General features: G+C 29.9%; 10 protein-coding genes and 2 long non-coding RNA genes across 25 annotated transcripts in view; 4 read left to right on the top strand and 8 right to left on the bottom strand.

Moving 5' to 3' along the window:
* The window catches only part of LOC124923660 (L-type lectin-domain containing receptor kinase IX.1-like), a 2,173-nt gene extending 2,158 nt beyond the window's left edge, over positions 1–15 (top strand). Inside the window, exon 3 of the mRNA XM_047463625.1 lies at positions 1–15. This exon is cut by the window's left edge and continues 839 nt beyond it. Within this exon, the coding sequence (XP_047319581.1) occupies positions 1–15 (15 nt within the window).
* LOC124928164 (uncharacterized protein At2g34160-like) overlaps positions 1–1,081 on the bottom strand; it is a 1,109-nt gene extending 28 nt beyond the window's left edge. Inside the window, exons 1-5 of the mRNA XM_047468692.1 lie at positions 903–1,081; positions 768–816; positions 619–681; positions 463–527; positions 1–390 (exon numbers count right to left, since the gene is read on the bottom strand). The exon at positions 1–390 is cut by the window's left edge and continues 28 nt beyond it. Coding sequence (XP_047324648.1) covers positions 295–390; positions 463–527; positions 619–681; positions 768–816; positions 903–1,019 — 390 coding nt within the window. The 5' untranslated portion in view covers positions 1,020–1,081 and the 3' untranslated portion in view covers positions 1–294. The remainder of the gene's footprint in view (positions 391–462; positions 528–618; positions 682–767; positions 817–902) is intronic.
* An 18,714-nt stretch (positions 1,082–19,795) lies between these two features.
* On the bottom strand, positions 19,796–21,805 carry LOC124927894 (UDP-glucosyltransferase 29-like). The gene is made up of 2 exons (XM_047468392.1): positions 21,004–21,805; positions 19,796–20,437 (listed from the first exon to the last, which is right to left on the bottom strand). Exons 1-2 carry the CDS (start codon positions 21,791–21,793, stop codon positions 19,860–19,862), a joined length of 1,368 nt encoding a protein of 455 aa, XP_047324348.1. The 5' UTR covers positions 21,794–21,805; the 3' UTR covers positions 19,796–19,859.
* Positions 21,806–23,248: 1,443 nt separating this feature from the next.
* Positions 23,249–31,358, bottom strand: LOC124925527 (peptidyl-prolyl cis-trans isomerase CYP95-like). Of its 4 annotated transcripts, none has more exons than XM_047465554.1 (15): positions 31,297–31,358; positions 30,755–30,834; positions 30,611–30,665; positions 29,728–29,816; positions 29,404–29,428; positions 29,013–29,051; positions 27,606–27,723; positions 27,349–27,476; positions 26,770–27,130; positions 26,054–26,130; positions 24,998–25,193; positions 24,177–24,731; positions 24,048–24,101; positions 23,527–23,844; positions 23,249–23,440 (listed from the first exon to the last, which is right to left on the bottom strand). In XM_047465554.1, the coding sequence occupies exons 2-15, from the start codon at positions 30,827–30,829 to the stop codon at positions 23,428–23,430; spliced, it is 2,103 nt and encodes a 700-aa protein (XP_047321510.1). In that variant the 5' UTR covers positions 30,830–30,834; positions 31,297–31,358; the 3' UTR covers positions 23,249–23,427. The 4 variants fall into 4 exon arrangements, with proteins under 4 accessions (XP_047321510.1, XP_047321509.1, XP_047321508.1 ...); XM_047465553.1 differs by having other exon boundaries at positions 23,527–23,838; positions 26,054–26,139; XM_047465552.1 differs by having other exon boundaries at positions 26,054–26,139.
* Positions 31,359–32,948: 1,590 nt separating this feature from the next.
* Positions 32,949–38,237, bottom strand: LOC124925528 (26S proteasome regulatory subunit 8 homolog A). Its single transcript, XM_047465556.1, has 9 exons — positions 37,967–38,237; positions 37,741–37,838; positions 36,360–36,584; positions 36,215–36,277; positions 35,794–35,957; positions 35,390–35,546; positions 35,192–35,290; positions 33,435–33,545; positions 32,949–33,327 (listed from the first exon to the last, which is right to left on the bottom strand). Exons 1-9 carry the CDS (start codon positions 38,169–38,171, stop codon positions 33,187–33,189), a joined length of 1,263 nt encoding a protein of 420 aa, XP_047321512.1. The 5' UTR covers positions 38,172–38,237; the 3' UTR covers positions 32,949–33,186.
* Positions 38,238–61,465: 23,228 nt separating this feature from the next.
* Positions 61,466–74,187, bottom strand: LOC124925529 (peptidyl-prolyl cis-trans isomerase CYP95-like). Of its 9 annotated transcripts, none has more exons than XM_047465560.1 (13): positions 74,000–74,187; positions 73,185–73,399; positions 72,960–73,056; positions 72,072–72,160; positions 71,748–71,772; positions 71,357–71,395; positions 65,168–65,240; positions 64,969–65,080; positions 64,750–64,860; positions 64,170–64,277; positions 64,008–64,091; positions 63,824–63,939; positions 63,133–63,307 (listed from the first exon to the last, which is right to left on the bottom strand). In XM_047465560.1, exons 4-13 carry the CDS (start codon positions 72,078–72,080, stop codon positions 63,283–63,285), a joined length of 702 nt encoding a protein of 233 aa, XP_047321516.1. In that variant the 5' UTR covers positions 72,081–72,160; positions 72,960–73,056; positions 73,185–73,399; positions 74,000–74,187; the 3' UTR covers positions 63,133–63,282. The 9 variants fall into 9 exon arrangements, 8 of the variants coding, with proteins under 8 accessions (XP_047321513.1, XP_047321516.1, XP_047321515.1 ...); XM_047465559.1 differs by having other exon boundaries at positions 63,850–63,939; positions 64,750–64,884; XM_047465558.1 differs by having other exon boundaries at positions 64,750–64,884.
* On the bottom strand, positions 74,008–85,888 carry LOC124923674. Its single transcript, XM_047463640.1, has 17 exons — positions 85,777–85,888; positions 85,588–85,699; positions 85,370–85,504; positions 84,809–84,916; positions 84,647–84,730; positions 84,462–84,577; positions 84,276–84,377; positions 82,798–82,911; positions 82,653–82,709; positions 82,440–82,506; positions 82,237–82,320; positions 82,115–82,189; positions 81,999–82,034; positions 75,599–75,683; positions 74,432–74,644; positions 74,208–74,371; positions 74,008–74,127 (listed from the first exon to the last, which is right to left on the bottom strand). Exons 1-17 carry the CDS (start codon positions 85,821–85,823, stop codon positions 74,008–74,010), a joined length of 1,719 nt encoding a protein of 572 aa, XP_047319596.1. The 5' UTR covers positions 85,824–85,888.
* Positions 85,889–90,969: 5,081 nt separating this feature from the next.
* LOC124926806 (14 kDa zinc-binding protein-like) lies at positions 90,970–93,915 on the top strand. Of its 3 annotated transcripts, none has more exons than XM_047467108.1 (6): positions 90,970–91,058; positions 91,849–91,928; positions 92,005–92,103; positions 92,367–92,453; positions 92,814–92,961; positions 93,578–93,915. In XM_047467108.1, exons 2-6 carry the CDS (start codon positions 91,894–91,896, stop codon positions 93,761–93,763), a joined length of 555 nt encoding a protein of 184 aa, XP_047323064.1. In that variant the 5' UTR covers positions 90,970–91,058; positions 91,849–91,893; the 3' UTR covers positions 93,764–93,915. The 3 variants fall into 3 exon arrangements, with proteins under 3 accessions (XP_047323064.1, XP_047323065.1, XP_047323066.1); XM_047467109.1 differs by having other exon boundaries at positions 90,972–91,058; positions 92,014–92,103; XM_047467110.1 differs by having other exon boundaries at positions 91,011–91,063; positions 92,014–92,103.
* A 2,529-nt stretch (positions 93,916–96,444) lies between these two features.
* Positions 96,445–97,127, bottom strand: LOC124924053. The gene is made up of 2 exons (XR_007098291.1): positions 97,097–97,127; positions 96,445–96,615 (listed from the first exon to the last, which is right to left on the bottom strand). It is a non-coding gene; the product is annotated as an uncharacterized LOC124924053 (long non-coding RNA).
* A 586-nt stretch (positions 97,128–97,713) lies between these two features.
* LOC124924052 lies at positions 97,714–100,007 on the bottom strand. Its single transcript, XR_007098290.1, has 2 exons — positions 99,784–100,007; positions 97,714–98,622 (listed from the first exon to the last, which is right to left on the bottom strand). It is a non-coding gene; the product is annotated as an uncharacterized LOC124924052 (long non-coding RNA).
* Positions 98,392–106,280, top strand: LOC124924051 (pleiotropic drug resistance protein 1-like). The gene is made up of 21 exons (XM_047464097.1): positions 98,392–98,714; positions 98,783–98,903; positions 98,978–99,066; positions 99,134–99,218; positions 99,299–99,458; positions 99,532–99,608; positions 99,689–99,739; positions 99,828–99,918; positions 99,990–100,291; positions 101,125–101,406; positions 101,484–101,800; positions 101,878–102,038; positions 102,399–102,502; positions 102,656–102,812; positions 102,899–103,395; positions 103,862–104,236; positions 104,320–104,453; positions 104,537–104,764; positions 104,859–105,030; positions 105,591–105,845; positions 105,928–106,280. Exons 1-21 carry the CDS (start codon positions 98,392–98,394, stop codon positions 106,183–106,185), a joined length of 4,239 nt encoding a protein of 1,412 aa, XP_047320053.1. The 3' UTR covers positions 106,186–106,280.
* Positions 106,281–122,941: 16,661 nt separating this feature from the next.
* LOC124927213 (probable indole-3-pyruvate monooxygenase YUCCA4) lies at positions 122,942–124,524 on the top strand. Its single transcript, XM_047467584.1, has 4 exons — positions 122,942–123,580; positions 123,665–123,913; positions 123,991–124,113; positions 124,337–124,524. Exons 1-4 carry the CDS (start codon positions 122,942–122,944, stop codon positions 124,520–124,522), a joined length of 1,197 nt encoding a protein of 398 aa, XP_047323540.1. The 3' UTR covers positions 124,523–124,524.
* The last annotated feature ends 19,361 nt before the right edge of the window (positions 124,525–143,885 follow it).

Raw genomic sequence — 143,885 nt, forward strand, 5'->3', positions numbered from 1 at the left:
TTACATCAAATATGAAGTCCATAACATTGTATAAGTATATATATGTCTTTCAATGAACTTTTCTAGACTAATCTATATTAAGCCTAATTTTGTGGAACAACAAATACATTCAACTAATGAGGTGAAAACTCGATAAATAACACTATTGGAAATCATTCTATTACTTGATAAGTATAAAGCAAATTAGTTAGTTGAAACAGAGTACACCTACAAAAGAATGACTACTAGAGAAATAGTGTCATTAAATTTTCTTGCACACAAACAACCTAACCTGCAGTAGTAATGGACAAGGAATCAAGATTGTTCCTCAGATTCTCCATCTCCTCTTCCTTCAGCCTCAGCAGCCATCAATTCATTAAACTTCTCTGATTTCCCCAGCACTATCTCAATCTGAAAAAGGAGTCTATTCATTTTCTACAACCAAAGATGCAATTAAAAGACATCAATGGGTTTACAAATTACCTTTGCCTTAGGAACAGGTCTTGCTCCTGGATCATCTCTAACGTCAATTGTCAATGTCCTGATCTCTTTAGTTTCATAGAACAATCGTTTAGTTCAAAATTGAAAAGACATTGTAAAGAAAGGTTTTGTATTCATGGAAGTATTTTAAGTACTCACTTTTTTCAACCACAAATCCATTGTTTTTGAGAATCTCAGCAACTGTTACCACAGAATGAATTGCTACAGATATTTAAAGTGCATGTTAACACAAAATAGAGATAATAAGAACAATCAATCGTCTTCCCCCAAACAGAACAAGAAATTACCCATTCCGAGCGCAGATAGTTCAATCTCATTGTATTGCTGCAAATATCTCTGTAAACACAAATTAAACGAAAGATTAATGGAGACATTACAAACACAAGACAACTACAGATGTAAGAAAGTAGTAGAGAACGCACCTTGGAGAGATTGACGTAGAAGAAGAGAGGCTTTTTAGTGTTGGAAACCTGAATGCGATTCCTCTTCGGGGCATCCGCTATCTTCAAATTATCAACTGCTTCAGTTATTCCTTCCATATTCGTCGTTCTCGTTCTCGTTCGTTGTTCTTGCTGTTGAAGAATGAAACCCTAATTATACTGCATCCTTTTACGGATATTCGCTAACAGCCAATATTTTGGACTCTTTCTTTATGGGCTGGGCCGGTCCGGTCCACAGTTATTAATGGGACTTCTCTAGAAATCGGTCCATTTTATAAATAAAATATACAAAATAAGTCATTAATGTTTGGAGACTATAATCTATATAAATAATGATGCTTAGATTGTTGGGTCGAGAATTGTGGTTAATTTGAATATATATGTGAGAGTAAATAGATACTTGGGTCGAATTGTGGGTTGACCCGCCCATAAACTTAAAACGGTTAAAAATAAAATTAAAAATGCTATAGGTATAGTTTCGAATTTGCAACCTAGCAAAGTAAATACAACCCTTTAACCAACTAAGCTAATAACACTTTATATTTTAAATAACTAAGTTAATAACACTTTATATTTTAAATTTAACACTAAATTTGATGAGCGCGGGACATTTTAACAATACAAGTTTTTAACTAACTAATATATATATATATATATATATATATATATATATATATATAATGATGCTTAATTTTTAAAGTGTTCGGATTAATTTGGATATATATGTGAGAGCAAATGGATATTTGGGTTAGATTGTGAGTTGACCCGCCCATAAATATTTTTACCGTAATATTTTTTTTCACAATTTTTTATATTATTACTCGTGCAAATTGTCACGGCCCAATCTTCCTGGCCCAAGAAGAGGAGGAGGCTTAAGCCCTCTTAAGCCCAACCCAAAGAAGATTCTAGACTGGAAGGAAGCTGGAAGGAAGTTCCTTGATTAGTGCTAATTGAGATATAAAAGGAATGTCTTGATTAAGAATGTCCATATTTATAAGGAATCCCTAAATTAGTGCACAATCAATGTAACAGTTAGAATTAGCCCTATAAATACCCTTGATGTATTACATTGTAAATCACGAAGTATTTTTATCAACACATTACTTTCTCTCTCTAAAGTTCTTGTGTTTATTCGAGTGTTATTTTAGTAAGGCTAACTAGTTATTCAATCTTACGAAGATCATAACTAGTGCCGCACGGATCGTTGGTGAAAAGACCAAGCCCGTGACAATTAGTATCAGAGTTGAAATGACGAGAAGATCGGAAGAAAATTCAAAGGTCGTGGACGAAGTAGAGAATCTTCCCCACGGGACCGGAGAAGTGGGTAGGAACTCTCGCAAAGTTCAGGCAAGAGGAACTAAACCTACCAAGGAAAGAGAAAGATCAAGAGACGCTATCGTTGACATTATCGCCAAGTTGGAAAAGGTAAAACTCACCGTGGCGTACGGACAAGATAATGCCGGGGACCTAGAGGAACGCATTGCCGAGCTTGAGAAGGAGAGAGACGAGCTCCGAGGAGGAATGCAAGGTGCCCTAAATGAAGGCTTGTCCAAATGTCAAGAGCAAGCTCAGATCGTGGAGCAGACCCTCCTTGGCGAAATCAGTACCTTGACGGAGAAACTCGAGGTAATGACTTCTAAGTTACAAGCTACCGAACAGGATGTGGCGTTACTCAAGAAGGCGGTGGCGCAAGAGTGCGGGCGCGCGCCTGTAGGAGTCCCCAATCCGATAAGGATAGACCTTCCAAGCCTAAAGCGTATTTAGGCGAGAGGAATGCGAAAGAGATCGACAACTTCCTATGGAGTCTGGACCAGTATTTCAAAGCACTCGGCCTAGTAGAAGAGACGAGAAAGATAGATACTGCCACGACGTACCTAGAAGACACCGCGATGCTGTGGTGGAGGCGAAGGAGTAGCGACATTAAAAAAGGTACGTGTTCTATCAATACCTGAGGTGAATTCAAGGAGGAACTCAAGAGACAGTTCTATCCTGAAAACGCTATTCGAGAAGCAAGGGCCAAGTTGCGACGACTCTCACAAAGAGGGGGTATCAAGGAGTATGTCAAGGAGTTCATCGCTACTCTCCTTGAGATCCCTAACTACTCAGACGATGAAGCCCTGTTCGCCTTCACTGATGGTCTACAAATGTGGGCGAAGCTGGAGTTAGAACGGCGTGGCGTCCAAGACCTGAGCTCCGCTATTGTAGTGGCCGAATCACTTGTCGAAATGAGAAGGCAAGACAATACAAAGTCAACCCACGACAAGAGTGACAAGGGGAAGAACAGTAGAGATCGTTTCCACAACAAGGAAGGCTCGTCGAAGTCCAACAATCCCAGTGGAGAAAGGGATCAGGACGAGAAAAGTGGGGAGAGACCCCGAATAAAATGCTTCTTTTGTGAAGGACCCCATAAGGCAAGGGATTGCCCTACGAAAGACAAATTATCCGCATTACTAGATGAGCAAGAACGCCGTCAGGAAGACGCGCGATTGGGGTCACTACATCTCCTCAATTCCATTAAAGCCAAGTTCGAAGAATCAAAGTCCGTGAAGAAAGGACGATTGTTCGTAGAAACTAAAGTCGGGAACCACATTGTTAAAACTTTGCTAGACACGGGAGCAAATAACAACTTCCTAGAGGCAAAAGAGGCGGGAAGGTTGGGGATCGATTACACTAAAGAACAGGGGTGGCTTAAAGCGGTCAACTCAGCACCAAGTGCAACATACGGCGTTGCTCGTAACGTAAGGGTCAACTTGGGGGAGTGGACTGGAGTCCTCGATTTTTCCATTATCGACATGGACGACCACAAAATGGTCCTCGGCATAGAGTTTCTAGACAAGGTAAATGTTTTCCCACTCCCTTTTGTAAATACTATGTGTATTCTGGAACCCGGCAATACTTGCATGATACCTTTAACAAGGGAAGGCAAGATAGAAGCAATGCAACTCTCTTCCATGCAACTCTCAAAAGGTATGAAGAAGGCCTACCCAACATTCCTTGTTAGCCTGAAGGAAGATGGGAAAATTGTGTCCCAAGAGAAGACACCTCTAGAAGCCGCGAATGTTCTAGAGAAATTTCAAGATGTGATGCCCGCTGAGTTGCCGAAGAAACTACCGCCCAAGAGAGAGGTGGACCACAAAATAGAGTTACTCGAAGGTACTAAACCACCAGCGGCAGTCCCCTACCGCATGGCACCTCCCGAATTGGAGGAGCTGAGGAGACAATTGAAAGAGTTGTTAGACGCGGGCTATATCAAGCCGTCTAAAGCACCTTATGGAGCACCAATATTTTTTCAAAAGAAGCATGACGGGTCGCTACGAATGTGCATCGATTACCGGGCACTCAACAAGTTGACAATAAAGAACAAGTACCCTATCCCACTGATTGCTGACTTGTTCGACCAACTTGGTGATGCGAAGTGGTTCACAAAGTTGGATCTGCGGTCGGGATACTACCAGGTGAGAATAACGGAAGGAGACGAGCCCAAAACCGCATGTGTTACGAGGTATGGCTCTTTTGAGTTTCTAGTTATGCCTTTTGGTTTAACAAATGCTCCTGCCACATTCTGTACCTTGATGAATCGAGTATTCCAACCCTTCTTGGCAAGTTCGTTGTCGTGTACCTAAACGATATTGTGATATATAGCAGAACACTGGAGGATCATCTGCAACACCTGCAACAAGTTTTCCAGGTACTAAGGGAAAATGAACTATTTGTCAAGAAAGAGAAGTGTGAATTCGCAAGTCTAGAAGTGATGTTCTTGGGGCACATTGTAGGCAGGGGCCAACTCCGAATGGATAAGGCCAAAGTAAAAGCCATAGAAGATTGGGAGCCACCAAGGAAAGTTACCGAGTTGAGATCTTTCTTTGGTCTTGTCAACTACTATCGGAAGTTCATAAAAGGATACTCGTCCATCACAGCTCCGTTAACGGACCTATTAGAAAAGAATAAGTCGTGGAGCTGGGATACAAGATGCAATGAAGCGTTTGAGAAGTTAAAACAGGCAGTGATGGAAGAACCCGTATTGGTACTACCGAATCACACCAATGCTTACAAGATCCACACGGATGCCTCAGATTTTGCCCTTGGTGGAGTATTGATGCAAGAGGGCCACCCGGTCGCCTATGAGAGTCGCAAGCTCAATGACGTTGAACGTCGGTACACGGTTCAAGAAAAGGAGATGATTGCGGTTGTCCATTGTTTGCGCACATGGAGACACTACTTGCTCGGGTCTAAGTTCGTCGTGAAGACCGACAACGTAGCGACAAGTTACTTCCTCACACAGAGGAAGCTGACCCCAAAACAAGCAAGGTGGCAAGCTTTTCTTGCAGAGTTCGACTTCGTTATGGAGTACAAACCAGGGAAAGCAAACTTGGTAGCTGATGCCTTGAGTAGAAGAGCAGAGTTAGCTGCCATCACGAGTCCTGACTTTCCTTTGATAGATCAAATCAAAGAAGGAATTGAGCACGATCCGCAAGCCAAGAATGTAAAGGAATTGGCAAAGAAAGGGAAGACTCGCCAATTTTGGCTATGGGATGGAGTGCTCGTCATAAAAGGAGAAAGAGTCTATGTACCAAAATGGGAAGGATTGAGAAGATCCATCCTGAAGGAGTGCCACGACTCAAGATGGGCTGGGCATCCAGGTATTCATCGCACATTGGCGCTTGTGGAACGTGGGTACTATTGGCCCCAAATGAGAGACGACATTGAAGTCTATGTTAAGACATGTCTTGTATGTCAACAAGATAAGGTGGATCAACACAAGACTCCGGGGTTGTTGGAGCCTTTGCCAATCCCAGAGAGACCTTAGGAAAGTATTTCCATGGACTTCATCACATGCCTACCAAAGTCGGATGGATGTAGCAACATCATGGTCGTAGTGGATCGATTTAGCAAATACTGAATATTCATTCCCATGACCACAAAGTTCTCAGCCGAAGATGCTGCCAACTCGTTCTTCAAACATGTGATGAAATATTGGGGCATTCCAAAATCCATTGTGAGCGATCGAGATACTCGCTTCACTGGAAGATTTTGAATGGAGATGTTCAAACTTATGGGTTCCGAACTCAACTTCTCAACTAGTTTTCACCAACAAACCGACGGACAAACAGAAAGGGTGAACGCATTTCTTGAGTTGTTCTTAAGGAACTATGTAAGCGCCAATCAGAAGGACTGGACAAAGTTGTTGGACATTGCTCAATTTTCATACAACCTGCAGAAAAGTGAGTCAACAGGCGGGAGTCCCTTTGAGATCGCTACAGGCCAACAACCTTTAACACCACACACTTTGGCGATGGGTTACAAAGGCCCAAGCCCCACGGCCTTTAAATTCGCAAAAGGGTGGCATGAAGAGGCCGACATAGTACGAGCTCACCTTGCCAAAGCCGCCAAACGAATGAAGAAATGGGCAGACACGAAGAGAAGACACTTGGAGTTCGAAGAAGGAGACCAAGTGATGGTAAAACTCCTCCTCCATCAAGGGAGACGATTTTCCAAGGTCCACAAGGGGCTTGTAAGGCGATACGAAGGCCCTTTCCTCGTAGAGAAGCGAGTAGGAAAAGTGGCCTACCGCCTAAAGCTACCCTCACATTTGGAGATGCATCCCGTATTCCACGTAAGTTTACTTAAAACTTATCATGAAGATAAATAAGATCCTAGTAGACACGATTCAAAGAGAGCTCCCACAGCAATCACAATCGTACCCGAAAGAGAAGCCGAAGAGATACTGGCACATCGGGCGATACCAAGAAGGGGTACCCATCCAAGTTACGTCGAATATTTCGTCAAGTGGAAGGGGTTACCAGAAAGTGAGGTAAGTTGGGAAAATGAATTGTGTTATGGAACTTCAAAGACATCATCCAGGCCTACAAGGAAGACGCGACGAGGACGTCGCCAGATTGAGTGAGGGAGAATGTCACGGCCCAATCTTCCTGGCCCGAGAAGAGGAGGAGGCTTAAGCCCTCTTAAGCCCAACCCAAGGAAGATTCTAGACTGGAAGAAAGCTGGAAGGAAGTTCCTTGATTAGTGCTAATTGAGATATAAAAGGAATGTCTTGATTAGGAATGTCCTTGATTGATATTTATAAGGAATCCCTAAATTAGTGCACAATCAATGTAACAGCTAGAATTAGCCCTATAAATACCCTTGATGTATTACATTTTAAATCACGAAGTATTTTTATCAATACATTACTTTCTCTCTCTAAAGTTCTTGTGTTTATTCGAGTGTTACTTTGAGTAAGGCTGACTAGTTATTCAATCTTACGAAGATCATAACTAGTGCCGCACGGATCGTTGGTGAAAAGACCAAGCCCGTGACAAAATGCACGGGATACATGCTAGTGTTTGTAAGATTGTAAATAATCTTTTGTTATGGCTCCCAATATATGTAGTGCATATATTTCACTCATTAGTTGTGTCTCAATTGTGTGTTCCAACTTTGTCAAACTTCACATATAAACTTAGTTTAACATTATCTCCACATTTTTCAAGTCAAACTTTATACACTTTGACATCATCTAAAAATATAATAAAGAAATATTTATGTGTCCTTGGTTCTAGTTTCTCTTTATTCACATGTACACATGCAATCCATCAAAGATATATTTGTTTATTTTTTTTTTATAAAAATATGAATTAGATAAACCAATCTATACATCAATCGGTGTTTTCAAACTAAACTTGTATTAATCAAGTAATTAACTTTTGAAATTGTCTTTCCTCCATTTTGTTGAAGTTACATTTTCCCTTAAATGAGAAGTGCCTTGCAATTTTAGAAGGCTAGGAGTTCACGCAATCATAACAATTATAGAAGTATAAATGGATTTATTCTAATAATAAATTTGAGACTATTATTATTGTTATGTTGCATGTGATTGGTTTAAACTACTTTTCAGATAATGTTAAAAATAATTTGTATGGAATATAAATAAGATTTGTTTTTCAAAAAAAAAAAATTTCTAAAATTAATTGTAATAATTAAGATAGTTATTTTTAATTAAAAATAAAACAACTATGTTATTTTATTTATGAATAAATCTCATTAAGATTTTTTTAGTCTATATGAACAAATAAAAAATAATAATAAAGAAACAAAAACATTCATGCAGTTGGATTTAAAATAGTATCAGCGTCATTGAAGCTATTCCCCACCTGCGAGCTCCAAAAGTACTCCTACTAGTTTCGTTTCGTGAAACTGAATAGGGATTGAGGAATAGAATATTGTCTAGCATCTTCAGTAATAACCCTAACTGAAGGCACAAAATCAAACGATTTGGCCATCTTAGAACTCGTCGCCCCATCGATTTCGTCCTCATTTTCTATCCGCAGGTAAAGCACTAATGCAAATTTTCGAGATCCACCTTTAGTATGGAATATAAATAAGATTAGGGATGACAATGGGGCGGTTCGGGGCGGGGAATGCAATTACCATCCCCGATCCGTTTTAATTTCGGGGATTTTTTTAATACCTTCCTCGCCCCGTTCGATTTTTTTCGTTTTCGGGGAATCGCACTAGGCACCGCTAATAATTTTTATTTTAAAAAAATAAATAAAAATTTATATAATAAAATTATATAAACAAATTTTTTAATATAATGTATATTGTAATATATTAAAATTTTATATTATTATAAATAAATAATTTTAATACTCTTATAAAATATAGTAACTAAATAAATATATTGGTGATTTAATATATTTAATTATATTTATGGTATTCGGGTCATAATCGGGATGAAATCGGGGCGGGGCGGGGCGGGTCGGGCGGGTCGGGGGACACAAATACCATCCCCGCCCCATCCTTGTTCGGTTTCGGGGAAAACCGTCTCAAACAGGGCAATTCGGTTCGATTTTTGTGGGAGGTTTCAAATTGCCATCATTAAATAAGATTTGTTTTTCAAAATCAATTTTTTTTCTTTCTAAAATTAATTATAATAATTAATATAGTTATTTTTAATTAAAAATAAAACAAAATAAGGTCTAATTATACTATGTTATTTTATTTATGAATAAATCTCATTAAGATTTTTTTAGTCTATATGAACAAATAAAAAATAATAATAAAGAAACAAAAACATTCATGCAATTGGATTTAAAACAGTATAGCGTCATTGAAGCAATTCCCCACATACGAGCTCTAAAAGTATTCTTACTAGTTTCGTTTCGTGAAGCTGAATAGGGATTGAGGAATATAATTTTGCCTAGCACCTTCAGTAATAACCCTAACTGAAGGCACAGAATCGGACGATTTGGCCATCTTAGAACTCGTCGCCCCATCGATTTCGTCTTTATTTTCTCATAATCCGAATGTAAAGCACTAATGCAAATCTTCGAGATCCACCTTTAGTATGAAATATAAATAAGATTAAGGATGGCAATGGAGCGGTTCGGGGCGGGAAATACAAATACCATCCCCGCTCCGTTTGATTTTTTTCGGTTTCAAAAATCCCACGGGGCACCGTTAATAATTTTTATTTAAAAAATAAATAAAAATTATATAAACGAATTTTTTAATATAATATATATTGTAATATATTAAAATTTTATATTATTATAAAGAAATAATTTTAATACTCTTATAAAATATAGTAAATAAATAAATATATTGGTGATTTAATATATTTAATTATATTTATGGTATTCGGGTCAGAATCGGGTTGAAATCGGGGCGGGTTGGGGCGGGGTACATAAATACCATCCCCACCCCATCCTTGTTCGGTTTGGGGGAAAACCGTCCCAAACGGGGCAATTTGGTTCGGTTTTTGCGGGGCGGTTTCAAATTGTCATCCTTAAATAAGATTTGTTTTTCAAAATCAATTTTTTTTTCTTTCTAGAATTAATTATAATAATTAATATAGTTATTTTTAATTAAAAATAAAACAAAATAAGTTCTAATTATACTATGTTATTTTATTTATGAATAAATCTCATTAAGATTGTTTTAGTCTATATGAACAAATAAAAAATAATAATAAAGAAACAAAAACATGCATGCAATTGGATTTAAAACAGTATCAGCGTCAATGAAGCTATTCACCACCTGCGAGCTCCAAAAGTACTCTTATTAGTTTCGTTTCGTGAAACTGAATAGGGATTGAGGAATAGAATATTGACTAGCATCTTCAGTACTAACCCTAACTGAAGGCACAGAATTGGACGATTTGGCCATCTTAGAACTCGTTGCCCCATCGATTTCGTCCTTATTTTCTCATAATCCGTAGGTAAAGCACTAATGCAAATCTTCGAGATCCACCTTTAGTATGGAATATAAATAAGATTAGGGATGGCAATGGGGCGGTTCGGGGCGGGGAATGCAATTACCATCCCCGCCCGATTTTAATTTCGGGGATTTTTTTAATACCATCCAGGCCCCGTTCGATTTTTTCGGTTTCGAAGAATCCCACGGGGCACCGCTAATAATTTTTATTTTAAAAAAATAAATAAAAATTATATAAAAAAATTATATAAACGAATTTTTTAATATAATATATATTGTAATATATTAAAATTTTATATTATTATAAAGAAATAATTTTAATACCCTTATAAAATATAATAAATAAATAAATATATTGGTGATTTAATATACTTAATTATATTTATGGTATTCGGGTCATAATCGGGGTGAAATCGGGGCGGGTCGGGGCGGGGGACACAAATACCATCCCTGCCCCATCCTTGTTCGGTTTCGGGGAAAAACCGTCTCAAACAGGCAATTCAGTTCGATTTTTGTGGGCGGTTTCAAATTGTCATCATTAAATAAGATTTGTTTTTCAAAATCAATTTATTTTTCTTTCTAAAATTAATTATAATAATTAATATAGTTATTTTTAATTAAAAATAAAACAAAATAATGTCTAATTATACTATGTTATTTTATTTATGAATAAATCTCATTAAGATTTTTTTAGTCTATATGAACAAATAAAAAATAATAATAAAGAAACAAAAACATTCATGCAATTGGATTTAAAACAGTATTAATGTCATTGAAGCTATTCCCCACTTGCAAGCTCCAAAAGTACTCTTACTAGTTTCGTTTCGTGAAACTGAATAGGGATTGAAGAATAGAATATCGCCTAGCACCTTCAGTAATAACCCTAACTGAAGGCACAGAATCAGACGATTTGGCCATCTTAGAACTCGTCGCCCTTCGATTTCTTCCTCATTTTCTCATAATCTGAAGGTAAAGCACTAATGCAAATCTTCGAGATCCACCTTTAGTATGAAATATAAATAAGATTAGGGATGACAATGGGGCGGTTCGGTGCGGGAAATGCAATTACCATCCCTGCTCCGTTCGATTTTTTTCGGTTTCGGAAAATCCCACGTGGCACCGTTAATAATTTTTATTTAAAAAAATAAATAAAAATTATATAATAAAATTATATAAACGAATTTTTTAATATAATATATATTGTAATATATTAAAATTTTATATTATTATAAAGAAATAATTTTAATACTCTTATAAAATATAGTAAATAAATAAATATATTGGTGATTTAATATATTTAATTATATTTATGGTATTCGGGTCAGAATCGGGGTGAAATCGGGGCGGGTTGGGGCGGGGGACACAAATACCATCCCCGCCCCATCCTTGTTCGGTTTGGGGGAAAAACCGTCCAAAACGGGGCAATTCGGTTTGGTTTTGCGGGGCGGTTTTAAATTGTCATCCTTAAATAAGATTTGTTTTTCAAAATCAATTTTTTTTTTTCTTTCTAAAATTAATTGTAATAACTAATATAGTTATTTTTAATTAAAAATAAAACAAAATAAGGTCTAATTATACTATGTTATTTTATTTATGAATAAATCTTATTAAGATTTTTTAGTCTATATGAACAAATAAAAAATAATAATAAAGAAACAAAAACATTCATGCAGTTGGATTTAAAATAGTATCAGCGTCATTGAAGCTATTCCCCACCTGCGAGCTCCAAAAGTACTATTACTAGTCTCGTTTCGTGAAACTGAATAGGGATTGATGAATAGAATATTGCCTAACATCTTCAGTAATAACCCTAATTGAAGGCACAACAACGGACGATTTGGCCATCTTAGAACTCGCCGCCCCATCGATTTCATCCTCATTTTCTCATAATCCGCAGGTAAAACACTAATGCAAATCTTCGAGATCCACCTTTAGTATGGAATATAAATAAGATTTGGGAATGCAATTACCATCCCCGCCCCGTTTTAATCTCGAGGATTTTTTTAATACCATCCTCGCCCCGTTCGATTTTTTTCGGTTTCGAGGAATCACATGGGGCACCGTTAATAATTTTTATTTTAAAAAAATAAATAAAAATTATATAATAAAATTATCTAAACGAATTTTTTAACATAATATATATTGTAATATATTAAAATTTTATATTATTATAAAGAAATAATTTTAATACTCTTATAAAATATAGTAAATAAATAAATATATTGGTGATTTAATATATTTAATTATATTTATGGTATTCGGGTCATAATCGGGGTGAAATCGGGGCGGGGAACAAATACCATCCCCGCCCCATCCTTGTTCGGTTTCGGGGAAAAACTGTCTCAAACAGGGCAATTCGGTTCGATTTTTGTGGCGGTTTCAAATTGCCATCATTAAATAAGATTTGTTTTTCAAAATCAATTTTTTTTTCTTTCTAAAATTAATTATAATAATTAATATAGTTATTTTTAAGTAAAAATAAAACAAAATAAGGTCTAATTATACTATGTTATTTTATTTATGAATAAATCTCATTAAGATTTTTTTAGTCTATATGAACAAATAAAAAATAATAATAAAGAAACAAAAACATTCATGCAATTGGATTTAAAACAATACCAAGCTACTCCCCACCTACGAGCTCTGAAAGTACTCTTACTAGTTTCGTGAAACTGAATAGGGATTGAAGGATAGAATATTGCCTAGCATCTTCAGTAATAACCCTAACTGAAGGCACAACAACGAACGATTTGACTATTTTATATATCGCAGCCCCATCGATTTCGTCCTAATTTTCTCATAATCTACAGGTAAAGCACTAATGCAAATCTTCGAGATCCACCTTTAGATCGTTATAAATGCATTACCAAATCTTCTACACTAATGCATTTTGAAGAAAATACTTTACTAGTTGTATCTCTTATCTTCTCCTTCAAGAATCATTTTATATGAATATCTTTAAGACATAATTGCAGAAAAGGGATATTGATTGGAATTCGAGTCTCAAGATAATTATCCTCTTCAAAGAGAAAAATATCTGGTATATATTCCTCAATGAATCATGTACATAGGATTGGACCTTTTTTCTAATTGAATTTCTCGTCTAATTGTTTCGTTTGATTGTTCCCTATCAGCCTTGATTGCTGTTGTTTTTTTTTTGTCTTATTGTTTTTATCTAGTATTAATGGTCTTTATTTTATACTATGTTATTTTATTTATGAATAAATCTCATTTAGATGTTTTTAGTCTATATAAACAAATCAAAAATAATAATAAAGAAACAAAAACATTAATGTTGTTGGATTTAAAACAGTACCAAGCTACTCCCCACCTACGAGCTCCAAAAGTATTTTTACTAGTTTCGTTAAACTGAATAGGATTGAAGAATAGAATATTGCCTAGCATCTTCAGTAATAACCCTAACTGAAGGCAAAAAAGCGGACGATTTGGCCATCTTAGATATCGCAGCCCATCGATTTCGTCCTCATTTTCTCATAATCCGCAGGTAAAGCACTAATCCAAATCTTCGAGATCCACATTTAGATCGTTATAAATGTATTACCAAATCTTTGAAACTAATGCATTTTGAAGAAAATACTTTACTAGTTGTATATCTTATATTCTCCTCCAATAATCATTTTATCTGAATATCCTTAAGACAGATTTGCAGAAAAGAGATATTGCTTGGAATTCGAGTCTCAAGATAGTTATCATCATTAAAGAGAAAAACATCTGGTAAATATTCCTTAATAAATCATGTACGTAAGATTGGACCTTTTTTCCAATTGAATTTCTCGTCCGATTGTTTCGTTTGATTGTTCCCTGTCTTCCTTGCCTGCTGTTGTTTTTTTTGTGTTATTGTTTTTATCTAGCACTAGTGGTCTTTATTTTAAGATAGTTATTTTTAATTAAAAATAAAACAAAATAAGGTCTAAGTATACTATGTTATTTTATTTATGAATAAATCTCATTTAGATTTTTTAGTCTATATAAACAAATAAAAAATAATAATAAAGAAACAATAACATTCATGCAGTTGGATTTAAAACAGTACCAAGCTACTCCCCACCTATGAGCTCTGAAAGTACTTTACTAGTTTCGTGAAACTGAATAGGGATTGAAGAATAGAATATTGCCTAGCATCTTCAGTAATATCCCTAACTGAAGGCACAACAACGAACGATTTTGCCATCTTAGATATCGCAGCCCCATCGATTTCGTCTTCATTTTCTCATAATCCGCATGTAAAACACTAATGCAAATCTTCGAGATCCACCTTTAGATCATTATAAATGTATTACCAATTCTTCGGCAATAATGCATTTTGAAGAAAATAATTTACTAGTTGTATCTCTTATCTTCTCCTCCAAGAATCATTTTATCTGAATATCCTTAAGACAGAATTGCAGAAAAGGGATATTGCTTAGAATTCGAGTCTCAAGATAATTATCCTCTTCAAAGAGAAAAACATCTGGTTATATATTCCTTAATGAATCATGTACATAGGATTGGACCTTTTTTCCAATTGAATTTCTCGTCCAATTGTTTCGTTTGATTGTATCATGTCTGCCTTTGTTTTTTTTGTCTTATTGTTTTTATCTAGTACTAGTGGTCTTCATTTTAAGATAGTTATTTTTAATTAAAAATAAAACAAAATAATGTCTAATTATACTATGTTATTTTATTTATAAATAAATCTCATTTAGATGTTTTTAGTCTATATAAACAAATAATAAATAATAATAAAGAAACAAAAACATTCATGCAGTTGGATTTAAAACAGTACCAAACTACTCCCCACCTACGAGCTCCGAAAGTACTCTTACTAATTTCGTGAAACTTAATAGGGATTTAAGAATAGAATATTTTCTAGCATCTTCAGTAATAACCCTAACTGAAGGCACAACAACGGACGATTTGGCCATCTTAGATATCGCAGCCCCATCGATTTCGTCCTCATTTTCTCATAATCCGCAGGTAAAGCCACTACAACAAAAATGACTTTCGGCGACGCTTAAAAAGACTTCTGCCAACCTTTAAAAGCGTCGCCAAAAACATTACCGACACTTATTCTTGCGTCGCCAGAAGCAGGGTGGGCGCAAGTTTTTACCACGCTTATTTAAGCGTCGCCGAAAGGCGAAAGTTTTAACGACGCTTATTTAAGCGTTGGAAAAATTAAAAAACGTCGCTAAAAGACTGTTTTATTTTAAACTATTTTTTTAAAATTTGTTTTTTTCTATTTTCATTTTAGATGTTATTTTTTTATCTCTACTATTATCACATTTGCCTTTCATCTCTCAAGTACCTAAATTAAGATAACCCTAAACCCTTATGGTGAACCCATATTCCAGCACATTATAACCTTAAAAACACTTCAGAAACTAATGAACTCTCTCATATTTTATATACCAAAAACTTCTTCTTTTTCTCCGATGTGGGATAAATGTCATATTAACACTTCAAAAACTAATGAACTCTCTCATATTTTACTTTTAATATAATTAAATTTAAATAATAATTAAATAAAAGACATATATTAATAATACTATAAAAAGTTTAAAAATTATGTTATATAAAAAATATTAATTAAATTTTAATGTTAACAAAATTTTAAGTCAAATTTAATTTTAAAAAAATTAAAAAATTAAAATAAAATATTTACAAAGTTTAAAAATAAAACATAAAAATTATTAAAATTTAGAATATTTAAATTATAAGGTTTTAACAAAGTTACAAAGTTGGTATATAAAAAAAAATAAAGGTGGTGGTATAGATATAAAGGTTGGCAAAAGTTTTTTCTTTTAATTTTTACCCACGCTTAATATGGGTTGGCATATAAGGGTCACTGAAAGTATGTTTTGTTGTAGTGAGCACTAATGCAAATCTTCGAGATCCACTTTTAGATCGTTATAAATGTATTACCAAATCTTTGACACTAATGCATTTTGAAGAAAATACTTTACTAGTTGTATCTCTTATATTCTCCTCCAAGAATCATTTTATCTGAATATCATTTTGATGGTAAACATTTTATCTATGGCAAAATCACATTTGAATCTTGTATGCATCTTGTTCTTATCGATCTCCTTTCTTAGTGGATAAGGATAGAACAATTGGAGCAGTTGAAATGCTGACTCTGAATCTTGTAAAAGAACAACAAAGGTAAAGGATTAGGTTAATTTGACAGAAAGAAGTATTGTGTTATTGGTCATTATTGAATGTTGTTCCTATAAAAAGTACAAAATATATATATATATATATATATATATATATATATATATATATATATATATATATATATATAAAACTTGCTGACTCGAGCTGGTATATAAGAACTTAAGTTGTTGTGATATTTTTTAACTTACTTGATCTAATTGATTTGATTAAGAAAAGTCCTAACGGGATTCTCTTGTGGTGGTGGGGTGTGGAAATAAATTGAAACCATTTTTTTTTGGTGTCACTAGGCAATAAGTAGTCAGACAAGGAAGAAAGGGAACTAAACCTTTCAAGGAATCCCCATAGAAAATACCACCAATACAACATCTTTTGAAGCAACATGTAAACAAATATTTGGTAGGCTTCACATCAAAAGAATATAGCCAAAACAACGTACAAACGAAATCTGTGGAACAACATGCATGTATGTACATATCTTTATAGATAGATAGATATAGGTATCATAAATTATGGAGCATAGAAGCTCAAATCTCAAGGGGATGACCAACAGTTGATCAAACCATGGGACCTTCAATTGGATACTGAACATACCATTGCTACATAAAGAGACATAATGAACTCTGCTTCTAAATTGAGTTGTGCAATTATTTCTTACTTCTTATAGCAACCATGCATGGGAACACTCCTGAACCAAAAGCTGGAAGTACTTCTCATATCAACAATATACTATTATTACTATTATCAACAAATATTCTACTTACTTGTCTGTGTAAAGCTCTGCTCTGTCCCCAGAAGACAGAAGGGCGGGAGTTGAATGGGTCTGGAACCCTGATATGGTCTTGGGTCGACCTGCCTGTCTGTCCAACTACGTACATCCATCCAAAGCTTGCCCTACGTACCCTAACTGGCACAGGAAGAGGTTTCAGCTTCTCTTCTACCGTCATCAGCATTCTTGGATGTGCAAACTAAAACACACGAATTCTGCGCACCAGCTTATGCAAGGCCCAGGGTTATAACATATAAAATTACAACCAAGAAGAAAATGAGGCAATACAAATTATATATATACTTATAGGTCATCCCTGAAATAATGGAAGACTGTTCTTATTTTCTTCAAGGTGGTATATATGCATGGCTTTAGCTTATTGGTTTGTCTAAAATACATGGAATCTGACTTGTTCCTTGATAATATATAAGGGTACATGTAAATGTAAACCAAAATGCCCCAAAACTTGTGAAGGCTTCCTTAGGGCTATTGTGTACATGGAGATGATGTATTTCTGGTTTGCTTAATATTTTTTTATATGTTCCTCAAGTATTTGATATTGTTTTCTGTTTTATTTTTAATATCTATATACATATATGATTAGGATCATAGGAAAAAATAAAGGTATTTCCTCAAGTATTTGATATCGAAGACATATATAACTCAACTGAAGAGAGAACAATGAGCAAATCAACTGAGAGAGGAAACTGTTCTTGAGGAGCTACCAAAACAAGAACAGCAGCAAGACTATCCATCCAAGCAGCGAACACCTTCGTTCTTTCGGTGAGCGCTGATTCTTAGGTTAGTCTAGATCTAGGATTAAAATCAGATATCATATCTAGTCTTAAATCTCAAGTAAATTTCTGCTGAAATCGCGAGTTAGTCGTTCAGAGATATCCTTCTCGGTCGCGTTAGCTGAAACATAGCTCCAGTAGGTGGAAGAACGTCCTGCGCAGTCGATCCGATCACCGTTTCCCTATCCTCGGACGATGAACACCTTCGGACGTCAACGGCACCGGCCACCGGGAGCAGTCGACGGCGGGAGACAAGCAGGAAAGAAGACGTCTTTTTTTTTTCTAATTTCCTCAAACTCTTCTAATGATTTTAAAGGGGCCCTCAGACCTTTTATTCTTTTAAAATAACCTAGATACTTTAATTCTGAATTAATTGATTAATTCGGAATTAATGTAGCCCCTGAACTCTTTATGTCATTTTTAATTGAACCTCAAATTATTTTTCTCATTTAATTTTTTGACTCCAAACTTCAAAATCCAAAATTAAATAATTTTTAATTTTTTGTTTGTTTCAAGAATTTAGCAAACTTTGAAATTGAAATGAATATTCAAATGTTCAAACATTTTTTAAACTTCTTCAAATTTTCTTAAAATTTTTAAAATATTATTTTTTCAAAAATAAAATTTTCTAAAAGCACGTTTGGATAATTCTGAAACTTTAAAAAGCTATAACTTGAATTTTATTAGTCCAAAAATCCCGATATTAAAAATGTAGCTTTTTAAAATATTTGTAATGCCCACAAAAATTTTCAAAAGTTTTGGGATCCGTTTGAAAAAATGTCTATCTTCGTAGTGTCATATTTGAAGTTAAATAACTCCAAAATTTTCAAACTCGATTTCTAAGAGCTTTTATAAATACTTTTGACCGTCCTGTGATATTTTAAAAAATGATGTTTCAAGAATTTTAGGAATCATTTTTTAAAATAACTAGTTTTAATGTGTTATACTCGTTAATGAAACTAAGAAAATGGCCAATTCCAATCATCCCTCCTCTTGCACGACAACAAAAATGTATCTCTTCCATTGGACAGGTATAATGTACAAACCTCCTCTTCCTAAGGACAGGATTAACAAGTAGTAAAATTCATCTCATCCCAATTCAAAGTTTGCATAAGAAGCTAAAGAGGAAGTAAAGTGAACTTGAGTATATTTGCACTGGGTAAGATACTCAAGTAGAATGTAAAAGTTAATTATTTTTTTCAAAATTTCAAACCTTAATATATTCTATTAAACATATATAAACACAAACTAAATAATTAAATTATTTTTAATATTAAATTATTATATACTTTTTATATTAAATTAAAATAATTTTACATAAGCTCAATCATAATAAACTATACTTATAACCATCTTAGTAGATCAATGAATATGAATGGAGAATTTGAAAAGATTAAATTTTGTTGTTATTGAATCTGGGCAATAGTCGATTGATTATTTGATTATTTTTAAAATATAATTTTAAAAATAATAATATAGAAATAAATAAATTTTGTTTAATTTAAAAATTACTAAATAATATAATCGATTAAAATAATAATGTTCTTAACTAATTAAAGATAATAAAATAAATTAATAAGACATAATAAAATAAAATTTAAACTTAATAATTAATATTGTTTTATATATAATTTTATCAATTGTTAATACTTTGTCAAATTTAATAATATATTTTATAAAATTATCTAAAACATTATAATTTATTTTACAATAAAAAAATTACATCTACTTCAATTTGTATCTTGTATATTTTAAAATAAAACAAAATTACACAAAATATTAATTTTCAAATAAGAGTTATAAGTTTTTACTTTCAAATTAAAATGAATAATGAAAATTTTGGATTGAAATAATAGTAAAATAAAACATAACATAACTATTAATCCCAATACAATTTCAAATCATAATTCCATATCATCTACAATAAAGATTGATAAGTTATTAAGGATGATGATATGAAATAAGTAACAAAAAGGTAAAGAAACCCTAACTAGCTAATACTACTTTGTGGTTAAGAAGCTTAAGTAACTCTTCCACAACAATATCAATATCTTCATCTCCTTTCTTTTGTATCATTTCCTTCACTTGTTTTGCCTTGTCTCTTATTTTCTCACCTTTCTTTTCCACCACAATTTCTCTAATCACTTCACTTATCTCTTCTCTATTCAACATTCCATTCTCATCCCTTTTCACTTCTAAACCAAGTCCAACCTCAACCGCCACTTGGGCATTGAATGGTTGATCAAGATGCATCGGTATGGCTACTATGGGCACGCCAAGACCCATAGCTTCCATTGTCGATCCCCACCCACAATGACTAATGAATGCCCCGATACTCGGGTGAGACAATATCCTTGCTTGCGCCGCCCATCCATTTACCACCATTCCCCTTTCTCCTACTCGCTCAAGAAACCCTTCGGGGATGAGGGATTCTAAAGATGAGGATTTCAATATCCATATGAAATTGGTCATACTTAACTCTAATCCATGGGCTATCTCCTCCTTCTCCTCTTTTGAGAGATAATACTCTGTTCCAAATGATACAAACACCGTCGATGACTTACCTGATAAAGATTAAGTACTCATCAATCATTTTTTTAAGAAGATACCTCAAATGACCCGTTCATTAATCTTAATTACTATAACGGTATGACATTTATCAACCATAAACAAGACAATTAAGGTCGTGTTCAATTTGATTATTTCAATAACTCAAATCCAAAAAACATCGTTTCACTATTCTTCTCATTTATCACTCAATCTATTAACCAAAATATTAAATACCATTTATTTTAAATTATCATTTTTTTTTATTTTATCCTTATATATTAATATTTTTAAGTCTATTTATTCAAAAATGTTATGACTTTTAGAAAAACTCTTATCCGACCGTGTGACACTAACTAACACTCTTGACTATCCAAACTGTGACACACCTACCAACTCCAAACTACCCAAATAATTAAAATACATTCTAACTTAAAGTCTTATAAATAGGAAAAAAAAATTCTGTGATCTTAGCAATGAAATTTTCATTTTATATATATAATTTTAAAAACTAGCCCAAGATTTTATGAAATGGGAAATAAGTTTTAAGTTATGTTAACATAATTATTATCTATTTATTTACCTTTAGTGTCTAACCACTTGATGATCGGATCCTCGCCGTCGCCGTCGTGTAGATTCTCCGGTTCTTTAATCAGCGGACCAGTCGAAATAAATCTCATCTCACTTAGATCCGATGCATAGTCAATGTATTTCCCTTCAATCTCACGAAAAGTCTTCAACAAAGTTATGTTATAAGATTTTCTAATCAATTCTTCCTTCTTCTCTATTTCTTTAAAACTATTATCGTCCAAATCTTTTCCTTCCGACCTCAACATCGCCATTTCTAGAAACTTCTTCCTCCAATAACTACCTCGTATACCGACCGCCGGAAAAGGAAACTCAACATTAGGTTTCTTACCCATATGAGAGCCAAAAGCCATGATGGCAGCGCAAGAGGTGAGGAACAAAACAGACGGGATTCCGATCGAAGAAGCGGCGACGGCAGCCCATGGTTGGTTGTAATCATATATGAGAAAATCTGGTTTGATTCTTTTAAGGATGTCGGAGAAAATGGATCTGGATTTATGCATTGCATTTTTTAAGGTGGGTTTAAGGTGGAGAGGAAGATTGTTGGTTGTGTGGAGATGGGGAGGGAGATCTGGATGAGGAAGGAGATGAAACTCTATTAGTTCGATTGAGAGAGAGATGTAATTGTTTTCGATGGATTTAAGGTTGACTGGTGTTGAACATAGATAGATATGGAAGTTTTTTTGAGATAGTTTTTTTGAGAGTTCTAAGAAAGAGGAGATGTGTCCATGGGCTAACCATGGTAGCATCAGAATTTTGTACTTGTTGATGTTGTTTGCTTCCATTGATGTTTCTTTCTCTCTTGAACAGAGAGAATTAATGTAGGAGAGAAAGCTATTGGGTAACATACAAAACACTATAATACACATTTATATGATAGTTTCCATTTGTTTTTTAATCATTTTTTATTTTATTTTTTTAACATTATCCCCCTTTAATTTTCATTTAAGTCATAATACATTTTAATAATAACTATTATTTTTTATCTATGATTATAATTTTATTATATTACTAATTAATGAATTATATAATTTTACTAATAAAAGATTTCTATACTTAAATATATTTTATTGTTTTATTTTTTTTTATTTCAATCTTTTTATTTAATAATATTTTAAAAAATAATATAATTATTTTTTATTTTAAATTAAATTATAATTTTTGAAATATAAAATATTTAAATTAAAAAGAAAAAGAAAAAATATATAGAATATAAAGTAAGATTTAAAGAGAGAAATACTAATTAATTTTGTTTTATATATGTATTATTTTAATTATAATAGTATTAACTTGTCATCAAAATTATAATCATAATATATTTTTAATATTAAATTTTAAAATAAAAGAGTCTTTGGCAAGATTTGTTTGGAGACACGCGGAACATGAGGCAGCGAAAGATAACAAGAGCAGATGGAGAGCTAATAATAGTCTTTGGGTACGTCAGAGGTGATGGGTATTAGATAGTAGTTTATATATACATAAATAAACTAATATATATATATATATATATATATATATATATATATATATATATATATATATATAATTATAATTATATAGCGAATAAAAAAGAAAAAAAAAATTAAATAAAAATTTTTAAATTTGTCTATCATTTTGATTTTTTTTAACTAAGGTAAATTATATGAAACACAACTATCTCATTTTCAGAAAGAAAAAAAAAAGGTCAGTTTTAGTGTTATAATGCCATTTAATATATTTTTTTTCAAACTAATAAAATAACACAACCATTATATACTTCTTTCCCGACTTTAAACATCTATAAGAAACTTTATCGAAAATTTGATGTTAATATTTGAGTAAATATAATTTAATAATATAATATTAATAACGTATTTTGATTGGTTGGAATGAAGAGAATCAATTACAGAATATCGATCCCAAAGAGATTTTTCTATTGTATTTTTTTTTTCTTCTTTTTAGAGCTCGTTTGATTATGCGAGTATGGGATATATAATCTGAATAGAAAATGGTCAAGATGTTATATTTAGTTCCATCAAGGTATTGATGGAATGGAATAATAAGAAATTACTTTTGTGGGAGACAATTTAGATTTTAATAATAGATAAAAATGACAAGTTTTTATCTTCCAGAGTATATCCCCCATTCTACGCTCTTAAGTTCCGTTAGTGAGTTAATCTACTTTTTGTTTAATGAATAAAAAACAAGGATAAATCAAACCTAAACCTATCCCTCAAATTTAAGGTAGTTGGGGCTATATGAAGTTAAATGAGAAATTTGAATAAATATAACAACGTAACAGAAACAAAAAAGACAAAAAAAAAAAACATGTAGAAATCTTGAAAAGCAGCAGTATATGTGGGGAGGGAGGGGTTCCTAAGTAAATTCAATTTTAATTTTAATCCCTAGAACCATAAGAATAAGTATTTGCCAACCATTTTTAGCCTCCTAATCTGATACAAACCACCAAAGAAAACACAACATTAAAACAAAGCAGAGTATGCTTTTAAGTAAACAAACATTTTTAATAATTCTTCACCTCTTTCCGGAATCTGGAGATCCTTCTTCGTAAGAAACCAGACCTTTCTTCTTCGCAGCCGGAAGAGGAGGAGGGCTTTCAGATAATGACCTTGACCTTTCTTTACTGGAGGAACGGCGGCGGCGACGGACTGGTGGGGAACGCGATATCGATGTGGACGGGCTTCTTCGCTGATGTTTCTTGGTACGAGGAGGGGAATCTCGAATTCTAGAAGTTTCTATTGGAGACCGACTACGACTATTATTATAACGCCTGTTGCGGTATCGGATTGGGCTTCTTGATACAGGACTTCGAGACCTGTTCATTCTGTTCCTGTTTCTATCTATAATAATTAGGTTCTACTACAAATACATTTTTAAGAATAATTTCAAATCACTAATTCTGTTGTTATGTACATATGATTATATTAACTAAAATATCAAATTATCTAGAGATTTTGATTTCATAATCTAGATTTCATGGAAACTGATCAAGGAAAGAATAGTGTGATATAAGAAACATGGGAGAAAAAAATGACCAACCTTGATGAAGCTCTACCTCTGGGAGGGCTCCTTTGTCTCCTGTAACTCTGATATCTGGCAATAAGAATAGAACAAATCAATTTCGACTTTGGAACATGTAATGAAAATTAACATAAAATTATATTGTACCTTCCATAACGAGATCGGTCAGGAGGAGAAGGTGTTCTGTATTTCCGTGCATAAGAAAACCGATCACTAAGACCCCTCCCTCTTCTAACGCGCTTAGATGACCCATCTGGAGTACGGCTCCTTGAAGAGCTCCTAGAATAGCTGCGACGGTTATACCTCGAATGTACTCTTACTGGACTTCGGCTCAGACTTCTTCTCCTAGATGCTGCTCTACCAGAGCTTCTACTACTCCCACTTCTTCGTGAAGATCTAACAGGGCTTCTACTAACAGCCTTTCTTGACCTTGAAGATGTCCTCGGTGGAGTTAGGCTCATGCTTCTTTGAGCCGGGGAACCAGTTGGGCTCCGACTAACACTTCTCGATCGTGATTTGGATCGTGATCGTGATATTACTGGGCTCCTGCTGATGCCTTTTCCATTAGTTACCCTCACTGGACTCCTTATAGGGCTTCTACTAGGACTTCTGCTAACACTTTTCGAGCTTCTACTCAAACTTTTTTTGGAGCTAATACTTGTGCTCTTGCTTTCACTTCTCTTGGGACTGAAGCTTCGACTCCTGGTCGTATATTAAATAAAAAAAATAGATAAATGCTAGGGAAGAGTCCAGAAAATATACAACTAAGCTAAAATTGTATTGTATTACAAAATCAGAATGTTTGAGAAGTAGGGATGAGAAACCAGACCATCTATTAGGGATTTTAAGGGAATTTGGGCTCACCCCAGTTAAATCCCTAATATGTTTTAACCCTTATCTCACTAAGTATCACAGTCTTATTAAGAAATATATAAATATGGAGATGATTGATATCTGAGAAAGATTACCTCGATTTTCCAGGGTGATCATCGACTATATCAGGCCTATCTAACTTTGGGACAAGTTCAACACTGTTTCTTAGTTGATCTCCATTTTCCTTGGGATATTCATTATCTTCTCTTTCAAACATCACAGCATCCTCTAGTGTCTTGTGATCAGTAGCAGTAACAGCCAATCCTTCAGAAAATGGGGATCCTTTGCTTTCTGCAATCATCAATTTGACATTTATTGGATAAGACACTTTCAAGAATATCTAGGAAAATACAAATGTTGAGGTTATATAGATGAAGAACAGCATGACAAGGTTCAACAACAAATCTATCATGAACCAACTTCTGAAGAAACACTAGGAAGCTTGTTTGATGTAGTTTTTTTCTTTTAAATAATCCGATTCTTTTAAGAATAAAAATATACCATGGGATATATCTGGGGTAATGACTATAATAATCCGATTTTAGCCTGTATTTAATATTTTATCTTACAAAAAAAGTAAGGGTATTTTAGTTGATGATTTTGATTGATGAAGCGATCAATGATGGAATAAGGGTTATTTTGATTAAATCCAAATAACCCTCATCATCAACCAAGGCATAGCTCTTCTTCAAGTAAAAGAACTAGATATAAATATACTCATATATTCCAGAAAATAAGATCCACCTGACAACCAAATAAGACAAGGTCATGATTACGAATAAGACAGATAACTTAACTCATCTTATATCAAACCACATGGCCTATCAGATTATCAAGCACTAGGTGAGTGTGACATAGTATTGGTGAATATTTAATATAGACCTATAAAAACTCAGTTTGAGAGTGCTGGTGGACTAGCCACTAGACTTCATTCAAATTTCAAATTCCTAGATCATTGGAACATAACAGATAACTTCATAGTGCTTAGCAGTTTAATTATATTTCAAGAAGCAAATCGGATGATCATCATAATGACCACCAAAATCCCCCAAAAGTTAATCAACTGGTATATAAGCCATAGCAAATATAATTGATCACAATGTAGAGGGAAATTGGATCATAAAGAAAAAAATACGATTTATGGAGCATACCACTTTTCTGAGCCCCATTTTTTTGTTTCTCCTCCACAATGTTGTCTTCTGAACTGCTCTCGGAATCAGTATAACTCCTTGATGCCCTTGCATATTTGAAGAACAAAATCAGTAAAACCAATAACAAACACAAACAGGGAGAAGCTACGGTATCTTGAAGATTTATTTTTCAGATGGGGGGAGTCCAGCCATAGTGGATGACAACTTCCATTTAAGCAAATTAATCCAGAAGACAGCTTAGCTCATCAAGTGTTAACTACGAAAGTTGCCTAGCAACAGATAACCAATTCTATGTTGCTGGATGCTTGAGTTAATTCAGTGAATTATTTGAGTACGCGACTGAAAGAACAACCAAAACCACATAATACAAGGAACCCTAGAATGCTTCTAAGACAGATTCAACAACTATCCAAATAAAAAATCATAAGATAGGATTTGACCAGATTATATTAGATTCAAGTATTATCCCAAGTAAGCTTAAAGTCCAATACCAAACAGAAACAAAAGCCCTCAAGCCAGTAAACCATAAGCTACCAAGTGTACTTGAACATACAGATAGATAACACATGAGCGGTTAAAAACCCTAACTTACCAACACCACATACTAACTAACCAGTATACAGTTTCCGATGAAAGGACTTTCTGTAAGCAAAAAGAAGCAGATTTGATGGCTGGCATGAGAAAGAAAATGCACAGCATAGCAAAATCAGAAACACCTTTTGGATTTCCGTTTTGATCTCTTTCCTAGCTTCTTCCGCTTTTTATCACGTCGTTTTTCCCTCTTTTTTGCATTTCTATGCTTGCGACGCTTTAAGGACCTCTTTCTCTTTTTATACCTTTCATCACTTGAAGTACTTGAATCACTTTCAGACAAAGAGGAAGTGTCAGAGTCACTGTCAGACTCTGATGAGTCAGACTCACTGTCTGAGGTACTATCTGATTCAGAACTAGAATATTTTCTCTTCTTCCTCTTATCTCTTGAAGATTTCTTATGCTTTCCATTCCGACGTATCTCATGGGTGATGCCTTCAGACAGTCCATCTTTTCCCACTTTTAATATTTTCCCTTGCATTTTATCTGATATTGATCATCAGAAAATATAATGTTTATATATAGAAGCAATGTAAGAGGCAACAATTTGACATCAACAAACAGTGTTATTTAACAAGTATACAAGCAAGAATACTGAAATTTCAAAGGTTAGATTGGTTATAACATAATCCAGAGAGAGGAGAGAGGGACAAATTTTTGTTAAAAAACCAAACAAGTCCCAAAACCATCCTCAGAAGACTTACCCACAAGTAATTCACCACTATTTATGATCTTCACTATAACTGCAGGTCTACCTTCTTCATCACCTGAATTTTCAATCTTCTGGAGAATGTCATCGCCTTCTACCAGTTTCCCAAAGACTATATTCTTCCTGCCATACAATAAATAATGAAAACGTATCAAGATAGTAGAAATGCATGCACCAAAGAAAATTTGATAAATAATGTGCCACCCAATAACCATAGAAAAAATCACTAATAGATAAATAAACAGGGAGCACCTGTCTAGATGATGATCAGCTTTGAAAGTTATGGAAAACAAAGAACCTCTTGAATTCCGATCAGCAATTGCCATTGACAGAAGACCACGGCTATCATGCTTGTGCTTGGGAGACTCATCTGAGATAATGTTACAAAATGCTTGTAGGTCAAAATGTAAAAAATATCACACCAAACATTAAAAATGCCCAGCAGTTGACATTTGAGAGGTAATACTATTTTCTGATCTCAATACAGTAGCATATAATAGCAGCCCTTGTGTCTTTCTTCATTCCAGTTCTTTGAGAAATGTGAACAAAATGGTTGCTTACAATCAATTACTAATAAATATCAATTGTGCATGGAAGTGGCTTACATATTCCATATAGCGCAATAGCAACGGAACTGTTAATCTGTTATTTGTTTGATGCAAATCCATTCTGACACAGTTAGCATAAAGTTACAAGTGCTTAATCTATGAGAAAAGAGGCAAAGAATATTAATATATCATAACCATTGAATGCCATTATTGTGAAATATAATTTTCTACAGGATGAAAAGTTCCCTATAATGATCCCATTGCTCACAAACAACATATAGTCATCCCCACAAAATCATACAGTATATGTATGCAAGAAAAAAGCAAACAGATCCACACAAGATGAAATGCAAGGAGACCAATAATTCAGAGTGCCAACTTGAAAATAACATATCCAAAAGGCAATCAAATTTGTAATGAATACCTATAATAATAAATAGATGTTGGAGGGACGCTAAGGGAAATCAAAGTCAGTAGCCAATTCGCTAAATACAATAAGAGTCATAAGACTATTAAAGTATTCAGAGATTTGGAATAGCTAACCAAGACCAAAAAGATAATATTCCAATGAAAACTTAGTGTCCGAAGTCCAAGAAGTCCAAGCACACTCAAAGAAGTGTATATTCTTCAATGTCCCAGCCACTTTTAGACAAAAGATTCTTTACAGGCTTACTCTCTCACCTACAATATGGAGGCCATGGAGGTTCCTATATAACATCTGTAGTGCCTATATTCTTCAGCAAACACAAAACATCTCTTCTAATAAAAACTATAATTCAATAATACTTAAAATTATTCATAGATAACAAAATAATCTGCAAACGCCACAATGTATATCTGTTTCAACTGATAACAAAGTGCACAACTGTTCAGATAATATATATAAACTAATCAACCATTAAATAAATAATGCAACTGATTAATTAGGTTGAAGCACAGAATACACCAAGAGTTGGATCAAAATTAGTCCGGAGCTTTACAACAATGGAAAAGGAAACCTACTGTTCTATAGATAACAGTGATTGAGAAGAAGAATATAAATATATTATCTATATAACTATCTAGGCTAGCAAGGGGACCAGATAAGGTAAATTTAAACAGGGAGAAATACCTGGAAATTTCTCTCCATAAATGCTTTCTCCAAAGCTACCTAGAAATATTATAAAACAAATCAGGGGTAAATTACCACAACCTATAAGCCCAAGTGATTAAATTCATGAATACAGAACAGACCAAGGAGAATCTGATAAAAGAACAAACTTTCAAACCAGGCATGAATAATTTTCAGATCAGGCAGATTAAGATAGAATTAAAGAATGGGGAGTGACTTCTAGACTTAAAGGGGCAATTAATAGAAGTGGGATAAAAATAAATGAGACAAAATGAACATCAAGGACTAACAAGGATCTAAGCAGACAACACACTACATCTCATAAAAGAAACCTTCAAATGATAACCTTGAAAATTGAAGGAATTAAAGGACTTGAGAGATAAATACATACCATCTCTCATAACAAAATCTCCACCCTGAGAAAATAGATAAAAGGAATTAGTGTTACTTTTACGGCGGCAATATGTACATAATTCTCAGGAGATCCAGAAAGTCTAGCAAATTTTGGGTAGATAATTTATTAAATATAACCTTAAAACTACATCACAAGAAAAAACAGTCACCATCATCTTCCCTGTATCCTACAGTATAAAAACGAATAGCTGACTAAAAGCCAAAACCAAATGCAAAGAGATGTTTAACAAGGTGGGAAAACCATTTACCATAATCAAACTTTAAAGAAGTATGCATAACAAGTGAGTGAGTTAATACATACCTGTGTCATTGATCCCTTAACTATTCGATGGAAAAAGGAACCCTTGTAGTGTAGAGGCTTTCCACTCTTCTTACCAATACCTTTCTCCCCTATGAAAATATAAATCACCAAAGAATGAGAAATCTATGGATAAATCAGCGATGATTCTGGATACCAAATTTCAATGTAATACACTACAACTTGGTTTTTTGACATTCACGACTCATGTTCAAGTAATGTGCAAATTTTGCTAGTTTGTATTCTTTTAACTAGACATAGTTTCAACTTTAGAAATTCCTACACCACGGAAAATTTAGTCTCAAAGCAACAACTACTATAAGAAGAGCAGAAAATTGATCACTAATTTGGGAGTCTCGGAAAAAAACCCTAAAGAGATCAATTTAGATGAAGATTTGAACAATTACAAAACTTTGAATTGAATAGTTAGTTGGTGATAATGATTTTCAGGGATTAATAAAGTGCATTCTTCTCAATTTTCATGGTGCATATCTTCAAAGGACGATGTTCCTTGACAAATGATCTCTTGACACCATCCCATGTCTAGTTGAGTTGATGATTTGTTTATTTCTATAAATTTGGATGAAGGGCTTCTCTTTTTCTCTCATAACTTTTTTTCTCACCATATATTATGACCTTCGAAGTTACAAGTTTCTAATATTTCAAAAATATATATTTTAAATGCATACACAAAATAAAGGATATCAAGAAAACAATAGGGGTGGTGAATGATTTGGCCAGGTTTACATATCTACAATATTATATACCAAGTGAAACCTCCATTAACACCACCCACTAAGTGAAACCTGCACTGACAACATCTTCCTAAACATATGTGACAGGCTATCTATGTATCGCTTTCAACTGATTAAGCAGCGATTTTTACCAGTACATAAGGCATGAAAGTTTTCTGCAGTCTTCGGAGCCGTGTCATAATAAAGCTGCAAGAACAAAGAAACTAGTTCATTTTACGGTATAACAAGATTACCTATTTTTAAAGGTGATTATTTAAATGGAAACATAACAATACCTCAAATATCATTCTTTCAACAGGATCACCATCAATACACACATCTAAAAAAACCAGAGGATTCTTCGTGCTCATTTTATCTGTATTAAATCAAACAAAAACAATTAGAGAGTAGAACTATTAACATTGAATATGAAATGTAGGAAATTAAATCAAACAAAAACAAATAGAGAGTAGAAGAAATTTTACAATAACACACATACATACTTGATGCCTACAACGAAGAGATCATTTTTGAATTGAATCAGTTAAATAGAACATCTAGAGATTGCAAAGTGAATCAATAACAAAATCAGTAGCTTAAATAAAAAAATAACCGCCATAGAATGAAATAACGACCGTATAAGATCAAGAACAACTCATCTAACACAATTTGAGAACTAAAAACGGTAATGGCAGCGAAAGGAAACGATATCGGGGGAGAAAGGAGAAAATAAGAAGAATATAAAGATACATTGTAAATATATGAAGCAGTAACTATAGATTCAAATATTGACGGAGATGAAGAAGAACTTCACCGGCGCCGGCGACGGTGCTCTTACCGGAAACTTCTGAATATGATAAGAGAGCGGTGAAGAGCCGGGAAGAAGACTAAAGACTGATGAATGATTACGGTTGCCTGTTTGGTAACCTAGACATTTGGCTGATTTGCGAAATTAACCCTGATTGATTATGTATTTGCATCCGTTGCCATATAATATTTTCGTCATTTTCTTTTAATTAGAGATAAAATTTGACTACAACATTCTTCTTCTTTTTAAATTAATATTTTTTCTACGAAAAAAAAAATAATATTTATTTTTTTTTCATTAACAAATATTTTAATTAATATATGAATATAACTAAACATTAATTACTATAAAATAATTAAGAAATTAATAATTAATGTATATAAGTAACACAAAAATATATTAGAATTATTTTAATAATAAATTTTGAGAAATAATAGAGAACATAAAGATTAAAATATTGACAAGAAAATTTGACAGAATATTCAGAAATGATACATCCCAACTTAATTGTGATGAGAAATAAACCATTACAAGAGCACATTCATTGTTATATAACCATTCAACTAATCCTAAATATTTGTTTTAATAATAAATTGATAATTAAAATTAATGAATATTATGGTTATATCATGATTAGGCCATCTAATTGGTTTTTTATTATATAAATTTAACTTTACTATTTTTGTTACATTAACTTATATAACATACTAAAATAATTCAAAATGAATAAGTTTATTCCTAAAAATAATTGTTTGAACTTTGAATATCTATATACATTTAATAATTCAAGAAAAATTTATTAATATAATAATAATTTTAAAAAAAATAATTATTTAACAAATATAATTAATCTTAAAATTTCAATAACTATTTTTTATTATATATAAAAAAAACTATATCTTCATTTAATGCTTAGCCCATCTCACAAATATTTTATTTGAAATATCTCTGTTTTTATTTGAAAACTATATCTTTCTTTTTCTCTTTTTTTTTTTTTTTTTTTTAAGTTAAAATATTATCAACTTCATGCTCCTCCCATGACTTATTTTATTTTATTATAGGAGGTTTCATTGTTTCTCTTTATAATAAAAAAAAAACTATATCTTCATTTAACTCTCGTCACAACCCCACAAATATTTTATTTGAAATATTTTCTCTCTAGAAAAAAAAACTCTAAAGAAGTTGAAATAACTTCACGACTTCAATCAATATTTGATTGATGGATCGTGTGCTAATTATACTATATTTGACCATTTATTATTTGGCATAATTTTTACTAATAACATCGGGCTGCCACTCAAAATTTTGGATATAATCTACTACCATTTTGTTATTATTTGCAAACTAATGTTCTATTTATAAATTATAACTCATTATTTGATTCAATAGAATTAATTCCTTGTTAAAAAAAATACAAACTCATAATTATCTTCCAGAATGATTCATTTTCCATTTCTAATTTTTTAGGTTGCTTTGTATGCCAAGAAAAACATGGATTGTATAAAAAAAATTATATGAAATTTATTTTGAACAAATGTTAACCAAAGTAAACTCACAAGTGCAAGAACACAAGTAAGAACAAATTTAACACATTTAAAAACCACTTTGTAACCAGGCTTCTTGTGTTCTTTTTAATGAAAGCTAACGTTTTTCAACAAAAATAAATTGTAGGACTCCACATGTAAATGAAAGGGAAAAACATAAAATTACACAAACATGAACGACAGCAGATTCGTTACACATACTGTATTAAAAGGGCGAAAGCATATAATCATTTATCAAATCAAACCCAAGAAAATACTAGTTTTTAGTGTGCAAGTCCAACCTGAAAATAGTCAATATTGGACAAGGCAACCAAAGGGAAACCTAAAAAGTTCGAAAAACACAAAGAAGACGACTATAATGGAATTACCGTAAAGACTACTTCCATAGCTTCCTTAGAGACATGTTTTTCTCGGATTCCTTCTTCATCACCTTAGCCACAGCCATCTCGAAATCTTCCTGAGTGACGTGAACTCTCCTCTCTCTCAAAGCAAACATACCAGCTTCAGTGCACACAGCCTTCAAATAGTTCAAACAAAAATTTTACAACTTTAGTTGAAGAAGAAAGAAAATTATGCAAATTTTGAAATTCATTCGAATAGTTGAATCTTGCATAATATTTGAACCTTCATTTCAGCACCGGATGCACCATTCATCTTTTCTGCGATCTTTTTCAAATCAATCCCACGCATTAAGTTCATTTTCCGTGAGTGTATCTTCAAGATGTCAAAACGGGACTGCACAAAAAAGACAGAGTAAGTAGATTTTATTAAAGGGAATATGTATATGAAAACAGACAGACAGATGTTGATCATCATCTAGGGCTTGTTTGAAATGGGGTTATTTGGAAGAAAAAAATCTAGGTTATCAAATCAAAATCTTGTTTGATGAAAAAGAGATTTCTTTTAAATTATTTGGGTTAAATTACTAAAATGTTTTTTTATCAAAAATAAAGGGAAGTTGATGAATTAAGTGATTTGATGATTCAAACTTGAAAGGATGTGTTAAAGGGTTATTTTCTGAAATCACCCAAGATCAAACAAGGTCCTAGAGAAATATACATTTGTATGTTTGCCAAAAATTACATTTTCATCATGATCCAATAATCTAATCATCATGAGAAAAAAATACCTCTACCAAATGAAGCAAAAATATTATACTGTAATTTGGATCATGATCCAATAATTTCACCATGAACGAGGAAAAATCTCTAACAAATGAAGCAAAAAATTACTTTATCATTTGGATCATGATTTAGAAAATATTTTGTATACCAAATGGAACAACAAAATTCACTATTTTTTGGTATCAACATTTAGCAAAAGATGACAAAAAACCAAAATAAATCAATTTGGTTGAAAATGTGGGAACAAAAAAAAAAATCAGTGACAAAATCTAAAAATATTACAACTGTTCACCCATTTTACACTAAAAAAGGTCAATCACACATTTTATACTACTTTCACTTTGGTAATTATCAAAAGTAATTGTGATGGTGATTGTGACAAAATACCAATCTACACTATAATTTGGATCATAATCTAAAGAATACTAGATCATGATTCAGGAGAAAAAGAATTATAACCAGTGTTCTAAATGGCGGTCGAGGCGGCCGCTTAGGCGGCGCCGAGGCGGTAGGCGGTCCAACACCGCTCCGCCTATACATGAGGCGGTCAGATTATTTAATTATTTATTAATTTTAATTAATTAATTACTGAAATGTATATATATATTTAATAAAAAAACTCTTTATCACTCACTATTTATTTAAATTTTGAAATGACTCTTTATATTCCAATTCATTTATCTTCTTCTTTTCTGTTTCTTATCTCATTCACCTCACCTCCTTCATCATCTACATCTTCTTAGATCATCTAATCATCTATCTCTTCTCCAGCTCGTCTACATACTTATTTTTGTTAAATGTTACTATATTAGAGAATATTAATTTGACTTTTTAGTAAAATAATAATTATAGAACATCTTTATTATATTTATATTCAACCGTCTAGGCACCGCTTAGGCACCGCCTAGGCACCCGAGGCAGTAGGCAGTCACTTACCGCTCTGCCACCGCCGTTTAGAACACTGATTATAACAAGCTAAGAAAAAATTTGTGATTCCTCTTTTTGGCAATTTTCTAATGGAATTGTAAGAAAAATCGTGATAAAAAAAATTTCCTAGTAGGGTCAATATACTAGTTTCAACTTAAGACATTCTTAGTGGAATCGGATCTTTTCCAGTATTTTCTTAAATCTTTATTTTGTTTTCCAATTTCACCCGTTGGATTTTGGGTTTTCAAGGGAGTGGGGGAATTATTTCATGCTATATAAATGTAGACTTAAGTCATGCCACTAAGAATGATGCACAGGATGAAAACATACATCTTCATTGGGATTAGGGAACTCAATTTTCCTGTCAATTCGTCCAGGTCTCAGAAGGGCTTGATCCAGAATATCTATACGGTTAGTGGCCATCAGAACCTGTGGATATATTTGTGTAAAATCATCAGACTAATATGAAAAAACCAGAAATCATTTAATTTCGTTACTGCAGAAAAAGGTGGAGAACCAGTATATTACCTTGATCTTATTTGAAGCTTCAAATCCATCAAGTTGATTGAGAAGTTCAAGCATAGTCCTCTGGACTTCACTATCACCATTACCGGACCCAGATTCCATTCTAGCAGATCCAATACTGTCAATCTCATCCATGAAGATAATTGATGGAGCATGTTCTCTGCAACATACACCCAAAAGTGAGTAATCATAGACCAGACTAAGGACTTGTTTGATGAAGGGTTAATTGGATTAATTTAATCCAAATAACCCCTTATTCCATCATCAACTTATAACATTTTAAAATATTAAAAACAAATGATATTTTAGAAATTATCCCGAATAACCGCTTTTCCACCAAATTGTTTTTACATCAAACAAGTCTGAGCAAAAATGTATATGGCCTTCACATGAGGACATTTACTAACCTGGCCATAACAAAAAGTTCCCTGACCATACGGGATCCCTCCCCAATATACTTTTGAACCAACTCAGAACCAGAAACCCTTATGAAAGTACAATCAGTATGATGAGCTACTGCTCTGGCCAATAGCGTTTTCCCAGTACCAGGTGGTCCATACAGTAGAACCCCCTGTTTGAACAGTGAAGAATATTTCATGAGCATGAAAAATTTTCAATTAACAAAGCAACTAACTTAGGAATGTATAAAGCCTTCAACATTGAAGCTGGGAATAATTAAAACTGGTAAAAAAATAAGCATCCACAAAATGGTAAAAACTATAATCAAACAATACTTCAAAATCAAGAGATCCAATCCAAATAAAAAAATATCAACTTCTGAAAATCCTCAATACATTGTAACTTCAAAAGAGAAAACAGATAAAATACCTTGGGTTGGGCTATTCCAAGACTCTCAAAAAGTTCAGGATGTTTGATTGGCAACTCTATGACCTGAGAAAATGGATGAAGTGGAATGATAAGCAATCCACTCATAATCTGAGCCATGCATGCACTAATTTTATAGATCACTAACCTCTTTGATCTCTTTAATTTGCTGATCAAGACCACCAATCATGTCATATGTTGAATCTGGGACCTTCTCAACTTTCATGAGGTTTACAAGAGGGTCTACTTTACTGGGCAGTATCAGATGAAGCACATAACTGTCATTGCGAAGGGCTACTCTTGTTGATGGCGTGAGTTTTGTGACGTCAATGTTTTTGTCAATATCAACAACATACTTCCCTTCTGGGTGAACCTAAAAATAATAAAATTCTTTCAGACGACTTTGCACTTGCAGTCCTCCATAAGAGGAATGGTGCAGAAAATATTAAAGATACACACAAAGAAAAGAAATAAAGGCCATTACTACAGTACTACTCCATGTGGTGCCCATCTTGTTCTTGTTAATTAAATGCCTAGTTTGATGGTCAAGTAAAAACTTACTGTCTTGATACCACAAACTACTATCCAATACAAAAATGCATAGCCACCAGATTATTGACCAATGCAACATCACAACTTAAGAATCCCATAATAACTCCGCCCACTTGCAAACATGCACCAAATTTTATTTGCCCCTCGATAACTATTTACTCTCAATAAAAGAAGGTAGAAAACTTTAGCACAAAGATCCTTAACCAGTCTATGGCATTCCCTGAAGGTAGGGGCCTCATCCACCTTCTCCTCTATCTTTTACCCTCTTACTCGCGTCCCTTAATTGTCTAACCCCTCCTTACAGATGCAGCTGTGAGCTTCCCTGATCCACCACTGATCACTTCCAATTCCCACTTCTTCCATGTATGGATTGCTAAAAGGAGTCATCAAAGGCAATAGTTGGCTTCAATATCGCTAGAAGATAAAGAAATAGAAGCAATAGCTCACATCCAGCTAAGTTGCAATAGTTGGCTTCAATATCTCTAGAAGATAACGGACTAGCAGCAATAGTTCTATGCTCAAGAAAATACATAAAAGTACCATCCGAAGGGCTATAGACAGTAGAATGATTACTGAAGGGAAAGAGTTCAGTCAATACCCACAATCCAGAGAAATAAGTGTTCTCCTTTAGCACTGTCCAGTTGTAGAATGATCACTTAAGTCCAGAAGGGCGAGAGCTCAGTGAAGCATAGGCGGAATAACATGAAAATGGGGTACCTAGTATATGATCTTGAATTGAATGAGTTGAATCACATATCACTTCGTCTATTACTGAGACATCTATACAGAGATTGTCATCTTCAATTATTAAGCTATGAGAATACTCACAATCTACACTACTATATGTAACTACAATTCTTTATGTCTAGTGGAATCCATGATGAGATGTCAATGTGGTTAGATATCAAACTCATCCTATAGAGTGCATCCTACCAAACAGAGTTATACAATGAAGTTAATAGAAAGTCGAGACTTGCCTTCACAAGAACTTTAGATTTCCCCATGACTTTGACAACTTCACCAACATATGATCCAGGCTCCTGTAGAAGTTGCAGCTCTTCCTTCAGCATCCTCACTAGACAGTGAATAAAAAAATACAACATAAATGGCTACCATAAGTCATAACAACTTCAAACAGCAGATCTGAAGTAACAAGTGAAAGTACAATACTAGACAATCAATAAGATAAACACACGGATTTACCTTTGGAATTCAAATCATTTCTCTGAGCTTCAAGTCGGTTGAGATTGTGAGTCTTCTGTCGAACCTGAAGCTGAAGATCGTGTATGTGTTGCTGGTAGTACTGTCTCAGTCCCTCTCCCTGTTTCGAAGTTCCCGTCTTCGCCGACCAAGCATCGCCGGAGGATGTCAGATCGGAAACGCGGTGATCGATTGCTGCAGTAGCCATTGTTGAAATTCTGAAAATAGAGAAGATGATGAAACCCTAGAGCTTTGGGGAATATCGTGTGTGTGCTCGGTGTTTTGGTTTGTCCTCATCGACAAGTTATGCCTTATGAATAAAGTTCACGTTTTCCCTCAAACTATTATCACTTGAGCATTCTTAACCCTTAACTTTTCTTCCACTTTGTCCATATGATTTCTTATGCTTTATTTTTCTTTTCTTGCAACAATTTAATCATGCATTTTAATTGAAATTATGGGCTTAATTCCAATTTTATTAGGTTTAGAAAAAAAAAATAAGATTAAGAATTGAAATTCCAACAACCTAATGTAATTTTACCGTACAATTTGCTAATTTAATAAGTTAATTCAAATATGTAACCATTAAAATCACTTAAAAGTTCTACTATCAATTGAAATTTGAAATTTTTTGAAAAATTATATCAAACATTTAATTGTTTTTCCTTAAAAGAATAAATTTATACCTCTAGGTTTAATAATAGATTTTAGTTTACAACCTCAAACAACTTCTCATTCATTTCTTTCTTCTTTTTACTATTAATAACTTCCCTTTTAACAAAAATCAAACACTTCAAAATAAAAATTGAATTAGAGAATTGGCAACATACTTTTAGTTAAAGTTACAAATCTGTGTAGAGTTATTCCTTAATTTTTATCATTATTTTATAAACTTTAACGTTTTTTTTTTATTTTAAATAATAATTAAGTTAGTATTAAAGTGTAAATTGAATTAGTTCGGTTATTTGAATAAAATATATATCCGATCACAATTGATCAAAACATTATATATCCCTATATCCGATCGATAGAATGTTATTCGGTTCGATAAGTATAATGATTTGGCGGTTGAGATCGGTTTAAATGTTGAACTTAATTGACAAGATGATTTGAGACTTTACAATGTTAATGTTATAATGTTTTTAGGTTTTTTTTTAAGATTGAATTATAATTATGTCTCATATAAGTTAGTAAAAATAGTTATTTAAATAAATTTTGTATAATTAATAAAAGGTTAAGATCATGGAACATAGTTGTATAATTCATTGTCAAACTTTGATATAGGATCATTTGGTTGTTTAATGTATATGGTTTCACCATTGTCTCGTATATATATAATTTCACCTAGGAATTTGAGTTAGGGTGGGCTTGAATTTAAATAATAAATTATATATCATATATATATATATATAAAAGTCGTTATATTATAATGTTTAAATAATTAGGTTAAGGTCTACGGAGATTTTAAAAACATAAAACTCATTTAAAATAGAATTTATATCTATAGTTATAACTAAATCTCGTTGAATATAGAGTGTCAAGTAATCGACAATAAAGTCATCCTCCATTTTATTACGACATTTCGTATTTACCTCTTTATTGTAAAAAATTTCGCTCAATAGTAGCAGTAAAAACAAATAATGTTAAAAAAGTTGAATCAATAATCAACATAAACATAAACTTTTGATTGTTCATTCTGATCAATTGTAATTGTTGACAGAACTAAAAAGTGTAAAACCTTTCGAATTTTATATTATATGAAGTTTATAATATCCAAATAATTTTGTTGTTTCACTAGTATGAGTGGTTGTTAGAGGAGAAAATTTAAAGATTTTCACTAGATTTATTTTGAATTTTGGAGCCAATAGATAAAGGGTTTTAACTAATTTGACGTGTTTTAACTAATTTAAAACACGATCTCTCTTAAAAATTGAAAATATCAATGTATTTTTTTTCAACTGATTGATGCTCCATTTTTATATGTTTATATATAATTTAGGAAAAAAACGCGTACTTGTACAACTAGCTCACTTAAACGTATGTACTAATAAAATGTCATTTAAACTTACGTACTATCAAAAATAAGCGCATTTAGCCGCTTTTAGTAACCATGATTAATTTTTATTTTTAAAATTATATATTTATTATTTAAATATTAATATATTTTCTCTCTCCTTCTTTTTCATTAATTAAACCAGGTAATTTATTTTATTCTTATTTTTTTTTTTAATATTAATTTCTCTTTTATATGCCATCTTCCTTTTTTTTATTAGTTTTTATTTCACATATTTCTTAAATTTTTATTTTTGAAAAAAATTTAACAATTTATTTATGAATTTTTATTTTTTGTCTAATATTTAATTATTATTCTTTTGTTGTTTGATGAATGAATTTTTATTATTATTCAATTTTTAATTCTTAATTAATTTATTTTTGTGTTGAAGGATTTTTATTATTGAAAGGATTTTCATTATTATATTCAATCATTAATCTTCATTATTATATTCAATCATTAATTATTGGGACCAAACAATTTTAAAATAATTAATAATAAATGTGAATATAAGAAAAAAATATAAAAAAAAAGAAAAAATATAGAGTTAAAATAATTAATGATATTCATATATATAAAATAAAATTAAAATAATCAATAATAAATACTCATATAAAAATAATAAAAAAATTATAAAAAAAAGATAAAAATAGAGAATTCATTTATTAGTAATAAATGAAAAGGAATGAGAGAGAAAATATATTAATATTTAATTATTAAATATATAAATTAAAAAATAAAAATTAATCATGGTTTACGGAAAGAGGTTAAATGAACCAATTTTTGATATTACGTACGTTTAAATGATCTTTTATTAGTACATGTACATGCGTCTAAGTGAGTTAGTTGTACAAGTACATACGTCTAAGTGAGCTTTTTTCCTATAATTTATTATAAAATATAATTTAAATAAATAATTGACTATTCAATTCTCAAATTATGTTTATATTCAAATTAAGTAAATATTTTATTCAACCATTGGAATTACAAAACTAAAGAAAACAAACTAAGTAAACATTTTTATCAAACAATAAGATGATAAAAAAAAATTAATTGATACTAACTCATAGATTATTAAGGTTTACCTTCAAACTTACCTAAAATCAATTATATATATTTGTTTGGTTAGGAATCAATGTTATAAATAAGATTTTTGAATTTATTTAAGGAAAAAAACTCACTTAAACTACTTGTACAACTAGCTCACTTAGACGTATGTACTAATAAAAGATCATTTAAACATATGTACTATCAAAAATTGGCTCATTTAGCCTCTTTTAATAACCATAGTTAACTTTTATTTTTAAATTTATATATTTATTAATTAAATATTAATATATTTTCACTCTCCTTCTTTTTCATTAATTAAACCAGGTAATTTATTTTATATATATTTTTTTAATTATTTTAATATTAATTTCTCATTTATATGTCATCTTCCTTTTTTTATTAGTTTTTATTTCTCATATTTCTTAAATTCTCATTTTTTGAAAAAAAATTTAATAACTTATTTATGAATTTTATGTTTTACTGTAATATTTAATTTAATATAAACAAAAATGAAATTAATAATTTTTTATTTAATTTTTATTCACATTTATAGTAATAATAAGGTGCATTGTTTTGTCTAATATTTAATTATTACTTTTTTTGTGTTTGATGAATGAGTTTTTATTATTATCCAATTCTTAATTAATTTATTTTTGTGATGAAGGATTTTTACTGTTGAAACTTAATAAAAATCTATTTATCTTTCTGCTAATCAAACTGGAATTAGCCTGAGTTCTGAAACCTTCTATTTCTTTATTAATGAAAGAAGTGATTCAACACGATTGGGAACAGATTTTTATTGTTATATTCAATCATTAGAATCAAACAATTTTAAAATAATTAATAATCAACGTGAATATAAAGAAAAAATATAAAAAAGAAAAAAAATATAAAGTTAAAATAATTAATGATGAATGCTCGTATATATATATATATATAAAATAAAATTAAAATAATTAATAATAAATACTCATATAAAAATAATAAAAAATTATAAAAAAAATAAAAATAAAAGGTTCATTTATTAGTAATAAATGAAAAGTAATGAGAGAGAAAATATATTAATATTTAATTATTAAATATATAAATTAGAAAATAAAAATTAATCATGGTTTACTAAAAGAGGCTAAATGAACCAATTTTCGATAGTACGTGACTTTTTATTAGTATATACGTCTAAGTGAGCTAGTTGTACAAATACATACGTCTAAATGTGCTTTTTTCCTTTATTTAATTATATATATAAGTTTAAAAAATCAGGGTGCCGACCTCAGCTCTTACATCCGTCCGTCCCCTAATTTCACCAAATCATTTGGTTGTCTAATATATATGGTTTCACCAACATGAAAGATTGTTTCGACATCAATTTGTTCAAGCTCAAGGTCTCACGAACCTACCACAGTCCACTATTGGAATCCATTTATTTTTCTTAAAGATCCAGTCGTTCCAAACCAATTTATGCCCCTTTGACAAACCATCTAGTTCCAAAGTTTCACGACTCTTTAAATAACTCAATTATCCTTGTATTCTTGAACACATTCCTCCATGTCTTTTCCTTTTATAGTTGTCGTGTATAAAAAATAATATTAGTTCATTCCAACAACGATAGACAAAGCATAATAATACTAGAATCTGAAACAACATAGTCACACCATTGAACATGTTGTGTAACATTCTTTCCTTCATCCATGACCAATTATACATTTTCATTAATGTCATTTTCCTCCCTAACATTAGAAAAAATCTCAATGGTCTCATGACTATTCTCCCTTGGTAGTGTACATTTCTAATTACATATGTCCACCTCGAATTGTGATTCATTTTGAATCACTTACTTGTGTCTCAATTGTGTGTTCCAACTTTGTTAAACTTCACATATAGACTTAGTTTAACACTATCTCCACATTTTTCAAACCAAACTTTATACACTTTGACATCATCTAGAAATATTTACGTGTTCTTGGTTCTAGTTTCTCTTTATTCACATGTACATATGTAATCCATCAAAGATATATATATTTTTTTTTTATGAGAATATGAATTAGATAAACCAATATATACATCAATGGGTGTTTTCAAACTAAACTTGTATTAATCAAGTAACTAACTTTTGAAATTGTCTCTCCTCCATTTTGTTGAAGTTACAGTTTCCTTAAACGAAAAGTGCCTTACAATTTTGGTATAAAAATAATTTTGAGACTAATATTATTGTTATGTTGCATGTGATTGGTTTAAGCTACTTTTCAGATAATGTTAAAAATAATTTGTATGGAATATAAATAAGATTTTTTTTTTTAAATCATTTTTTATTTCTTTCTAAAATTAATAATAATAATTAAGATAGTTATTTTTAATTAAAAATAAAACAAAATAAGGTCTAATTATACTATGTTATTTTTTTCTTTCTTCTTTTTTGGTCTAGTTAATAGTAACCAAAAAAAATGTACCCCTCTAGTTTCTTTCTTCTTTTTTCATATACACCAATTAAAATAAAATACTAATATATAATCATTTAGTTGCATAGATGTAACATTTACAAACATGTTAACTCTTAGCATTAATATAGAAATGGATAAAGACTTTCTCCATTTTAACTAATTAACATGGCGAGATTCTTACTTAGCTTTCTTTAGTCTCAATATATGGATGTCCTTGATTGAAAGATCTTCATTTTCTTACCAAATACTCGTAATCTTTCTTAATGCATCAACGCGATGCATTGCCCGCTATTGGAAACAGAATTTAATCCTATTCGAGAAATCCATCTTACACTGCAATTAGAATCTTTTTTATAACTACAGTAGATCTTTATCTTCGACTCCATCTTCTGGGGAGCTTGGATCGAAAGGGTTTGTGACTCTTCAATCGAACTTAAAACCTCACCCTCTTACTTAAAGATGTTGGTGATTGATTGACAGGGTTAAAAAGAGCAATATATTGAATGCAATGGTGCAATTTCTTGCACAAATATGCATATTGGTGTGTCAAATGCTACAACAATTCAACATATTGTATCAATTGAAAGGACAGTTGAAATGTTCTCTACTTTGCCATATTCTTCTGCCCTCAAAATATCATAATGATCTAAAAACTTAATTTGATCTAAAATTGAGGTAACAAAGTTAATATTTTCACTAAAACTTATAGAAATTCAAAAGTTTAACAACTTAGAATGAACATGAATAAATTTTTTAACATTTCAACCAAAATTTAACCTATTACACAATTAAGTAAAAAACTATACAAATAATCTTTTTTGAAACCATAGTTTATTATCTGGAGTAAGCTAATACAATCGCCCACTTTAACTTAAAGTGTTCTTAGTGAGAATCAAATTTGAGACTTTTATCCCTTATACAAGATTCTTTCCACTTGAGCTTAGTGGTAAGGGTTACCAAGTTCTTTTGGTACATGTTATTCTCCTATTTTACCTTACTGCACTTCACTTTTTACCTTATTGTACTTCACTTTCCACGGGATGATGGCTATCAGGCTCACCCCAAACCATATTTGCATCCTCATTTTACCTCATGCGAAATCTTTTCTTTGGATTTCTCATCCCAAAACTACTAAGTCCCATCTGGTTCAATCAAATACATTATTTTTTTTAACAAACTAAGAATTATTTTCTTTTTTTTCGATCTTCACATCATAAATTTACCTATAGAAATCCAGTATGGTGGAGGTGGTACTACTATGTTTCACCCTTATCTTGGATGATTAATGGTTCATGGTTTTCTCAATATGAAGACCAGTAAGATAAGTTTGAAACAATTTATGAGGGATTATTTTGACTATAAACATGAATTGGTGGGTTATGTTGCTATGATTCTAATTGGGTTAGCCCTAGGGTTTATACTTGTCTACTCAATCAAGACACTTAACTTTCAGAAGATATAGAAGCTCCAATCCAATCTTAACCAAATCAAATCAAGATCTCTACAATGTTATATAGCAAGAGTATAAACAATATTTATCACCATAGAACATGAAAAAGAACTTAGCCAAACCTCATATTTCACAGTAGAACGGATAAGTTATAGGTATGTAATGGATATGCATGCATTCACAGTTTTAAAATTACTTATGATAGTAGTTACAGAAATAGAAGATATAGGAGCTCCAATCTAATCTAATCAAATCCAAGCCAATCCAAATCCAAATAAAGGTCTCTACAATGTTATATATAGCAAGAGTATAAACAATATTTATTTATCACCATAGAACATGATAAAGAAGTTAGCCAAAACTCAAATTTCTCGTTAGAATGGATCCTAGGTTATAGGTATGTAATTGATAGGCACGTAATCGCATATTCAAATTACTTATAATAGTAGTTACAGAAATAGAAGATTAATCACACGATTAGATCAGCTACCTACCGAGAATTGTAATGGAAAAAGGAAATTATTACCTGAAGTGAAGGCGAGTGATAAGTAATTACCAGTCCGATCGAAGTTATGGAGATATGAGAGAGGAGAGTATGATACTGTTGAAGTTGACTCAGTCCGCGTTAAGATAACCTCTGATCTTCTTCGTTTCCATATCGCAATTAATTAATTTATTTTTATCTTTTTAGGGAGAGGATATAAACGGTATTCCGTGATAATTTTTTAAAACCAAACATAGCAGGATAGTAGTAAAAAAATTCCGAAATAGAATAAGGCGTAGTCCCCATTCTGATCCGTCTCATTGTCATCCCTAAACAAGAGTCTATACATAATAAAACAAAACAACTCTTTAAGTTGAGATAAATAGTAGCATTAAAATAATTTAAGTGACAAAAAAAAACAATACTTAAGAGTAACACTAAGGTAATTTAGTAGCATGCATGAGTCATACTTAAAAGAAAAAATATTACGAGTGATAATTCTCACTCAGAACGTCTTAAAAAAAAGTTATGACTATAGGTGATCGTGTTATATTAAAAAGAGAAGAGTATAAAATCATTTTAGGTTAGAGTAGTTTTACTCTCTTCATGTATAAACATAATAAAAATAAGAGTTAAACAAACTTTGCCACATTTAGCACGAAAAGAATAACACATTTTGATAACTTCATGAATACATTTAACCATTCAGGGTTGAACTTTAATGAACTAATTGAATTTAATTTTAATTTTTTTAATTACGTAACAATTTTATTATTTCATATTTATGCGAAACAAAGCTCACATATTTATTATGAAAACAAACAAATAATAATAATACAATACAACTCATGATATAAGTTAGTTGTCATGAGTTAAACACAAACACATACATTTTTATAGTTTAGAAGTGTTGATATCAACTTAAAACACAATTCCCTTTGTCTAGAGTCTATGATGGTCGATCCAACTCCACTTGTCCCGACATAACAACATGAGTTGCTTGAATGAAACTTCTGAGCTCATTGAGTTGATTTCTCATTTCTCATATTTCTCCATTTATAGCATTGATCAGTTTTTTTATTTTCTTTGTTTAGTTCTGTCGATATTGCATTGGTTTGTTGTACACGAAAACTTTCAAATCTTCGAAACTTGTCTCTATTGAGAAACATGGAACATATCCTAATAAACATAAGAAATCAAAATGATATTTAAGTAAAGGAAGACCAAATAATTATATTATGTCTAGAAATACCTTTAACTCAAATTGTAGTTGAGTTTGTACGAGAAAACATCAACAAGTTTATAAATATATGTATAGTTTAGTTATATTTCAAAATATTATTTTATCTAAATTAACTTCCGAATAAAATACATAAAAAATTATATTTTCAATTTTTTTATCTATGTTTCCTCTATAACTCAAATTATTTTCAAACAAAACAACTTAATACTTAATATATGAGAAAAAGAGTGAGATTGAGGTTGCCTAACATAGTCAAATAGGTTCTTTCGTCCTTATTTTCTCATAATCCGTAGGTAAATCACTAATGCAAATCTTCGAAATCTACCTTTAGATCGTTATAAATGTATTACCAAATCTTTGACACTAATGTATTTTGAAGAAAATACTTTACTAGTTGTATCTCTTATCTTCTCCTCCAAAATCATTTTATCTGAATATCCTTAAAACAGAATTGCAAAAAAGGGATATTGCTTAGAATTCGAGTCTCAATATAGTTATCCTCTTCAAAGAGAAAAACATCTGGCAATTATTCTTCAATGAATCATGTACATAGAATTGGACCTTTTTTCCAATTGAATTTCTCATCCGATTGTTTCGTTTGATTGTTCCCTAATTGCCTTGCCTGCTGTAGTTTTTTTTGTCTTATTGTTTTTATCTAGTACTAGTGATATTCATTTTAAGATAGTTATTTTTAATTAAAAATAAAACAAAATAAGGTCTAATTATACTATGTTATTTTATTTATGAATAAATATCATTTAGATGTTTTTAGTCTATATAAACAAATAAAAAATAATAATAAAGAAACAAAAACATTCATGCAGTTGGATTTAAAACAATACCAAGCTACTCCCCACCTACGAGCTCCAAAAGTACTCTTACTAGTTTTTTTAAACTGAATAGGGATTGAAGAATAGAATATTGCCTACCATCTTCAGTAATAACCCTAACTGAAGGCACAACAGCAGACGATTTGGCCATCTTAGATATCGCACCCCATCGATTTCGTCCTCATTTTCTCATAATCCGTAAGTAAAGCACTAATGCAAATCTTCGATATCCACCTTTAGATCTATATAAATGTATTACCAAATCTTCGACACTAATGCATTTTGAAAAAAATACTCTCTTCATGTATAAACATAATAAAAATAAGAGTTAAACAAACTTTGCCACATTTAGCACGAAAAGAATAACACATTTTGATAACTTCATGAATACATTTAACAATTAAGGGTTGAACTTTAATGAACTAATTGAATTTAATTTTAATTTTTTTAATTACGTAACAATTTTATTATTTCATATTTATGCGAAACAAAGCTCACATATTTATTATGAAAACAAACAAATAATAATAATACAATACAACTCATGATATAAGCTAGTTGTCATGAGTTAAACACAAACACATACATCTAATGTGAAACATCAAGATAAAAGATATACTTTTTATAGTTTAGAAGTGTTGATATCAACTTAAAACACAATTCCCTTTGTCTAAAGTCTATGATGGTCGATCCAACTCCACTTGTCCCGACATAACAACATGAGTTGCTTGAATGAAACTTCTGAGCTCATTGAGTTGATTTCTCATTTCTCGTATTTCTCCATTTATAGCATTGATCAGTTTTTTTATTTTCTTTGTATAGTTCTGTCGATATTGCATTGGTTTGTTGTACACGAAAACTTTCAAATCTTCGAAACTTGTCTCTATTGAGAAACATGGAACATATCCTAATAAACATAAGAAATCAAAATGATATTTAAGTAAAGGAAGACCAAATAATTATATTATGTCTAGAAATACCTTTAACTCAAATTGTAGTTGAGTTTGTACGAGAAAACATCAACAAGTTTATAAATATATGTATAGTTTAGTTATCTTTCAAAATATTATTTTATCTAAATTAACTTCCGAATAAAATACATAAAAAATTATATTTTCAATTTTTTATCTATGTTTCCTCTATAACTCAAACTATTTTCAAACAAAACAACTTAATACTTAATATATGAGAAAAAGAGTGAGATTGAGGTTGCCTAACATAGTCAAATAGGTTCTTTCGTCCTTATTTTCTCATAATCCGTAGGTAAATCACTAATGCAAATCTTCAAAATCCACCTTTAGATCGTTATAAATGTATTACCAAATCTTTGACACTAATGTATTTTGAAGAAAATACTTTACTAGTTGTATCTCTTATCTTCTCCTCCAAAATCATTTTATCTGAATATCCTTAAAACAGAATTGCAAAAAAGGGATATTGCTTAGAATTCGAGTCTCAATATAGTTATCCTCTTCAAAGAGAAAAACATCTGGCAATTATTCTTCAATGAATCATGTACATAGAATTGGACCTTTTTTCCAATTGAATTTCTCATCCGATTGTTTCGTTTGATTGTTCCCTAATTGCCTTGCCTGCTGTAGTTTTTTTTGTCTTATTGTTTTTATCTAGTACTAGTGATATTCATTTTAAGATAGTTATTTTTAATTAAAAATAAAACACTATGTTATTTTATTTATGAATAAATATCATTTAGATGTTTTTAGTCTATATAAACAAATAAAAAATAATAATAAAAAAACAAAAACATTCATGCAGTTGGATTTAAAATAGTACTTAGCTACTCCCCACCTACGAGCTCCGAAAGTACTCTTACTAGTTTCGTGAAACTGAATAGGGATTGAAGAATAGAATATTGCCTAACATCTTCAATAATAACCCTAACTGAAGACACAACAGCGGACGATTTGGCCATCTTAGATATCGCAGCCCCATCGATTTCGTCCTCATTTTCTCATAATCCGCAGGTAAAACACTAATGCAAATCTTCGAGATCCAACTTTAGATCGTTATAAATGTATTACCAAATCTTCGACACTAATGCATTTTGAAGAAAATACTTTACTAGTTGTATCTCTTATCTTCTACTCCAAGAATCATTTTATCTAAATATCCTTAAGACATAATTGCAGAAAAGGGATATTGCTTGGAATTCGAGTCTCAAGATAGTTATCCTCTTCAAAGAGAAAAACATCTGGTAAATATTTCTCAATGAATCATGTACATAGGATTGAACCTTCTTTTCAATTGAATTTCTCGTCCGATTGTTTCGTTTGATTGTTCCCTGTCTGCCTTGTCTGCAGTTGTTTTTTTTGTCTTATTGTTTTTATCTAGTACTAGTGGTCTTCATTTTACGATAGTTATTTTTAATTAAAAATAAAACCAAATAAGGTCTAATTATACTATGTTATTTTATTTATGAATAAATCTCATTTAGATGTTTTTAGTCTATATAAACAAATAAAAATAAATAATAAAGAAACAAAAACATTAATGGAGTTGGATTTAAAACAGTACCAAGCTACTCCCCATCTATGAGCTCCGAAAGTACTCTTACTAGTTTCGTGAAACTGAATAGGGATTAAAGAATAAAATATTGCCTAGCATCTTCAATAATAACCCTAAATGAAGACACAACAGCGGACGATTTGACCATCTTAGATATCGCAGCCCATCGATTTCGTCCTCATTTTCTCATAATCCGCAGGTAAAGCACTAATGCAAATCTTCGAGATCCACCTTTAGATCGTTATAAATGTATTATCAAATCTTCGACACTAATGCATTTTGAAGAAAATACTTTACTAGTTGTATCTCTTATCTTCTCCTCCAAGAATCATTTTATCTGAATATTCTTAAGGCATAATTGCAGAAAAGGGATATTGCTTGGAATTCGAGTCTCAAGATAGTTATCCTCTTCAAAGAGAAAAACATCTGGTAAATATTTCTCAATGAATCATGTACATAGGATTGGATATTTTTTCCAATTGAATTTCTCGTTCGATTGTTTCGTTTGATTGTTCCCTGTCTGCCTTGCCTACTGTTGTTTTTTTTGTCTTATTGTTTTTATCTAGTACAGTACTAGTGGTCTTCATTTTAAGATAGTTATTTTTAATTAAAAATAAAACAAAATAAGGTCTAATTATACTATGTTATTTTATTTATGAATAAACCTAATTTAGATGTTTTTAGTCTATATAAACAAATAAAAAATAATAATAAAGAAACAAAAACATTCATGCAGTTGGATTTAAAACAGTACTAAGCTACTCCCCACCAACGAGCTCCGAAAGTACTCTTACTAGTTTCGTGAAACTAAATAGGGATTGAAAAATAAAATATTGTCTAGCATCTTCAGTAATAACCCTAACTGAAAGCACAACAATAGACGATTTGGCCATCTTAGATATCGCAACCCCATCGATTTCGTCCTCATTTTCTCATAATTCGCATGTAAAGCACTAATGCAAATCTTTGAGATCCACCTTTAGATCGTTATAAATGTATTACCAAATTTTCGACACTAGTTGTATCTCTTATCTTTATTATTATTATCATTGAATATACCATTATAATAAAAGTAAACCCAATTAAAAATTATAATTGAAATAGTCGAATTAGAGTAAACCTAACCTTGAATATTAAATGAGTTTCCTAAAAAATATATAATTTGACATTTAACTTTAATCTTGTAGTGTATTTATAGTGTATCTTTATTAATTATATGAAAAATAAAAATTACCTTGAATTATAAGTTCATATCATCTGCCAAGTAATAAAAAGCAATTGTATTGAAATTGATATCTACATTCATAATTAATTCTTACAAATACATCAACAAAGTTATAATAACAAAAAATAATAATTAAAAATATCATATTTATTTCATAACAATAAATTCAAAAAAAATACCTTAAGGACTCGATTAATTGTTTTTTTTTTGGGATAAAATGTAGAAAAAAAATGGTTTTTAAATTTTGCTACTTCGAAAGGAGTAGAGGAATTGGATAGAAAAAAAAAGTTAGGATCCTCTTTGCAAATTCAAAAGAAGTAGAAGGAATGGATATAACAAAAATTCATCCTGTCTCGGTCTCCGCTGCTGTTCATCCTCGGGCCAAGGCTATTTCCGGTGTACCATGCAATTTTATTTAAAAAATGCTCGAGTCATTAGTGCCCTCATATCTTCAAAATGATCGGCACGAAAATCGTAAACTTAGTATAATATTTTTGTTGAAGAAAAATGTACCGAATGGTTATTTTGGAGCCCGTTTATGGGTTAAATAATCGTTTTTTCTAACGAATCGATTTCTAGAACCCGTGACACGTTCATGTAGTACGTTTTGAAAAATCATGAATTTTGAATATAATATTGTTGTTTAAAATTGTATGCATAAGATAGTCAAAATGATGAGAAACCAAAAGAGCGAATCGAACCGACGGGTCAAAATCATATGACTTATCTGCATTGATATTGTTGGGTGTCCTTATATGTTCATCAATGAATATTTATGTTCTTCTCTTTAGATTATTTTTTTTATCTCTTTATATATGTCTATTTTAATCATATAGTTCAATAACCTCAAATTATTAATATGTTGTTATTATTTAATTGAAAATTATTAACATTTATACTCAATATGGGCTATTATTATTTGACTTTTTCTTTTCACACCCTCTGCAAAAGACATTAACCAATTTTGTCCAATTCTAAATATAAGTATAGACACCCTATTTCTACACCATTTACATTTAATAAATAACCCGGTTTAATGTAACACTCGTGTTTTTTATTGGGCCAGGTATAACAAAAAAAATTTGAAAATAAAATAAAAATGTCTTTTGAAAACTGATTCAGAAAAACATGAAAACAATTATCCAAATAACTTATTTAAAAAATGCTCGAGTCATTAGTGCCCTCATATCTTCAAAATGATCGGCACGAAAAATCGTAAACTTAGTATAATATTTTTGTTGAAGAAAAATGTACTAAATGATCATTTCGGAGCCCGTTTATGGGTTAAACTGTCGTTTTTCCTAATAACTCGGTTTCTGGAACTCGTGACACGTTCATATAGTACGTTTTGAAAAATCATGAATTTTGAGTATAATATTGTTGTTTACAATTGTATGCATAAGATAGTCAAAATGATGAGAAACCAAAAGAGCGAGTCGGACCGACGAGTCAAAATCATATGGCTTATCTGCATTGATATTGTTGGGTGTCCTTATATGTTCATCAATGAATATATATGTTATTCTCTTTGAATTATTTTTGTTATCTCTTTGTATGTATATGTCAATTTTAATCATATATCAATAACATCAAATTATTAATGTTTAATTGGATATGTGGTTATTTAATCGAAAATTATTAACATTTAAACTCAATATGGGCTATTATTATTTGACTTTTTTTTTCACACTATTTGCAAAAGACATGGACTAATTCTGCCCAATTTTGAAATATAAGAATAGACATTCCATTTCTACACCACATATATTTAATAAATAATCCAGTTTAATGTAACACTCGTGTTTTTGAAAAAAAAAATAATAAAATAAAATGTCTTTTGAAAACCGATTCAGAAAAACCTGAAAACAATGATCCAAACAACTTATTTAAAAAATACTCGAGTCATTATTGCCCTCTTATCTTCAAAATGATCGGCACGAAAAATCGTGAACTTAGTATAATATTTTTGTTGAAGAAAAATGTACCGAAGGATCATTTTGGAGCCCGTTTATAGGTTAAACTGTCGTTTTTCATAACGACTAGGTTTCTGGAACCCGTGATACGTTCATATAGTACGTTTTGAAAAATCATGAATTTTGAATATAATACTGTTGTTTACAATTGTATGCATAAGATAGTCAAAATGATGAGAAACCGAAAGAGCGAGTCAGACCGACGAGTCAAAATCATATGGCTTATCTGCATTGATATTGTTGGGTGTCTTTATATGTTCATCAATGTATATATATTTCTTCTCTTTGGATTATTTTTGTTATCTCTTTGTATGTATATGTCAATTTTAACATATAGACCAATAACCTCAGATTATTAATTTTTAATTGGATATGTTGTTATTTAATCGAAAATTATTAACATTTAAACTCAATATGGGTTATTATTATTTGACTTTTTATTTTCACAACTTTTGCAAAAGACATAGATCAATTCTGCCCAATTCTAAAATATAAGTATAGACATCCTATTTCTACACCATATATATTTAATAAATAACCCAATTTAATGTAACACTCGTGTTTTTTATTGTGCCAGTTAAAAATTTGAAAATAAAATAAAATAAAAATGTCTTTTGAAACCGATTCAGAAAAGCTGAAAACAATGATCCTAACAACTTATTTAAAAAATGCTCGAGTTATTAGTGCCCCTCATATCTTCAGAATAATCGGCACGAAAAATCGTGAACTCAGTATAATATTTTTGTTGAAGAAAAATGTACCAAAGGGTCATTTTGAAGTCCGTTTATGAATTAAACTGTCGTTTTTCATAACGACTCGGTTTTTGGAACCTGTGACACGTTCATATAGTACGTTTTGAAAAATCATAAATTTTGAGTATAATATTGTTGTTTACAATTGTATACATAAGATAGTCAAAATGATGAGAAACCGAAAAAGCGAGTCGGATTAACGAGTCAACTCGCAAACCAGCGAGTCAATCCGGGTCAAAGGTGGGTCAAACATGGGTCAACCAATTGGTGGAGGGGTTTAACCTCCCATGTGAATTTTGGTAAAATTGGTGGATTATTCGAAAAAAGAGGATTTGTCCAAAAAGAAATGATGAACTTGAACCTTTGGGTTTCATTAAACTTGTAATGGATTTGAAACTTCAAAAATTCTCTCTAGCTTCATTACTCGATGGAATTCGATCATTTTGGGTGTTTTGGAAAGGGGGATAAGTCCTATACAAGGATCAGTTTAGCTCAATTTCATGTTGGGGTCTCTTAGCTAGACGTAATATCGACTTGAATGGAATGTGTTTAAATGAAGATCAATTTGGACACCTCTTCACTCAAAAATTCATAACTTGAGTTGTAGTTGGTGGATTTGATTGATTCAACTTGGGTTAGAAAACTAATACATGCATCTTTTGAATGGAGTCAATCCCGAACCATGACTCGACATTTATAGCACTTGACTAGTCGATGAAAGTGAACTAATGCTCTAGGTTTGAATCCTATGGGTATTTGGAGGTAGGCTACACTTTAAAATTCATATCTTTTAATTCACTTGGGATAAATGAGCTGTCATTGAAATTCCTTTGAGTCATCTTTCCAATGGTACCAAGTAGGCCTCATGGTACACTGTGTAACTCATCTTAAGTCGTGGACATGACAGAGCATAACGATTCTCTTCGACGTACAGAAAAGGATGTCGAAGACATAACTCATTCATTGCTGGCGAAGACCGAAGCTGACGAGCAGAGTTTGCTTAGAGAGAACAATGAGCAAATCAATTGAGAGAGGAAACTGTTCTCGAGGACAGTAGCAGGACGATCCCAGCGAACACCTTCGTTCTTTCGGTGAGCGACGACCAAATGTCATCGAAGGCGAGAGGCACCGAGACGATCAACGTTCCCTATCCCTAGGGGCGGAGCCAAGTACAAGTCAGCCCGGGCTGTAGCCCGGGTAGCCTTAAACAACTTGTATGTATTTTATCAATAACGACGGTAAATTGTCGTTGTTATTGGTTATTTTCTGTCGCTAAAAGACATTGGTGACAGCAAACTATAAAACTAGCCCGGATAGATTTTTTTAATAAAAAATTAGCCCGGGTAAGTTTCAAATCCTGGCTCCGCCCCAGCCTATCCCGGCGATGAACACCTTTGGACGTCCACGGCACCGGGAGCAGTTGACGGCGGGAGACAAGCAGATTCTTTAATTTTCTAATTTCCTCAAACTCTTCTAATGATTTTAAAGGGGCCCTCAGACCTTTTATTATTTTAAAATAACCTAGATACTTTCATTCTTAATTAATTAATTCGGAATTAACCGTAGCCCCTAAACTCTTTATCTCTTTTTTTAATTGAACCTCCAATTATTTTTCTCATTTAATTTTGACTCCAAACTTCAAAATCCAAAATTAAATAATTTTTAAATTTCTGTTTGTTTCAATAATTTTGCAAACAATTTTGGAATGAAGATTTAAATGTTCAAACATTTTTTAAACTTTTTCAAATTTTTCCAAAAATTCAAAAATATTATTTTTTAAAAAAAATAAATTTTCTAAAAACACGTTTGGAAAAATTTGAAACTTTAAAAAACTATAACTTAAATTTTATTAGTACAAAAATCCCGATATTAAAAATGTAGCTTTTTAAAATATTTTTAATGCTCACCAAATTTTTCTAAAATTTTGGGATCCGTTTGAAAAAATGTCTATCTTCGTAGTGTCATATCAGGAGTTAAATAACTCTAAAAATTTCAAACTCGATTCTATGAGCTTCTAGAAATACTTTTGATTGTCATGTGATGTTTCGAGAATTTTAGGAATCATTTTTTAAAATAACACGTTTTAATGTGTTATACTCAAAGTTTTCTCGACTCTGAAAATTTCAAAATGTAACATTAATGACTTTTAATTTATTTATATTTTTTCTTTTTTTCAAAGGAATAAATTTTTAATTTTTAATTTGAATCCTCATCTTCTTCAATCATGATCATTTTTCTTCGGGGATCGTGCCTCATGCTTTTCATTGTCTTTAACCTTATCAATGCCATGTGAATAAGATTAGCCCTTTTGCAAAATAGTTAAGATTTTCTCACAAAAGTAAAAGAGTTCTGATCTTAGAACAAAAATGTAATAATCATTCAAACATCAATTGACCAATTACTTAGGAGTAGAGACTGTCTGTGAAGACAAGCGTATAGAACATAGCGTCGTAGGCCCTTTCTTAATACGTAACCAAACACCGGACTCTTAAAACGAATCTCTGATTTTCTTTTCTTTAGTTTCTTTGAAAAGAAACTAAAGTGGCGACTCTAAAGTAAATTTAATTGATATATATGTGAGTGGATCGATTTAAAACATGTACGGACCAATACAAAAAATATATGCTAGAGAACTCTATTTTTGGTTCATTATCCCTTTCCACTTTTTTATGAGATACAGAGGAAGGTAAGTTAAGATGTTCATTAACATAGTTTGGCTTAACATAGGAAAAAATATTTTTTTCTTAAAAAATAGTACACGGGTTAAACCTATCATAAAAATTTCTTTTCTTCTACCGCGGGAGCACGTGAAGAAGATAAGGCATAGAGTCGATAAGTTTCGGATTGCACAAACCGCCCTTAAAGATGAGATAATTTTTAGTGAAACAGAACGGAACAAAAAAAAATATGTACAATAGCCAGCTCCAATCATCGTTACTCTTGCACAACTAAAGCAAAAATTTATCTCTTCTCTAGACAAGTATAATGTCCAAACCTCCTCTTCCTAATGACAGGATTAACAAATAGTCACATTTATCTCATCCCAACAGCAAACAGAACAAAGCACAGCACATAAGAAGCTAAAGAGGAAGTAAAGTGAACTCGAGTATATTTGCACTGGATAAGATACACAAGTGACATGTAAAAGTTAATTATTTTTTTTAAATTTTGAAACCTTAATATATTCTATTAAACATATAAACACACAAACTAACTAAATTAAATTATTTTTAATATTAAATTTAAATAATTTTACATAAGCCCAACCATAATAGACTATACTTATAACCATCTTAGTAGATCAATGAATATGAATGGATAATTTGAAAGATTAAATTTGGTTGTTATTGAATCTGGGCAATAGTCAATTGATTATTTGATTATTTTAAAAATATAATTTTAAAAATAATAATATAAAAATAAATAAATATTGTTTAATTTAAAAATTACTAAATAATATAATTGATTAAATTAATAATGTTCTTAACTAATTAAAGATAATAAAATAAATTAATAAGACATAATAAAATAAAATTTAAACTTAAACTTAATAATTAATATTGTTTTATATATAATTTTATCAATTGTTAATACTTTGTCAAATTTAATAATATATTTTATAAAATTATCTGAAACATTATAATTTATTTTACAATAAAAAAATTACATCTACTTCAATTTGTATCTTGTATATTTTAAAATAAAACAAAATTACACAAAATATTAATTTTCAAATAAGAGTTATAAGTTTTTACTTTCAAATTAAAATGAATAATGAAAATTTTGGATTGAAATAATAGTAAAATAAAACATAACATAACTATTAATCCCAATACAATTTCAAATCATAATTCCATATCATCTACAATAAAGATTGATAAGTTATTAAGGATGATGATATTAAATAAGTAAAAAAAAAAAGGTAAAGAAACCCTAACTAGCTAATACTACTTTGTGGTTAAGAAGCTTGAGTAACTCTTCCACAACAATATCAACACCTTCATCTCCTTTCTTTTGTATCATTTCCTTCACTTGTTTTGCTTTGTCTCTTATTTTCTCACCTTTCTTTTCCACCACAACTTCTCTAATCACTTCACTTATCTCTTCTCTACTCAACATTCCATTCTCATCCCTTTTCACTTCTAAACCAAGTCCAACCTCAACCGCCACTTGGGCGTTGAAGGGTTGATCAAGATGCATCGGTATGGCTACTATGGGCACGCCAAGACCCATAGCTTCCATTGTCGATCCCCACCCACAATGACTAATGAATGCCCCGATGCTTGGGTGAGACAATATCTTTGCTTGCGCCGCCCATCCATTTACCACCATTCCCCTACTCGCTCAAGAAACCCTTCGGGGATGAGGGATTCTAAAGATGAGGATTTCAATATCCATATGAAATTGGTCATACATAACTCTAATCCATCGGCTATCTACTCCTTCTCCTCTTTTGAGAGATAATACTCTGTTCCAAATGATACAAACACCGTCCGATGACTTACCTGATAAAGATTAAGTACTCATCAATCATTTTTTTTAGAAGATACATCAAACTCATTAATCTTATGACATCGTGACGAAGAGTGCATCTACTAAATTGGAAGAGGTAAAATTAGAACGGACCATCTCACCCATTCCAACCATAAACAAGACAATTAAGGTCGTGTTCAATTTGATTATTTCAATAACTCAAATCAAAAAACATCATTTCACTATTCTTCTCATTTATCACTCAATCTATTAACCAAAATATTAAATACCATTTATTTTAAATTATTATTATTTTTTATTTTATCCTTATATATTAATATTTTTAAGTCTATTTATTCAAAAATATTTTGACCTACTCAAAGTTTTAGAAAAACTCTTATCCGGACCGTGTGACACTAACTAACAGTACTCTTGACTATCCAAACTGTGACACACCTACCAACTCCAAACTACCCAAATAGTTAAAATGTATTCTAACTTAAGGTCTTATAAATTGGAATAGAATAAAACTGGTGATCTTAGCAATGACATTATCATTTTATATATATAATTTTAAAAACTAGCCCAACATTTTATGAAATGGGAAATAAGTTTAAGTTATATGTTAACATAATTATTATCTATTTATTTACCTTTAGTGTCTAACCGCTTGATGATCGGATCCTCGCCGTCGCCGTCATCTAGATACTCCGGTTCTTTAATCAGCGGACCAGTGGAAATAAATCTCATCTCACTTAGATCCGATGCATAATCAATGTATTTCCCTTCAATCTCACGAAAAGTCTTCAACAAAGTTATGTTATAAGATTTTCTAATCAATTCTTCCTTCTTCTCTATTTCTTTAAAACTATCATCGTCCAAATCTTTTCCTTCCGACCTCAACATCGCCATTTCTAGAAACTTCTTCCTCCAATAACTACCTCGTATACCGACTGCCGGAAAAGGAAACTCAGCATTAGGATTTCTACCCATATGAGAGCCAAAAGCCATGATAGCGGGACAAGAGGTGAGGAACAAAACAGATGGGATTCCGATCGAAGAAGCGGCGACGGCAGCCCATGGTTGGTTGTAATCATATATGAGAAAATCTGGTTTGATTCTTTTAAGGATGTCGGAGAAAATGGAACTGGATTTATGCATAGCATTTTTTAAGGTGGGTTTAAGGTGGAGAGGAAGATTGTTGGTTGTGTGGAGATGGGGAGGGAGATCTGGATGAGGAAGGAGATGAAACTCTATTAGTTCGATTGAGAGATATATATAATTGTTTTCGATGGATTTAAGGTTGATTGGTGTTGAACATAGATAGATATGGAAGTTTTTTTGAGATAGTTTTTTGGAGAGTTGTAAGAAAGAGGAGATGTGTCCATGGGCTAACCATGGTAACATCAAAATTTTGAGCTTCTTGTCGTTCTTTGCTTCCATTGATTTTCTTTCTCTACAGAATTATTGTAGGAGAGAGTTATTGGATGACTCTAACTTTAATAAGTGTAGAGCTATCATTCATATATATATATATATTATATATATATATATATATATATATATATATATATATATATATATTTGATATTTTTTATTTTTTTTAATTATAAAAATAATAATATTATTATTAATTTTTATTTTGATGTAAGACGTGTATTAAATGTGTATTCATTATTTTATATTAATAAAAATATTGTGAATAGTATATTGAATTTTAGGTGGATTCAGATTGGCTCATCAATGATAAATAAAATGAGGCAAAGGAGTAGTGATATGATAATTTGTTTGTTTTTGTTATTTAATTAATTAATTTTACTTTACCAAATAATGTTTATATAATTTTTTAAATAAAATATTTATATATTTAAATATTTTTTTATTTATGTTTATTAAACTTTTAAAATTTTTATCTTTTTAATTTCAATATTTTTACTTAATAATAATTTTAAAAAAAAATATAATTATTTTTTATTAAATTATTATTTTAAATATGAAATAATAATATTTTTAAATTAAAAAGAAAAATAAGAAATATTTAAAGAGAGAAATACTAATGTATATTTATTAGTTGAATTATTTAAAAATAATATTATTAACTTTATCATCAAAATCATAATCATAATAATTTTTTTAATATTTAGTACTATAAATATGATTGAACGCCTAAGTGCTATGTCAACGGGGCCTAAGTCAAACGTGAAACACGAGGCAGCCAAAAAACAGCAAGAGAAAGAAAAAAAATGGATTCTATATTTTCTAATAATATATTTCCTAATTAAAAAATAATAATAATAATTATGAATTATATTTTTAAATCAATTTTTTTTAGATGTACTCCCTTCAAAACTCGTCTCACCTCAAGATTAAGGTAAGTTATGGGCGCGACTTTTGAGTAACACAATATTTTTTGGAAAGAGTCAACTTTTTAGGATTACAGCATCAATTAATACTTTTTTTTTTTCAAACTAAAAAAATAACACAATCACCTATTCCTTCTCTTCCAACTCTAAACAGCTATCATAAAAACGTGAATAATAAATGTATTTAAAATTGATGAAGGTGTATCTTTTGTATTTTGTTTTATGGTTTATAGATGAAAGGTTGTCTATAAATATATGAGATAAGTTTGATTTAGCTTGCACAATAAAATACTAAATTATACTAAATAATAAATGATAAACCTAAACAAAATATATTAAACTGGTACTAAAATAATCAAAATAGCCTATATATTAAAAAAAAGAAAGAAAAAGTGTGATATTCAATCACAATTCCTTTGCACACTAGTCTATTAGGCACCAACTTTTGTCACTAAGAGTTGATCTTTTTGTATAAATCAAACCTAAACCTATCCCTCACATTTAAGGTAGTTCAGGTTATTTTTAAATGAGAAATTTCAATAAATGTAACATAACCCAAACAAAAAACACAAAAACATGTAGAAATAAGTCTAGGTTATCATGAAAAGCAGCAGAATATGGGGAGGGGTTCAATTTTAGAAATAAGTAAATTCAATTTTAATTTTAATCCCTGGAACCATAAAGAAGTATTAGCCAACCATATTTAGCCTCCTAATCTGATACAAACCACCAAAGAAAACACAACACTAAATAAAACAAAGCAGCTAAAAGAGAGTATGTTTTTTAAGTAAACAAACATTTTTAATAATTCTTCACCTCTTTCCGGAATCAGGAGATCCTTCGTCGTAAGAAACCAGACCTTTCTTCTTCGCCGCCGGAAGAGGAGGAGGGCTTTCAGATAATGACCTTGACCTTTCTTTACTGGAGGAACGGCGGCGGCGACGGACTGGTGGGGAACGTGATCTCGATGTGGACGGGCTTCTTCGCTGATGTTTCTTGGTACGAGGAGGGGAATCTCGAATTCTAGAAGTTTCTATTGGAGACCGACTACGACTATTATTATAGCGCCTGTTGCGGTATCGGATTGGGCTTCTTGATACAGGACTTCGAGACCTGTTCATTCTGTTCCTGTTGTTTCTATATCTATAATAATTAGGTTTTAAGACAAATACATTTTTAAGAATAATTTCAAATCACTAATCCTGTTGTTATGTACATATGATTATATTAACTAAAATATCAAATTATCGAGATTTTGATTTCGTAATCTAGATTTCATGGAAACTGATCAAGGAAAGAATAGTGTGATATAAGAAACATGGGAGAAAAAAATGACCAACCTTGATGAAGCTCTACCTCTGGGAGGGCTCCTTTGTCTCCTGTAACTCTGATATCTGGCAATAAGAATAGAACAAATCAATTTCGACTTTGGAACATGTAATGAAAATTAACATAAAATTATATTGTACCTTCCATAACGAGATCGGTCAGGAGGAGAAGGTGTTCTGTATGTCCGTGCATAAGAAAACCGATCACTAAAACCCCTCCCTCTTCTAACGCGCTTAGATGACCCATCTGGAGTACGGCTCCTTGAAGAGCTCCTAGAATAGCTGCGACGGTTATACCTCGAATGTACTCTTACTGGACTTCGGCTCAGACTTCTTCTCCTAGATGGTGCTCTACCAGAGCTTCTACTACTCCCACTTCTTCGTGAAGATCTAACAGGGCTTCTACTAACAGCCTTTCTTGACCTTGAAGATGTCCTCGGTGGAGTTAGGCTCATGCTTCTTTGAGCCGGGGAACCAGTTGGGCTCCGACTAACACTTCTCGATCGTGATTTTGATCGTGATCGTGATATTACTGGGCTCCTGCTGATGCCTTTTCCATTAGTTACCCTCACTGGACTCCTTATAGGGCTTCTACTAGGACTTCTGCTAACACTTTTCGAGCTTCTACTCAAACTTTTTTTGGAGCTAATACTTGTGCTCTTGCTTTCACTTCTCTTGGGACTGAAGCTTCGACTCCTGGTCGTATATTAAATAAAAAATAGATAAATGCTAGGGAAGAGTCCAGAAAATATACAACTAAGCTAAAATTGTATTGTATTACAAAATCAGAATGTTTGAGAAGTAGGGATGAGAAACCAGACCATCTATTAGGGATTTTAAGGGAATTTGGGCTCACCCCAGTTAAATCCCTAATATGTTTTAACCCTTATCTCACTAAGTATCAGAGTCTTATTAAGAAATATATAAATGTGGGGATGATTGATATCTGAGAAAGATTACCTCGATTTTCCAGGGTGATCATCGACTATATCAGGCCTATCTAACTTTGGGACAAGTTCAACACTGTTTCTTAGTTGATCTCCATTTTCCTTGGGATATTCATTATATTCTCCTTCAAACATCATAGCATCCTCTATTGTCTTGTGATAATTAGCAGTAGCAGCTACTCCTTCAGAAAATGGGGATCCTTTGCCTTCTGCAATCAATAATTTGACATTTATTGGATAAGACACTTTCAAAAATATCTATGAACAACCTTCTGAAGAACAGCATGACAAGGTTAAAAGATTAGTTACAATTTTATACTCATCTACTCACAAACCTCCTATAAAAACAGTGTTGGTATAGCTTGCACTATACCAATAATGTTAGTACCTTCTATAACTAACCAAAAATTACCTAATATATATACTATAATATCTCATAAAATACAGCCATTAATATATCTTATTGCCTTATAAGATATAAATAACTCATGACACAATGGGCACATTTATATATATTATAGACTAAGGTTTATTTTAAGGGTGAATTGATATTGACATCCTTAACTAAGTGAGATTCCTAAGCCATTTGAACTAAAAAGAGATATAATTATGAAGTTGAATACTCACTCTTCAGCATTAAAATGCTCAAGCCCAAGATCTTCACTAATAAGACTGATTAAAAGACAACAAAGGTGCACTAATCAATCTTAGACAATTTTTCTTACAATTTTGTTTGCTTTGGAACACTCACATGAATTGCTCGTTTCGACCATTCAAACTGATCCCATTCATTTACTCGTCCATCATAATGAAACAAAAGGATTGAAAAATTTCCTAAGAACTGTGGGAAAGACAACCAATCTTATTCACAACAATGAACTCCAAAAACATAAACTTAAAGAGAAAAACCTTTTTCACTGCAGCATCAACATTCCTTTTCTGTGCACTTCCAACTGTAAAAGTTACTAGGTACCTTTGTTTCATTTCTAGATCCTGCAAACAAAAGAATTCAATTTTCATTTTACTATATCAACTGAAAAAGAGCTAATGGACCAAGACAATAGAACTTACCTCATTGGGGTCTCCCCATAATCTACGTAAATACAAATCAGATTTTGTTTCCGCAAGGGTTGGTGGTAGTCTTTCAGCACCCCTGAGTTTCGATGTATCCAATATCATCTGCATGAACAAGGTGTATAATATAATGAATGTTATTCTCTATACATTCCTAATTACCTTAACAAATAACAACCAATATACCATGACAAAGTAAGTCAAAACTTAAGAGAAAAACGGTTTTTTGAAAGTGCGTAGCCTATAGCCCTTATAGCTACAAGGGGGCGCTACGCTACGCTATTCGCTATAGCTAGCGCTACGGGCGCTATTGACAACTATGGAAAAACCATTATCTCAAACTTATAAAGATCATTAGTGATCATCAAAAGCTAACGATAAGGTAAAGAATGAAAGATTTGACAATTGTTTTGAGGAATAGTTGTTCCCCAACTTATCAAATTCTCTGTTTTCAAACAGCATTGTTCAATAAACAACTAAACCATTCAGACGTGTTCAATTGATGATAGAATACTCTTTAATTTTGAGAAACAAACTTGAAACTTAAGAAGAACAAATTAAGAAAGGAAAGTCTTATCTTTGTAGTATCATTCAGTTTTGTAGCTATGGTTAAGTTGCTTTTACTTTCATTAACATAAGCCTTCAAATTCAAAGTTCTCGGGGCAGGTATACTCGAAGACTTTTGTTCCTTAATATGAGCAAGGAAATCAAGCTAAGAAAACAGATATAGGCAAGTAAGAAGAAAATTGACATTATTGTAACTGAAAAAAAAAGAAAAGAGATATAGATGATGAACCTGTGAAGGTGAGAATGTTATAAATGACAATCCTACTAAGAATCCCAAAATGATTCCAATGAAAGTTGTGAAAATAAAGTGCACATTATCCATAGATTTCCTAGCTGTTACACTGCACCATATATATATATATAAATCATTATATAATTCATTCAACAATTATTATTAGAAATATCAACATTTTCTAATAATTAATTACCTGCGTCCATGGATTCTCATGTTATCGTTAATTCTTTGATCTGGCATTACAAGGAACTTTCCGTAGAGAATTCCTTTATGAACATAACTGAAATTCCTAAATAATCAAACAATATATCTACCTCTTCGAAACACTGATTTAAATCAATGTTGTGATTCTCAACAAACGCGCACAATATGATATGCTAAATTTTCACTGAATTGCAGATCATTGTTGAACGAAAATAAAAAGAGTAGCATAGATTAGATGAAAACTGAGCAGAAACAGTTAAGAGAAAGATCTAGTGAAAGAGAAAAATCTAGTGAAAGATGAAAAGAAGGCGGAAGAAAGTAAAGAGGAAATCACTCCATTACCGATGTAAGTTAAAATTCTAATCTAAGCACTATGTTCAAGGAGAAGTTTCAAGTCTCCGAGAAAAATATACAAGTCTGCGAGAAGCTACAAACGCAGAAGCTACAAATTTTAGAGAAGAAGTTTCAGGTATTTTTTTATATATATTTCATTTTTAATTATTATATCTTTCTAGTTTTTTTTTTTTGTATTATTTTAGGCAACTGAGTTGAAGATGCATGAAAAATTGAATAAAATACTCTCATAATTACAAATTTAAAAAATCAAAAATTAAGATCAAAGAATAAGAAACTAAATAATATAATCCAAGTACGCAATTTCATAATATATTTTATCATTCTTTTTTATAGTTAATTATGGATATAAGATTTGAAAGGAAATGTGATTGTTTTTTGTCGGGTAAGACGATTTTTCTTATTTTAACCACAAATTATGTTTAAACTTTCCGTCAACTTAAACCTAAACAATTAATATGATAGTCCATTCTCATAATGGTATTTTTCCTATATTAATCTTATTTTTCCTATATTCATTTCCTTATAAACATTATTTTATTTTTAAATTTTTTTTGCTAATCAGTTAAACTTTTCCAACTTTTCCAAATCAGTACGTAAGAATTCTTTTTAGACCAAGTTTCTTGTCTCAAAAAGATGTTTTTTTAGACATTTCAAATTTGATTAGATGCTCCTTAGATGGTTAAGGGTAAAAATATTTCTAATTAGCTTTAGAATATTTAAGAATATTAGATTATTTAATTTAACTATTTTTTCTTTTTTGTTTCAGATTTGTATCTTTTCTTACGGACAAACGAGGTTAGGTAAAACTCATACGATGATGGGAAACTAATATGATAATAGAAATTATTGATAAAGAATGACTAATTCTCAGGGTATCAATATGATATTAGATACCAAATATAAAAATGGATATAAATATAAAATGAAAATAACAATATTTTTTACATTAACATTTTTTAAAATTTGTGTTTAATGTGTTTTATTTAAATTCTTTAATATTAGAAGTATATAATGATCGGATAAAAGATATGATATCTCGGGCGAGTGATCAAAGTATAAATATTACTGACAACTTGTCTTTAATCATTTCTCTCATCCGATCATTATAGACTTCTAACATCAAAGCTTATAAATACAACGCATTAAACACAAATTTAAAAAATGTCAATATAAAAAATATGGTTACCTTCATTTTATATGCATATCTATTTTGATCGTGGATATCGAACATCATATTAATAGACCTGTGAATCAGTCTCTCTTGATCAATATTTTCCATTATCGTATAAATTTCCATTATTGTATGAGTTTTACCCGAACATGTTTGTCCGTAAAAAAATATACAAATTTGAAATACAAAACAAAAAATAGTTGAATTAAATAATTTAAAATCTTTAAATATTTTAAAAATAATTAAAAATATTTAGAACTTATAAACCTATAAAGAAATTAAATCTGAAATTTCTAAAAAACATTTTCTTGAGATGCATCAGGCAAGAAAATGTGGTTAAAAGAGTATGAATTCTATATTAGAAAAAATTCAAGATTAGAAAAAAATAAATTTAAAAACAAAATAATATTTTATAAGAAAATGCAAACATAAATAATATAAATATAGAAAAAATACATTATGAGAATGGATTATCGTATTTCTCATTGAGGTTTCAATCGACGGAAAACTTAAACATGATTCGTGGTTAAAAAAAAGAAATTGGTATTACCCGACAAAACACTCACACATCTCCTATCAAATCCTACATTATTTATCAAAAAAAATGTGATAAAATATTATATGAAATTGTGTACTTGAATTATGTTTATTTGGTTTCTTCTTGTTTAATCTTAATTTTTGTTTCTTATTTTTTTTTAATTTGTAATTATGAAAATATGTTTATTCAATTCTTCATTCATTTTCAATTCAGTAGCCTAAAACAAACATAATTACATAATCAAAATTATTAAGAGTTTAAACTTTAAAAATTATTTATATTAAATTTGATTGAAATTGAATAACATAGAAATGAGATTGAAATTATTACATTCAAACTGATCCTATTGTCGATTTGAATTTTTTTCGTTTAAGAGCTCGACAATTTGCTCTTTTGTGAAACTAGTGGACGTGTTAGGATTGGCACAACTTCTAGTGTTATAAGACATTTTACATGTAAAAGAAAAAAAAAACAAATTTCAAATAAATTAGAGTTACCTACAATAAAATTTTAGATAATTGTAGTTATTCAAATATCTTATTCATGTAAAAATGAGATTAAGATAAATAATAAATATGAATGATTAAAGAGATAAGTTGGTCTAGTGGAGTGGTATTTGTGCTGGTTAGGAGAAAAACACCAAATCACTCATATAATTTGCTCATATGGATCATTTGGTGTCAAAGTTTATCAGCAGCCATTATCTATAAACCTTAGCATCTCCAACATATTTTTATCTTCAAGTTAATCTATAGTATGGAAAAGGTTCAATCCTAAATACTTAAAATGCAGTCCACAATTATCAATCAATCTGACAATTAACAAACAATAAAAACACCAAATCACTCACATAATTTGCTCATATGGATCATTTGGTGTCAAAATTTATCAGCAACCTGTTATTAGGGGTTAGGGTTCTTAACCCTAAAATAAGTTGATGGGTAGACGTAACTCTTATTAATAAGGAGTAAGCCAAAATATGGAATATTAATTGATTTAGAATTAATAATTATTTATATGTAAATAAATAATTATTAGTAAGGTAGTAGTTAAGATTGTGAGATTGATTATGGTAGGTAGAGGCTATATAAAGAAGAGATCGGGGGTCTATAGAAAACACATTAGACATTATTCGAGAATTCTCTTAAGATTAACTTCTCTCTATCTTCTTATTTCTCCCCCCATTGTATTTACCCTATTAGGGTTCTATCTCTCTTCTATCAATTCAAGTGTTATCTTATATTCTCTTCGTTCTTTATTCTATTTCTATTATTTATGTCATTTCAATATATATATACCTAATTCGAGTTTAAGGTGTATCATTGGTATCAGAGTATCAGAGCAACGTTCTTGGAAATATTGTGGAAACACGCATCGACGGGTAGTTGAATGAAAGCTGTAAACATAGTCAGACGCATGAATGAATAAAGTGTGGTGAGTTGTCAAAATGAATTTTCCAAAATTCTTTAGAGAAGATGTCGAAGAATGGATTCATTCTCCCCTGTAGATAATAAACGAAGGTTTAACTAACACTCCCAAGTATCTGGTGGCTCTTCAAACCACACAAATTGTTTCAAAATATTTCCCAATTGTAAGGCATAAGAACAATTGCAAAACTCTGCATCTGATGGTTCTTCAAACCATAATAAGTATTTGCATCTCATCCATGTTTTATGCCATAAAATTTTCTGAAAACAAGATCCAACATTTTGAGATTTCTCGAACCACAAAATCTGGACGCAATTTGGACTTGGCGCTAAGTATGCTTGAGAAATGGGATCAAACGACAACATCCTATCTTCAAGACCCAAAACATCTTCAAATATTTCTTTAAATTTTACTTCTCCCAAGTCAACCCGATAATGATCTTCTTTTCCAACATAGGTTGTTTTCGTATTCTCTTTGTCATCGTACACTTGTGAGGTTTGCAAATAAATAATCGAAGAACTTGAATTATCGTAGATTTCTTCATCGAGACTGAGATTGTCGTGTTTGATATCATGAGTATTTGAAGTCTCCATTTCTTTTCCATAACAAAAGTCTTCAACAAAAGGTGCGTCTTCCACTTTAGAACAATCATCATTAAAAGAGGTTTCGTCTTTGTTTAGAGCCGAATATGTCAATGGGGAAGACATCGATTGTGAATGTGTGAATGTGGAATGTGTCGATTGTCCAACATCTTCTACAAGTTGTTTGTCATCTTCCAGTAACTCATCGGATTCGACTATCAATTTTTGACGATCGTTTTCCCAATTTTGCCTTGTTATTTCTTCATCGGCCTTTTGTTTTTGTCTTTTAATTTCATCAGCGATCCTCCATGATTTTAACAAGTCGGTTATTTGTTGACACTGTTTCGCGATTACCTTCCACGGTTCTGGCTGCACTTTCTTTTGTATATGTCGTGGATCGTCCATTGCACTCGACCCAAACTCACGTCGCACTAGTTGTTTTAGCTCTCTCCACGTCAATCCTCTGCTGAGAGTTTTCATGACCACGTGTTCCCTAAGCCATCGTAGTGCCTTTTCCCTCATGTGACTTGCCGCAAGATGAACCTCATCTTCTTCAAGTGTGTCGTTAACCCGAAAATATCTTTTTGCCTCATAAATCCATTCTTCGACATCTTCTCCAAAGAATTTTGAAAAATTCATTTTGACAACTCACCACACTTTATTCATTCATGCGTCTGACTATGTTTACAGCTTTCATTCAACTACCCGTCGATGCGTGTTTCCACAATATTTCCAAGAACGTTGCTCTGATACTCTGATACCAATGATACACCTTAAACTCGAATTAGGTATATATATATTGAAATGACATAAATAATAGAAATAAAATAAAGAACGAAGAGAATATAAGATAACACTTGAATTGATAGAAGAGAGATAGAACCCTAATAGGGTGAATACAATGAGGGGAGAAATAAGAAGATAGAGAGAAGTTGATCTTAAGAGAATTCTCGAATAATGTCTAATGTGTTTTTTATAGACCCCCGATCTCTTCTTTATATAGCCTCCACCTACCATAATCAATCCTCAGCCGAATATTCTGTAGATTATACTATTTTCCATATATACTCTCCAGTTGCCATAATTAGTTGCCCGTCAATCTCACAATCTTAACTACTACCTTATTAATAATTATTTATTTACATATAAATAATTATTAATTTTAAATCAATTAATATTCCATATTTTGGCTTACTCCTTATTAATAAGAGTTACGTCTACCCATCAACTTATTTTAGGGTTAAGAACCCTAACCCCTAATAACACAACCATTATCTATAAACCTTAGCATCTTCAACATATTTTTATCTTCTAGTTAATCTAGAGTATGGAAAAAGGTTCAATCCTAGGTATTTAAAATGTAGTCCATAATTATCAATCAATCTAACAATTAACAAACAATAAAAACACCAAATCACTCACATAATTTGCTCATATGGATCATTTGGTGTTTAAACTAGAGTATGGAATCTGACAAACAATAAAAACACAAAATCACTTACATAATTTGCTCTTATGGATCACTTTCTGTCAAAGTTTATCACTAGCCATTATATATAAACCATAGCATTTTCAACATATTTTTATCTTCTAGTTAAACTAGAGTATGGAAAAAGGTTTAATCCTAGGTACTTAAACAATTATCAATCAATCTGACAATTAACAAACAATAAAAAACACCAAATCACTTACATATTTTGCTCATATGGATCATTTGGTGTTTAAACTAGAGTATGGAATCTGACAAACAATAAAAACACCAAATCGCTCACATAATTTGCTCCTATGGATCATTTGGTGTCAAAGTTTATGAGCAGCCATTATCTATAAACCTTAACATCTTCAACATATTTTTATCTTATAGTTAAACTAGAGTATGGAAAAAGGTTCAATCCTAGGTACTTAAAATAAATAATGCAACTGATTAATTAGGTTGAAGCACAGAACACCAAGAGTTGGATCAAAATTAGGCCGAACCTTTACAACAATGGAAAAAGAAAACCTACTGTTCTCTAGATAACAGTGATTGAGAAGGAAAATATAAATATACGGTAAATATAGCTGGCAAGGAGATCAGATAAGGTAAATTTAAACAGGAAATACCTGGAAATTTCTCTCCATAAATGCTTTCTCCAAAGCTGCCTACAAATATTATAAAACAAATCAGGGGTAAATTACCACAACCTATAAGGCCAAGAGATTAAATCCATGAATACAGAACAGACCAAGGAGAATCTGATAAAAGAACAAACTTTCAAACCAGGCATGAATAATTTTCAGATCAGGCAGATTAAGATAGAATTAAAGAGCGGGGAGTGACTTTTAAATTTAAAGGGGAAATTAATAGAAGTGGGATAAAAATAAATGAAACAAAATGAACATCAAGGACTAACAAAGATCTAAGCAGAACACACACACCACGTCTCATAAAGAAACCTTCAAATGATAACCTTGAAAATTGAAGGAATTAAAAGACTTGAGAGATAATACATACCATCTCTTTTAACAAAATCTCCACCCTGAGAAAATAGATAAAAGGAATTAGTGTTACTTTTACAGAGACAATATGTATATAATTCTCAGGAGATCCAGAAAGTCTAGAAAATTTTGGGTAGATAATTTAGTAAGTATAACCTTAAAACTACATCACAAGAAAAAACAGTCACCATCATCTTCCCTGTATCCTACAGTATAAAAACGGATAGCTGACTAAAATCCAAAACCAAATGCTAAGAGATGTTTAACAAGGTGGGAAAACAATTGACCATAATCAAACTTTAAAAAAGTATGCATAACAAGTGAGTGAGTTAATACATACCTGTGTCATTGATCACTTAACTATTCGATGGAAAAAGGAACCCTTGTAGTGTAGAGGCTTTCCACTCTTCTTACCAATTCTTTTCTCCCCTATGAAAATATAAATCACCAAAGAATAAGAAATCTATGGATAAATCAACTTTCATTCTGGATACCAAATTTCAATGCAATACGCTAAAACTTGGTGTTTCGACATTCACCACTCATGTTCAAGTAATGTGCAAATCTAGCTAGTTTGTATTCTTTTAACAAGACATAGCCTCAACTTTAGAAATTCCTACACCATGGAAAATTTAATCTCAAAGCAGAAAATTTAGCCTCAACTACTATAAGAAGAGCAGAAAATTGATCACTAATTTGGGAGTCTCGGAAAAAACCCTAAACAGATCAATTTAGTTGAAGATTTGAACAATTACAAAAACTTTGAATTGAATAGTTAGTTGGTGATAATAATTTTCAGGGATTAATAAAGTACATTATTCTCAATTTTCATGGTGCATATCTTCAACTCTATCTTGAGATATGTGCTTCAACTCATTCAATTCAAGATCATATACGAGGTACCCCATTTTCATGTTATCCACCTATGCTTCACTGAGCTGTCGCCCTTCTGGACTTAAGTGATCATTCAACAGCTGTACAGTGTTATCTTCAACTATTAAGCCTTACGTGGAGACGATATGCCTAGCTTCTTTAGGCAAGTATGAGAATACTCACAATCTAATCCTTTATGTCTAGTCAAAATTACTAACAACCAATTCAATAATGAAGATTCTTACAATGGAATCCAGGATGAGATATCAATGTGGTTATATATCAAACACATCCTATAGAGTGCATCCTACCAAATAGAGTTGTACAATGAATTTAATAGAAAGTTGAGACTTGCCTTCACAAGAACTTTAGATTTTCCCATGACATTGACAACTTCACCAACATATGATCAGGCTCCTGTAGAAGTTGCAGCTCTTCCTTCAGCATCCTCACTAGACAGTGAATAAAAAAATCCAACATAAATGGCTACCATAAGTCATAACAACTTCAAACAGCAGATCTGAAGTAACAAGTGAAAGTACAATACTAGACAATCAATAAGATAAACACACGGATTTACCTTTGGAATTCAAATCATTTCTCTGAGCTTCAAGTCGGTTGAGATTGTGAGTCTTCTGTAGAACCTGAAGCTGAAGATCGTGTATGTGTTGCTGGTAGTACTGTCTCAGTCCCTCTCCCTGTTTCGAAGTTCCCGTCTTTGCCGACCAAGCATCGCCGGAGGATGTCAGATCGGAAATGCGGTGATCGATTGCAGCAGTAGCCATTGTTGAAATTCTGAAAATGGAGAAGATGATGAAACCCTAATCCTCTAAATCCTAATCTAAATCCAAGCTAACAGCTAAGATTTAACCAACACAACACAACACAACACAGCATGTTTATTTCAGCACCAGGTAATCAACTAATAATTTTTTAGGTAGCTTTGTATGCCAAGAAAAACATGGATTGTATAAAAGAATTCATATGAAATTTATTTTGGACAAATGGTAACAACAGTATACTTACAAGTGCAAGAACACAAGTAAGAACAAAATCAACACATTTAAAAACCCAAAACATACTTTGTAATAAGACTTCTTGTGTTCTTTTTAATGTAAGCTAACCTTTTTCAACAAACAAAAAATGTATAACTCAGCATGTAAATGAAAGGGAAAAAACATATAATAACACAAACATAATCGACAGCAGATTCGTTCGTTACACATACAGTATTAAAAGGGCGAAAGCATATAATCATTTATCAAATCAAACCCAAGAAAATACTAATTTTTTGTGTGCAAGTCCAACCTGAAAATAGTCAATATTGGACAAGGCAACCAAAGGGAAACCTAAAAAGTTCGAAAAACACAAAAAAGACGACTATAATGGAATTACCGTAAAAACTACTTCCATAGCTTCCTTAGAGACATGTTTTTCTCGGATTCCTTCTTCATCACCTTAGCCACAGCCATCTCGAAATCTTTCTGAGTGACGTGAACTCTCCTCTCTCTCTCAAAGCAAACCTACCAGCTTCAGTGCACACAGCCTTCAAATAGTTCAAACAAGAATTTTACAATGAAGTTAATAGAAAGTCGAGACTTGCCTTCACAAGGACTTTAGATTTCCCCATAACTTTGACAACTTCACCAACATATGATCCAGGCTCCTGTAGAAGTTGCAGCTCTTCCTTCAGCATCCTCACTAGACAGTGAATAAAAATCCAACATAAATGGCTATCATATGTCATAACACCTTCAAACAGCAGATCTGAAGTAACAAGTGAAAGTACAATACTAGACAATCAATAAGATAAACATACGGATTTACCTTTGGAATTCAAATCATTTCTCTGAGCTTCGAGACGGTTGAGATTGTGAGCCTTCTGTCGAACCTGAAGCTGAAGATCGTGTATGTGTTGCTGGTAGTACTGTCTCAGTCCCTCTCCCTGTTTCGAAGTTCCCGTCTTCGCCGACCAAGCATCGCCGGAGGATGTCAGATCGGAAACGCGGTGATCGATTGCTGCAGTCCATTGTTGAAATTCTGAAAATGGAGAAGATGATGAAACCCTAGAGTTTAGCTTTGGGGAATATCGTGTGTGTTTTGGTTTGTCCTCGTCGAGAGAATAAAGTTATGCCTTAAGAGAATAAAGTTCACGTTTGCCCTCAAACTATTTTCACTTGAGCGTTCTTTACCCTTAACTTATTAAAATTATATAAGACATTTTCTTACTCAAAAAATTATTATTTTATTTATCAATTAATGTAAATATAATTTATATGAGATATTTATATAAATAATATGATGAAAAGAAACCAAAATATATTAAGACGTAGGCATTAGCTATAAGTTAATCATGTGACCATTAAATATATTATTTTAGTTAAAGTTCATAGAATATATCATAATTTTCTCCAATACTATATTGTTACATGCTTTTAACAAGAAGAATAATTTAGTTATTTTTTTTAAGAATCTTCGTCATGAACATTTTATTTTATTGTTTTTATTGTCTTAAACGATTTTTCAAAAAATAAAAGTAATTATAGATGTAAAAGAATATTTTTTATTTCTAAAGAGTGAATGATGTGAATTTGTTTATATATAATTTGCTAATTTAGTAAGATAAATCAAATATTCAACAATTAAAATCACTTTATAGTTTCTACCAGCAACTGAAACTTTGGAAATTTTTTGAAAATTTTATGCATAACTATTTAAATTAATTTTCTATAAAGAAAACAAAAAAAAAATGTACCCCTCTAGTTTCTTTCTTCTTTTTTCATATACACCAATTAAAATAAAATACTAATATATAATCATTTAGTTGCATAGATGTAACCTTTACAAACATGTTAACTCTTAGCATTAATATAGAAATGGATAAAGACTTTCTCCATTTTAACTAATTAACATGGCGAGATTCTTACTTAGCTTTCTTTAGTCTCAATATATGGATGTCCTTGATTGAAAGATCTTCATTTTCTTACCAAATACTCGTAATCTTTCTTAATGCATCAACGCGATGCATTGCCCGCTTTTGGAAACAGAATTTAATCCTATTGGAGAAACCCATCTTACACTGCAATTAGAATATTTTTTTATAAATACAGTAGATCTTTATCTTCGGCTCCATCTTCTGGGGAGCTTGGATCGAAAGGGTTTGTGACTCTTCAATCGAACTTAAAACATCACCCTCTTACTTAAAGATGTTGGTGATTGATTGGCAGGGTTAAAAAGAGCAATATATTGAATGCAATGGGTGCAATTTCTTGCACAAATATGCATATTGGTGTGTCAAATGCTACAACAATTCAATATATTGTATCAATTGAAAGGACAGTTGAAATGTTCTCTACTTTGCCATATTCTTCTGCCCTCAAAATATCATAATGATCTAAAAACTTAATTTGATCTAAAATTGAGGTAACAAAGTTAATATTTTCACTAAAACTTATAGAAATTCAAAAGTTTAACAACTTAGAATGAACATGAATAAATTTTTTAACATTTCAACCAAAATTTAACCTATTACACAATTAAGTAAAAAAACTTTACAAATAATCTTTTTTGAAACTATAGTTTATTATCTGGAGTAAGCTAGTACAACTGCCCACTTTAACTTAAAGTGTTCTTAGCGAGAATCAAATTTGAGACTTTTATCTCTTATACAAGATTCTTTCCACTTGAGCTTAGTGGTAAGGGTTACCAAGTTCTTTTGGTACATGTTATTCTCCTATTTTACCTTACTGCACTTCACTTTTTACCTTATTGTACTTCACTTTCCACGGGATGATGGCTATCAGGCTCACCCCAAACCATATTTGCATCCTCATTTTACCTCATCCGGAATCTTTTCTTTGGATTTCTCATCCCAAAACTACTAAGTCCCATCTGGTTCAATCAAATAGATTATTTTTTTTAACAAACTAAGAATTATTTTCTTTTTTTTTCATCTTCACATCATAAATTTACCCATAGAAATCCAGTATGGTGGAGGTGGTACTACTATGTTTCACCCTTATCTTGGATGATTAATGGTTCATGGTTTCTCAATATGAAGACCAGTAAGATAAGTTTGAAACAATTTATGAGGGATTATTTTGACTATTATCATGAATTGGTGGGTTATGTTGCTATGATTCTAATTGGGTTAGCACTAGGGTTTATACTTGTCTACTCAATCAAGACACATAACTTTCAGAAGATATAGAAGCTCCAATCCAATCTTAACCAAATCAAATCAAGATCTCTACAATGTTATATGGCAAGAGTATAAACAATATTTATCACCATAGAACATGAAAAAGAACTTAGTCAAACCTCATATTTCACCGTAGAACGGATAAGTTATAGGTATGTAATGGATATGCATGCATTCGCAGTTTTAAAATTACTTATGATAGTAGTTACAGAAATAGAAGATATAGGAGCTCCAATCTAATCTAATCAAATCCAAACCAATCCAAATCCAAATAAAGGTCTCTACAATGTTATATATAGCAAGAGTATAAACAATATTTATTTATCACTATAGAACATGATAAAGAAGTTAGCCAAAACTCAAATTTCTCATTAGAATGGATCCTAGGTTATAGGTATGTAATTGATAGGCATGTAATCGCATATTCAAATTAGTTATGATAGTAGTTACAGAAATAGAAGATTAATCACACGATTAAATCAACTATCTACCGAGAATTGTAATGGAAAAAGAAAATTATTATCTGAAGTTAAGGCGAGTGATAAGTAATTACCAGTCCGATCGAAGTTATGGAGATATGAGAGAGGAGAGTATGATACTATTGAGGTTGACTCAGTCCGCGTTAAGATAACCTCTGATCTTCTTCGTTTCCATATCGCAATTAATTTATTTATTTTTATCTTTTTAGGGAGAGGATATAAACGGTATTCCGTGATAATTTTTTAAAACCAAACATAGCAGGATAGTAGTAAAAGAATTCCGAAAATAGAATAAGGCGTAGTCCCCATTCTGATTTGTCTCATTGTCATCCCTAGACAAGAGTCTATACATAATAAAACAAAAGAACTCTTTAAGTTGAGATAAAGAGTAACATTAAAATAATTTAAGTGACAAAAAAAAACAATACTTAAGAGTAACACACTAGGGTAATTTAGTAGCATGCATGAGTCATACTTAAGAGAAAAAATATTACGAGTGATAATTCTCACTCAGAACGTCTTAAAAAAAAGTTATGACTATAGGTGATCGTGTTATATTAAAAAGAGAAGAGTGTAAAATCATTTTAGGTTAGAGTAGTTTTACTCTCTTCATGTATAAACATAATAAAAATAAGAGTTAAACAAACTTTGCCACATTTAACACGAAAAGAATAACACATTTTGATAACTTCAGGAATACATTTAACAATTCAGGGTTGAACTTTAATGAACTAATTGAATTTAATTTTAATTTTTTTAATTACGTAACAATTTTATTATTTCATATTTATGCGAAACAAAGCTCACATATTTATTATGAAAACAAACAAATAATAATAATACAATACAACTCATGATATAAGCTAGTTGTCATGAGTTAAACACAAACACATACATCTAATGTGAAACATCAAGATAAAAGATATACTTTTTATAGTTTAGAAGTGTTGATATCAACTTAAAACACAATTCCCTTTGTCTAGAGTCTATGATGGTCGATCCAACTCTACTTGTCCCGACATAACAACATGAGTTGCTTGAATGAAACTTCTGAGCTCATTGAGTTGATTTCTCATTTCTCATATTTCTCCATTTATAGCATTGTTCAGTTTTTTTATTTTCTTTGTTTAGTTCTGTCGATATTGCATTGGTTTGTTGTACACGAAAACTTTCAAATCTTCGAAACTTGTCTCTATTGAGAAACATGGAACATATCCTAATAAACATAAGAAATCAAAATGATATTTAAGTAAAGGAAGATCAAATAATTATATTATGTCTAAAAATACCTTTAACTCAAATTGTAGTTGAGTTTGTACGAGAAAACATCATCAAGTTTATAAATATATGTATAGTTTAGTTATCTTTCAAAATATTATTTTATCTAAATTAACTTCCGAATAAAATACATAAAAAATTATATTTTCAATTTTTTTTTATCTATGTTTCCTCTATAACTCAAACTATTTTCAAACAAAACAACTTAATACTTAATATATGAGAAAAAGAGTGAGATTGAGGTTGCCTAACATAGTCAAACATGTTCTTTCGCATCTCACACGAACCGACCCATTTTCATCAAGATAGCCAATGATTTTTGCGTACTTGTTAACATGGAATGCATATAGGGACACACCAGAATATGCCCATCTATGAAAATCATCAATGAAGTATGATTCTCATAATTGTAATTTGTTGCACTCTCACAACACAAAACTCTTATCTTCAACTTTTTCGATTCACCAGGTTTAATTCTAATGATCCTTTGAAAGCGATCAGGTCGAGCTTGGGGACAAATACTCGAATTTCCATCTCCTCGGTTGACCTATTCTCGAAGATTGTTAACTTAGATCCCATATAACATGCTAACAAAATTATGTTACTAGTTAGTAACTTTGGATTTTGTTGCCTAAGTTATCTATATATTTTTATCTTGAACCTTCTTTGGAATCATCGATCACCTACTTATTTTAATAATGGAACCAATAGATAAGTTACCTTATTTTAAAATCTAATTAACATATATTAATTTATTTTCAATATTCTTTCTTGATAAATACATTAATTTTAGTATTCCACTAATTTGTCCAGCTGCGTGTATAAAATTTTTTTGTTCATTATCTTGTAACAATAAAACATATAATTTATTAAAAAGAATTCAAAGAGTAAATTGTTTGGATGAAACCAGTTAGGATAGTTCAAATAGTAAAACTTAATTGTATAAGAGATTGTTGAGAAAAATCATGTGCAATATATTGCTACACTTAAACAACTAAATAATGTACAAAACCAACAAAAACTTGCGAATAAGTTTTAAAAAACATAATCTCTTCAAAATGATAATGTTTTTAAAATAAAATAAAAAATTGAACAATTTGATCATACTGAATAACTTTGCTTTGTCTTAGGAAATTGTGGTAACAACTAACAATTACAAATCTCCTATTTGACTTGTCTTGAAATTTTAGCTTTTTGAATCCTTGGCTATTTAATGGAAGCTAAAGAGAACCTTACTAGATAGAGCTGAAATTTGAATTGAAATTCATTCTCAAGTAAATAGAATGTAAAACTTATCTTCAAGAGGTCATGAATATAATTTGAAATATATAAATAGAAATGACAATGAGGCGGTTCGAGGCGGGAATGCATTTATCATCTCGTCCCATTATTATTTCGGGGATTTTTTTAATACTATCCCCGCCCCGATCAGTTTCGGAGAATTCTCGCGAGACACCGTTTATAAAATTATTTTTAAAAGAATAAAAAATTATATAAACAGATTTTTTAATATAATATATATTGTAATATATTAAAATTTTATTTCATTATAAAGAAATAAACTTATAAATCTTATAAAATATAACGAATAAATAAATATGTATGTGATTTTATATATTTAATTGTGTCTATAGTGTTCGGGGTGAGACAGGGCGGGGACACAAATACCATTCCATTCCATTCCATTCCCGTTCGGTTTTAGAGAAATCGCCTCAAACAAAGCAATTATGTTAGGTTACCGCGAGGCAATTTCAAATTGTGATACTTATATATAACACAAGATTTATCCTCACATTATTTTTAAAATAAAAAGGGGTTTTGTTCAATGTCTTCTTTGTGATCATCTACACCTTAACTATTTCTCCTTTACCAATGAGTCCAATTAAGAATTTACATTATTTAAAGCTAACTTGTATTAATTTATTTGTGATCCTTCTTGGAAACTTCAATTTTTGGATTAATTGGAAGAGACTCTAAGTAAATTACAATAACATCAATTCATTTAAATTAATTTATTAAGATATTTTAAGAGTTAATAATTGTGCATAATAGAAGAAAAAGTCACTTATTCAATTTCATTAAAAATATCTTAAAATAATATATTAAGAATTCAATGAATTAGTTTAAATGAAAATAATATTTCTTAAACAAAAAATTAAATCTCAAAATTATATATTATTTCGTAAACGAAAGGATAGTTTGATATCCACTTAATATGATTGTTATTAATATTTAATGTATAGTGATGTATTTTATTTAATGTTTATTTTATATTTTAAATTATAATATTTAAGTTAATTTTAATTTAATATGTTTAATTTTAATTATATATATTATATGAATAAAATTAAATAATTTGTAAATTAAAAAAAGAAAGGAGATGGATAGTTTGAAAATGAGAATACGAGGTAATAAAAAAATATGGGTAGAAAAATACTAACCCAATTTTGAAACGTCACATAGATCCGGGGTTTTGGACATTAAAAAATATATTTTTAATTTATTTAAAAACTATTTTAATTTAAATATTGATTTAAATGAAATAATATTTTAATATATATATAAACCAATTTAATTGGATGTTTCTAACCTGGCCCATGGTCTCCAACCAACACATTTCAAGCAACATAGTTGTTTAAAAAAATATTTTAAAAGCTTTTACAATAAAAATTAGGTCAACTCAATCACCAAGATGAAAATCACATCACGTTTGTAGACACTTAATTATAGATTATTCAAAATATTTTAATATTAGACTCTTTTTTTAAATATTAAAAAATTAAATCAATTAAACTAAAATTATTATAACAATTTTTTTTTATGAATTGTTTAAAAATATTTATATAATAAAAATTATCCCAGTCTCCCACATTATTTTTCATCTTAATTAAATCAAAAATATTACACTCTTTAAATTTATTATTATATATTTTAAAATATTATTTTATCTAATTTAATATTTTAATGAATTTTTATATAATAAAGCTTATAATTTAAGACTAACATGAATCTATACAATTCTCATTTCAACTAAAAGAATTATTTATCATAAATTATTAAATTATTCTTCATGTTTTTTTGAATTATTGTCTCCCGTTAGCATGTTTTCGATATGTCTCAAGCCAATGTAACCGTTAATAGGCCATTATAAAAGATCTTACCATAATTAATATAAACCAAAATCTAATGATCCATGGTTAATTAATTACTCACAACATTTAATGATACGAGGTTAATTTCTCCATAATTAACCTATCAGATGTCGAATTTGGAGGAATTAATCCCAACGATGTGTAATATTTTTCTTCCGATTCAGCCACTCTATCCAAGAACATTTTCCATTCTTTTTTACACCGCGCTCTCACCTGCACAAATACCATATTTATTTGAAATTGTTATTTAATTTATCGCAAAAATTTACAATGACGTTACATACCCCCATCCATGGTGCTTTCCCGCGTTCTGCTTGTCCCTGTATACAGATTTGAGTATAGAAAAGTTGCAATAAATTGACTTGTTCAAGAATTGGAAAATATAAATATTTTTGGTTACCTGGTTACCGAGTGTAGGAACAAATTGATGATCAATCCATTGGGCATCTACCACTCCAATTTTTTCGTGGGCAGGCTATAATTTTCAAATATTAACAACCTAAGAGATAAAATATCTAGCACTGATAAAATTAAAAATGATAACAAACTAACCTCAACGCATTTTCGAAGATTAAAATCAAGGCCCCATCCATGGACCAAATCATTCTACAACAACCCATTATGTAATTAGTAATGTAAACATGGCGACACAAAACCGGTAAAATCTCGAGTTTGACCTTTAAAAATTTTCTATTGTTAAGATGGATTTATTATTCTGGGCTTACCTGAATTAAGTGCCAGACACATCGCCAAGCTTCCCTTGAAAATGCAGGAGCCATTATCTCCACAAATCTGTCAACAAATCCATAGTGTCAACAAATGATCATAATTAGGATTTGATTGATGTGGGGGTTATTTTAAAAATTAATATTATTTATGATAGTTATAATTTTGTATTTTAATAACCCAGGTGAAACTAGTCCTAAGTAAGAACATACGCTGCACATGGAGGTAAATGAGGATCAGGGCACCATCCTGGTTTCTCTATTGTCACTCTGGTTTGAAGAAAAAGAAGAAAATTACTTCAAATAGATTAACATATGGGAGTGTATATAATATATATATATATATGATCAAACTTACTTGTGAACTTCACTATCAACTCTTCTTTTTGTCATCTCCCATGTTAAAAATTTGTTAGGTTCCAAACCAGGCTGGGAGATTTCTAATCCATATTTCTTGACTAGCTTTATGTACCTGAAATTCAATAAACCAACACAGCATTACACCCAAAATAAATAAATAAATAACTCTACAAGTAAAAGTTGTACTAACTACTTTTAAAAAACAGTTGTTCTAAGTAGGGATAAGAATTGGATCAGTAATGGGTTTCCATGGAATTTTTAATCCATACCTTCTATATTTTAACAAAATTCACTTCATTGAATAAAAAGACCAAACTAAAGAAAGTAACAATTAAAAAGAGACGGGATAACATATAAGAACAATTAATGACTGATTCAGAAATTAGAATTAAAGGTGGGTTGAAAAGATATATGATGATTTTGAAGAAAATGAAGTAAAAATTATGGATGAAACAATGTGAGTCTCTTTATGGAAAATATATTAAAAACAATTGAAAAATTAAATGTCAAGGTAACCTTTCTAACAAAATGTAACAAATTAGAGTAAGTTTAAGTCTACTTCAGCCCATAAATGAAAATGAGATGGAATAAGAGATGGGACAAGACATAGAAGAAACTTTAACTTTTATTGTAAGGGGGGAACTTGTATAATTGATTGTTGTAGGGTTAAAATGATAAATTATATATGATTTTTAATTTTGTGTTTGTATATGGTATAATGTAGTAAAAGATAAAAAGACAATTTTATCATTTAATTAATTAAAGTAAAAAATATGAGTTTAAAATTGTTATATTATTAATATTTAATTATTATTATTTTAATTTATTTATTTTTACAAATTATTGCACTATAATTATTTAATATTTTAATTATAATATAAACTGTGAATTATAAGTATTTAATTTAAATGTTATTAATTGGTTATAAAAAAATAAAAATAAATAATATATTAAAAAATAATATTATTATAGAAAAAAATATAAAAATAATATTATTATAGAAAAAAATATAAAAATAATCAATAAAATTATTATTATAAAAATAAGTATACTTTTTAATAATGAAATTATTATATATAAAACTAAATAAAATATGTTTAATATATTACATGATAATAATATTAATAAAGGATATAATTAGATATTAAAAGTTAAAGATTAGTTATACTCATTTTTACTCACAAACCTCTTATAAAAACAGTGTTAGTATAGCTTGCACTATACCAATAATGTTAGTACCTTCTATAACCAACCAAAAACTACCTAATATGTATACTATAATATCTCATAAAATACAGCCATTAATATATCTTATTGCCTTATAAGATATAAATAACTCATGACACAATGGGCACATTTATATTATAGACTAAGGTTTATTTTAAGGGTGAATTGATATTGAGATCCTTAACTAAGTGAGATTCCTAAGCTATTTCAACTAAAAAGAGAAATATAATTATGAAGTTGAATACTCACTCTTCAGCATTAAAATGCTCAAGCCCAAGATCTTCATCCCAGATGAATATGTATTCATATGGTGCCACTATATCCGGATGCAGAAATCGTTTTGCATACCACCTGAAGATTGCGATAAACTTAACTAATAAGACTGATTAAATGACAACAAAGGTGCACTAATCAATCTTATACAATTTTTCTTACCATTTTGTTTGCTTTGGAACACTCACATGAATTGCTCGTTTCGACCATTCAAACTGATCCCATTCATTTACTCGTCCATCATAATGAAACAAAAGGATTGAAAAATTTCCTGAGAACTGTGGGAAAGACAACCAACCTTATTCACAACAATGAGCTCCAAAACATAAACTTAAAAGAGAAAAAACCTTTTTCACTGCAGCATCAACATTCCTTTTCTGTGCACTTCCAACTGTAAAAGTTACTAGGTACCTTTGTTTCATTTCTAGATCCTGCAAACAAAAGAATACAATTTTCATTTTACTATATCAACTGAAAAAGAGCTAATGGACCAAGACAATAGAACTTACCTCATTGGGGTCTCCCCATAATCTACGTAAATACAAATCAGATTTTGTTTCCGCAAGGGTTGGTGGTAGTCTTTCAGCACCCCTGAGTTTCGATGTATCCAATATCATCTGCATGAACAAGATGTGTATAGTATAATTCTCTATACATTCCCAATTACCTTAACAAGTAAAAACCAATATACCATGACAAAGTAAGTCAAAATTTAAGAGAAAAACATTATCTCAAACTTATAAAGATCATTAGTGATCATCAAAAACTAACCATAAGGTAAAGAATGAAAGATTTGATAATCTTTTGAGTAATAGTTATTCCCCAAAAATATTCGTTACCTCTTAGTTTTGAAACATATCTTATTCTCTGTTTCTAAACAACTTCCTATATTTGACATGCGTTTTGATCAAAATTAAACAACTAAACCATTCAGACACGTTCAATTGATGATATAACACTCTTTAATTTTGGGAAACTAGTACGATCTATACATGACAGTCATGATCTCTCATATTAGTGGGAATCGATCTTGAAGCTTAAGAAGAACAAATTAAGAAAGGAAATCTTACCTTTGTAGTATCATTCAGTTTTGTAGGTGTAGTTAAGTTGCTTTTACTTTCATTAACATAAGCCTTCAAATTCAAAGTTCTCGGGGCAGGTATACTCGAAGACTTTTGTTCCTTAATATGAGCAAGGAAATCAAGCTAAGAAAACAGATATAGGCAAGTAAGAAGAAAATTGACATTATTGTAACTGAAAAAAAAGAAAAGAGATATAGATGATGAACCTGTGAAGGTGAGAATGTTATAAATGACAATCCTACTAAGAATCCCAAAATGATTCCAATGAAAGTTGTGAAAATAAAGTGCACATTATCCATAGATTTCCTAGCTGTTACACTGCACCATATATAAGATCATCATATATATAATTCATTCAACAATTATTATGTAAAACATTTCTAATAATTAATTACCTGCGTCCATGGATTCTCATGTTATCGTTAATCTTTTGATCTGGCATTACAAGGAACTTTCCGTAGAGAATTCCTTTATGAACATAATTGAAATTCCTAAATAATCTAACAATATATCAACCTCTCCGAAACACTGATTTAGATCAATGTTGTGATTCTCAACGAACGCGCGCAATATGATATGCTAAATTTTCACTGAATTGCAAATCATTGTTGAACAAAAATAGAAAGAGTAGCATAGATTAGATGAAAACTGAGCGGAAACAGTAAAGAGAAAGATCTAGCGAAAGAGAAAAGAAAGCGGAAGAAAGTAAAGAGGAAATCAGTCCATTACCGGATGTAAGTCGAGATGATGATGTAGAAAACAGTTATCTTCTTCTTCTTCTCCGATTGAACTCCGACGGCATTATCTTTACCAGATCTCATCAACTTCCCTCTCCTCCGGTGATCCCACTTTTTCCGGTATTTGAAAATGTGCATTCATTTCTTCCTACAAAAAGGTTGTAACAGAATTCTTGCTTATTCTGTTTTTACTATCAAACAAGAATGATGCATTCTCATTGGTTTGGATTTTATTATTATTTATATAAATAAATAAATAAAGAGAAATATATATAAAAAATTGAAAGAATTAATATTTTTATTCAAATTCATTAATATAATAAAAAAAATCTTTTACTATTATTTAAGGAGATTTCAAACAAAATTTATCTTTAATTAGTAAAAGTGGAATTTATTTATTAACTAAAATTTATTTATTAAGTAAAAATAATTTGTTTGTATTCACAAAAACAATCTTATCTTCTATTATATAAACTTTGTTATTTTAGAACTTCTCCTATCCACACGTTATTCAAACTCAAAATGTTTTTAAAATTTTAATTTAGTCTTCAAATTTTTAATGTAGGTGAATTTAATATATTTAGTTTTTATATGTTTAATTATATATTTTTATCATATTTTTTTTATTAATAGTATACATAGTATATTTTATTTGTACGAAAATAATTTTTTAATAATGTTTGTTTTGATGTAAATTTTATATTTGAGTGGTGTAATTTGTGTTTAATTTATTTTTTTAATAATACTTGTTTTGATGTAATTTTTTTTTGTTAGTGTAGTGTAATTTATATTTATTTAATGATATTTAATTTAATTTTTATGTGTATAAATTATTGAATTTTAATTAATTTTATTATATTTTTTTTAATTGAATGAAAAAATATTAAGTTTTAATTTGTAAAATTGAAAAATATATTGTTAATATTGAAAATGTTAAAAAATTGGTGTAAAATGAAATATTATAAAAATATTTTTTTGAGTTTGAAAATATATTTTTGATTAAAAATGTCTTAGTGTTATTTTAATTGTTTATATATATATATATATATTTATTTATTTATTTTAATACTATATTTTATTTTTTATAAAATTAAAATTGGAACCTAATCGAATGAAAATATTAAATACAGTCTCAAATATTATATGAAAAAATAAAATTTATGTGAACGATAATTATTTATATGAAAACTCCTATATCCAAACCAAATACACGTCTAGTTATCAACAAATACACTTGTGAATGCTTTAATTAAATATAATTAAATATGGTATTGTGATGGCTATTAACTTTCTTTTCTTCTTTTAATATTTTTATTTAGAAAATATGTTTATATAAATTTGAATGGTAATAACAATATTTAAATAATAATAACAAATAAAAACTTACAAACTTTAATTAAAAAATAAGAAAAATAAATATATATATATATAAATATATTTAAATTTAAAATTTATTTTTAAAAACATATTTATCTTATCCAATTTAAAAAACAATTAATACAATTTTATTAAAATTTAACTCAATTCTCAAGTTTCTTATATACATTACTTTTAATCTTAATCCATATATTAACAAATAAGTGAATGTCACAAAATTTAAAAGTTAATATAGTGACTTAAATATATATATATATATATATATATATATATATATATATATATATATATATATTTTAATTAAATTATTATTTTATTTCTTTTTATTTTTATTTTTTATTTTTTATTTTTCATCTCTTAGTAATTTTATTTAATAATATTTTTTAAAATAATCTATTTTTTAATTTTATATCAAAATAATTAATTTTAAAATAATATTTAACTATTTTTTTATTTAATATATTAATTATTAATTGTTTTTAATATAATAAGATATTTTATGATAATAATTCATAATATTTTTAATTAATTATTTAATAAATATTAAAAATATTAAGATAAAAAACTAACATATTTAAAACATTTTTTTTATCTTTTGAATTAATATTTTTAAAATTATTAATTAATTTTATAATATATATATAAATCTATAAAATATATATAAATATTAAAACAAAAAAAAATATATTTAACACTATATTATAAAATAAAATACTAATATAAACATTATATATATTGTCTTATTTATATTGATTATTTAAAATGAATAATTATTCTTATATATATATATATATATTATTTTTTAAAATAAAAGTTTATAAAATATAATGAAAATTTACTATATATATATATTTAAATATCAAAATAAAATGATTTAATGTATTAATAATTTGATAATTAATATATTTTAAATATTTGATAAATATTTATTATTTTAATTTATAATTTTATAATAATAATACATTTTCTATATACAATATTATTATATTATTGTTAAATAAAAAAAATAATATTATTGTTTAATAAAGAAAATAATATTATAAAACTTTAATAAAAAATATTAAATACAAATACTAAACAATAAAATTATATTTAAATTAAAAAAAAATACGTGCACAAGAAGATAATAGAGAAACGGTAATGAGTTTCATTCCTCCAAAAGATAATAAGAGGAGAAACGATGCTCTATTAGTCGTTTAATTTCAAAAACTCTATTTTAGTCTTCCTTTCATTGTCATTGTGCTCTATTTTCAAATCTAACTAATTTTGGGCAGATTATTTAAAATAATTTAAAGATTATTAAAATTAACTCATTCAAAATAATAATAATAATAATAATAATAATAATAGAAGGATTAAATATTTTACATCAATAACATTTATTTGAATCTTAAAACTTTTGAGGTTAATTAACAAATATTATAAGAACTTTTAATATATTAATTAAATAATAATAATGATTTAAACGTTTAAGGAAAAACAGTCTTAAACTTTAAGTCTAGATTTAAATAAAAATATATTGTTATATATGGAATATAATCCAAATATGATATCAAAAATATTTGTAATATTATAAAACTTTAATAAAAAAAATATTAAATACAAATAAAATACTAAATAATAAGATTATATTTAAATAAAAAAAATAAGTGCACAAGAAAGAAGATAATAGAGAAACGGTGCTGATTTTCATTCATCCAGAAAGATAATAGAGAGGAGAAACGGTGCTCTATTAGCTGTTTAATTTCAAAAACTCTATTTTAGTCTTCCTTCCGTTTTTCAAATGTAAAGACAGATTATTTAAAATAATTTAAAGATTATTAAAATTAACTCAATCAAAAATTTAGAATAATAATAATAATAAAAGGATTAAATATTATAATTCAATTTTTTAGGTTAATTAACAAATATTATAGGAACTTTTAATATATTAATTAAATAATAATACTGATTTAAACGTTTAAGAAAAAACAGTCTCAAATTTTAAGTCTAGATTTAAATAAAAATATATTGTTATATATGGAATATAATCCAAATATGATATCAAAAATATTTTTAAAATAAATAGATTTTGAACTATAATGTATTGAGAATTATAAAAACTAGCATTTAGCCCGTGCACGATTAATAATATAAAAAATCGTGAAAAAAATTACGGATAACATTTTTAATTTTATTTTTAATCGTTTTAAGTTTATGGGTGGGTAAACCCAAAATCCGACCCAAATATCCATTTACTCAACATCATTATATATATATATAGATTAGTTAGTTAAAAAGTTGAACTTATATTAATATTAAAACGTCTCGCGTTTATCAAATTTGGTGTTGAATTTAAAATATAAAGTTTTTATAGCTTAGTTGGTTAAAGAGTTGTACTTGTTTTTGTTAGGTTGCAAGTTCGAAACATACCTCTAACATTTTTAATTTTATTTTTAACCGTTTTAAATTTAAAGGCGGGTCAACCCACAATCCGACCCAAGTATCCAAATTAACCACAGCTCTCGACCCGGCAATCCGGACACTTTAAAAATTAAGCATTATTATTATATATATATATATATAGATTAGTTAGTTAAAAAGTTGAATTTATATTAATATTAAAACGTCCCGCGTTTATCAAATTTGGTGTTGAATTTAAAATATAAAGTTTTTGTAGCCTAGTTGGTTAATAAGTTGTACTTGTTTTGTTAGGTTACAAGTTCGAAACATACCTCCAACATTTTTAATTTTATTTTTAACCGTTTTAAATTTAAAGGCGGGTCAACCCACAATCCGACCCAAGTATCCAAATTAACCACAACTCTCGACCCGGCAATCCGGACACTTTAAAAATTAAGCATCATTATATATATATAGATTAGTTAGTTAAAAAGTTGAACTTATATTAATATTAAAACGTCCCGCGTTTATCAAATTTGGTGTTGAATTTAAAATATAAAGTCTTTGTAGCCTAGTTGGTTAAAGAGTTGTACTTTTTTTTGTTAGGTTGCAAGTTCGAAACATACCTCTAGCATTTTTAATTTTATTTTTAACCGTTTTAAATTTAAAGGCGAGTCAACCCACAATCCGAACCAAGTATCCAAATTAACCACAGCTCTCGACCCGGCAATCCGGACACTTTAAAAATTAAGCATCATTATATATATATAGATAACCAATTTAAATCAAATTATGTATATAATTAAATATTACTTGGTATAAATTAATTCATGTATGTAAATAAATAAGTTTTAAATAGTTTATATTGTAAACAATAAAATAAAAAAGATAAAAATTTCAAAATTATAATAAAAAAAAATTATGTTAACCTCTTATTTAGATTTAAACTGTAAATATTTGTGTGTTTGATGTATATTGATAACAATATTCATTATTGTAATATATTTCAAAAAAAATTATTTTTCATTTCATTTATCATGTTACAGTAAAATAATAAATATTTATTTATTAGGAATAATAATAAAAGAAGAAATAATATATGATATCCATTCCAGTCCTCTAGTCGAGCTCCAGGCGGCCGGAGCGAAGTCGGAGCAGTAGCGGTTTCCGGCAAGATCCATGTAAGGTCTCTAAAGCTCTTGTAATTTGATCCATAGATTAGATTTTGTTTCTAAAGTTCTTGTAATTCCAATTTCAATCATGCTATGAATAAATGTTGAATATATGAAGCTCCAATTGTTCGTTTCCGATTTATTTTCTGAAATTCGTTTGATGATGCTTTGAATTAGAACTTCAAATGATAACTTGTTGAAATCGTCGCTCAATTTCCAATCTTCGACCATATTGCTTCATATTAGCTTAGGTTTGAAAATTTAGAATCTATTGCTTCAGTTGGATTAGGTTTGAAAGCTCTTTTGAATGATCATTTGGACATGAAATGTTGAAAAGTAATGTGATTGAAAAACATTTGGTGCAAAATTGTTGAGCAAAATGATTCATATTCTCAAAACCAATCTGGTTCATTATTGGAATGTCTAGTTTGATTAGGCTAGTTTTGACATAACTTCGGGAAGACATAACTTGGCTACGAATGTTGACTCGGTTTTAGTTGATGAATTTGCTGTCTTCTATTAATCTTCAATGTTGACAACTGCATCTACATTGATCTTTGTTACTCATATATCTGGTGTTAACCATTTGCATTCATTTGAATTCCTTTTCAAGTCGGTTTATTCTTCCTCTTCCCTGCAATTTTTAAGGGTTGAAACTATCCCTGTTAATTAATAAGGGTGGTTCATATAATTTTCGATTGGAGTCAACCCCGGATTAATTTTATGTCCATTTATTCATAGTAAAGCCATTTTGTAAATGATTAAAGAGATTTCCTAATCTTCTCCATGTTTCATCTAGACCTAGAGGATAGTTAAATTCAAGTATCTGATACTTTACACATCAATGGCTGTCGCGGTTCTCTCTTCTCCCTTTTTCAGGTAAAAAGCCTCTATTTTCCTTTCTTTCTTAATATTCAAGAAATTAAACACCCCAATTCTGCTGCTTACTATAAAGTGTAAATAGGACTACTTTGGTGAGTGCAAGAGCTTTGGCAATTATAGGAGCATCAAACAAACGTAGTTCCATTGCCCAATTTCCACGTCAGTGTTTAAGGTGAATTTTCTGTACTATATGGAATACATTTTGTTTATAAACAACTATTTTTTTTTTGAATTAAAGGAAAACTAGCATGACACCCCACAGTCATGCCCCCGCTTAAGTTTAAAGCGCTTTCAGATGAAATCGAACCCTTTTGGCCACGTTTATAAACAACTATTATAGACAACTATTGAGTTACATGTGATGAATATCCCTTTTTTGGCTTCTAAACTTTTTTGTTTTTACCAAAAATTCCTTTTTTGCTGTGTTTTTGACAGGGGGAAACATGTTATTGCTGCTGCACATGATGAAGAGGCTTCTGCAAAAGCATCTTCATCTCTGGCAGATAAGGAAGATCCAACCATGTAAATATTCAAGTACATTTTTCATCTTCCCTTGTTAATCAATCAGATACCTAACCTTAATCGTGTGGTACATCATTTAAGGTTTATATATAAAATACATGGGTGATGATGATTAGCCTAGAAATACTTGAGGGATAATTGATATTTTATACCTGAACTTTTACGTGATTACAGTGTCTGGTATACATATCATATCCTTTAGGGAGCAATTTGAGAATCACATCAAAGTTTCAAAAGGAAAATACCAATTATCCCAATACTTTAACAGCTAGCTTCATGGAATATATAAATAATTTATTCTTAAGATGTTCTAATAGGTCCTAGTTGTAACCTTAATAATGCATTTTGGTTGGATGTTAGATTTGACAAGATAATATCCAAAGAGATTCCTTCGAGTATAGTGTATGAGGACGAGTATGTCCTGGCATTTCGAGATATCAATCCGCAAGCTCCTATTCATGTTGTGGTTATACCAAAGTTAAGGGATGGGTTAACACAGCTTGGCAAGGTATTTTTTTTCCCAATCATTTCATGTTTCATCTTCTTTCTTGTTTTATCCATCAAGATTTCTAGTGTAGAGAAAATCATCATGTTGTCGATCATTCATTATACTAATATGCATCTTCATATTTTCAAGTTATATTCAACTTGTGATGGTTCTGTAATCTAAGTCAAGAGGTTAATTGCATACTTGTCTCATTAAATTAGAGCTTTAGGTCTATTTGGAAACACTTTTTGGAGCTATAGTTAGTTAGTTTATACTTGAAAATGTCGAAATACTTCTTTTATTTTTGTCAAATATTTTGATGTAGACGAGATAATGTTTTGAAACATAACTTAGTTAGAGATTGATAGTTTTAGAAGAAATAAACCTAGTCAATTAAGTTTTCTTGCATTACTGTTTGAGTTTCCATGGCCTATTTTCACTTATTAAAATTATAAAATCGTGTATAAATAATGGAAAGATTATAACTTTTTGAATGAGATGTTAACATGACGAAATCTCATTTTCAAAAGTACATATAAAAAAGTATTGTGACTAGCCTAATCGATTATATTGCTAACTATATGTATCACGGATAACATCTTACATTTATAACTTAATATATATATGTATTGTATAGGCGGAAGCAAGGCACGAAGAAATATTGGGAAAGCTTTTTTATGCTGCAAAAATTGTAGCAGAGAAAGAAGGTATTCTTGATGGCTTTCGAGTTGTTATCAATAGTGGCCCTGCCGCATGTCAATCGGTTTATCATCTTCACCTACATGTGTTCGGTGGAAGGCAAATGAAATGGCCTCCCGGGTAGAAGAATGCGAACAAACTCGGTCGATATGTTGTTTTGGTTCATTAGAAGGTGGAGCCAAATGGGGTTATAACAATTTTTAGCCAATTTTTTTTTTAATTTCTTTATTTAAGTGATAAAATGATATACCAAAAAGGCTCAAATTATTGAATCTATGTCTAATATGCGCCAATATGCTCACGTCCTCTTAAGAAATCTACGAAATTTAAGTGAAAAGAGATCAAATTTAAATTTTATTTATCATAGTTATGATTTTATTGCCCCTACAATGTATATGGAAACATCTATATTGTATAACTTTTTCTTAAGAGTTTTCAAATAATTTTAAGAAACAAACCTACAAAGTAAAAAATAAAATAAAAATTGAACTAAATACATTCATAATGTTTCTTACAGTGACCATTGAATTTTTAGACATTAAGAGTTACTCTTAACTTATATAATATAGTTAATATTTGTATTTCATGTCTCATATTTGGAGAAATATATCAGGAAACAAATTCAGAAAGAAAGAATTAAAATTTAAACCAAAGACATCTCTAACTTACATATAATATTTTTAATACTTTTGTTCATGTATCTTCATTAGGAAACACAAACTATTTAATTAATATTGACATAAAGACTTGAACTAATAATCTTTTAGACAGAACTCTTAGTATTTTGATCTATATTCTATGAAAAAATGTGAACACTAATCTTTATTGTTTTATGTTCAAATTCACAAGTATTTCATTCTTGTATATCTCAACTTCGTTTGAGTTTATTTGAATAATCATAACATAAAAATATAATTATTTTTTTATTTCTCATATCAAATTAATTAATTCATTAACTAAAATATTATTTATTTTAAATTACTCATTATATATTTATAAAAGTCTTTTTACTTAAAAAAAATATACACCTCAAAATCATCACAAACTATTATTTTTCAAATAACTGATTATTACATTAATTCAAATTCGAAGAAGTCCTTAATTTCCAACTAAGATAAATCAAACCCTAAAATAAAAAGAATGAATAATCCAACCAAGATAAATCAAGGCCTACACCAAAAAAGAATGAAGAAAAAATGTGATCTATCAAAAGAGAGTAAAAAGAAAAATAAGAAAAATAGATGTAAATGAGTTTATTATTAATATTATCTCAAGTGATTTCAATATAAAATTTGAATGTATTTATTATTCACATAAACATCCATAGTATATGAGTTGTATTGGTTATCCAACTTATTTATTTTTTAATATATTTTTTTAAATATAAAAATAATAATAATTTATAAGTTTGGTGAAATATTTTGTTGGGTGGTCCAAGTTCATGCCTAGATAATTGGTTAGGTTGAACCTTCATTATCACTTGAACATGTGTATAGTGTCTAGCACTTAAGTTTTGATATTAACATATTTAAGAAGTTTTTATCAAATTAAAACTCAATTATAATTATCCTATTTTAAAATCCTTAATTATTTTATTTCACCACGATAACTCAAATTATAAAAGAGTTATAAGTTGAAATTAAGAGTCACAAAGGTAGATTGTGTAATTTTTTAAATTTAAAAAATAATTATTATTTATATCTATGTTTAAATAGACAAAAACAATAAATGCTTCTAGTATAGCATGTAACTTAGCCATCTATATTGGGCTAAATAAATGAAGAATGTACCTTATTTTGCTTATTGAATGTATTCTTCATTTTCTAGATCTACTATTATATTTTATTGTTCAATAAATAAAGTTGTGACAAATCAATACAAAAATGTTTCACAATCCTAAATCCAACAATAAACTAAAAAATTGGGTGGTGGTTATAATCACCATTTCATTATCTTAAAAAAATCGTTTTCACTTTTTCTTTATATTCACATTATAACTAACTAGCGTATCTAAAGTCATGTCTAAAATCCAATTCAAAGTCAATGTGAAAGAACATATTAACTTTTTAAACTAAAAAAACAAACTTATATTCACATTATAATAGTTTAGTTTTTTTTAAGTTAACAACCCCTCTTTTTACATGAATTATCCTAATGAATTTGATGATAATATTTTTTTGAAAAATAGAATTGTTAAAATGATATTAATACTAATAAAAACTTGTTTCAATAAATAAGATATTAGTAACCCAAAAAAGAAATGTTTGCCTAATTATCTCAATTGCTGAAAAATAAATAGCAAGAGCAAAACCAATATTTCTTTTAATTCTTCAATAATAATTAAAACTAATTCACAAACCAAATCGATCTCATAATACCTACCAAACTGAACTTCCATTCAACAATCAACCAACAATTAAAGATTTAAATTTTTTAAAACCAACCTTTTTGGAAGAATTTTCTATTGAAAACAACTACCGAACCACTTTCAGTACATATGATAGTTGTTTTTCTTAAAGATAAAACTTGTTTTTATTGATTTATTTAATCCCGAAAATCAACCAAACGGTAAAAACCTATAAAAATAATAATTTAATACAACTTATAACATGATTTGTCACAAATAACAAATAAATATATCAAATGAAATTAAGTGTTCTATTTTTAAGTATGAATTTAATTATTTGTTAAAATACAAGTAAGTGAATTATACAATATTGTATTCAAGGTTTGTTAAAAGTCATTTTTCAATGAATCAATAGAACAGGTAAAGGTAGGCCTGCTAATAAATGAATACTTACAAACTGATGAGCCAATTATTTATAACTCATAAATGCTTGTACTGATTAGCCAAACTTTAACAATTAATACACTATGAAGAAACACATGAATGAACTCTAGCTATCAATTTCAATAAAATCTTCTAATTTTATTGAGATTAAATTAGATCCCCTATGTAAAGTCATAAAAGGCAGCCTGTTAATAAATGATATCACTTACAATAACAACAACAAAAAGTCGTAACCCGCATTAATAAGCTTATTTTTCAATCAACAAGTAAAAACTAAAATTCAATCCAAGAAGCAACTTTCCAACAATGGAAAATGTTAAGATTGTATTAGATGACTTAATATTTGCGACCGCTAAAGAAAATGAAACTCGGGGATTTGACTAATCTAACCATGGAAAGTTCTTTTTGATTGCTTAACTTTTTTCAGTTTGGAATTTTACTTCTTCAACCATGGCGTATACTTTCTAGGCATTGATTATAAACCTAACATTGATTTGATTTGAATCTTATGAAGGAATTACATAATAATTATTATGTCTCATAGACGTATTCAATTACAATTTTATTTCATATAATTTCTTCCCCAATTTGAATTTGGCTTTTGCTTGCTTACCGATAAAAAGATAAAAAAAAAATAAAATAAATTACCGGCGTATATGAATGTACCTTTACAAGTAAGTGAAGAGAGATCCCAAAAAGATAAGCTATAAGCTATTGAAGAATCATCCTGATTCCTGTATATATTCAAAAAAGATACATGGATAATTCAAAAATTTTAACCTACAATTTTGTCATAATACATGGAAGAAGACAATTCAAAAAGATGTGTTTTTTTACAAAAAAATATAAATAAATAATTTGTGAGCAAGCTTATCAAACATTGACAGATATGTTGACTAAACGAACTCTTAACTAGCTCTCTCACGAGCCGAGTTCAAGCTCTATTGTAGAAGCTCGAGCCCGAATATATGTTAAATGAGCCGAGCTCGAGCATGGAAACTATTCGGCTTGGTTCATGTCGTTTACAACCCTATCTAAGAGAACTAAAGTTCTCGAGTTTGATTTCTACTAAAAATGCTTTAAGTTGAATTAACCCTATCTAAGAGAACTAAAGTTCTCAGGTTTGATTTCTACAAAAAATGCTTTAAGTTGAATTGAGGAACTAAATTGGGAGATTTGAATATAATATGATTGAGATATATTCAAATTTAAAATATTTGTAGAGAATTAGTTTCATTATTCATCAAATACTAATCTTCTCAATTCAATTTATTGTCTTTTTCCCCTATTATACATGCTTCATAACATTTTTCTATTATTATATTGTAGTTTAATAATACATTTTACCAAGATAATAGCTATTTTGCTTCCTATAGTAGACTCTTTGTGTTATTGCTCACTGAATCTGTAAAATAGATATTATTATCATTTTTTTTTTTTAACTAAAGTTTATTCTCTGAAGTAAGCTAACACGACCCGACAGTCATAAACCCCTTCAATTTAGGGGGTTCTTAGTGGTAATCAAACATGACACTTATGGTTTCTTAGGAAAAATTCTTTTAACTTGAGCTATCCTAATGATATTACTTTGTGTGTAATCGAGATAACATAAATGAGTTTATTGTGGCTTATAAGAACAAAATAAATAAATAGATTACACTTTAAAAAAATGAAAAGGAAACATTTGTCTCTACTGCTGCTTAGACAATGCAAGTTTTCATTTTTTTTAAATGTAATCTATTGATTTTATAACCCTTTAAGCTACAGTGTCAGCAATCATATGACACTAACCTTCATCTCAATCACATGGTATTTTAACCCAAAAAATACCACTTTTTTCAAATAAACCCCACATCAAACAAGCTCTAAAACTCTATAAATAGACACACTAGAGAGACAGAACACAAAACAATTCATCACGATACATTTCAGAAAAGCTTATCTATTTTAGAATATTGAAAATGGAAAGTGGTGATGGGTTGAGAATGAATAGTACCAGGTTAGGCAGTTCCAGAATGTTTAGGGGAAGCAATAGGGAACTTTTCTCAACATCAATTCGTGATGAAGATGACGAAGAAGCACTGAAATGGGCTGCAATCGAAAAGTTACCAACTTACCTACGTATAAGGAGAGGTGTACTGACTGAAGACAGCAACCAGCCAAGAGAAATCGATATAGCAGATCTAGAGCAGCTGGAGAAGAAGAACATTCTAGAGAAGTTAGTGAAAGTAGCTAATGAAGACAATGAGAAGTTCTTGCGGAAACTCAAGCAACGTATTGACAGGTAAAGAAACAAAAAAGCCTGATTCTTTTCATTTATGTATTCTCATTTTCAATACTTTTTCTATACAGGGTAGGGATTGAACTTCCAAAGATCGAAGTTCGGTTTGAACATCTCAAAGTTGATGCAGAGGCTTATGTTGGCAGCAGGGCGCTTCCAACAGTGTTCAACTTCTTCAAAAATATCCTAGAGGTAATTCTCAGTTAGAACCATTTCATATATATAATTCATGTCACAAAACTCTCGTTCTCTCTTCCTTAAAATAGGGATTCTTGAATGTCCTACACATTCTTCCAACTAGAAAGAAACCCTTTACAATCCTCAACGATCTCAGTGGAATCATCAAACCTGGCAGGTTAAAGGAACATACAAAATCCAATTCCTTATTTTCTTTTCACAGAAACTAACAAAGTTCTTCACAGAATGACATTATTACTAGGTCCACCAAGCTCTGGTAAAACTACATTACTACTGGCTTTGGCAGGAAAACTCAGTTCAGAACTAAAAGCAAGTGCAATGGATACATGTTTTCTTAATTTTGTTTCCCTTTATGTAGTTGAGTTATAAACGTATTGAATTTACAACAGGTTTCAGGAAGAGTGACATACAATGGACATGGAATGGAAGAGTTTGTTCCACAAAGAACATCAGCATACATTAGCCAGAATGACCTACATATAGGAGAATTGACTGTGAGAGAAACACTAGCTTTCTCAGCTAGATGTCAAGGAATCGGCAGTCGATATGGTCAGTTAATTAAGATTTAAGATGAAGTTTTTTTCGAAAACTTAAATTTGATGAATTAACAATCCATATGCAGAGATGTTAGCTGAATTGTCAAGGAGAGAAAAACAGGCAAACATTAAACCTGATCTAGATATTGATATCTTCATGAAGGTAACCAACTGCAGTAAATAAGAATCTCGGAAGCAGAGTATTTAGACCTAATTTCAATGCAATTGAATGAATCTTAATAGGCTGCTTCATTAGAAGGACAAGAAGCTATCGTAACGGACTATACACTCAGAGTATGAATAGAAATTCACATAATCATTTGTAGTTTAGAGATTACCACCACGAGTGGATCCGGATCTGATGAACTCCGTTCCTGTGCAGATTCTAGGTCTGGAAAACTGTGCCGATTCGCTAGTCGGAGACGGAATGATACGCGGCATATCAGGAGGAGAAAAAAAGCGCGTCACAGTCGGTAAATTGATAATCGATCAAAATAATTACAGATGTGGAGAATGATCTGATTTGAATGAACATGAATTTCAGGAGAGATGTTGGTTGGACCTGCTCGAGCGCTGATGATGGATGAAATATCGACGGGATTGGACAGTTCTACGACGTTTCAGATCGTGAATTCAATCAAGCAGTTCGTCCATATCCTGCAGGGGACAGCTATCATCTCTCTACTGCAGCCGTCGCCGGAAACATACGATCTCTTTGACGAAATCATTCTCGTCGCCGACGAGAAAATCATGTATCAAGGTCCCCGGGAAAACGTATTGGAGTTCTTCCAGTTTATGGGGTTTAAGTGCCCTCAAAGGAAAGGGATTGCTGACTTCCTTCAAGAAGTAAGTCGAATTATGAATTTTAGATAAGTATATAATATCTTTTAATTAATAAATAAATTATTTCTATGAAAACAAAAATCAAAATATTATTATGAACTAACCAACCAACATAACATAAATTAAGGGTTAACAATATAAAAAAATGAGGTGACTCGATAGTTTCTACCGTTTGTTTAGAAGAGAGCTCTCATATCGTTATGATAATCGCGTTGTTGGAGAGTAAATACATTGGTCAACCGCGATCACTAAAAATTTTAGTGTTCCTTTTAAGTCAAATAGTTCACTAGATTGGAACCTATCGAGTCAATCCAACCGAGCTCGCGGTTTATATCCAAACATCCTAACGGTCGACGATTGACTTAGGCATTACTCATTTAATGTGAATCATGTTTCAAAATAGACTCCAAATCGTAGTCACTCATTTGTAATGCAAAAACAAGTCAGGTGTCGTCTCCACTTTTTCACAACACATTCTACTTCGACTAACCATACTGCATTATTTTTATGCATTTATCATCTGTCAAAATCTCTCGATCCAAAAAAACGATATTTTTGAAAGCACAATTTCTCGAATCAAAAATAATACGGTCACATTATTTAATTTATTAATTAAAATATTAAAATATTTTATTATTATATATTAATAAATTATTTTATATAAAAAAATCTCATTTAAAAAAAATGTACTAAACAAATGATTGAAATGATCTAAAAATCTATGTCATGTTACATATTATATGCATGTTTATGAATTTGTAGCTAATATTGACCTCAAAATGTAATGTTAGAAGGCTTATAATGATTTTACTTTGTTCTTTTGGAAAACCATGTAGGTAACATCAAAGAAGGACCAAAAACAATATTGGATATTGAAAGAGGAACCTTACACCTTCGTTAGTGCCAAAGAATTTGCAGACGCATTTCAATCTTTCCATGTAGGCCAAAACTTAGCCGACCAACTCGCGATCCCTTTCGACAAAACAACTAGTCATCCCGAAGCCTTGACGACTAAAAAATACGGTGCCCCTAAGAAGGATCTTTTGAAAGCTTGTATCTCAAGAGAATACTTACTCATGCAGAGAAATTCATTCGTATACAAATCCAAGCTTTTTCAAGTAAGGGTCGAACCAACCACATTTTTACTTATAAAAATACACTTTAACCTTAACAAATTCGAGTATTTATATTGTAGCTTGCATTTATGGCTGTCGTCACAATGACAGTTTACCTTAGATCAAAGTTGTCCAAAAATACAATAGAAGATGGTGAGATTTACATGGGAGCTACGTTCTATATTATGCTGACGATTTTGTTCATAGGCTACACAGAGCTTGCGATGACAATTTTAAAACTTCCCGTGTTTTACAAGCAAAGAGATTTCTTATTCTTTCCTACATGGGCATATTCATTACCTACTTGGATCCTTAAGATCCCGATTTCAATGGTGGAAGTCGGGATTTGGGTTTTCGTGACTTATTATGTCATAGGATTTGACTCGAACGTTACAAGGTAATTAAGTAATTATTATGCTATCAAAACATGTAGGGGTTTAGCCTCTAGTGATCATTAACAACTACAAATGACAGGTTTTTCAAACAATACCTTTTACTACTATGTTTTATACAAATGGCTTCTTCGCTTTTTCGGCTCATGGCATCGCTTGGAAGAAACATTGTTATTGCAAACACGTGTGGCTTGTCCGCGTTGCTTCTTGTTGTGTTGTTCAGTGGATTTTCCATATCTAAAGGTAAGATATAAGTAACACAATTTTTCTTTTTAATGATGATTTCAAATAAGAGAATTTGAGAAAAAATAAAATAAAAGTGTTTTTAAGTAGGTCAATTCTCTTCTATCAAAGAGTTTTGGTGACAAAATTTTTATTTTGCCAGGACAATATTTTTAAAAATGGTTAATGCAAAATGATATGAATGAGATTCGTTTAAACTTAACGCAATATTGTGGGTAGGATATAAACATGTATAAATATTGGAACATTTGTTAGGATTTTGTGATTTGGTTTTACTTTAAGCTATTTATTTCGTAACCATTTGTTTTGTCTACATTTATAAATAGCTTCAAAAAAAGATTTACGTCTTTTCCTTATTAGACAACATAAGTGATGCATGGATATGGGGATATTGGAGCTCGCCTATGATGTATGGTCAAAATGCAATCATCGTGAACGAATTTCTTGGGAATAGTTGGCATCAAGTAAGTATATTTTTTTTTCTCAAATTGACTTATTTTATGAAATATCATGGTTTATCGCAAATGTGAATGTGACTTGTAATAATAAAAACAATGTATAAACCACGTCTTAAACATTTTACCGATGTTCGAATCTTAATTATTATTTTTTTACAGAGTTTTCCGAATACGAATCAAACATTAGGAGAGGTGCTAATGATCTCCAAAAGTTTTTTCCATCAAGCAAGATGGTATTGGATTGGAATAGGGGCTTTAATTGGATATATTATTCTATTTAACCTATTTTACACATTGGCTCTTACTTACCTTAACCGTAAGCAACAAATTAATTTTGTAGTCAATATCTAAATTATAATAAAGTTCAATCTTTAGTAACAAATATTCTTTATTATTTTGCAGCAATTAGTAAGCCACAAACAATTCTAGCGGATGTGCCCGATATAGAAGCCGAGACAAATAATGAACATGGAACTAATAAGAAGAAACGTGGAATGGTTCTACCTTTCGAACCCCTTTTGATCACATTCGACCAAATTAGATATTCCGTTAATATGCCACAAGAGATGAAGGTTAAATTAGGTGTAAACGAAGAACGGTTGGAGCTTTTGAAAGGCGTAAGTGGATATTTTAGACCGGGAATTTTAACAGCATTGATGGGCGTAAGTGGAGCTGGAAAGACCACTTTGATGGACGTATTGGCTGGTCGAAAAACAGGAGGATACATAGATGGAAGTATCATGATATCGGGTTATCCAAAGAAGCAAGAAACGTTTGCACGAATTGCGGGATATTGCGAGCAAACCGACATTCATTCTCCTCATGTAACTATTTACGAATCCTTGAATTACTCGGCTTGGCTTAGGTTGCCTAAAGAGGTCAATAATGTGTCGAGAAAGGTAAAACATTTGCTATAATTTACATCAAATATAATTGCATAAGCCTTACCTTTTACTTTGAATAATCCCTCAAAACTATTCAAAAGTATCAAAATTTTCATATAAGTCACTCATTGAGCTAGAGCTCAATTTGGACAAGAAAAAAGTATTAATTTCATCTTATTATCTATTCTAAATCATCAAGATTAGATATTTGAGAAAAAAAAAATTATTTTCAAATAAATTTACCCATATTTTTTTCCGTATAAATTCAACTTCAATTCCATAAAATATTTTAAATTGATTTGTTTTTTGTTAGGAGTTTTCTTTAAAATTAAGGATCAAACTTTTATTTTACTTGGTACATTTAATATTTTTCTCTAAAACTATATCATAATTGGTTTGGCTTTTCTTACATTACAAACTATCCATGCATTAACTCGGACTAATGAAAAAAATCTCTTTTTTTTAAATAAAATAATTTTAGACGTTTGTCGAAGAGGTTATGGAGCTCGTGGAAATAACTTCATTAAGAGACGCACTTGTGGGTATGCCCGGTATCAATGGCCTTTCAACCGAGCAACGCAAAAGGCTAACCATTGCAGTTGAACTTGTAGCAAATCCGTCCATAATATTCATGGACGAACCAACCTCGGGGCTCGATGCTAGAGCGGCTGCAATCGTGATGAGAACCCTAAGGAACATTGTGGACACTGGACGAACTATTGTATGCACGATTCATCAACCAAGCATAGACATAATCGACAGCTTTGATGAATTACTACTTCTCAAACGAGGAGGCAAACAAATCTATTTCGGTCCCTTGGGGCAACACTCGATCGATCTCATCAACTATTTCGAGGTATATATTATTGTAGAATATTGAAAAATAACATTTCAATGCCTTGACATATTATTATTAACAAATAAATATTGTTAAATTAGGCAATAAGTGGGGTTGAAAAAATTAAAGATGGTTACAATCCTGCGACATGGATGCTTGAGGTGTCGTCAGTGTCACAAGAAACATCTCTCGGAATTAATTTTGCCGATATTTATGAAAAATCGGATCTATACAAGTACAATTAATTTAAACAATTGTTTAATTTCTTCTTTAAACTCGGTTACATCATATTCTTAATATATTTTTTGTGTGAACTAGGAGAAACAAAGCTATACTCGATGAAAAAAACAAACCCCAACCCGGTTCAAAAGATCTTCATTTTCCTACTAAGTATTCGCAATCTTTTGTAACACAATTCAAGGCTTGCTTATGGAAACAACACTTGTCATATTGGCGAAACCCAACTTACACGGCGATTAGAATCATTTTCACAACCGTCGTCGCTCTTATCTTCAGCACCATTTTCTGGAATCTTGGATCGAAAACGTTTGTGGATTATTCGATTTCATCTCTTTTTTTTTTCGAAATTCGGGTAATCATGATGAGTTTATATATATTATATTGTTTGGATTTGATGCAGGGATACAAAACAAGATTTAGTCAATGCAATGGGTGCAATGTATTGTACAATTATGCTCATTGGTGTGTCAAATGCCACAGCAGTACAACCTATTGTCTCAATAGAGAGAACAGTGTTTTATAGAGAAAAATCAGCTGGAATGTTCTCTGCTTTGCCATATGCTTTTGCTCAGGTAAAATAATTTGGATCAATCTAAAACTGAGTAACAAATGTTAATATTTTCTATAAACTCTATGGAAATTGAAAAGTTTAACTACCTAGGGTAACATGAATAAATTTTAGGTCTCGATTTGAATAACCTATTACACAATTAAGATTTATTGGAGTTTTGGTGAATCCGAATGAGTTGACTGAATTTTAGATTCGATAAAAGAAAACTTGAATTTTGTTGGACATTGTTGTTACTATGATATGTACCTTTATAAATAATGAAATTTACAACTAGGTTTACACAATTAAGATATGTTATATTTTTAATCACATCAAATTTGATTGAACTCAATTAAGATGTTGTTAATAAAGTAGGTACCTTTATAGATAATGAAATTCACTATTAGGGTTTCTTCTTATTTTCTATAATCTCCTAAACCTAATTTTTAATTTATTGGAAGTTTTCTTCTTTATCCATATTTTACATTTTTTTGAATATTTTCACGTAAATTTTTGTGTTATTTAATCGCATTCATCTTTATAACTTTTCCTGATTTTTAACAAGATTTTTTTTTGTCATAGGTTATAATTGAGATTCCACATGTTCTCCTACAATCAACCATATATGTTGTTATAGTGTATTCCATGATAGGATTTAAATGGACAGCTGCAAAGTTCTTGTGGTACTATCTCTTCTCATACCTTACAATACTATACTTCACATTATATGGGATGATGGTTGTCGCGGTCACCCCAAACCACACGATTGCAAACATAGCTGCATTCGCGTTTTATCAATTATGGAACCTTTTCTCCGGATATTTCATCCCATCAACCGTAAGTTGTTACATAATCTTGATCTATCTATGACATTCTCACTAGTAGATCTATGTTTTGATTCGATCTTTCAATTATGTAGAGGATTCCGGGATGGTGGAAGTGGTATTACTATAGTTCTCCCTTATCTTGGACGATATATGGTTTGTTAGTCTCACAATATGGGGACGTCGAAAACAAGCTTGAATCGGGAGAATCGGTGAAAAAGTATTTGAGGGATTATTACGATTATAAACACGATATGGTGGGTTATGTTGCTATGATTCTAATTAGTTTTGTGCTCTTCTTTATTTTTATATTTGCCTATTCAATCAAGTCACTCAACTTTCAAAAGAGATGAGATTAATTCTTCATCTTCAAATTCCATGTGAGAATTTGGTAATAAATTATGGTTCCAAAGTTGTCATGTACCAACACCTTAGTAACTCTGTTTACAATGCTTGTACTATGTTATTTATACAAAAGTTTAGCATTTAATGATATTATCGAAAGTGATTGTGATAGTTAAAAACAAACTCTATCAAATAACCTTTGTCATATGTTAGAACTTCACATGAAATTCAGTCTCAAAATTATGGGACTTTTGGATTATCAAATTGACTTCATCTTTTGATTTCATCAGACCAATGATATTCATTTTAGTGTTGAACTATTGAATTACCCTAGACATCATTATGAATAAACATGAAAGGGGTATGTTTTTTTTTTTCAAGTTAATGGAAATGTTACATTCTCATAACAAAGCTTTAAGAAATTATTTGGAGAGAGACATGTCACTACTTAAATTCGATTCTCACAAAATAATTATTCAAATTCTTAAAAATTGTTTAATATTGTTTTTTTTTTTTAAATAATGTTATCTTTTAATTATATATCAACTCATTTAATTCATCAACTAAAAAATATATAAAAAAAAATTAAAAAATTAATTTAAATAATCTCAAAACTCCACTTATTCAACGGAAAAATATTTTGATTTCTTTCAAACAACCCCGTCTAACTATTTTTTATAAAAATCAAAATCATTCACTGACATATAGTTTTTTTAAAATGATTCGGAGTTAAGACTAGTTCATGTGTTCTACCACTCCACCAAATATATGTATGCGTGAAGGTGATCAACCCCTAATTTTCAGATCTGACAATGGCTGCTGACATATATTTTTTGTTCTTTCCTTATTTTGAAAAAACTAACACTGGGTTCAAATTTAAACTCTACTTACAAACAAGTTCAAAAAAGAATGAGTAAAACCAAAATTGTTTAGTATTCATCAATTTTAACAAGGATTAAAAATGTTACAACTTCAAAGCATTGGGGGAAGAACAAAAGTTTTTTTTTTATATTTAAGTATAGAAAGCTAGCATGATCCAAAAAAACATTATTTGCACTTATTTATTTAGTGAAAATGGTTAAATCCTTCTGAGGACAATTTGATTAATTTTTAAAAGTTTAAAATTATCTAATTAATTAAATAATAATTATTTAATAAACTTAATTCAAATAAATATTAACCTGCTCAAATTAAAACTTTTTTCTTATTTTATCCAACAAAAACCATTAGAACATAATTGGGTACATCTAATGGCCTAGGGAGCCTAGGGATCTGAATGAACAGAACTACTCGTGTGAGCTATTTAGATTTAGCTCGATAAAAAGTTCGTTCAAGTTCATTTAAAACCTCGAAAATTTAAACGAGTCGAGCTTTTAGACATTCGACTCGTTAGCTTGCGAACATTTAGTTTAAAAGCTCGTTTAAGGGCTTAAATTAAAACATGTTTTTTATAAGCTCGTTTAAAGGAGGCTCGTTTAGAAGCTCATTTAAATGTAACTTGTAAAACATTGTATTAAATCATAATTTTATTTTATTTTATTCAGATAAAAATTATTTGAAATGAAGTATGTATTTAATTATACATATATATAGGGACGAATCTATGTAGGGGCTCGGGTGGGCTTCAGCCCATCCCGATTTTTTTTTTTTTTTTTTACGATAAAAATATGACATTACCCTTAATTTATTAAAAAAATTTAATATAATTCATTATTTTTTTATATAATTATTACAAAAATTGTAAAACTTTACTTTTATATATTTGATTTTAAATTCAGACTAATTTTTTTTCAAACCCACCCCAGTTCAAAATCCTGCGTCCGTCCATATATATAATAATTTATATTGAAAATAGAAAATAAAATGCATATATTATTGTTTTAAATTAAAATTGAATTACTATCTACATTAATAGATAATATTATAAATGAGTTAAGCGCGGAAAGCTCGTGAGTTCGACTATAAAATGTTCTATTTCGTCTCGAGCTCGAATATATACTAAGCGAACCTCAAAAGCTCGACTCGTGAACAGCTTGTGAGCCCGACAAAAATGAGTTTGAGCTAGACTCGAGTTCGCATATTAATAAACGAGTCGAGCCTATATTGGTACTTAATATTCGGCTCGGTTCGTTTACATAACTAGACATAAGACTAGTTTATGAAAATTAACAATTGAAGCAAATATCTCATTAACAATTCTGTACTGGACCGAACCATTTTGGGCCCATTTAAATATGATAGTAAAATAATGACCTAGTCACAAATTCAGTCCAGGTAAAAAAAAAATAGAATGACAATATTTACTTAAAAATGTATATTTCTAAATTAATCAAAACTGAGAGTTGGTTGATATTGTTGATTAATTGTAAATTTATAAAATAAAGAGTTATTTTATATTAATAAAAACTTAATTAATTATTTAATAAATATTTTTATAGTTATTTTAAATAAAATATATTATAAATAAAATAATGTTTAAATTAGAATTTTTAATCTTATTTAAAATTTTAAAATAAATTATTGTTTAAATATTTGATTTAAATTATTATTAATTTTAACAATTAAAAATAAATTATATATATTTAAATTATTAATTTTAGTTTAAAAATTCAAAATTCAAAATAAAAATAAAATTATTTAGTGATACCAAGATAAATTACATAATTTAAAAAATAAAAATAAATATCAAAAATATTTTATCATGATGGTTTGTGTTTGGAATTTTTTCCTTACATTGAGTGATACCAAGATAAATTACATAGATTAAAAAAATAAACAAGTACATGTTAAAAATTTATTATTTTATTTTTAAAATGGATAAATATGACATATTTTGTTAAGTTCGTATAGATAAATATAATATTTTTAGTTTATAATAAATTTGTCAATATATGACTTTATAAGTTTAATAAAAATATTTTAATTATTTAATTCTAATAATTCACTTTCACCTCAATCAAAATTAATTTCTTTTCTAGATTATCCAAATGATTATTCAAATAACCCATTTCAAATTAATAATAAGGTACACTAAAGATTTAAAACAAATATAAAAGTATATGATCACATATCATCAAATTTGCATTATTTGAATAATCCAAAAACAAATAAAGGTGAGAGTACTCTCCTGTATAACAAATACTATGCTCAATTGAAAATTTATAATTTTAACCAATTTTATTTTAGGTGAACTGTTATTAGTAAGATTGATTAATTAACTTTATAAGAAGTAAGATTCTCACCTTAAAAAGATCTGAGATTCTTTGGGTGTGGGTGAAGTTAAAAAGTAAAATTCCAAAAAGAAAGTGTTCTTCATTGTTTCTTCTTCTCAAAGGCTGCATAAATGGACTATTTTACCATGTGACTAGCTTTAATATTCACTAGCATCTACCACCCTCCCTATTACATTACTTTTGTTATATTAACATAAATTCACCCCCTCTAATTTATCAAGAATTTTAATTTCTTCTCTCAAATTCAAACTTTAAAACAACTCCTAAACACGCTAATTGTTGTCATTAAGTCCTTTAATTTGAATGCCGTGACTAATATTTCGCTAACAACGTATATAACTAGTTGATTGCGTTTGAAAGTTGGAGTATCATCTCAAACAATTTGTCCATTTAGTAAACATAAATTTGCAAGTTCATTTATAAAAGCCCTGTATGGAGTTTGTTTTGGATAGGAAAATGTCAATAATTTTTTAATAAATATTTTGCGTAACTAAGTTTTAACGATAAATGTAATATTTTCTATTTTAGAAACACTTTTTTTTCCATCATCCCATTCAAAACAAATTTTTTTTTTTGCCCATCATCCCATTCAAAACTTGATTTAAATTAGATAATATTTTGAAAAATAACTTAACTTAACTAAATATATATTAATAAATTTATTAATATTTTCTTATTCAAACTCATATATAAACTCTACAAAATATTTCTACATATGTTTAACAAATCAAATATGCCACTACAAGTCACAAGCATGTTTAAGTGCATGAATGACATAATTTATAATTTAGATTAAATTCAAATAAATCACTATCTTGTCTACAATAATTTTTTTAATGTAGAATATTATCGAAAATAAAATGTCGAACACCATCTACCCTCCTTTGGTAACTTAATCTTCATTTCACATGCATATAATATTTTTTTAAAACAATAATGATAGTATAATCATTTTATTAAAAAAAATCAAAATAAATTAATTGATAATCATCATGCACATAAATAATCACATTTATAAAAGTTTATAAAAGCAGGCACCCAGAATTGAGGTGGACTTAAGTCAACTACATAATAAAAGGAAAATTACTAATTAGATTGATTAAATCAAATAAAATGATGGTGTACTGTGAAGATAAAAAAAAAATTATTTATTTTTATTTTCATAAAAAATATTCAAGTCCACACATAACCTTAATTTCTAGATTCATTCTTATAATTAATATTTATTTTTTGATAAAAAAATATAATAATATCTCAACTTAGACAACAACAATATTAACAGTCATAAAAACATCCACAATACAATAGTAAAATTATAAAACTAGATATATTTTATATTTTAATTGATTTTATTAATAAATAAATATACTAGAGGTTGATGGGTTATTTAAGTTATGAGCAATCATTATATCTTCTGTTTTTACAATTAAGTTTAAGGACAAAATTGAAAAGAGAGATAAGTTTGAATGTGAAAAGATTTTAATGTTATTTGTTCTTGTAAGGATTAGTATTTAGTACTTAGGAGTAGGAGTAATAGCTAGCTAGGTCCCCTCTATAATAAATCCCTCATGAGTTTGAATGTCCTCTACAAAATTTTGGTAGCTTTTAACTATAATCATGAGTTTATATATGTATTATACAAGGACGACGTCACATGGATCCTGCAGTGTTGATGGAAAATATATTATTTTATAAAAAATATATATAACCATTTTTAAATATTTCACAATTTAAAACACTGTTTTTTATATTTGATTGTTAAAAAAGTAACAGTTTGCTACATTAAATGTCTTAACATATCCCGTAACATGTGAAGCTCAACAAACACATGAGTTAAGGTATAAGTTAGGAGTTAGGGTAGTCAATTCCAAACAACCCAGCATATAGCTAATAATTAATAATAAGGTGCGTTTGACCTTCAAATCGTATTTTTAGTTATATTATCTAAAAATCTTTTCTAATTTATAAATAAAAATATTGATTAAGTTAAAATAAAACAAAATAGTATAAGGCAACCTAAAAACCAAGCCTACTATGTGTGTTTATACAATTTTTTTTAAAAAAAAAAAAAAAAATTTAAGATCAAATCTAGACAATTTCTAGATTTGACAATAAAACAATAATTGAATTACAGACAACAACAACAATTAATTAGCGTCTATATCGTTTTTATTTTTATTCTACTTGTGACATTCTCAAACTAAATATCCCATATCTAACAGAGTTTTTTATTCTCTTCATTCATTTTAATTTCTCTCTAGGATTGAATGAGTGCATTTTCATCTGAAGTTATATCTCTTCAAATATCTTCACCGGTTCTATTTCTTCCACTGTGAGTTTTTGAATTTATTTCTTTTCAGATATTGTAGATTACTACTCCAAAGTAACATTTCAACATACTTACATAAAAGGATCTTCCTTTTGCTTTATTCTTCATCCACTCTTGGATTTCTTCCCATATTCCTGAAAAGTTGATGATATTCATGTTTGCAGCATACCTCCTCCAGATTTGTATTAGTAAAGAGAATTTCCCAAATAAATGGTTTATGTTTTCCTCAATTCCCGAACATGGGACAAGTTGATATCAGGAATGTTTATGTATTTTTGAATTCTGTCTTTTGTTGTCAACCTTTTCCTGTATACCAGACATAGAATAAACTGGTGACGAGGAATAATCTTTGGAGACCATACCACATTATGTCAATCTACCTCATGTCCTTTTGTTCTAACCATTTCCCATGCCTTTCCTGTAATAAACTTCTCATTACTTTCCGTTTTCCAGCGTATTTCATCATTTCTTTCATTGAGTTGCTTCTACCTCATTTGGTTTATGATTCTATCACCTTCTGGAATACGCCTCAAAAGTGAATCACATTTACCTTCATAGACGTCTCTAAATGAGTACTTGATTTATTCTCTTCTAACTATGTTTCCTTGCATTTCTTCTTTAAATATAATGAGAATATTATCCAGCCAAGGATCATGCTAGAATAGTACCCCTCTTCCATTTCCAATTGTGGTTTTCACCATTTGAAAGACATATTTTCTTGTTTTTAGGATTTTCTTCAATGACCATGCCATTTTTTAATTGATGCTTCGTGTTCAGATACTCTACTCTTCTTTCATAAATCTTGAATGCACTCATTTGACTCACAGGGAGTTCTTTTTGCTCCAACTCCCATAAGTTCCTGATGGTGAGGGCTTTGTTCCATTCAACACAACTTTTTATTCTTAATCCACCTTCTTCTATGGGAGTGCAAACATCTTCTCGTTTGACTTTTTTTCCTCCTCTGCCTTGTGTTCTCTAAATATAATCTCTCATGATTCTATTGAGTTCAGTCATTACTTTCTTTGGGATGACTATCTGTTGTGCCCAATAGCCAATAATTTCAAAGATGACTCTTTTAACGAGCTTGATTCTACCTACATAAGACAGTTTTTTTGTAGCCCAACCCAAGACATAATTTCTAACATTTTTTTTAATAGTTGTCTAAAGTGATTATATCGGAGTTGTTTTGATGACAAGGGTACTCCAAGGTATTTCACTGGTAGTTCACCTTCCTTGATTCCCATAATATTGAATATGTTTTCTTTCATTTCTTTATTAACCCCTCCATAGAAAGCATGACTTTTATCCTTATTGATGTATAAACCTGTAATACTCGAAAAGATTGTTAGAGCTTTTTTTTATTATACTAACATATTCAACATCCGCATAAGCCACAAAAAATAGATCATTTACAAAACATATATGGGTTATTGCTTCTTCTTTGTAGTACGAGTAAAATTTGAAATGATGACTTCTCAAAAACATTTTTAAAATGCAATCAAGAATTTCCATTATTAAGACGAATATGTAAGAAGATATATGGTCTCCTTGCCTTACTCCCCTTTCACCCTTGAAAAAGTCTCCATGAATACCATTCACGCTCACAACAAAGTGAGAAGTGTAAACACATTTCATAATTCAATCAATGAAAATAATTAGAAAACCTGCAGCAAATAGTAATTCGTGGATTGATCCCCATCTGATCGAGTCAAAAAAAATTCTAATGTCAATTTTGAAAGCCACACGTGGCGATATATTTTTCGTGCCATATCCATTCAATAAGATCTGCATGAGTAAGATGTTATGGGAAATAGAGCGTTTAGGAATAAATGTTGATTGCCCTAATTCTACACGCTTATCAATAACTATTTTCAAACGTTGCGAAATAATTTTTGAAATAATTTTGTAAATAACATTGCAGCATGAAATAAGACGAAAGTCCTTAATTTTTTTCTGAAATTGAATTCTTAGGAATCAAATTCAACACTGTGACGTCATTTTGATGTTTTGGAAGAATTCCAAAACCCTTCGCTTACATCTTTACCCACTATTTCCCTGTTTTTTTAAGAAGTTCGCGTTGAAATCATCTGGCCCTGGGCTTTTATCCCCTTTCATCGAAAACACAGCTTTTCTGACTTCTTCCATACTGACTCTTGTAATCAATTAGTTACCACTTTCTTCAATGATTTTCTTTTGCACAATCGGTTGAAGCAATCTTCGGCTGTTCTCTATTATTGTGCTCGTTTCTGTTCCAATCAGCTCTTTGTATAAACTTATTGTTTTCTCGTTAACTGCCTTTTGACCCTGTAAAACATCTCCATTTGAGTTTGTGAGCCTTAGTACCTGATTTCTGAAATTCCTTGATGAACATTTTTTTATAGAAGAAATAAGTATTATTGTCTCCTAATTAAAGCCAATTTTCTCTAGATTTTTGCTTAGCAAAACTTTACTATTTAGAAAAAAAGCCTCTGAATCGCGTAAGAGTCTCTTTTTCCTCTTCCCTATTATAAGGTAGATTTGGGGCTCTTAGTGCCTTGCTTTGTATTTCCTACAGTTTTGTTCTAGCTTCCTCTACTCTTTTAAAAATCCCACTATATTTTTTCTAGTCTAGCTTATTCAGTTTCCTTTTCAGTAATCTTAGTTTCTCACAAATTTTGAACATCTTTGTTCCATTAATTCTAATGTTCCAAGTTTCATTAAGGATTTCAGTAAATTCTCCATCTTTCATCCAGAAGTTGAAGAACTTAAAGGGTATTTTATGTTTTTTCTCCTTCTCCCAAAAGAATTTCAAAGGGCAGTGATCAGAAATACCTGATTGCAAAACCTGGATTTGGCTTTTTTGGTAAAAATCCACCCATTTTTCATTCACTAGGCCTCTATCAATTATGCTCTTTCTCATGTTGTCCGCCCCTCTTGAAGTTAACCATGAAAATAGATTATCTGAGGAAGACGGTTCAATGCAGCTTATGTCTCGAATGTATTCATTAAAATCCTGCATGTCTTGTGTTATGTCTGTCTCAGACTCTCTTTCATTTCTGAATCTTGTAACGTTAAAATTTCTCATAATAACCCACAGTTTGTCGTTAGTAATGCTTCTTCTCAAATCATTACAAAGTGTCTTCCTCTCTGTCCTAGAGTTGCTTGCATAGACTACCGCAAATAATATTTTTATCCTTGTCACCAGATTGATAACCTCTATCAAAATAACTTGATTGCTTTCAAAAAATTTCTTGACTTCAACCCTTCTTTTATCCCATCCTACCCAAATTCTACTTTTAACCCATCAGAGTTATGAATAAATTCTCATTCTTCTTTAAAGCAACCCTGAGCAACATTCTCTATTTGATTTTTTCTGACTTTTGTTTCAATAATTCCAAATACTATGATTTCATTCCTTTTTTCTATTCTTCTAACTTCTCTTCTTTTTATAGGGTCATTTAACCCTCTAATATTCCATGTCATTAAGTTCATTAATGAAAAGAATATGTTCCAATTTTACTTCTCTTTCTTTACCTTTTATTCCTTTCCGTTTTTCTCATATAGCAGGGCTATAAGGAATTGTATTTTCCTTAATTTGATTACTTTATTATTTTGGGATTTTTGTGTTTCTCTAGTCAACTTTCTTTAGAATTGGAGATTGCACAGTTTCAACCGATTCAGATGCCTCTTCTTTATCTTTCCCATTTTCTTCACCCACTTCTCCTTTCTTGCTTTCTCCCACGCTTTCCCTTTCCATAACCTCTTAGGTATTAATTCTTGCTTCCGGTTCAAGTTTCATTGTTACCTCTTCGTTCTCAGCCTTTGATTTCAAATCTCTTACCACTCTATCTTTCTTCCCCTGTTCTTCAAAACCCTATTATGATTTTCCTTCCTTATCTTGATCATTCTACTTACTTAATACTGATTCTTTAGTAACCTCTTTCTTCCTTTCATTCTCAATCTTTTCTTTTTCCAAACTTTCTTGTTCTTCTTTCTGTTTTTTTCTGTCTATGTCTCTTCATCGATCTTCTTCTTCCTTTCTTCTTTCATCATTTTTGGGCACTTATAACAGACATGTTCGAATGTATTACAGTCAAAGTATCTACTCGGCCTCCACTCATATGAGATTCTCATAATTGTGGGTTCACTTTTTCTGTCCGTTGTCATCATTTGGTGTGGAAGATTTGATCTCGGGTGTATCTCAATGCATATCCTAGCATAAGTCATATGCTCACCTTTTTATATAGTTGGGTCCATGTAGAGTGGACTCCCCAATAAGCTCACAAAGTGACTTAATGCTTCAGGGTTATACATGTAGGGAGGGATGTTGCACAATTGGAACAAGATTTGCACAGTTTCTTTGGGCTTACTGAAGAGGTTCATACCTTATTTCCATTTTTCGAGTTTAATGTAGTTTTTCCCAACAAATATGTGCTCGTTGATCAGAATACTTTCGAGATCTAATCCTTTTTTGAATTTGAGAAAGTACAAGTCATGAATATTTGATGTTACATTTTCTAGACCATTTTCTCCCATTGTTCCATTAGGGTTTTTTTGGTTACTAGAAATGGTACCTTGTTTCTTTCGATGAAGTTGCCCACTATGACATTCTTCCATGACTTTACATAGTTTTCCTCAACTTCTTGGGGTAGTTTGAATTCAAACGAGGAACCAGTAATTTCAACTTTTGGCTTAAATGTCCAAAGAAAATCTTTCCCCTTTCTTGAACTGGATTGTCAACTTTTGTTTCCCTTTGTTCTTCTGCCCTACATTCTGTTTTTGTTGTTCATTGTGCTCGTTAGTCTAGTTTTGACCTGTTTTCTGATCTTTACTCAGTTTTTAATCTGTTTTCTAATCCCTTTCAGGTTGTCCCTTTCATTAAAACCGACCCTCCATTTCCTCGGGTCTGTTTCTTTACCCAATGCTTACGCTGCTGTTCTTTGCGTTTTTCCTGTTTCACCCAGATTTTCTGCATTAATTCTTTCTCTTTCTAAATCTTTCTAAATTAATTTCTCTGCTTCTTCGTCTAAGTCAGGTATGTCAATAGTCTCAAGTTGAATTTGATTCTCATTGCAATCCGAGTTAATAAACTATGCATTTTTATTTTCTAGACTATTTTCCAGAACTACTCTATCTTTTCTTAGAGCATGTCCTAGACTATTACAATCTAGACTATCAACATGTACTCTACTAACAGTTCTATTATCATTTGCATTCATCTCATGAGTGTTATTGGGATTGGTAGAAAATATACCTAACGTGTTGACTGCAAAATCCTTATTATTGCTCTTGCTCACGTCAGTCAGATTTCCACCATTTCCTCCTGGCTTTGGAGACCCATGATTTTCAATGAGGATATTCGTGTGATTCTCTCCTGAGCCTATGAGTAGGTTAGTTGCATTCGAATTTTCTGTCTTAGGATTAAAGGAGCAGGCGTTGGATTCACCCATTGCCCGATTAAGAGAGTTGACCGGGCTTATACCAACTGTTGACAAAAAGGGAATTACCCGTACTAAAATATACTTTCAATGGTTAAAATGTTTATTACTTTAATAAATATTTTATCCTTTAAAAATAAATAATCTTATTATTTTAAATTTTAATTTTATGAATGATTTATAGAATTTATCATTAGGATTATATAAATTTATTGAAATGTTAGGCTAATCTAGTTTTAATATATATTTTTAAATAATTAACCTGATAAATAAAATTGTAAATGGGAGACAAAAAGAAATAGTTAAACTCACTAAGAGCTCATTTGTACTGAGATATTTTTTTTTGTATTTTTTTTAAATCTGTTTAATTATTAAATTACTTAATTAAAAATATATTTATTTTACTTATATTAAATTTTATTTATAAAAATAATAATTATCTTAAAATAAATCTCAAATAAATTTTTTTATTATCAAAAAATTTAGTTTTTTATATTTTTGTAAAATCCATCAAAATTCTAAGAAAATCCCCGATCGTTTCAAACGAGCTTTAAGAGCATTTATGTTAATATTTGACCAAATGTACACTTTTGACTATTAATTTATTTCAAATAATCATAAGCTTTTTTTAATTGACTTCACTATTAAAAACCCTATAAGGAGAGTAGCTAATGATGATATGACCAAAAACAATTTGAATTAAATAATAATAAAAATAAACATGAAGGACAAAAGAAAAGATAGGGAGTGATTTAAAGCATATCATTCAAATTGACATATGGTGATCTTCATATTATAATATTAGAGATTCACTGCATTAAATATTTTTTTAATTAAGTGGACAAGAAGGTGATGTAAATTTTATAGGCCTATTTATGGCATATTAGCTTGGAGTAGCTTATTTCCCTACAACCGTCATCTTTATTTCAATTTACATTTTTTTTTGTTACAAAATTTTCAAATTTTTTCACTTTCATTTGAGTTAAATGTCACATGGACCCTAAATTTTCATTTAATGTAATCCTTAATAGTTACATATTTTCACTCGATAAATTTATATAATGGAAAAGTATCTTTTCAAGAAAATCAATCACACACAAAATAGTAATCAAAGTCTTCGACTTGTCAATTTAAAAGTTTCAACGATATAAAATATAAAACACAAAATTATCATAAATAAAGCACCAAATGAATTGTAAAGGAGATTTTTTTAAAATTATATTATGCTAGACATCTAAGATAGTTTTAAACAATAAAAGTTTGTTTGATTTTCCTTAAAAACAAGAATAAAACACAATTGTGTAATAAGTTAGTAACTTTTGTAAATAAATTATCATGTATAAATAAAATTAAACATAATTGAACATTTAGTGAATAAGTCGAATAATCTAAAACAAATTAAAAAGATAAATTAAGCGTATCTTCAAATAACTAAATTAGATTCTTCAAGAAAATTATGCTCTATCAAATAAACCATTGAATGTGTCCATTTTTCTTTATTTTTAAAATCTTATCATGAAAGTTTTCACAATATGATACCCAAACTGCCATCAATAAAACAACAAATGAGTTTTAAAGAGATTTTTAAAAATTACATTAAACTAATCTCATAATAAATTGTTAAATTAGTGTTTTTAAACAAGTTATCATGCATAAATAAAATCAAAACTATTTGAACGTTTAACGAAAAAGTTAGATAATTTGTAACAAATAATTTTAAAAAAATATTAAAACGATTAAACTTATTAAACACAATCAATGTTAATCATTCAAATCAAGTTTAATATTATGAGACTTATATAAACATAAACCATTTTATTATCAAATAAGTTGTATATAAAATCTCAATCAAAGTCTAACAAAAATATTATAAAATTTAGCAGAATTAAATGAGTAAAAATTCAAACTCACGTGTTAAAGAAAGCTTTTTTTTCTTCTAATCGTGGAATAAATCTTTATTAAATTCACTAGCAAAAAGCTTTTTTTTCTTCTAATCGTGGAATAAATCTTTATTAAATTCACTAGCAAATTCTACAATCTTATTGTGCCATTAATATACCCACTTGTTTAACCTATTTTATGAGACATTTTATTAAAAACATATATATTTCAAATTAATAATAAAAATGTATAACTTTTTTAATAAATTACAATATTGTCCTTTTTTTTCTTAATGCTATATAAAAAAAAGAAGTGTACATAAAAATTGATTAAATTGACCAATATTTGAATTTATATATATATAAAGCCATTTTGAATTTAATCAATCATTTCTTCACAGAATATCTCACTCAAATAATTTTTTTTTATCAAACAATCTTATAAAACAAAAACCTTAATACTAATATTATTATTAATGAATTTATTACTAAATAGTTAGTTGAATAATTAAGTAGGATTATTCTTTAAAATTCAAGAGTTATCTCAAAATTCAATCTAGTACACTTATTATTTTTATATAAAAAACAACATCAATTATATATGTCTTATTTTCATTACAATTAGTCAACTTATTCACACCACAATTATTATTTTTTAAATGTTTTTTTTTGTCCCACATCAATTAATCTTATTTACTGCATCCACAACTGATTCAAAATGCAAAGTCTATCAGATATTTAATACAAATAAAAAATATATTAAAGATAAAAAAGTTTTATCAAAACTAAATTAGAACTAGGAAATAATTGTATAATATAAAATTTATAAAAATGACACTTGATTGTGATTATTTTACTTCATTAAGAACTAATTATTCCTAGCTAACTTATTAATTTCTTAAAATTTTAAATATATTTCATAATATTTAAATTACTTCATTTATGTCAAATTATCAAATTGGGTTGCTTATTAGACGTCAATTGTGTGACTTCGTATACCTTATTTCGAACTTCACAATTTGAGACTTTTTATTATTAAATTATTCAAAACAAGATTTTGTCTACAACCATTTTAAATGTCGTTAATTTATTATTTATGTGACATATATAAATAAATAAAAAATTAAAGTCACTAATTTAACTACCAAATTTCAGCGAATTAAGGGTTTGATTACCGAATTTTAAGGAATAGGTAGTCACAACTCTTAATTTGTTGAAATTCGACACTTAAATTAGTGACATTAATCTTTTATTTATTTTAAAAAATTCACGTATTTAATTGTGTTTGAAATCGTTAAAATCGTTTTGTATAACTCTAATAATAAGAAGGTCCAAATTAAAATGTTTAAAACAAGATGTCCAAAATTTCATTTTATTCCTAATAAAGAGTCTCAATTTGAAAATATTTCAACATATTATTTAACTTATTCCTCCAATACCCATATAAATAAGATTGTAAACTAAACCAATTTAGTCAATATTTAATTTACTTTTTAATGATTATTTCCAATTTACACATTTTAACCAACATAGCATAAAAAAATATATAAAAAACAACTCAATTAATAATAGACTTATAACTTGTTTGATCTAAAATTATTTGAATAATCAATCCATTATGGCATAACATATTTTTTCATAAATAAATCATTTAATTTATCTATTAATATATTTTACTTTATTTTAAGTTTTGAATACAAAACCATCTATAAATAAAGTAAAAATATTAGAAATGTGTGAATAAGAAGAAAATCAAACTAGGTCTTAGTAAAATAAATACAATTTAAAATAGTTAACTTGTAAATATATGACCGAATTAAATGCAATTTAAATGCGGGCTATGCCCATTGCTCACAAGTTGCAGGCGCGAGCCCCAAACTCTGTAAACAGACTCCCACCCACACAGAGAGAGAAAAGCCGGGAGAGATAATATCATTTCCCTTAGTCTTCACGCCTCATTTATTTATTTTTGATTTAAATTTTACCATTTATTAATATGTTTTAAATTAATGATTTATTTTAAGTTGGTGGTTGAAGAGACACGTCACGTTTACGACATTACGATAGATCGAAGTTACAAGACCACATACGAGTTACCTTTTATATCTCGGTAAAACTTAATAGCACGACACAAACACGATAAACATGTGTAGTAATAATTATATAAAAATGAAGAATAAAACACCAAATATTTCAAAAACTAAAAAAAGTTATTTTTATATATAAAGAGTCGAAAACTCAACGTGCAAATATAAGTCGTGCCAGAAGTATGTGCGCCTTTCGACCCCAGTACGCTAGTAAGTCTCACATTGAATTAGAAACTGTACATGATCAAACATTTCACTCAAAAATGTATATTAATAATTAACATTATATTTTATTAAAATTATACTCAAAATTATGGTTATCTTGCTAAATTTATTTTAAGAAATTAATAAATACTTACAAATTTAATGTCGTGTTAATTTTAGTTATGATATGAATAATCTTTTAATATTAATACACGACATTTCAATAGTTCATTCAATAATCACACCAATTAAAAATCAAATTATCAAATTATTATATTTTTTAAATATTAATATTATTTTATATTGTGTTCAAATTATTACAAATTTTAGTTATTTAAAATTTGGTAGAAACTAAACAAATATCCGTATTCTCATTTATTTTGAATTGACATATTTTTTTTTTAATTAATTTGTCAAAGTTTGTAAATAAAATAATATTTAAATTAAAAATCAAAATTATCAAAAATCCTTTCTCCTCACCTCACTTTGACAATCATTTTTTTCATTCCAAAACAAGTAAGTCAATTATTTGATCAATAATGATTAGATTATAAAAAATAACAAAAAGTTATTTTTTAATTTGTTGCTTATGTTAGATTGTTTTGTCCCTAGAACTCAAGTGATATGCATATGACTATGCTATGTGGGTGGGGGAAGATAAGAAGGTATGGTAGCTGTGATATATAAACTATTATTATAATTATTATTAATTTAAATATCATTTTATTTATATACATAACAAATTAATTTACAATAAATAAATGTCTCAGATTGCAAAATCAATAGCATAGTCATATTTAATAAAAATGACCTAGCCTTAAATTGCATTTAGACCTTATTTGCTAGAGGTTATTAGAAGATTTTCAACAAAAGATGTGTTGGATGAATGATTAATTTTTTTGAAAATTTAAAAAGGATCTAACCTTAAATTGCATTTAGACCTTATTTGATATTGGTTACTAGAAGATTTTCAACAAAAGATGTGTTGGATGAATGATTAAATTTTTTGAAATTTTAAAAAGGACCTAGCCTTAAATTGCATTAGACCTTCTTTGATATCGATTATTAGAAGTTTTTCAAAAAAAACCAAAATTTGTTTAATGAATGAGTAAGTTTTTCAAAATTTTAAAAACAACCTAACCTTAAATTTCATTTAAACCTTATTTGATATTGGTTTTCAACCAAAGATTTGTTCTATGAATAAGTATGTTTTTTTTATTCGATTATTCATATGATGTCTTTTTATATTTAAATTTTATAGTTTGATTTGAAAAGAAAAATCCCTTAAAAACCCAAATCAAACTAGCTCTTCTAACTTTTTTTTTTCTCTATTTATCCATATAGAAATGCATGGATTGATGGAAATCAAAATGATGTCATAGTTGAGGTAATAAAAAAAAATAAAAAAAATTCTGTTCTGATCTATTAACGTTTTACTTGTCTATGTACGTTATCAAAATCTTAAAAGTTAAAACAACTGTTTGTAGCTTTAGCCCCATAGGATCGTCCCCCCATATGTGTTTAAAAACCTCTTCACACCACACTCATTTTCTTCACTCTTTCATTGACTCTCTCTCTCTCTTACAAACTCCATTTTCAAACCAAATCATCATCATGAGTTCTTACAAAGAACAAGATGAAGAAATCAAAAGAAACATTCAATGGGTTCAAGGTCCAATCATCATAGGAGCTGGACCATCCGGTCTAGCCGTTTCCGCTTGTCTCAAAAGAAACGGAATCCCTTCTCTAATCCTCGAAAGAGATGATTGTTTAGCTTCTCTTTGGAAGAAAAAAACCTACGACCGTCTCAAACTTCATCTTCCCAAACAGTTCTGTCAACTTCCATTCCTTAATTTCCCCAAATCTTTCCCTAAATACCCAACTAAGAAACAGTTTGTTTCCTATATGGAATCCTATGCAACCCATTTCTCAGTTTCCCCCAAATTCAACCAGGAAGTTCTAAATGCTGAATTTGATTCAAGCTCGAGTCTTTGGAGGGTAACTACCCAAGATTCTGAGTATGTTTCCCGTTGGTTGGTTGTCGCCGCCGGCGAGAATGCTGAGCCGGCGGTGCCGGATATTCAAGGGATTGATACTTTTGAAGGGAATGTTGTTCATACAAGTGGGTATCGTTCTGGTTCTGATTATAAGGGGGAAAATGTTTTAATAGTTGGTTGTGGAAATTCAGGAATGGAAGTTAGCTTGGATCTTTGTAGGCATAATGCATTTCCTCATATGGTTGTTAGAAACACTGTAAGTAATCTTGAAATTTTGGTTTTTTTTTATTGTGGGTTTGAATCAAAACTCAATCTTATTTGTTTTTTTGATGTTTTCTAGGTGCATGTATTGCCCCGGGAGATGTTTGGTTTCTCGACATTTGGAATAGCAATGAAACTTCTTAAATGGTTACCTATTAGAACAGTTGATAAGTTCCTTCTTTTAATGGCGAACTCTGTTTTAGGAAATACAGAGAGATTAGGTCTCCGACGACCTAAAACTGGTCCTCTTGAGCTCAAGAATGCCACCGGAAAGACACCGGTTCTTGATGTCGGAGCTCTGTCTCAAATCAAATCCGGAAAAATTAAGGTATACTCATACTAAATTTCATTTATTGACAATTTGATAATGTTAAGGATTGGATTTGATTTGATTCATTTTGGCAGGTTATGGAAGGAGTGAAAGAGATAACAAGAAAAGGGGCAAAGTTTATAGATGGAAATGAAAGAGAGTTTGATTCAATCATCTTTGCTACCGGTTACAAGAGCAATGTCCTTTGTTGGCTCAAGGTAAAACAAAAAAAAATATTAAAAAATATTGTTTTTGTTTTTTAATTATTTAAATATTAACAAAAGGAATAAAAACCCTGAAATTATTTTTTTGTTTTGGTATATGATGACATGTTGCTTTCATCACTTATTCCCTAAACCTAGAAAGTTCCTTCTTTGGATTTGGCTTTATACAATGGTGGTCTAATTTCTTGAAATGGTTGTTTTGAAATGGTGAAAACAGGGAAGTGATTTCTTTACAAAAGAAGGAAAGACGAAGATGGATTTCCCTAATAGTTGGAAAGGGGAGAAGAGATTGTATTGTGTCGGATTCACGGGAAGAGGGCTTCTTGGAACTTCAATGGATTCGATTAAAATCGCTGCAGATATTGAAGAACAATGGAAATCGATAAAGAATGCTCAAAGATAGTTTTTTTTGAAAATGGTCAAGATGCTTAAAGATAGGGTTTTTATAAAATGGGAAAGGGATGGTGAAAGATAGAAGGGAGGAAAAGCAAATGTTGGATGTAAAAAAGGGGGGTGGGGGTGAAAAACAATTAGTTTACATTCAAGGATTTGTTACAGTGTTGTGTACATAGACCAATTTTGAGCTTTGTTTCATTATTATGCTTTTTTTTTATTTATTAATTTGTAATGTTACAAGTCCTTAATATGTTACATTTTCCATCTATGAAAAGTAATTTTTTTTTTAATTTCAAGGCGTTAGAATATAGATCACAAATGAGCCTAGAATGAAGCCCAAAAGTACTAAAAATATTAAATGAACTTAGTCTACCTCATATGTATAATGGTCCACATATTTTATGATGATTATTATTTTCAATAGTTAAAACTTTTTAGTTGACTTAAGATTTTATGTTTTGAAAATAAGTTAATAAAATTCTTATACTTTTAAATTTATTATATTAATTATAAAATATTTATTTTTTAAGATTTTACATAATTAAAATTAATTTATAATTTTTATAAATATAAATTATTAATTATTTAAATAAATTAACTTATATAATTATTTTGTGACAATGACTCTTAAATTAACATTCATATCCATATTGAAATTTCCACTTTATCAATGACTAACTAAAAAAGACTTGCACTTTAACTTACTCTAGAACCAAATGCACATTATTTTAAATATATTTTGAATTTTTTTGATAAATTATGATTGATAAATTATTGTATGACGAAGAATATTTGAAAAAGAAAGACCATAAATATTTGGACTCATTTGGATGAGACTTGAGCTGGTTTGATTTTGTTCTTTTTTTTGTTTTGTTTTTCTTTTCACTCAAAATGTACCAATTACATTTTATTAATTTTTCAATACTCCAATGACATGTCAATTATATAATATTATTTTATAAGATAAAATAAAAAAAATTAAGTAAACAAATATTATAGTAATTATAAAATGAAAATCTAAATAACTTATTTTACTTTTCTTTTCTTTTGTAAGAATGTCATATTTATTCTAATAAATCAATAAAAGTTCAAATAACCCAACATCAAACGATTTTTTTGTGTGGATTAATTGAATATCATGATTTCAATTGAACAAATATTATAAATCTAAATTTGAGTTTAAAATAATCAAAATTTAAAAAAAATATTATTTCTGTCAAATAATTTGTTCTAATATTAATTTAGATGAGATAACGCTCTAAAATACTAACTTAATAAAAAAAACTACTTTTTTTTATCACGTTTTTTCGTTTTTGACAAAACATAACAAACTCACAAGTAACTTAGATCAAACAAGCTCTAAATTATCTCAATTTAAAAGAAATTTTACTATAAGAAAAAATGTAACGTTTTAATATTGAAATGAAATTCATCCATATAAAATTTCGTGCTAAACTTTTTTATTTTTATTACTCATAAAATAAATGTTCTTTAATTATCAGGATGCACTTTAAGTTATTGATAGACCTCACTTTAAGATAGGATAACTCAATAAATTATAAATAAATAATTTGTTTTTTTGAAAATTTTTATTCATTTTAATCATTAAATTAATTATTTCATCTAATAAAATACTAAAAACACCTCTACTTAATTTTTATTGAATTTAAATTTTAGATATTAAATTATATTTTAATAATTAAACCAATTAAAAACTCAAATAAATTTTATTTATATATATAACAAAAACCCAAAAATACTCACAAATAACTGAGATGAAACAACCTCTAGATTATATGAATTAAAAAGAATTTTTACTATAAAATAAAATAAATAAATAAATAAAATAAAATAATGGTTTGGAAATGACATTTTTTCAAAGATGTAGAAAGAATCTTGGTTGAAAGCTCTTGTTCGAAAAGGGTGACATCATTACTGACATTAGATGATATCTCTCTTTCTATTTCTCTCTCCAGTCTTCTTCTTCCTCCTCCCTGCATCTGCTGCTGCTGCATGCTTTTGTTTCTTTCAACTCAACTGTTGAACAAGGAAAGAAGGATGAAGAAGGAAGATGGATTATTTGAAAATAGAAAATTCATATATATAAAAGAGATATTGGTGATAATTGAGACAATGATAGGGGCTTTGATTGTACGGTTATTACTACAGAAGAGGAGGCCCGTGTACACTTCAAAATCTCACTCATCCTCTTTTCATCTTTTTCACAAGCAAAACCAAATAATCATAAAAATTAGTTTCTCACGTGGATATTTCATTATTTTTAACAAAAATATATATTAGTTACTTACTGTTTTATTTTAATTTATAAGGACATTGGTGGTTGTTCAAAGCATTATATTTTTATTTATTTTTTGGGTACACAAATATTAAGGATATCCAACTTTTGTTGATAGAAACAAATGACGAGAAATTCTTCTTGGATATAAAAATTTATTGATTAGTTATTAGAAACATGTGAAAAAAGAAAGGATAAATTATGTGTAACATTAAGAGTAAAAAAACTAGAAAATTGACCTAAATCGAATTGATTAAACCGAATTTATTAAGATTTTATTTTTGTTGAACAAATTTAATTGTTAATTGGCCAGTTTAAAAATAATTAAGGTTCATATAAGATGAGAATAAGAATCAAGCTTTAAACTAAAGTTGGAGGTGTTATTTGTTGTAACTATTATGAAACTTTAGGAAACTAACAACAAGGATATTAACTATTATTGGTACTAAATAAATTTAATTTTAAATTTTCACTAAATTTATTGTGATTTTTATTTTGTTATGAGTTATTTATTTATTTTTATTTCAATCTTTTCTCAATTTTATAAATATAATCTACTAGTTTGTCGATAATTTAGTGGTGTCATTTGGGAGCTAGTTTTGTTTATCTTATAAATTTAAATAAGATAGGTTGCGTAATAAGTTACTACAACTATGCCCGATTATAAAAGCGACGTGTCCTATGCCTTAAGCTTATGTCACTAGGGTGTTTATCGGTTTGTTTTCGAATTATTCAAATTCCTCGGCGTTTGAGTTCTTCCAAACAAATATTTTTTAGTCAATTATAAAATTGAACCGAATTCAAATAAATTCTAATAGAACCGAATTCAATTTTTAAAATAATATTAGATAATAAATTATGTATAACTATTTAATTATATGTAATTTATATATAAATAAATAATAAAAAATAATTCAAAATCGTATTTAAATACGAATTGGTTTAAAATTCGATTAATAACTGAAAATAAAATTCTAATTCGGTGAAGTCTAAAATTAGGTTCACACCAAATATTGAACACGACTATATTCCACCATATTTAAAAGGTCACGTAAATAAGGTTTTTATCAAGGTACAAACTTTTTATTTATACTACCACTAAGTTTATAAACAAATTTAAATTGACAAATAAACTAAGCTATTTAATTTTCTTTTAACGTTAAAATGCTATATTCCTCTATAATGTTTGAAAAAATAAAAGTGGTAGGTCTCCTCAAATATATCCAATTATCATGTCGGGCCTCGCTACAGTAAAGTCATTGAATAATATAATTCGAATAAACTGAATAATCTAAATCAAATAAAAATGATAAGTTAAATTGTATCAAATCAAATAAATTGAATATTATCAATCGTACATAAGCATTTGAATCAAACTAGCATCAAGATGTGACTTGAGTAGTTCTAATTTATAACAAACGAAAAGTTGACTCTCTTCTTTAATTGCCATCTACTTGAAGTCACCTCTTCATATACTTACACATGAATTGAATGCTCCCTTCATTGGTAGATGTAACTCAATTAATTACAATATCATGTTAAAAACACTTATGGTTCAGGGCTTGTTTGGTATGAGGAACACATTTTAAGAAAAGAAGATCAAACGTTGACATGAGTTGACTATTATTTGAACATCTGTAAATTAAATATTAGTCCTTATTCATTTTCATTAACATCTTCATTATATGTGCCTAGAATTGTGGAAGAATTATCAAATTAGCTATTATTTTGGAACTAGTTAGATCTTGTGATGGAATTTGCATTGAAATTGGGGTAAATTTAATCATGATATTTGTTTAGAGGATTTGATAATGAAATTCAATTAATATTTTTATAACTTTTTCGAAGATAAAAGTTGAATTATAATAATGTCAAATTTTTATTTTCTTTGAAAATATCATTATTATATTTAAAAATGACATAATTTACTTTATTTACTATTTCTAATTAAAAAAAAATGAATCCCAAAATATCTTAAAGAAATATATATATATATATATATATATATATATATATATATATATATATATATATATATATATATATATATATTATCTCATTGAGAGTTTTATCATTTTTTTATACATGAGACTTTTATAAAAAAAATATATATTTAATTTTAATTCAATTAAAAAAAATAACAATAATTTTAATTATATGAACTGAATGAGTTGAGATTATTTAAAACATAATTGTATTATTTTCTCTATCATATCAATTAATTTATTATTAAAATATTATAATATTTTTATTTTACGAATTCAAACAAAGTGTATATTTAATAAAAACACTTTATATATATATATATATATATATATATATATATATATATATATATATATATATATTTAAGTAAATAAAAAAATGTAATTAAATGAATTAATCCGATTCAGATGAAAGGAAAAGATCGAAGTTAATGAAAATTTCTGTATTGCACGCTTTCAGTTAATATTTCATGCATGCACGCCTTCCCTTTCCTGCAAAATAAAGATGCTTACGTCATCCTTTCCAATATGATTCATCTTCCATCTGTACTGTTTTTCTGGCCCACTGATCATTCCTGCATAAACCAAATTGCCTTGTTTATGATGATGTGATAGACTCAACTCAAACTCATCAATTCCTTATTTTTTTAATTAATGCATCATATTTTTTTAATTCATTAATGACAACTATTATCTTATGTTCTTTCACTTTCAATCCAAAAGTCTTGTTCGATTTGTTGTTTTAGTATTTTCATAGAAGAAAATATTATGGGTTTTTTTAAGATTGTTTAGAAAACTCAACCAAATAATGTTTAAGAGCTTGTTTGATGCTGAGTTATTCGATTTATATTGGGCTTTTTTCAAAAATAACCCAATCGTGCCAGAGTGTTATCGGGAATGACTAAAAATCCTATATACTTTGTTAGCGCATGGTTCGAAACATTGACCCTGTATGGTTATGGTTATGGTTATGGTTATGGTTATGGTTATGGTTATGGTTGTGGGTGTAATATTAGTTTTACATACTTAAAAATTAAACATGAAATAAGCTCTAAGGCCTCGTTTGATATTTGATAAAGTGATTAATGGAGTTTTGTTTAGGAGCTTGTCTGAAGAAGTGGTTTTTTGGTTTTTGTTTAGCTCTAGTTTTTTATTTAATAATTAATTTATATTAAAAAAATAAGGGATAATTTTGATATTTTAAGAGATTAATAAATTGATGTGATTGTTGGTTTTATCCCAATAACCCATTTCACAAATAATTTTTAAATTTTTTTTTTCATTAAAATAAAAAAAATGGTATTTAACTTTTTTTTTACCAAACTGCCCTTCCTCTCTCTATTCTTCATTTAAAGAATAATTTTAATATTTAAATTGATAAAATAATTTGTTAGATAATTGAATTTTGAGATAAAAAATTGATTTTATCTAAATAACAAAGATCAAATAAAACCTACATTTTTATATATATGACAATATATTGAATGAAATATTATTATTTATAGTTATAATGTAATGAGAGGATTTAATTATTGTTAGATTTGAGTGATTGTAATGAGATAAAGATAAAAGAGAGAGGGGAAGAGTCTATATTATTGTCATCTCATGGCATGCAAATGTACTGGTCATGAAAATAAAAAATATAAAAAAATATTTAAAATTTTAAAAAGGACAGATGTGCATGCATGCCATTACCCATGCAGAAGACAAAATTGACCTTTTGTCTTTATTATCTAGTATTCTCTTTGGAATTTATTGATTTTTTTATTTATTTTATTTTTGTAAGTTACAAATAGGATGAATAGAAGGGTCAGAGAAAAGGTCCACACAGAGAAAGAAATTCTCCCATTCTGATGATCCTTTTGTAAAGTTGTTTTTTTCTCAATTCTAATCTTTATATTTTTTTGTTTTTTCACTTTCAATTTGGGTTTTGGTAACTTTTTCTAATAATATTTTAACAATATTTTTATTAACTTATAATTAATAATGTCAGTAACTTATATTAATATAGATAATTTGCATATTTATTTGAAAATATTATTATTAATTGAAATAAAATATAAAAAATATGTATAATTTTAAATAAATATGTTTTAAATTTAAGTGGCGCCAACAAAGGCCCGACTAGGATATCTCATGTCAATTTACATCTTATGTCTATCAAGGCCGATCCACTTCTCTATGTGTGTTAACCATTCACAAGATCATGATCCACTAAGGCTCGTGGGTCTACTTGTATCGTGCTAACTTTTGTGTTTGTACCGATCAAACTAATAACTATTATAATCACGATTTAATGCGGTTTTAAAAATTTTCATGATCGATTATATTAAAAACAACTAATAAAAATACATATTTAATTTTATATTTTTAATAATATTTGATTTTAAAATAATAATTTTTTTATATAAATATGGTTAATGCAAATAAAATGATTAAACTAAAATATTGAACCATTAAAAAGAAAAATAAATAAAACAAAATTGTTTTATCTCAACTTTATTCTATTAATATAAAACTATTTTAAAAAAATTAAACCATATTACTAATATGATTTTAAACTTATAATAATTAAATAAACTAATTATAATTAATACTAATTTTGATATATTTATTTTAAAACTTTATTTATGTAATAATTATATATTTAGTATTGTACTACACATAAAGTAACTAGAGTACTAGTTAAATACTTTAATAAGCTTGCGTATTGGGCTGATAATCCAAAGCCCAAATAGAGAAAAGATCATTTGGTGGTTGCAATATTGACCTATTTGAAATTTTGAATCTAGATTTGTATAATAATTGGTCAATAATTTTTTCTTTTAATTTTGAGTATGATTAGATTTATATACAATTAAAATACAATCAATCTAACTTTACTACTAAAGATAAAAAGTACAAATAAAGGCAATGTCTTTGAAATATTTCATTGTGTTTGAATATTAATTAGTTGGCTAATTTATTTTCCTAAAAATTATAATCTTATCAAAATTTTATAGTTGTTGCATATTATTATTTTTAAATAATTTTTACTGTGAAGGTAGAAAGAAACCTATCATAAATTTATCAATGAGAATGTTGAAATATATGTATTGAGAATGAAAAATGTCTGTCCAAGGGTAGGTTGAACTATCAAATTGATGCTGAATTATGTTATAAAATCTATAAAATAAATAATTTATAATACAATATTTATAATAAGTAATTCTTAAACTTTATATATATATATATATATAATTTTAAATGTTTGGAGATTAATACATGAATATAAAAGTCAACCGAATTCACAAAGTCTTGACATGTTAGAATTTTAAATTTAATGAAAAATTTTAATCTTATACTCCTTTTTTAGTTTACTATACTAATTTTGTTTTAATTGATGAGTGAGATATTAGTTAGTTATAATTATAAAATTCTATTATTATATAACAAGATTAAAAAAATCAAATTAATTTTATTTAAAATTAAAATTTGTTAAAAAGTTTTAAATTCATTCAATTTTGTAAATTCTCATATTAACCTTTAATTATTTTAAAATTTACCAAATAATATATATATAAGGTGGGTCGGTCAATTTTTAAGTGTACTATATATAATGTACCGAAAGTTTAGGTATATGAAAGTATAACGTTATTGTACCGTTATTTTAATACATCAAAATCTCTGTATAATACAAATAACATATCAATCGTAACGAATATTAATGATATATTGCGATTTTGATACGGTATCAGTATAATACCGTTCTATCAAATAATATTAAAGTGTAATTATATTTGATTTGATTTTCAAAAATTATATTTTAATAATTAAATTAACAATTAATTTGTTTAAAAAAAAAATAAAGAAATCTATTAAGATTAATGAGAAAAATAGATGTTTTTAACTGAAAATATGTTTAATGCTGAAAATTTCATAATGGTCTCACGAATCTAATTTTTAAAATGAAAAAGAAAATTTAATTATTTATAAATATATATATATATATATATATATATATTATTTCGGTCTTTCGTTATATAAAAATATATCAAATTTTTAAAATTTCATAATTTTATCGTATTAATAGTTTCAGTATCAGCACCCTACCCAAAAATCTTTTTTGGTATACCGAAAAATTTATATTTTCGGTATTTTGTGGTACAATATTTTTTATATACCGAAAATATCGATGATTTTTCACCTTTATATATATATTTATTTATTAAGAGTTTAAAAATAACAAATTATAAATATCATATTTTAAATTAATTTTTATAAATTTAAATAAATCAACGAATGTTTTATACATTTATATTATAAAATATATACCATATATTTTAAATAATTATTATCACTAGTAAAAAAAATTTACTATGGTGAGCAGAATCTCTCGAAGAAAGGCTCTATGCCTTTGGTGAATCAACTCACCAAGGGCGATAAACACCCTCGGCGCGTCTAGGTGATACAGCTGTCGGAGAAAAAAAAGCGCGTTTGGGAGGGTATCTAAAGTCCTCGGAGATAGGTTATAACCAAGGACATTGAAAGTTCTCGAAAATAACTGTTTTTTAATTCCGAGAGCAACGCTAATGCTCTCAGAGAATTCTTTAAATAATTAAAGAAAGCATTTGAAATGTTTTCGGAGAACTCTTTAAATAATTAACGAAAGCATTTGAAATGCTCTCGGAGAACTCTATTATTTATTAACAAAAACATTTGAAATGCTCCCGGCTATACTTTTTTTATAAATAAAACGTTTATAAACCGAATATTACCTTTTTTAAACCAAATAATTTCAGACCTACATACACAAATCAGAAGTACCGAATTTGATATACCAAAATCCCAATAATCCAAAAATACAATTATCCAATAAACTTAAATCTCAATTCATTCAACATTATAATATCTAATAAACCAAAATCTCAATTAACCCATAGTCAAAGTATTTAAAGATATAAAAAAACATCATATACCCGATTGATCCGGAGGTGGAAGTGGAGGATATCTCGTCATAAACGCCGCCAGCTGGTTATGAAATTCTTCCCTTTGTCTTTGTGACTCAAGAACTTGTCTTTCAATTTCAATTTGCATTTGTCTTTGTGCCTCTTGTGCTTCTCTTTTAGCCTCAAGTGCTTCTCTTTGTGACTCAAGAACTAAAGCATCTAGTTGTTCTCTTTTCAAAGTCTCCTCTTGTAATTCAGTATGCAACTTCTCAACCTCTTGCTCCCTCCAATGAGATTGACTTCCACCACGCAAATCTCCTCTAAACTGGGTGGGCCTCACGCCGGTTCCCATTCCAATGACCATCCCATTCCCTTGTCATCCAAAAACGTTCTCGGTCAGCTCATAATCGGACATATCGGGATTTCTTTCGAGCATCTGATTGGTTAAACTCACTACATATCAATTTGAATGAAAATTTGAGTCCATGCATGTAAATTGAAAGATAAATTTACAAGTAATATTAGAGAATTTACTTGTAAATAGATTCGGCATCCGGACAGTTTTTTTTTTTTTAGAACGCTGGGTTCCGCTACTCCTATGGAGTGCGACTAATCCCCGCGGGTTAAGTACATAGCCCGCAAACATACTTAACCAATTAACCAGGCGCAGAACTTGCCGCCTAACGGGCTCGAACCCAGGACCTCATGGAGGCCTGGGGGATATCCATATCTTGTTGCCACTAGGCTAGAAGAGGGGATCAGTTATTTAATATGTAAGAATGAGCTCTCTCTCGATCACCCAGTTCGTACGTGTAACTAATCCTCTTTGATAACTCTTTCAAACATATAAATACATATAGAGTTGAATCTCGTAATGAAGTACGCGGAGGATCTTGATCTTCCAAATATCTCGCACATAAGTTAATACTTTCATTCACAAGATAACTCTCACAGATTGAACCCTCGGGAAAATTTTTATTTCTAAGATAATTCTTCAATGTACCCATATACTTCTGAATAGGATACATCCATCGATAGTGTACGGGTCCTCCAAGAAAAGCCTCGAAAGCCAGATGTACGGAGAAATGAACCATTATGTCGAAAATAGATGGCGGGAATATTTTTTCAAACTTGCATAGCGTTATAACAATATCAAGTTGAAATTGCTCCATTTCATGCTTATTTAATGACTTACAACAGAAAAACTTCGATAGATTCACAACTGCATTGTAGACATCTTTCGGAAGTAAGCCACGTGTTGCTAAAGGAAGAGAATATTCTAATATGATATGACAATCGTAACTCTTTAAACCCCAAATCTTCTTTTCATCCAAGTTAACACAACCCGCAATGTTAGAACAGAATCTTCCGGCATTTTTAATTTTTTCAAAAATTCACAGATTTTTTTCTTTTGACTAAGAAAAAGTGCGTATGGGGCAGCGGGACATTGAAGAACTCCATCGACCTCAACGAGATTTAACGAGTGTTTTATGTCCATCAATTGTAAATCTTTCCGAGCCTTTAGTCCATCTTTCGTCTTCTCTTTCACATCCACCATTGTTCCGACAATGCTATCCTAAATATTTTTCTCAATATGCATGACATCTAGATTATGTCTCAACAATAGACTTTTCCAGTATGGTAGAGTAAATAATATAGATAATTTGTTCCAATTATCTCCTCGCACATCATGATGGTTTTTTGTTTTTTTAAACTTCAAACAACGTTTTTTAAACTCGGAGCTTGCATATAGGCTTCCGTACCTGATAATAGTGAAGGGGTCATTCGATATTCTGTATTATTGTCAAAGGCTTCACATTATTTTTGGAATCTGTGGTTAGGGGGAAGAAACGCCTATGACACATATAACATTCTTTTTGATAATTTGTCAATCTCATTGAAGCGGTACCAATATTACAACACAGACACACAAATTTCCCTTAGTACTCCAACCGGATAAATTTGCATATGTAGGGAAGTCGTTAATAGTCCATAACAATGCAACATGCATGTTAAAATACTCTGAAGTAGATGCATCATAAGTTCGAGCACCTGTATGCCACAAGGCCTACAATTCATCAATTAACGGTTGTAGAAAAATATCAATCGCATCACCGAGACTTTTAGGACCGGGAATCAATATGGATAACATAAAGTTACTTGAGTCCATGCATATCGTCGGTGTTACATTGTAAGGTATTATAACAACCGTGCAAATGTTGTACGATTGTTTTCCATTATTAAATGGTTGAAACCCATCACTAGCCAAACAAAGTCTTACGTTTCGGGGCTCTAAAGAGAAATTGGGGTAGTGTTCATCAAACGACTTCCAAGTCATAGAATCTACAGGATGCCTCAAGAATTCGTCGTCTACTCGACTATCTTTGTGCCATCTCATTAGTGAAGCTATTTTTGAAGACATGTATAACATTTACAGCCTTGATGTCAATGGAAAATAGTGTAGCACCTTAGCTGGGATGTGTTTTCCATTCTATTTTTTTCGAACTACACCACTTGACTTATCAATCTTCCATCTCGAGGTGCCACACACCTTACAACGCTGCAAATCATTATCTTGCTTACGGTAAAGCATACAATTATTATTACAGACGTCGATCTTTTCATATGTAAGACCGATATCTGTAATAAATTTTTTACACTCATAATAAGAATTAGGTAAATGAGAATTTACTAGTAAAATCTCATCTTTAAAAAAATTTAGCAATAGGCCGAATGATGTATTTGTCCATTGACTAACATTCTTAATATGAAGCAACTTCAATAATGTGGAAGCCTTTGAAATTCGAGAACCTTCATACCAAGGCTGCTTTGAATCATCCAACAATTTGTAAAATATTTTATCATCGTCAAACAGATCTTCAGAACTAGAGTATTGAATGTTGGGATAAAAATCATTGAGAATATCTTTCATATATTGGTCATCAACATCATTGTCAATATAATCAACTGTATTATCTTCTTCTATGATATTCTAGTTAACATCGTCTTCGTTATTTGATTCGTCATCAACATCATCAATGCCATCATCAACAATATTAGTTGTGGAGCTCCTTTCACCGTGAAAACACCAAAAATCATAGTACATTCTTATACCGTGTATAATTAGATGTGTCTTGACAATATTAACATTCTCATAGTTTCGATTTGCACATTTAACGTAAGGACAAACAATATTTTCCCTTCCAGTAGAGTATTGAGCAAAGTTTAAAAATTGCTTAACGCCTTTCATATATTGTGGATGATCTCGATGTAGGAGCATCCAACTTTTGTCCGAAATTTCTATTTTCAATTGTAATCTAGGTATATATATCACGTTTTAGAAACTTATTTATCAAACTTTCCAAATAAATCTATTCAGAAATGTATAATAGTCTAATTACTTGCCTAACATAAATAATCTAAACTTGCTTAACATATACTAATTGACAGCAACTAAGAATTCACATTATTGTCCATAGAACAATTTCAGAATGTAATTGTCTAACATAATTAATTCTATAAACAGACAACAACTAATTGACATTAACTAACACATGACAGTTCATATTATTATCAATATATATAATTGTCTAACATATATATAACAACAATTAGTGAAAATATATAGAAATCAAAAGGCTCATACAACAATTAATATATAACATCAACTAATTGAACAAAGCAAAATGCTCTAACATATATAGAAATCCAAATTTCAAATCTTTAAACGAATTCAAATCCTATATAATTTTATCTAACAAGAATAGCTCTAACTAATTCAATCAACAAGAACAACTAACTTTAACTAATACAATCTAATACCATGAACAACTAGTTTTAACTAATTCAACCCAATACCAGGAAAGAAGTGTATACAAAAACTCATACAACTTTAAGCTTTAAGTTAATCTCTATCAAATGGTTATATAGAAACTTACCTGGATCGAAAATCAGAAATGGCGAGCTTCGAAGATCGACGAGCTTCTTCTTCTTCTTGGGAGTTTCGGAAAAGGATCGGAGTCGCTTGAAGATGCCGGAAATAGGACCTGGATCGGAGCCGCCGATTGAAGATGATAGGAGACGGACACTTACATGGATCGGAGACGCCGGTTGAAGATGAGGATTGGAGCCGCTGGTTGAAGCGAGAGGAGATCGAAGAGAAGATAGAAAGAAGAAAGGATATGGTCGCGGTTAGGGCAAAATTAAAAGTTTTTAAATAGGGTTTTAACGCGATCCCTCGAATAAATATTTTTATTCAAATTCACCGAAAGCAGAAAGGAAAGGTCTTCGGTGTTAAAAGTTATCAACGAGAGCAGGTCTTTGCTCTCGGCGAGTCTAATAAATGTCAGCGAGAGCGGAGTGTTGCTTTCGGTTATATATTTATTTCCGAGAGATTTCAATCACTCTCGGTCACTCTCCTCTATGAATATACCTTTTCTACTAGTGTATTGTTATTATTGTTTATAACTAAATGTTATTAAGTGTTCATAGATTAAAAAAATAATATAATTTTTAGATTATGGATAAATTTAAAATTTGTACTTTTTTTATGTAGCATTTTATCAAACTAAAAGTTACGAATAAAATGATTTTTGAAGTTTTACCTCTTCAATAGTTGGAGACAACTATATATATATATATGACCTTAATATATACTTAACACATACTAAACAGTAAGCACCCTAAAATATAAATATTATACAATATTGACACATTATTCTTAACACTTCCCTCAAGTTAGAGCGAAGATATTTATCATGCATAACTTGCTTATAATGGGAACAAAATCTCTACTATTAAGACTCTTAGTTAAGACATCGACTAATTGATCGACAATCTTTACATAAGGGGTACAAAGGAGACCGCTAGAAATATTCTCCTTGAAGAAGTGCTTGTCAATCTCAATATGTTTGGCTCGATCATGTTGAACTGGATCATGATCAATAGAGATAACAACTTTGTTATCACATAATAGCTTCATAGAACCAGTTGGTGTAAAACCAAGTTCTACAAGAAGAGACCGAGTCCAGAAGAGCTCCTATCGCCAAGAGTCATAACTCTATACTTTACCTCGGCACTAGACATTGCTACCACTGTTTGTTTCTTACTGTGCCAAGTTACCAGGTATCCTCCAATAAATGCATAGTAACTTGAAGTGGAACGCATAACATCTAAGAAGCCAACCCAACCTGAGTCTGTATATCCTTGAACATCTAGGTGACCGTGAGGTTTAAATAACAAGCCCTTATCCGATGTTATCTTTAAGTATCTCAAAATGCGATGGACTACATTCATATGAGTCTTACGAGGATCATGTATGTAATGGTTCACAACACCAACAACATATGCAATGTTAGGCCTAATATGATCAATCTATATCAGTCTCTCAACTAACCGTTGATATCTCTCCTTATCCACCTCGGTACTAACACATCTAAAAAGCTTATAATTAGCTTTAAGAAGAGAGTCTAGTTTGCATCCTAGCATCCCAATATCAGATATGAGATCAATGACATACTTCCGTTATGAGAGAAAGATTTCACGAGATGATATGGTTATCTCAATCCCACGAAATTACTGTAACAAACCCAAGTCTTTGACCTTAAACTCATTCGCCAACCATTGTTTGATTGAGTTAATCATATCTTCATCATCACTTGTCACAATGATGTCATCGATATACTCAATTAATACTGTAATTTTGCCTCCTTGTCTCTTAACAAACATTGTATGGTCTGAGTTGGTCTGCTTGAACCCAAACTTTATCATAGCACTGTAAAATCTCCTAAATTATGCTATAGAGATTATTTTAGTTCATACAAAGTTTTCTTGAACTTACACACTTTCTCTTCAATAATGTGAGATGAAAAGCCATGAGAGACATCTATATAAACTTCTTCCTCTAAGTTTCCATACAGAAAGACATTCTTCACATCAAGCTCCTAAAGATTCCATCATAGATTGGTAGCACAGAAATTAGGATCCAAATGGAGTTCATCTTGGCGACGGGAGCAAACGTCTCCTAATAGTCAATCCTAAGTATCTGTGTGTACCTCTCCGCAACTAGTCTTTTCTCGTACTTTTTAACTATTCCATTTGACTTATATTTTACTATGAACACCCGTTTGTATTCAACTGTTTTCCCGCCAACAAGAAGAGTCACAAGATCCCATGTGTCACTCTTTTTAAGAGCATTCATCTCTTCATCCATAAAACTTCTCCATTTTGATTCAAGTATAGCATCCTACCAACACTAAGGAATATGAAAAGAAGACAAAGTAAAAACAAATGCACAATAAAAAGTAGATAAAGAATCATATGAAACAAAGTTAGAAATAGGATAATGAGTACATTTTCTAGAACCTTTTCTAGCAGCTATGAGAAGATCAATGTCAGAAATATAAGGATTATTGTTTATATAGGGGGAAGGAGCAACTGTGGGACTAACTTTTAGATCAGACAATTGAAGGGGCAATATATCATCTCCATGTTGTCTGCGTGAGTATGTCAACAAATTCAGTCCATCAAGTCTACCGTCAAACCTGATTCTCCACTATAAGGTGCTTCCCTCTCCTTCTGTCTTGAAAAAGAAAGAGGGTCTGGCTCTTTATGTTCCCCCTGAGTAACAAAGATAGGAATCGAAGAAGGCTCCATGTTTACTTCTTTTTATAAACTCTCCCCTTGGAGGGATAAACACGAGTTGGAGGTGTAATAAGGAGTCGACTCCCAAAAAGTGACATCATGACTAAAAAAACACCCGTTTAGAATGAGGATGATAACATTTGTAACCTTTATGAGTTGGAGAATAATTGATAAAAACACATTTTAAAGTTCCGGGATCTAACTTTCCACACGATACAGTAGATTTATGAAAAAAGTAGACACATCCAAATACACGAAGTGGGAGAGGATGTTTTAAAGTATGTGGGAGAAATGATGTTAGAGTCTTGAAATTGAGAACAGTAGAGGGAAGACGATTAATTAAGTATGATGGAGTCAAAACTGCATTTCCCCATAGAAAACTAGGAACTTGTATAGTAAACATAAGAGACTAACAACCTCTAAAAGTTAATCATTTTTTCTCTATTCTATCCCATTTTGCTCAGAAGTTTTGATACATGTAGTAAGATGCATAATGCCATGAGAGGATAAGTAAGACTCAAAAACTCTTTCAATATACTCTGTACCATTGTCAGTTCGTAGGATCTGTATAACAATTTGGAATTGTGTATGAATCATAACATGAAATAATTTAAAGCATTCAAATACTTCATTTTTGTGACGAAGTAAGTAAATCCAAGTGAGGCGAGTATGACAATCAATAAAAGTAACAAACCATCTATAACATGAACGACCAGTAACCCGAGATGGGACCAAACATCACAATGAATAACAGAAAATGGAGTCATTCGTCTTTGATTATTTGGATAATTGGACTATTTGTATTTCACAAGTTCACATGATTCACACATAAAGTCAGACCTACTACATTGTCTAGTTAGAGTAGGAAAAGATGTTCTAATACACACAATGAGGGATGACCACAACTTCTATGCCATGAATGCAAAGAATCTAACGGGGAGCTAGTTGATACTTTGTGGACCATCGATGAAGAAGTGGGCATATTCTCCAAGACATATAAGTCATTGTAGATTTTACTTCCACCAATCGTCTCACCGGTTGCTATGTCTTGAAAAACATAGTGAGAATGGAAGAATTTTACTGAACAATTGAGAGACTCGATAATATGTTTAACATATAACAAATTTAAAGTCACTGATGGAACATGTAAGACATAGTTCAAAGGTAATTTGAAAGAAAGTTGAATATATCATTTTCCTAGAATATGTACAAGGGATCCATCTGCAACCCGAACATTATTCTATTAAGAAAATATAAGAGCTAAACAATCTAGAAAAATTTTCATATAGTTAGAGGATACTGAATTAATGATCCAAGAGTTGAAAGAAGACTGTGTGGATGTTAAGGCAGAAGCCATACCGAAAAGGGCAAAATGAGAGGACGTGGAAGGAGTAGAATAGTTGACTAGCATGTTGCAAAGAGCACTCATCTCAGAAGCCGTCAAAAGAACCTCTGCTACAAGTGAAGGAGTATCTATAACAGAAGTTTGTGTCTCCAATAATTGGTGAGAACTATGCTTATGATTTCCTCCAAAGTCACGACTTCGGTCGCGACCACGACCACGACCAACGCCACGAAGGTGAGGATGTAAAAGGAAGCATCTATCACGAGTATGCCCTGTCTTCTGGTAGTGATCACATAAAGATAAAATATTATCAACAAAGGAAAGTTCTATTGATGGGGCGGTAATAGGAACAGGGTAACAACAAAAGCGAAACGATCAGAGTGTTCCGATTGAGGAACCATAATATGTCGTCGAGTCTATTTCCCTTGAATACGAGCATGGACAGTCGGAACATCAGGGAGTAGAAATCTCTCGATCAATTCTGCCTTAATGGGATCATAGTAGGTATATAGGCCCGCTAGAAAGTTAATCAGACAGTCATCTTCTACAATTCTTTGATAGGCCTATACATCTTTCATACATTCAACTCTAAAGATACGATACTGTTTTAGCTCCGTCCATAACCATGTCAACTCAGAATAGTACTTCGCTAGTGTTTTGTTATAATATATTGTCTCCCGAATTCTCTTTCTAATCTTATAAACCTTCGATCAATTTCTAAAATGGGAGTATATCTTAGTTATCAAGCTCCAAATTTCTTGAATAGTGGCAAGAAATAGAGTTCTCTTTCGAATATTTGGTTCTATATAATTAAATAGCAACGTTTTCATCATGGCATTGTCTGATTCTCAATCATCCAATTTTGGATCATTATCCTTGGGTTTCTTAGACTTTATATTAATGAATTTCTGCATTCTATTGGCTTGAACCGAAAGTAAACAAGCTTGTAACCATGCAAGATAATTCGACCCATCCAATTTCACGGGGCTAAGAACAAAGGATGAGTTTAAATGATATCCCCGACTAACAACACCATCACTATCTTTGGAATTGGGTTGACCTCCTTGAGACATGTCAATTAGTGCAAGAAACCTCAAGAACAATCCCAATAACAATTAGAGAGGAAGGAAAAACAGAAAAGAAACCCTAACCCTAATTCCATGTCTCTAATACCAAGTTATGAATAAAAAAATTCAGAAGTTCTACCTCTCCGGAGACAACTATATATATAGATAAGAAACCCTAAACCCTAATGTGAGCCTTAATATATACTTAACACATACTAAGCACCCTAAAATATAAATACTATACAGTATTGACCCATTATTCTTAACATAACGAATACATATTGATACTATTTGAAAACGACGGAGATATGGGTTTTGACAAATATTTGTTTTTTAATTTATATAAAAATTATATTTTTTTCAAAATATCTTATTAGAATATATTTTTTTAAAAGTATTTGTTTATTAAAAATGATAAAAATCGTTTAAGCACAACGACAAAGCGTAACATGAAAAAAAATAGTGTTACTTTATTTGTTATCGAGCTCGTAAATTTTCGAAAAAAAATTAATTCCCCAACAGATTCTACTGTCTTTCCAGAACGAATTTCAGAAAACGTCATAATAATAACATTATAAATTATACGTACTGAACGATTACGATCATTTAAAATCGACGATTTCTCTCCAACCAGATATTCCACCAAAAAATAATTGGGTTGGTAACCAAAATATGTATGTCTTCCATATCAGTCGTATCAATCCAAACTTCTCAGCAACTACCTTAAAATTCGAACATCACCCAATGAATCCCAATAATACTCTACGAAACAATTTAGATAATAATCACTCATCGACAATGTAAAAGTAAGTGAGTTGTCGATTCAATCTGCTTGTGACACATACGACTAACCATAATAATAAAAATTTCATACACATATCATCCGTAAGAATTCCACCGTGAAAAATACTTCATCCAAAGAATGAAATCTTGGATATAATTTTTTACTCTTAAATTTTTTCCAACAAAAATTATATGAAATAATCTTAGTGAACAACTTATAACAATGCCCCACATAGAAACTATCCATGTGTTGTCAATGCATAACATTTTGTTCGGACGATGACATTTATTTGCGTCATATCAAAAATAACTCTATTATAGGAC

The sequence above is a fragment of the Impatiens glandulifera genome, chromosome 2 (assembly GCF_907164915.1).
Source record: "Impatiens glandulifera chromosome 2, dImpGla2.1, whole genome shotgun sequence".
Taxonomy (NCBI): Eukaryota; Viridiplantae; Streptophyta; class Magnoliopsida; order Ericales; family Balsaminaceae; genus Impatiens; species Impatiens glandulifera.

What these genes read in the sequence shown, in the direction of transcription:
- LOC124927213 (XM_047467584.1), top strand. Translation starts at nt 122,942, where the DNA reads ATGAGTTCTTACAAAGAACAAGATGAAGAAATCAAAAGAAACATTCAA. An exon ending in ATATGGTTGTTAGAAACACT is followed by an intron (nt 123,581 to 123,664) that starts GTAAGTAATCTT and finishes GATGTTTTCTAG; the next exon opens with GTGCATGTATTGCCCCGGGA. An exon ending in ATGTCCTTTGTTGGCTCAAG is followed by an intron (nt 124,114 to 124,336) that starts GTAAAACAAAAA and finishes TGGTGAAAACAG; the next exon opens with GGAAGTGATTTCTTTACAAA.
- LOC124924051 (XM_047464097.1), top strand. Translation starts at nt 98,392, where the DNA reads ATGGAAAGTGGTGATGGGTTGAGAATGAATAGTACCAGGTTAGGCAGT. An exon ending in TGGATTTTCCATATCTAAAG is followed by an intron (nt 102,039 to 102,398) that starts GTAAGATATAAG and finishes TTTCCTTATTAG; the next exon opens with ACAACATAAGTGATGCATGG. An exon ending in GATATTTCATCCCATCAACC is followed by an intron (nt 105,846 to 105,927) that starts GTAAGTTGTTAC and finishes TCAATTATGTAG; the next exon opens with AGGATTCCGGGATGGTGGAA.
- LOC124925529 (XM_047465557.1), bottom strand. Translation starts at nt 63,236, where the DNA reads ATGATGTTTGAAGGAGAATATAATGAATATCCCAAGGAAAATGGAGAT. An exon ending in GATCACCCTGGAAAATCGAG is followed by an intron (nt 62,848 to 63,111) that starts GTAATCTTTCTC and finishes ATATACGACCAG; the next exon opens with GAGTCGAAGCTTCAGTCCCA. An exon ending in GACCGATCTCGTTATGGAAG is followed by an intron (nt 62,218 to 62,292) that starts GTACAATATAAT and finishes TCTTATTGCCAG; the next exon opens with ATATCAGAGTTACAGGAGAC.
- LOC124925528 (XM_047465556.1), bottom strand. Translation starts at nt 38,171, where the DNA reads ATGGCTACTGCAGCAATCGATCACCGCGTTTCCGATCTGACATCCTCC. An exon ending in GAACTTTTTGTTATGGCCAG is followed by an intron (nt 35,547 to 35,793) that starts GTTAGTAAATGT and finishes TGTATGTTGCAG; the next exon opens with AGAACATGCTCCATCAATTA. An exon ending in TCCCTAATCCCAATGAAGAT is followed by an intron (nt 33,546 to 35,191) that starts GTATGTTTTCAT and finishes TTTTTTGTGCAG; the next exon opens with TCCCGTTTTGACATCTTGAA.
- LOC124926806 (XM_047467108.1), top strand. Translation starts at nt 91,894, where the DNA reads ATGGCTGTCGCGGTTCTCTCTTCTCCCTTTTTCAG. An exon ending in GATAAGGAAGATCCAACCAT is followed by an intron (nt 92,454 to 92,813) that starts GTAAATATTCAA and finishes GTTGGATGTTAG; the next exon opens with ATTTGACAAGATAATATCCA. An exon ending in GGTTAACACAGCTTGGCAAG is followed by an intron (nt 92,962 to 93,577) that starts GTATTTTTTTTC and finishes TGTATTGTATAG; the next exon opens with GCGGAAGCAAGGCACGAAGA.
- LOC124925527 (XM_047465552.1), bottom strand. Translation starts at nt 30,829, where the DNA reads ATGAGCACGAAGAATCCTCTGGTTTTTTTAGATGTGTGTATTGATGGT. An exon ending in CTTTCATGCCTTATGTACTG is followed by an intron (nt 29,817 to 30,610) that starts GTAAAAATCGCT and finishes ATATTTTCATAG; the next exon opens with GGGAGAAAGGTATTGGTAAG. An exon ending in AGAGGTAGAGCTTCATCAAG is followed by an intron (nt 23,845 to 24,047) that starts GTTGGTCATTTT and finishes TATTATAGATAG; the next exon opens with AAACAGGAACAGAATGAACA.
- LOC124923674 (XM_047463640.1), bottom strand. Translation starts at nt 85,823, where the DNA reads ATGCCAGATCAAAAGATTAACGATAACATGAGAATCCATGGACGCAG. An exon ending in TATCATTTTTAATTTTATCA is followed by an intron (nt 82,190 to 82,236) that starts GTGCTAGATATT and finishes TGAAAATTATAG; the next exon opens with CCTGCCCACGAAAAAATTGG. An exon ending in AAATGATTTGAATTCCAAAG is followed by an intron (nt 74,372 to 74,431) that starts GTAAATCCGTAT and finishes TTGTTACTTCAG; the next exon opens with ATCTGCTGTTTGAAGGTGTT.
- LOC124927894 (XM_047468392.1), bottom strand. Translation starts at nt 21,793, where the DNA reads ATGGAAGCAAACAACATCAACAAGTACAAAATTCTGATGCTACCATGG. An exon ending in CAAGTGGTTAGACACTAAAG is followed by an intron (nt 20,438 to 21,003) that starts GTAAATAAATAG and finishes AATCTTTATCAG; the next exon opens with GTAAGTCATCGACGGTGTTT.